Source organism: Phyllostomus hastatus, unplaced genomic scaffold, assembly GCF_019186645.2.
Source record: "Phyllostomus hastatus isolate PE091 unplaced genomic scaffold, TTU_PhHast_1.1 phas_contig_948, whole genome shotgun sequence".
NCBI lineage: Eukaryota > Metazoa > Chordata > Mammalia > Chiroptera > Phyllostomidae > Phyllostomus > Phyllostomus hastatus.
The window spans coordinates 5,573,704-5,715,567 of record NW_025333993.1 but is presented as its reverse complement, the minus strand read 5'-3'; the positions used below and the strand labels follow the sequence as shown (position 1 = coordinate 5,715,567).

General features: G+C 56.1%; 1 protein-coding gene across 2 annotated transcripts; it reads right to left on the bottom strand.

Annotated features, from left to right (window-relative positions):
• Positions 1-21,281: 21,281 nt before the first annotated feature.
• ERG (ETS transcription factor ERG) lies at positions 21,282-121,244 on the bottom strand. Of its 2 annotated transcripts, none has more exons than XM_045852746.1 (10): positions 121,119-121,244; positions 75,128-75,345; positions 61,660-61,811; positions 41,678-41,881; positions 40,786-40,866; positions 38,763-38,834; positions 31,698-31,766; positions 30,494-30,550; positions 29,775-29,822; positions 21,282-23,277 (listed from the first exon to the last, which is right to left on the bottom strand). In XM_045852746.1, the coding sequence occupies exons 1-10, from the start codon at positions 121,134-121,136 to the stop codon at positions 22,757-22,759; spliced, it is 1,440 nt and encodes a 479-aa protein (XP_045708702.1). In that variant the 5' UTR covers positions 121,137-121,244; the 3' UTR covers positions 21,282-22,756. The 2 variants fall into 2 exon arrangements, with proteins under 2 accessions (XP_045708702.1, XP_045708703.1); XM_045852747.1 differs by lacking the exon at positions 121,119-121,244 and adding an exon at positions 120,641-120,916.
• Positions 121,245-141,864: the final 20,620 nt, after the last annotated feature.

Here is a 141,864-nt window from a genome sequence, read left to right as displayed (position 1 = left end):
TCACACCTGAAACACGCCCGTGGCACGGCACACAAACGCCGCTTCTCTGATTCAGCAGGCCCAGTGAGCCACGGGACGCCCTGACTTCCCCATCTGGTAGACGTGTCTGAGGATGGCGGAGCCTGGTGTCAGCAACAGTGCCTCCGGGTGATGTGCCTTGTGATGGTCTGCACGCGGGACCGCCCAGGCAGGGCAGGTCACGGCCATTACTAACGTGCACACGGTGCTTTGCAGGACCATCACACTCTCCCAGATGCATTGTGTGAAGTGTGAAGATATAATGTTTATGAGACTCCCTTTAGAGTTTTAGTCAATAAAACACTTAAAACCTATTTTACAGAGTCAAATAACACTCGTTCTAACAGCCACAAATCATCATCTCGTTTTGTCTTACAGAATACTGTGTTTTGTCTTACCGACGACCAAGCCATCGACTTTTTCCATCTCGTGATGAAGACCTTTAGTCGTTGACTTACAAATCCACACAGCAGTAGACAGAGTTTTCATCCTTCTTTTAAGGTGTGTGTGAACCATACGACGTGTAGATACCAATGGGGAGAAAGGACACCACTCATGCCTACCCAAGTTTCTAAGAAATTAATAAACAGGAGAAAAGAGTAAGGCGAATAGGAGACCAAAGCCCGTAACACCCCTCTGTGTGGGAGGGGGCAGGAGCCTCGCCTCGCTCCCCCATCCCAGCCACACATTTTGGATTTTCTGAGTGGTTTCTAACGTGCAGTATGCTGGTCTGCTCTCCTTAGAGGGGCACGTCGGTCTGGCAGATACCTCGTCCCCTCTGGGGGAGGGAGCGGGCACACCGAGCGCTCGTGACTTCGCGCGCACCGTCTCGCCAGCTCCTGGGAGCACAGACGCCGCAGGGTCCCGGCTTCCGGAGCAGGTGTCCCCGGCTAGCCCTTTCCCAGCAGTTCCCAGCAGCTCTGGTTCCCGGTAGTTATGCGTGTGCTTTCCTCCCAGGTCTATTTTTGCCCAGAGTTGCAGATTCCCCACCACGAGTTACTGTTCTTTCTCCTCAAGGACCCTGATCTGTTCCCCGAAAGGAGGGCTTCCTCTGCGCACTGCTGGCGAGTCTGAATCACAGCCAGCATCCTTGCCGTGGGCCAGTGGCCCCCTCTGCTAGTTAACCTAACAACCTTGTTTTTGCCTCGGAGGAAAAGGGCCTCACGTGCTCATCAGAACTCCAGCCAGAGGACACGTGTGGGCGGAGCCTCTGAGGGCTGAAGGCCACGAGCCCCGTGGGAGGGCAGAGACATGGAGTCGTCAGTAGCCACAGCTGGTGCAGACACACCCCCGGGAGAGCCAGGGGGACTCTGTAGTGCTTGAGGTTCCCCTTCCCTTATTACAGCCGAGTCAGGAGTTGCAGCCTTGGACACACTGGGAGGCTTAAATGGACATTTTCCAGAGTTGAGCCTTTACCCTGGTACCTTGGCCCTTGAGGTTATGCAGGCAACGGAGCTTGCAGAGTCTCATACTCAGATCTCATGTGTTTTCCACTCCAAGGTCCGACGCCTGGTCGGGTCCCAGGAAAATGCGTGCTATGGTCTGTGGCAGCCATGTCTGATTCGCTAGTCATCCAACCACACTTTATTTAGCTCCATGAGGTGGGGATACCCCTTATTCATTCAATATTTTATCTATAATGCCTAGATCTGGCCCCTAATAAGTACCAAACAAGTGTTGATAAAATGAATAATCCCTCTGATTTGAGAGGACATTTATAGAGCTCTTCATTCCAGCAAACACAGGAAACCATGAATTGCTACCCCTTTTGCTCTAACTTTTCAGAGTTTGCAAGGATTTCTTTGCAGGGCTTCATCGCCACTCCAACGAGACACGAAGATTACCCTCGCAGACTCACCTGGACTGCCTCTGCTCCCACGCACTCATGTCCTCTGGTGTTTCTAGCAGAGACATCAGAAGACACGCTTTTAGCGCTGTCGGGTCGACCAGAAGGACTGGAAACAGTCCACTCTGCTAGGTGAGCCTGTGTCCACTAGCGCCATGGGAGGCTAAAGTGATATTCATCTTCAGTTCCCCTCCCCCACCCTGACTCACTCCTCCCCTTCTGATAGGCCAGCCTCAGAAGGCCTCCAAGAACAGGTACTTCAGGCCTTTTGCCCTCAAGAAAACTTCAGCTCCTTACGGCAGAGATGCCAGTCCCTGACACCTCGGTCCTCCCTGCTTCTCTGGCAGGGGCTGCATGTCTTCTGTTATCACCTGACGCCCCCGGTGGATCTCCAAGTAGGACCAGGACCATATGAGCTGGCAGGGAGTCAGCATCCCGTCCACAGCCACCTTCTCAAATTCCTTTTCATTTTCCCCACCTCGAACTCCCCATTTTCCCCAAACGACCACACAATAGCAGCACAGTTCAGGGTTCAAAGGTCTCTGTGGGGCACCCAGGCTGTGCACTATAGTACATTGTCATCAGTGCGTTTGTAATCCTATTCACAATGACAGCTTTTCAGCCTCGCTCTCGCCTGGGAGATGCTGACTTTGTAAACACCCCCAAGACATTACAGGCTAGGGTCTGGTCTCCCAGCGAGGCTGGGAGCGTGTGAACTTTGAAGAGTCAGCCCCTTCCATCTGACTGTGAAACAGCCCCAGCAGACTCCCACTTTGTAACCGTCAACCACCGCATCCTCGACCTCGGTCAGGTCAAAGGCAACAGCCTCAGACAGTGGAAAAGGCCCCATTGACTTGGGTCAGAAATACGCTGTCCCCCCCACGACAATGGCCCACAGGGGGTGCAAACCCCAGTGAGCGGGAGAGTTGCCACAACCGAGACCAAGCCGTCATTTCTGCTGACGCTGCCAGCACCCTCTGCCCAGAACACTTCCTCTGTTATCAAATAGAGCGAAGCTAGCAGAAAGTCAGTGAATCGAGTGTTTACTTGGCAGCTGAGTGTTGATAAAACGTTGGCCTTGGTGCGGTTCTGGGCCCGGCGACAGCGAGAAGCGAGGAGCAGGTGATGGCCCTTGAACAATAGCCGGTTCTGGGTTTTCCGCCCGGCGTTTGCTCCCTCCGCCCAGAAGCCTGGCCCTCGGGGCCTGTGTTTATGTGGGAGCCCGGCTCAGGGTCACTCGGGTTGAGTGGCATCCAGTTGGTGTGGGTCCCGCAGCCAGAGTCCCGTTGCCAAGGCAGATGAGGAGCTGCCGACAGGAAAAGAAAGAAAGGAACAAAAAGGGAAAATAATTTAGCAAGAGCAGCCTCAAGTCACAGATGTTGCCAGGTTGCTGAGCTGACAGGAGCCTTGTCTGCTTGTGGAAAACTAAAATCAGCCCCTAGTCCAGTCGACATAACCTTCAGACCGTCTGACACCCATGGACTGCAGCCTGGGTGTGCGGACGCTTTCGTCAGATTGCGAGTGCAGGAGAGCGGACAGTGAAGGGGTAAAGCAAGAGCCAACTCTCTAGAGACCAGAGCCCATCTTCTCGGAAAGGCAAAATTAATAATAATAACAATAGTAACTACCATTACAAGTATTGCTAGTATAAATGCTAGGGCATTAAAGACACCTCCGCTGAGCTGTTTGCTCACTCAGGCAGGTATCAACCCGTTCTGTCTCCCTTAGGGTTTGCTGGAGCCTCGTGGCAAATGATAGATAGATTCACGCCCCTCTGACACCAAGAAGAAAGCAAATCATCCCAGGTTTATAGCCTGAATAATCCACCAGGACAATAACAGGAATGTAGACATTTACACAAAAGTTCAACCATCACACAAAAGGACAGTCTTTCTCTGATGGACCTTCTCCCCGAAACCTAAAGGAGTGAGAAGCTCTGAGTGTTGAGAAACCCACGTTTTCCTCCTGGCTATGCCATGAGTCGTCACCATGGCCTTGAGCATGGTCCTGACCTTCTCGTGTGCCCTTGGGTCCAGGACGGGGCTGCTGTCTGCTGTGCCCGCCTCGACGGGAGACACCAAGGCCACGCTCACACCCTCTGAGAAAGACAGAGTGCCCCCCAGAAGCAACCTCTGTGGGACGCTGCTGCTGTGTCTTTTGCAAGAAAACACATTGTCATCATTCAGAGTTCCTCTAAGGACATAGATCCTTAGAGGAAGAGGAACTGGAGTGGCAGAGGGGGGTGGGGGGTGGGGAAGTAAAGTCAAGTGGAAAAGGGCAGGAAAGTTGTTTTTCCTTTACTCTGTTTTTCATTACAGAGGCCCCCCAATCGCCCAGTGTCGGTTTCACAGGTTGAGAATCCCATGTGCTGGGACACACAGCCATCCCTGCATCGTCGGGATACATGTCCTTGGAGACTCGTTCAGGAAAATCCTTCCCAGGCTGACCAGTGACCGACTCAACGGGGCAGCCATAAGAGGCAAGGGGGAACCGTAAGTCAGGCAGAGGGGGCGGGATGCTGGAACTTGCATAGTGGACATGACGAGGCCCAGCCCAGACCCAACTTGGTGAAGGACACACAGCCCCAGGGGCAGGCAGAGCTGTCAGCCCCTTCTCATGTGAGCTCTGTGCAGCAGGTGCTCGGCCAGGGTGGCCCCCAAGCAACACCAGAGCAGGAGGGAGCATAAAAGGCCAGCCTTTGGCCGTTTTTGCTCCCAAGCTGTACAGAGTGTCAGCTGAGGCTGTCACACCTGCATCACATTGACCTTCTCCCTCTTCCCACTCATGCTTTCCTTCTCCTCCTTCCACCGGTTTTGGCCTCTTTGTGAACACCCTACACTCTAAACACCACCTCTGAACCTGCTCTGAACCTGTAACAATGAGGAAGTAGAAGAGGTGAAATTCTCCAAGACAGAAAATGAGAAGGGCAAGGGACACACCTGCCTTCTTTTGAGCCGGCATTGCTGTTCCTTGCCTGGGTTTCTGCTGTGGCCAGACCCTGGAGCGCAGTGGAAAGGACGCAGGAGCTGGGACTCCATCCTCGCTGTCACTCACTGCAGTGGGACCTTGGGCTGATCGGCCTCTCAGAGCCTCTGTTTACCCACTAGCGAATGGGGAGAGGAATGCTCTTATCTGGGAGTTGTCAGGGTCTATTTGTCAGGGTCTATTTGTCAGGGTCTATTATGATGTGAATACAGATGTGAATATGCAGGGGAACCACAAAACCCCACCTGCTAGCGACCATTTCTCTCCCCTCCAACCTGAGGCTCAGAAAGCCAGCAGCAGCTTGAAGGCCATAGCCCGGAAGGAAGAGTTTTCACCCTGCCCTTCCAGGATGGTAGGGAGAGGGCGGGGAACAGTAGGGGCTGAGATGAACAGGAGAGGGGAACACGCGGTCTCATTAAACTCTCATGCCAGAGGTCACACTGAGTACTTGCTACAGGCCAGGGACCATGCCAGTCCCTCATGGTGCTCAGTGGGGGCCATGGACACGAACTACAGAAACCCACAAACAGATAAAAGCTTCCCACAGGAAATGAGCTATGCGAGAGGAGCCGCAGATGGCATCCCTGAGGAAGTGGCTCTTGAACCAAGAGATAAATGATGGGTAGGAGTTATGTCGACAAAGAAGGGAGGGAGGGTGATCCCTAAAGCTAAGAAAATGCAAGTGCACAGGGGACCTCCCCTCCCCGTGTGGAGGGGAGCAGTGAGCACAGAACCTGGGAGGGGAAGCTGGAGAAGCCGGGAGTGGGTTGCAGGACCTAACTAGAGGGGTGGGTGAGGACCAGATGGGGCAGTTCCTGGCAGGTGAGTGAAAGATGGTTATTGTTGCCCTGAGTGCAGTGGGAAGCCACAGGCTGCTTTCATGTAAGGTGACCATCCTGGTTGCATAGGGAAGGACAGGTGGGAGGGAGGACAGAGTGGGTTATGTTAGTGACAGCTGGCACTGATGGATTTACCATGTGTCTGGCACACTTACCAGTGTTTAAATGAAGCAGGCACCTAATAAAACAAGAACCATTAGGACCCTCATTTTAACTACGAAGAAATTAAAACAGAGAGAACAAGTAACTAGGACTCCAACCAAGTTATCTGGCTGGGAAGCTCCACATTTAACTACACAAAATGAGACAATGGGTAGACCAGATGGATGGCGATTTCAGTCATTTTAATTGGTTGCTAGCCACGGGGCTGAGAAGTGGATGCATTTTGAAGATACGTAAGAGGTCCAACGACAAGAGAGTTCAGTTGCAGGTTGGTTGTGGGGATGTTGGGGAGGTGGTCTCATGGACAGTGCTGGGGTGGAAGTCAGGGGTGCCACTCACGGAAATGTGGGGCACGGGAAGAGAGCCAGGGTTGTGGTGTTTGGGGGCAGGGGACAGCATGAGTCCACTCGGACCTGCAGAGCACTGAGCTGCCTTAGTGACATATTTGGTAGTATTGGATCCTTGGAGAAAGACACGCTCTCTCCAGACAGCCGCTCTCACTGCTTGGTTCTGACCCATCTGTCATACTCACTGATTGACCATAATCTAGCTAGTGTGCACACAGGGGAAGGGGCCACTACCTCCCTGAAAGTCCTTTCTGGAAACAGGTGAGTCCCTCACCCCTCCTCAGCTGGAAATCAGCAACAAACCCCCCACCGAGCATGAAAGTGTCTACCCTGCAGTGAAAATGCAGGAGTGTGTGATGGGGGGTAGTGGGTAAGAGTTAGATTCTGAGACAGAGTCTGTATTAGTTTTCTCAAGCTGCTATAACAGCAGAAATTTCTTTTTACGTGGTTACGGAGGCTGGAAGTTCACATCAAGATGCCCTGTGCTTGGTTTCCGGGAAGGACTCTCTTTCTAGCTTGCAGTCGGCTGCCTTCCCTACGGGTCCTCACCTGGACACTCCGCAGGACTTCCCACGGGGACTTGGAAGGGGGTGACACGTTTCACTGCATAGCAGATGCCAAGCCCTGTCCGTTATGAGTTGTGAGATTCCTTCCTTGCACAATTCATCCATCTTTTGAAGTGTCAGTTTTTCTGCCTGTAAAGTGTGGTTACGGAGGGGATGCAATGATATCATATCCGAGAGATCTAGACAAGCCCAGAGCTGGACAGGCAGTCACCAAGCGATGGTAGAAATTACTGTCTAGAGGCCAGCAGAGCCCATAATCTCTCTTTTTTTTAAGATTTTATTTACTTATTTTTAGAGAGGGAAGGGAGGGAGAAAGAAAGAGAGAAACATCAATGTGCGGTTGCTGGGGGCCGTGGCCTGCAACCCAGGCATGTGCCCTGACTGGGAATTGAACCTGCAACACTTTGGTTCGCAGCCCGAGCTCAATCCACTGAGCTACGCCAGCCAGGCATAATCTCTCTTCGCACTCGGATCCCTGGGATCATCGGGCCCCCACTCCCATTTCCTCCTGGCTTTGCTCTCCTGATCCCGTGGCCTCTCTGGCACAAACAGTGGCCATGCGCCCTGAGGATGCTCTGAGTGACCAGCCGAGAGAGGAACGCTCGGCGTCCCACAGATGTTTTGTCCATGTGCTGCCACCGCAGTGTTTTCCGCTCGCTTCCTTCAGAGGAAGCCCCGCCTACGGAGTCTGCGCGGTGGGAGCAGGAGGTCAGGGCAGAGGAAAAGGAGTTTACGTGGAGAGAGTCTCAGACAGTGAACGGGCATTTTTTCACGGGATTAATGAATGAAGCGATTCCCCCCGCTGTGAGGCCTGCTCCTTCCTTGCCGCTGGGTCCCGGGGGAAGGGTCAGCCCGTCTGTGACCCCTGAGTTTTCCTGGGGAAGGAGCCACTCTGTGGGGTTTTGCCACCAGTCTCAGAGGTGGGGGGACCCACGTGCGGTGGCCCTTCCTGGGGTGATGAGACAGGCAGCCGGGTCACACGTTTCATCACCCCGCAACACTAGAGACTTGAGGATAGGACAGGAAATGGGGCAGCTGAGACCCCGACGCCACGGTCTGATGGCCTGAAGCAAAGAGGGATTCCTAGAGACCCTGGACCCTGGGAGGGGAAAGTCTCTGCTTATGAAACCTTGGGAGGCACAAGGTCTGAGGACAGGGCTGTGGGGGAAGGGGGGTGGAGGAAGACCCCTGCAGACAGGGCTCTCCCACCTGGGCTGTCCCAGCCACCAGCAACCCTCAAGGAAGAGCACCGTGTCCTTGCTGAGACGCCCCAAGATTCTATCACTGTTCGCATTTGAAACAAGCAGCTGTAGCTGTGTGTGTGCTTGTAAAAAGTGTGCGTGAAGCACAGGCCGCTGTGCGTGTTAATTTGTTCCAAGCCTCCCACGCCTGCCGGGGGCTGCCCCACGTGAAAGCCCAGGCAGTTCTGGCAGCAGCACACACCCCGGACCTTGAATGTATTGCCCTCCCAGTCTCCCTCCACACGGGCCTCAGACGGACAGAGGAGCAGCGTGTGAATGGCGTCTAGCACACTGGTCTAGACCTTCCGGGCGTCCGTGCACCCCAACCGCTTCCTCCCCGCCTGCAGCACTCACTGGGTCCCAGAACTGGGCGTCCTTTTTATTGCTTCAATATGCTCCCCCTTGGGGTAAAAATGCCGGTGTTGGATGACTGCTCTAACAGGGTAACAGTATGAAGGGTGCTTTCGTGTTGGGTGTCAATCCTCTAAAAAAATAAATAAAAACTGGGCTCATATCTCAAAAAAAGAAGGGAAGAGAAGAAGAAGTCGCTAAGTTTCACAGGATTGTCACTATCTGAACATAAGTGGGAGGAGAAATTCGTGAGCACAGTTTGTTTTTTTTTAAGTATTTTAAAAGGAAAAGAAAAAACTAAACTTACACTTTCTGTCCTGGGAGAGGGAGGAGAGAGAGAAACCAGCCATGCACCTGACCCCGCGCTACCCTCTCTGCAGACGGGAGGGGTCTCACATGTCTGGAACCTCCCAGGCTGGGGCTCCGTCAGGCACCCCGACGTCCCCGTTTCCTGGAATCTGCTAAAAGGAAATGGCAAACCGGCCAAGATATTTGACTGAGGTTTGTTAAGAAAACATAGTCTCCGTTCGGGTTGTTTTCTGAGAGGAGGGTCAGAGAGATGTGGTTTAAGCAAGAAAATTGCTCGTGGACAGCTATGGAAATAATGAGTCTTTTCACTGCCCCGCGTGTCTCTGGCTGCGGTTACGGGCGGCAACGAGCAGCAGTGTTTGCAGAGTACCTGGGGACGCGGGCGGGGTGCACGGCCGTGGAGAGGGCCGGGCGGGAAAACACGGCTCCGTGTCGGTTAGCAGGGCAGCTCCGCCGCCGGGGCATGCGCGTAGGTGGTTCAGGGGCAGGTGGGAAGGCTCTGGTTTCTGGAGCCTGGCTGGACTTCCCAGTGAAACCAGAGAACCCGCTTTATCTGATCTGTCACCCACACTCCCCGGAGAAGAGCGCTGTTCCCATCTCTGACGTCTACCCCGAGCGAACCTCAAAGCGCTTGGGTTCGTGCTCTTTTTTAAGGACGTGTCAACCGAAGTCTAAACGGTTCCGCTTGGCCTTGAAGAGGGTTTCAGGCAGTTCAAGGCCGTGGTATAAAAGCATAAACGGTTTCCGTAGCTCTGAGTCGACCAAATAAATAATAGGAACGATTCTAAAAGGCAGACCGTCGTAGCTGTGTGACCATCAGAATTCCCCTTTTTCTCTCTGATGTATCTTTGCGTTAACCCTCTGTGGCGTCACGGGTCTGTCTCGCTCTATCGTCTTGGGAGATCATGTTACGTTTGCTTTTATATTTTGGGTTAGACTCGAAAATCTGCCGAAGTACTTTCACTAGTCAGCGGAGGTTATGAGGCTCCAACAGCGAGGACGGGCCATCTATACGCGGTCACTCCCTGCACACTTCCCGCCTTCCCCGAGCCCTTTACTCCGTAGCTGCGGGACGCCTGGTGCTGGGCCAGGCGCGGGCACGCCGGGATGAGCCGGACCCCAGCCCTGAGAACAAAGAGCCCTCTGGCCGCGCGGTAACATCTGTAACACCACGGGGAGCCAGAGGAGGGGGCGGGTGGTTCCCACGGACGAAGGTCCCCAGAGAGGGAGGGAATGGATGTCGGGCCTGGGAGGATGGGGGAGACCTTGGCAGGAAGAAATGAAGGGCAGAGGGGCTCTGGGTGGATGACTGTGTCCCAGTACGAGTGAACCGGGGACACCAGAAATCCGGACACCCGAGTGGCTGCAACGGCAGTTGTCTGCCAGACGCAGAACGGAGTGGTGGGTGATTCGTGTCAAAAGCAGAACACGGAGAATCTGCAGGAGATGGGAGTTTGGGGTGTATATATGTGTAGCAGCTGCAGACAGAGAACGTGTGGTTGGGGCAGAAAACACAAGGGGCCTGGAAGAGAGTTCAGTCCGGGGCCGGGATGGGGACTGGACCGAGGAGGCGGGTCAGACAGGCAGGGTACGGGACCGGGAAGCACACGGGCGCAGGAGCCCGAGAGAGCAGTCGTGGGTGCTAGCGTGGGGGCTCATGGGGGGGGGGGAAGGGTTGGAGAGCAGAGGGGGCTCTGAGGAAGGCGCGCTGGACCAAGCTTCTGGGCTTTGGCCTGGTCCTACGCCGGGCAGCTGTGTGACCCAGATTTGATCCCTCTGGCCACCAGTTCAAGAGCGAGGGGACGGGCTGGGGGAATCAAAGGTCCAAGTGGGGAATCACGGCCACTGCAGGGGACAGCTGGACCAGTTTGGAAAAGAGGAACTCGGAGCCGGAGGTGCCCCTGGGGATGGTGGTTCTCAGGCGTGGGTGAACCTCAGAATGACCTGGGGGCCTTGTCAAGAGGTGGGCCAAGAGCCCAGGGCCCACGCCCGGAAATTCACGTGCCGTCTGGGGCTGCCTTTGGCGCTGCAGGCTTTGGGAACCCTAACGTCCCATCTGTAGTGTCTCCCGACCCTCTCAGACTGGAGGAAAGTGAAGGCCAGCCTAGAGGGGGCGCCTCCCACCTGCCCCACCCCCCAGTGTGGGGACTCCCAGCAAGGGGGCCGCCACCTCCCCCACGTCTCTCCTTCCCACTTGGTCTCTGCCTCGGCCCAGCCCCGTGACTTGCTGAGAACCCGCTGAGCTCAAAGGGTCCCCAAGAACCAGATGTGAAGCTGCAGGATTCAGGGAAGCTGGTCTGATGGGACGCAGGGGCTGGCCCCTCCGTGCCACCACCAGCAGCGGCGTTGGCCAGGACTCAGCGCTGTCGGCAGCCCCCACTGGGTCCCCCGGAGAGCAAGGTGGGCTCCGCCAGCCCGCCCCCCTTTGTCCTTTGACACCTGCTCGTGCCTCATGGCCCACACCTCCCCCAGCACTGGCACCAGGGAGCTCCTTGGAAATGCAGAACCTCAGGCTGACACCGGACGGTCACTTAGAGTCTGTAAGGTAACAAGATGCCAAAGGACTTCTTGTGTGTGCACGCTTAAATCTGAGGCGCTCTGGCCCCTGCCTCCTCAGCCCAGGGTACACGTCCTCACACCCAGGGTAAAGACAGGAGGGAGTCCTGGCCCGGTGGCTGGTAGGAGTGTGGTTCGGCACACCAAAGGTTGCCGGTTTGATCCCCGTAGGGGCGCCTACGAGAGGCCGCTGATCAACTTGTCTCTCACGTGGATGTTTCTCTCTCGCTCTCCCTCTCTTAAATCAATGTCCATGTCCTCGAGTGAGGATTAAGGAAAAAGAAAAGAAAGGAAAAGAAGAAGGAAGGGTGGGGAGGGAGGAAGAACCACCAGCCGCCCGCCTGCTAGCTTCGGTCGGCACACCTTTCCTTCTCCTGTTCGCACGTGAACGCTTTGGCGAGGTAAAGCAGGCCTGGAGGCTGGCGGGTTTAAGAGCCTTGAAATAAAAGCTCTTCTGTTTGCTTTTCACTCGCTAGAAGGGAGGCTCATTCCTTGTTTCTACAGGAGACGTTAAGCTGCGTGGATTAGGGACACGTCACCGCCACTCCGAGCAGGAAGCGCACTAATCCCGGAGCTGCCCTGCAGCGGCCGACTGAAACCCCGGTTAATGGGATTGGCTTCCACCTGGAAGAGCGAAGCAAATTCTAACAAAACAACTGAGCACCTGGGCTCAATCCTCTTCTCGGTCTGTTTTTGCACAGTGGGACGCAGGGGGTTCGCCGGCCCAGACACCTCCGCGAGGGCCCCAGGCACCAGGCGCGGAGGGCGGCGCGGGCGGAGCACCAGGCTCTCCGTCCCCAGCTCCGTGCCGGGCTGGCTACGCGCCGGGGGTCGGAGCCTGGCTCCCCCGGCCTGTGCCGGGGCTTGAGAACCGCTGTACCTGCTCAGCTGTGGAGGGGATTAGGAGCTCGTGGGCGTGCCTATCTGGTAGCTCGTCCACAGACAGGAGTTTCCTTTCTGAACTCCTGCCTACAGCTGTGCTCCTCCAGGCCGAAGGGGCCCCGGGGAGCAAAGCTTTGACGCCGGCCAGTGACCGGGCTCCCTAACACCAGCAGAGCGGGCTGCGTTCCCCCACCGTGGGGGGATCCCCGGAAAGGCTTTCCCCTGCTCTGAAGCAACAATACAAACCAAATAGGCGCCTAAAGACTGGCGGGGAGCCTTGAGAAAGAGGAGCCACAATATATCAGCCGCTTCTTCTAGGAAGCCCTAGCGCCATCTATTGGACGAGAGTGGTGTTGACTCGGGTCCCTGGAAGGTTTGGCCGGTCCTCTCCTTTCTCCTCTCAAGAGGCCTTTCGCGTTAGAACCCCAGGCTTCTCCCCGGAAAAACGTGCTGAGTTACTTCTCTGTACAGTTCTTGTCTCTCCCCTCCTCTGCCACCCACACCTCTCTTTCCCTCCGGGTTCACTGGGCCTGTGACCCAGGCACCATCTCCACGTTTCTGCCCTGGTGTCTAAACATGCAACCTGGTCCAAGCTTTCAAAGAACTGGTTCTGTAAGAGGATTACGGTGATCACGGATCACAAGCGCCTTCCTCCTGCCCCCCGCCCGCTGAGCCCGGGCAGGGACACAGCCCTTCACCTCTCTGCCAGACAGCCCTCGGCCACTTCCCCCCTCTGCCCAGCCCTCCAGGCGTGTGACCCTGGGTCGTTTATGTAACTTCTCTGGGCCTCGGTTTCCTCAGCCGTGAAACCCGGCTGATTGCAGAAACCAGCTGGAGGCTGTTGTCCTGGTTAAATGAGTTCCTACCCAGAGCACTGAGCCCAGGTCCGAGGCCTATTAAGAGGCACGTGTTTGCCCCCGTGGGCTTTCGGAGTTGCTTCTCTCCCGCAGCACTTAGCACAGTGGCACGTGAGTGCACGTGGCTCGGGGAGCCCTCCGCCAGGCCCGTGTGTCTGAGTGTGTGCAGGGCAGCAGGTGGGGTGTGGGCCACACTGGGAAGTGCACGCTGCCCACACGTGGATAGGGCGGTTGGAGGCAGGTGTTTCTCCGGGCCCCATTTAATGTCCACTGACTCAACTGGAATGCCCAGGGGCGGTGACTGCCCGCACCCCCACCTGTGTGGGGCCCAGCACCTGGCCCCTTGGAAGTGCTCGGCTCATGGTTTCCTGCCCCAGCTCTTTCAGCATACGGGTTTTGAACGCACACACACGACAGACCGACTGGATATTATGGTAAAACAACAGGACAATTCCAAGGCCACTGGCCATCCGAGGGTGCTCTCCTCCTCCGGCACTTCCTCCCTTGAGAACACAGGTGTGTGCATTTTCCCTGTTTTTATAAAATCAGTCTGAAAAGGAGATGAAATTAAACATGGGTTTCTCATAACGCAAATACGAGGGAAGACCCCCCAAAACAAAATTTATTTATAAAAAATTGTGTGCTTAGTCTTACGTTTAAATTCCAGTCACCTGCAAAGTGTTCTCCATTTCATGCAACACACCTGTTGAGATGTTTTTTCCACTTCTCAAAAACCATTTTTGAACTCATCAATTTTGATGCCTTTTAGTGTGTTTCTGCCATTTTGTTGTTGTTGTTTGTTTCACCTCTTCCATATCGGCAAAATGTGTCCCTCCAAAAACTTTTCTTATCCGGGGAAACAAGAAGAGAAAGCACTCAGGGCAAGATCAGGTGAACAGGGAGGGTGGGCACGGGAGTCATAATGTTTTTTAGTCAAAAACTGCTGAGCACTCAGTGTGGTGTGGACCGGTGCACTCACAAATCACCCGTCATGAAACGGGCAAGTGCTTGAAAGAGTTGAAAAAAAAATTCACTGCAGCCAAACACAACCTCTCACAACAATGCCACCTGGTGCACTGTCACCCGTGGGTTCCTAGAACACTCCTGGGCGGGGGCGGGGGCGGGGGCGGGGGGGGGGAGCCTGCACTACAAGGGGCCTGCCCTCCAGAAGAGAATTCCATATGGGGGAGGGCTCCCCCTCGTATATGGAAACAAGATTATGGGTGAGCGTGGTGGGGATTCTGGCTCTGAATATGATGACGCTTTATTACAAAGGAATGAGTCCCCCCTGTGGCATCGACTATGAAACATGGAAACTTGTTCTTTAAGCGCAGGGATGGCTGACCGAGAGAAGGGAGACCCAAACCACCCTTCACAGAGTGTAATGCTGTTCAGTCACCAACACGCCACCCTTGGTGAAGGGCTCGCATGCAGTTACAGTGGGGGCACAGTCTGTGAGCTCTTTCCAAGGATCTGCAAGGGCAACACTTCTGTTTTTATTTGGAAATGTGCCCGCAGCCCTCAGCGAATAAACTCTGGCCGACTGGCTCTTCCCGTGGCACTGGACTGCTCCATCCTGTGACCCAGTAGAACACACGGCCCACGGGCATGAAGACATTCCAACGCACCCAAGAGGGGACGGCCCGGGTCCTGGAAGTCTCGGCCGGGGCAGAATCTCCAGGGGCTCAGGTTTCATTGACTGTAATCTCCCCCCTACCGTGCCCCCCCAGAGCCACCAGTAGATCGGCTGACCTTAAGGTTCCAGCCTTGGCTCTTCTCAGGGGGACTGCCCCCAGACTTTTCCCCATCAGTATGAACTTAAAGGACATTAGAGCTTCCACACTGAAGCTCACAAGACTTAAGACACACCCACACACACATTCACAAAGTGTGTGTCCACAGGTTTAATCCCAGGTTCACAGCACACAGGAGACGCCTGAGCAACTGGCTCCTAGCTCTTTCCAGAGAGATGTGTGACGCCTTTACACAAAATTTTCCAAGCTGAGAAGAGAGGTGATCAGCTAGGAATTGGGTCTGAGTTCCCAGCAGAAGCTGCAGTCGGTGCGTGCAGCTCTGGCGCCACCTGGTGGAATGATGGGGTTGTCCCAGTGCTGGACAAACAGCCCCTCACCTCCTGCGGGCCCAGATTTCTTCCCGACCAGCCCTTCTTAAGGTTTGGGGACCACAGGGTGTGTTCTAGAAATACTTTCAACACTGCACCTTCTTTGGGGGGCCTTCTCCAGGAAGGCGGGGGAACAACTCAGTCAATACAAGTTGAAAATGTTTCAAACGGATCAGAGCTGAGATTGCAGGTCACAAAACACACACAGGGACAAAGACACACAGACAACAAACACGTGACTCACACACGTAGACACACACTCAGGGACATACACACACAAACACGCACACTCAGAAACATAGGCACACACGTTCAGGGACACACACACCCCAGGACATTCAAAAAGACAGGCGTGTGCGCAGTTCCTATCCCCAGTGCTCTCCAGCCCTGTCCAGGCTCCTGGGGGGCAGCCTGCCCGCTGCGCGCTGGCTTCTCCGAATCCCGCCACCTTCCAGAGTGGGAGGGAAGCATTCAAAACGATGATTCCTGGTGTCTGCAGAAGCTGCCTTATCAAGGTCCTGCCTCTGGTTAAAAAACAAACAAACAAAACAAAACAAAAAACCTCTCCTGCTCTGCAACCTCAGATAAGGAGGTAGGTCTGGCCATCCCCGGAGAGGGAACACTGGGACGAGCCCCGATCTTCCGGAGGGAGGCAGCATGGTTGACGGTTTACACTCTACACATGGAGGCAAATGCAGGGAGGTACAGAGAGCCGCAGGATCTCAGGTTTAGAAAATAGGATGACAGCGGTGATTTCTTCAAAGGAGAACTGTCGCATTAATCAATCTGACACACGTTCTATAGCGAAGTTGGAACCATTATTCCCCCCTAAGGCACGTTTCCATAGGGAGGGCCTTTCAGCAGGGACTCTCGCTCTCTCCACCCCTTCCGCGCTTCTCCACAGGAAGGGGCGGGGCTTACCCTGCCGGAAACCGTCTCCTTCTCCGCCTCGTGGTCACCTTCTTTGAAAAAAGGTGGCCAGCCCTTGGGCCGCACCCCTTCTGCTGGCTTCTAGGGACTATCCTGGCTTTCTATTAAAGAGACTGTACCAAATCGCTCTCTGCCTTCCTGCCCAAATTCTTTCTTACATGTTTAACCTCCACCTCCACCCCTCCTTAGCTTCCTAGGTGGAAAGCCAGCCCTGGCTCCTGCCTCCGGTGCTTGCGGAGGGGGCGCGTAGCGAGTCTGGAGCTGGGTTGAGGCCCCCGGGGGCCGCCCGACTCCTCCCGCTGAGCCGTGTCTAATGCTGAGCAGACTGTGACCAACAACCCCAAGAAGCGCGCTTTTGTGGAGGCCTGCTGCGGTGTGGGGGGTGTGGGGGGTGTGGGGGGGCCTTCCTCCTCGGTGAGAAAATGTGGGGCCGACAGGATGCGTTCCAGCCTCCCAGCAGCGTAGGCTGCAGTCACTTGGGAGACCCAGAGTTGCAGGAGAAGCGAGCGTGAGGGATTCTAGCGCCTACGTGATGTTCAGCTCCGGAATGGGCTCCTGCCCCGACTGCCCAGGAGGCAGCTTCCAAGCCGCTGTCATTTCAGACGCTCTTCCCTGTCTGTGTGCATGGCATTTCATCATTTTGCAGAACCCAAATGGCACAGAACTGAAAACGACCTGAACAGCCCAGGAGCGAGCCCCCACCCAACTTCCAGGTGCCGCTAAATAGCTGGCGAGTGGTCACGTGGTCCCTGTGGGCACGCCCACAGGCGGGGCAGGGGTTGGCCTTTCCTTACAGTGCTGCTCTGATTTCAGGTTCTTTTCCGAGTTTGGCTCGAGGGCGTCCCTGCGGAGTGCAGAGTTACCTTTCGCTTGTTCATTCATCCACACAGGGGAAGACATTTACTGGCAGCTTACTGTTGCCATGCGCCAAGCGGCGTCCTGGGCTGAGGGACCAGACATGTAATCTTGCTTCCAGTGTAACACCGGGCAGTCCTCCCGCTGCTCCTCCACCCGGGTCTGGGCTTCCTCACCCCCTCGTCTCCAGCCGGCCTGTACCCCTCCGCACAGAGGAGGGGTACTGTGTGTGCGCAGAATTGACGCTGGCAGCAGCTCCACGTGGAGAAGTCCTCTTTCAGGACCTGTTTTACAAAATGCAACCTACGTTTGAGTGGTCATGCCCCCCCACCCCGTGTGGTGTCAGCACGAGGCAAAATCGTTTCAGAACGGAAATTTGGGAGTCGGTCCTGGGATAAGCATCGGGTCACCTGGGCGTGCTAAGCAGCTTGTTTCACCTGAGTGTCGGGACTGTCCGTCTTTAATTTGTTTCAGGAGGAAGATTGCAAGGAGCCACGAGGCAGCGCGTTTGACGTGTTCAGCTGTGCCGGCCTCTTCGCTCAGCAGCTGCTGGATATTCCGCGTCTCGTGCCCCAGCCCTGACCAGCTTGTCACAGGTGCTGTGCTCAGCAGCCCTGCTCCCAGGTGTTTTGAACATGATGCAGATCCCAGCATCAGTAAGTGCCAGTTGCTTGTTAAGCTGGGCCCATCCCTTCACCTGCTCTTGGTACCCTGAACTTGTTGTGTAACCTGTTCTCTTCTCCGCCCACAGCAGCTGGAGTTGTCTTAATGTACCACCCAGGCCCTCACCTAGGAAGGTATGAATAAGTAAGGTCAAGGGCAGTGGCCTGGAATCTGTCCCCAGGACCCTCCTCCTATGTGGGTTAGTACTCTCGGCCGTGTCCGCCCAACCAGTCATGACCTTGTAGACCCTCAAAACTGGTTTATGAAGTCCTCGCAAAATGAAATTCTGGCTACCATTTTGTATTATTTTCTCTAGGGAACAAGAAACATGAAAAATGAACTTAAAAAAAAGTTCTTACATTTAACATGCTTCCTGCTTAAGTCTGTAATTCAACTTGTTCTGGAACAAATCGTAACCAAGTAATATGATGTCTTGCCTCACCAAAATAACATTTTGTAAAAAAAAAAATGTTTATGAGAAAATGAATGAAGCTTTTCTGCTTTATAAAATTAGTTGAAAATAAAAAGTATAAGAAGAGTCTGCATATTTATTTCCATATAGAACTAACTTGGGCTGACTTTTCCATAAAGTCAAAAAAAATTAAATACCACTGAAAAGCTGGCATTAGCTTTACATTTTCAGCATAAATCTTTGCCACTTCATGAGAGAAAGAGCATCAGGCTGGTTCAAAGAAGTCCACACTGCTCGCGAGAGAGGGGGCCTTGGAGCGCAGGGCTTCCAGTGTGCAGAGCTTAGAAAACGCTAGAAGATACACGCATCCAGGGTGTGTGAGCAGAATTCCCAAGATTTCTATTTCCTAATGGACACGCCCTACAGAATCTTTCCTGCTGGGTCATGAGTGAAACCGTGAACAGGAGGAATCCTGACTCCTGTGATTAGGTGATTGTCTGCAGTGAGAGTACATTTTCAGATGTAATTAAGGCCCTGATAAGTTGACTTTGAATTAATTTTAAAAAAGAGAGAATATCCTGGGTGGGCCTGGTTTAATCAGGAGAACCCCGATAAGAAGTCAGAGTTGCAGTAAGAGGGTGACTCCTGCTGGCCTCGAAGGCCCCACTGCCTGGCTGAGCAGAGGGCCAGGTGGCAGGGACCCCAAGTGGCCTCTGTGAGTTGGCAGTGGCCCTGGCTGACAGCCAGGGAGGAAATGAGACCTCAGTCCTGGCTGATCCCTGGGTGTCAGCCTGGTGAGACCCTGGGCGGGGGACACAGTGACATGGTGGTGCCCGGACTCCTGACCCACAGACGCTGTGAGAGAGCAGACGTGTACCGTGCGTGGTCATCTGCCACTCAGCAGCAGATAATTACGCATTCATATGGGACCAGTTAACAGTCGGGAGGAGAGCGGCCCCGAGGCAGCGCAACCCGGGATGACACGTCCGGGGTAACCTGGCTTGACCTCGTGGGCAGATTCCACACAGCCACAGACACGAGCTTTGTGGGGCTGAGATTTCACACTGAATGCTCCACAACTGGACACAGACCGTCTCTCCTTCCACGGCAGTGCTCGTCAAACTCCGCCAGGCATCAGAATCTCCTGAAGGCTGTCGGAGCCGATGGCCGGGCTGGGACTGGCGGCTGAGTCCCTGCCTCGGGTCTGGGGCGGGGTCCGAGAACACGCAGGTCTAACCAGCCCCCAGGCGAGGCTGATGCCGCTGGTCCGGGGACCACACTCTGAGAACCACCGCTCTGTGATCGAGAAGGGGGTCTTAGCTTCCTGTGACACTTGATGTCTGCATCCAGCCTTACCCTCATTTGACATGAAAACATTGTTAAGAAGTTTTTAAAACAAGACAAAGAGAAGGAACAGAACCTGGCATAGTCTCATCAGCCATCTGAGAATGTCTGTCGGATGGAGTGATGAGAGACTGGTTCAGCCACGTCTTTGAACTACCTTGTTCTGTGTCCGCCGTTAAAGGTCCATTTGGGGGCGTCTGTGCTATCTCTTTCCCATCACATTCCCAGCTCCGGAGCCTCAGCTGTCTGCCCCGCACCTGCCCCCTGAACACGTCCCTCCAGGCCCCTGTTCCTGGGGGGGGGAATGGGGAGAGGTGCTTCGGGGAAGCAGGGCGCCCTCTAACTGCATCTGTCCTGACCTACGGCCTCACCCTGGACCCCGTGGAGGTGTGGCCGGGGCACCAGGCTGGGAGCCAGAATGGACCTGTGGCTGAGCCTCGAGCATAATAGGCAAGGTTCCCCTAAGTGCCCTGAAGACAACTTGAGACGAGGGGACGCGTGTCCTGCTGGCGGGAGCGAGGCTGCGCGGGGTCTGTGCGCACACACGGGGCGAGCAGCGGCGCGGGAGGAGCAGAGAGAGAAAAAGGTTGTGTTGTGGGACGAGGAGCAGGAACCAGAGAGCGCTCTGAAGGTAGATTAAGACAGGAGCAGAGGGTCGCCTGTCTTGGGCGACACGGTGTAAGAATGACGTATTTGGGAGGACCCGGCATCATCATCTCCAGAGTTACCACGCGTGTCGGAGAGCTCGCTGATCATCTGGAGGGGGTGGGGGCGTCGGGGGGGACCTAACTGGAAACACCTGGCGCAGCCGAACGCGGTCGTCACGTCTTGTTTCCGTTATTCCCCTCGTGGCACAGCCTGGGAAGAGTGGAACTGAGGGACGAGCCGAGTGCGTTGGTGTTTCTGCGCGGCACGGAGGCGTGCCTCGACTTCGCATCCCCGAATAAAAACGACTGATCTTTTCCATTCGAGCAGCGCGGCTCGCCCCAGCTGCCCGCTTTGATGCTCTTATTTATCTATCTTTCCCCCAAGACACAGAAGCACGTTGGGGGCCTTTCCCCAGCTGCTGGGAAATGATTGATGGGAGGGCTCCTCTGAGCCCCAAGTAATGCAGTGTCTGAAGCTTTGGGCACCGGACCGCGCTGCCGTGAAAGGCCACTGCCACCAGAGCCATCGCACCGGGGTCTGGCAGCTTGCCCGAATCACGGCAAGAGGATGACATGGTGCAAAACAAGCCCCACGCCGGCTGCGAAATGGGCCCACTCAGAAACTGCCCCGGGCTGGTCGGGTTTGCTCTGTCTGGCTAGGGTTTGTGTTCTGCCTCTCAGACTGCCGTCGCCTTGGCCGAGGTTGGCGGCATGGGTGACGCGCACGAGAGAAAAGACGTCGAGAGAAAGTGACCTGAGATCAGAGAAACACCCAGTGTCTGGTAATATGTCAGCCCCGGGGCTGGTGACTCCCACACCACGGCAGCCAGATGAGCCTGGGGCGGGGCGAGATCCTCGGAGGGAGAAGGCAAGTGGAAAATTTAGAGGCTGCCGCTGGGTTCTTTAAAGGGAGCAGTCACGGCTATCACGACGCTTTATTTATTGATGATCATACAGTTTGCACGAAGAGCTATGGCCTGTTCATTCCGCAGATGTTTTGTGATCACAGAAGCAAGGGTGCTCACCATCCCAGGGCTAATCCAGAACGCCTCCATGACAACCTCGGTGTTAGAGGCCTCATTCCATTCCGGGCATAAAAAAGGAGGCCTCGGGGGGAGAAGACCTTCAGTCCCTCTGCTCCAGAAGGGACGAGGAATAAAAGAGAGGGGACAAGGGTGACCTATAGAAGCCAGTGATGCTGTCTGGATGCCAGACCCCCTATCTGCTCGCTTCTCACTTCCACGAGCTCCGGGACCTAATGACACTGTAACAAAACCCACCACTTCCAGCACAGGGCTCTCTTAACACAACTTCAGTCGCGGAAAAAAAAGTGCAAATGCAGACTCCTGTGTCAATCGGATTTGCCGTGCTAGGCCAAGCTTATTTTATTACATACATTCTGCATTCTAAGAACTAATAACTTCATATTGTAAACATTAAGCATACAGAGTTAAATTTCAAGGCCACATTATAGCGTCGATTGTCTCTTTTGTCATGTATCTTTGGCTGGCCGAGATCAACTCGTAGTGTATAAATGCATAAGTTATATAATTATTATATAAAAAGGGGGGAAAAACACGTTGACTTGTATACTTCACTCTGACAAACGCACAGCGTTCGCGACTCAAAAGGAGCACTGGAGCCCGCCTCCCCCCACTGGGTGCCCCGGGGGGCTGTCGGGTGCCCAGGGGGGGATGTCGGCACGCGGGGGCCAAGATGGCTTCTCTCACCTGACCCCGTGGAGAACGCAGCCCCCACGGGAGCCTGCTGTCCTGAATGATCATTGTAAATAGCAGTCAATTCCAGTTACAATTTTCTTTTGACAAACAAACAAAAACCAAAAAAAAAAAGAGATGCACGTTTCTGTGTCTGAATTCCACCACTTCACCTCCCTCCTTCCACGGCGCCCTCCCTGCAACACTGGGTTTGGTGCGGGACGGACTGCACCCAACCCCGAGTCTCCGAGTCACCGCCTCCACAGTCCCGGCTCGGCCCCAAGTCCAGCCCGCACGGCCGGAGGAGCTCCTGCCCCTGGCCCGCCGCCCCCTGCTCAGCCGTCTCCTCCGCTGCCGCCGCCTCCTCCTCCTCTTGCACGTCCTCCAGCCCTCTGCCTCCGGCCACATGCCCTCCCTGCACGTCCTCCATCCGTCCGTCCGCCCGCCGCTCGGCCCCTCGCCCCCGGAACACTGGAAAGGGGTTGGGAACCCTGGGTCGTCTTCACAGTTTGAGAGAGCCGACCGCCCTCCACCGCGTGGAACGAATCCGATTTCACCAGAAACGGCAAACGCCGATGAGTTCCGTGTCGACGTCTGTGGCACAGTCTCTCTCTCTCTCTCTTTTTTTCTTTTCTTCTTTTGATATGTTTCTATTTTTAAATACAGGTAGTTTTCCTTAAAATGGCGTCATGAACGGTAGGCTAGGTCAAGACGGTGTTATCTGTATTGCTTCGGTTCAACCCCGGTCGGCATGGTTAGCAGGACCCCGAACTCTGCTCTAACGTGTGTACACTCCCTAAGACCGCTCCCTTCTGCACTTGGTCCTGGGACGTCGTGCGTCTACGTACAATGTCCTTTGCAAGGTCGGGCCACAGATCATAGGTCCATACGCGTGACGTAGCTAGCATCCTCTCTACTCCTGTAGTAATACTTTGGCAACCCCCTCCCGCTGAGAGTCTCTGGGTCTCGCCCACGGCGGCTTCCTCCCCAGCTCCCGCCAAGCTCCCCCGGTCCCCTCGAGGCCCGTGTGGACGCCTCTCCTCCAGCCGAGTTTGTGGCTATTCGCTGGTGACCGCGTGGTGGTGTCGGGAAGGGCCTCGCTCGGGTCTTTAGTAGTAAGTGCCCAGGTGGGAAGGCATGTGGCCGGCCGGAAGCCTCGTGTTGGGGTACAGGCCTCCCGTGGGCGAATTCCAGTAGGGGTTCGGGGCGGCGAAGAAGCTGGACGACGTCACGGGCAGGGCCGGAGGGTGGGGCGCCACGAAGTTCATCTTCTGCGGGTGGGCGTGGTAGGAGCCCATGTACGGCAGGTCCGAGGGGTACTTGTACAGGGCCGACTCCGGCGGGTGGGGCTGGAGGGCCTGGGCGATCCCGTGGAAGTCGAACTTGTAGGCGTAGCGCTTCCCGTGGACCTTGGTCATGATGTTCTTGTCGTAGTAGTAGCGGAGGGCGCGGCTGAGCTTGTCGTAGTTCATGTTGGGCTTGCTCTTGCGCTCCCCCCAGCGCCGGGCCACCTCGTCGGGGTCCGTCATCTTGAATTCCCCGTTGGTGCCCTCCCAGGTGATGCAGTTGGAGTTGGAGCTGTCGGACAGGAGCTCCAGGAGGAACTGCCAAAGCTGGATCTGTCCGCTCCCTAAAGAGGAGAGGCGGGAAACACAAGACCAGTGAGGACAGGTTCCACAGAAAGGCGTTCCTTCTCCAGTCACGGAGGTGGGCGCTGCAGGCGCGCCCAGGCCCCTTTCCCAGGCCTGTGGCCCTGTCCCTCAAGTGCAGGGGCCTCCCCTGGTCTCTAGGTCACTGCCCGTGGCTGGCCAGGGCCTGCCACCCCCACCCCAGCAGCCCATGGCCGGAGGCACACACAAGGGGTACCAGGGACGGGGGCCCCCTTGCCTCTGGGAGGGGCCAAGTGTGTGACATTGTTCATGCTCCAGAGGGTCCCTGCGGTCAGACTGAAGCAGGGGCCCAGCTAAAGCCCCAGCGACCTCAGCTTTCCCTGCCCTGTCCTGCTTCCTCACGCCCTCCCTCCCCTCATTGGTCATACACACAATATCCTTCCCCCACACTCCGCACCCAGGGGACCTGACCCAGGGTGATGGCCCTTGGTGAGTGACCCTCAGGCGGGTCGATGGACCAAGTCCTTTAGCAGAAGCAGAGAGCTCCCACGGGGCCAGGCCTGGTGGGTGCCAAACCACGTCTGGCTGCCCGAGAGAGGCAGCCGGGTCAGCGTGTTTTGGGGGATGGGAGGGCTTCTTTTTCCTCTTTTTGTGAAGCAGAATGTGTCGTTATGTCGGTGGCAATAATGACTTCACACCATTTACACGGGCCAGGTCAAGTGAAATAATAAAAGTCAGGTTTAGGAAATGAACTTCTAAAACGTTTACGGAAAAGAAGAGAGAATGGAAGTAGACACCCGTTATTTCCAACATAACAGTGTGCCGGCTGGCGCTCGGAAAGCCATTCTGTCCAAACTTTCCCCAGCGCAGAACCCGCCCGCTCAAAACGAGGAAGCACAGAAAAAAGTTGGCTCTCAGTCAAACCAGGTCGCCCGTTTCCGGCCTCTGGGCACATGTGCCCTGACGGAAACCCACGCGCCGGGCCCCCCACACGGCAACGCCCACCGCGCTCGGAAGCGTCCCCGACGGGATGAGGGCGCCAGCGAGGGGCCGTGGGTCCAGGGGACCTGGTCTGACTGCGCGGGCACTGCCAGGGAGTCCCTGGTCCCCTCCCCGGGGCACACGGAGGCAGCTTCTGCGTCCCGTGAGATTCAGAGACAGATCTGGACACGTCCTTCTAGCCACGGAGGCGCGGGACTTCAGGATGACGCGTGGCCCCCCTGAAGCAGGGACGCGCGTGAATCCTGACGGTGGTCCCGAGTCCCAAGGGAGAGGCAGGGGCGCTCTGAGAATGGGTAAGAAACCGTTCCTGCCGCCTAAACTCCAGCGACAGCGCTGCCCCGGGCTCATGACCGAAACGTGACCGCTGATTCTAGTGTCCGTAGGAATCAGTGGATGTGACCGGGTGATTCAAGCCACTGGAACTGGCCGCCGTTCCGGGCACAGACGTAATGGAAGAACCGATCATACGTGTGTGTTCACTCCGCCTGTGTCTAACTTGGCCCCGAGTGTGCGTGCTCCGCCTCATAAACCCCCACGCCCACGCCGGCTCTGTGGACGTGGACGTGAGTCCGTCCGCACGGCAGCGTCGTGAGAAAGGTCGGCCTTTCCCGCCTGCGTTCTGGAAGGTTATCGTTTTCAGTCGAGCAGCACATTTGAAAGGTATTAGCAGCTTGTAGTTCATCCCAATGGGAGCCTCCGCTGCTCCGGGACGACGTGTTCGAACTGGTCTCAATCAGGCGTCCTCGCCCCCAACGTGGCATTAATATGCATCAACAACACAAAGAGCGGGATGAGAATGGCATATGGTTTTAGTATATGCATTGTAACCAAAGGATTAATATTTGGAAAAAAAAATTCCATCGATGACCTGGGAATAGGAGAAAACATGGATTTTTTTTTTTTTTGATTTATGGGTCTACCATATGCTTCCCTATAAACAGGGAATGGTCTGAAAATAAATATTCACTGTCAGCCTCCTCCCACGAAAAGAGCAGTTCCTCACATTTTGCATAAACATGCAGACTTTCCCCGGCAGCCGGAAGGCTTGGTGTCTGTGCGCTCCGGCGCTGCCCCTCGGGGGTCTGCCCTTCACAAACGTGGGAGACGGGGGACCCGTGGGCCGAGGGGGCTCCCGCCCCCACTGCTCCTGAAGCACTGGGGCATCGGGGCCCCAGGTCCCCGGCTGGAAACGCAAAGCTCACGGGGACGGAGGAGGGTTTACTCCCTGCTTTACCCCAAATGAGCCTTGAAGACGTGGGGCCCGGGCCCCTGGGCATTTCCAGGGCCATCGGCAGTGAGAGTTCTGCAAACGAAACCCCCCCGCTTCCCCACCTGAGACACGACCGTTAGTGCCACGGCGATGGGTGTTCGTGAGAGGGGACACCACGTCCAGGTCACGAGCTGTTCAATCGAACAAGCATCGCAAAACCCACGGCGCTCGAAGTGCACGCCAGACTTCATCCCGGGGCGGGGATTCTCCGTGGGTGCTGAGAAATCACAGTCAGTGGTGAATTAAAAACCACTCACGGCCACAGTTTCAAAAGCCGTCCATTCTAGTCTTTTACTCTCAGAGCAGTAGCGCTTCCCGTGCAATACACACGCATGTGAGAGTGCGGGACGGGGGTTCCGACACAGGAATGCCTACGGCCTGGGAAGCCAAAGACTGACTAGGGGCTCACGGGCCGAACCCGCCAGTAGCAGGAGAAACTCTTGTAAGACCCGGCCCTCCACCCCCACCAGCACCCCACCCACCTGCACCTCGTGCATCAAACACCTGTCGCACCTGTCTTCTCCCTCTCCCGTGACAACATCCTGAACCCCAGGGAGGAGCAGGCACATGAGTCCTAGTTTTGTCCAGGGCAGGACCGGGCGGCGGGGTGATGACCACGCGGGCGGCCCACCCACAGAGGAGAGAGAGCCCAGTGGGATGAGTGGCACCAGGCTCAGGAGAGGACGGAAGGTGACCCTTGCGGTTTTCAGAGGCAAGCGGCCTCCTCACGTGATGGAAGGAAAAGAAACGCGGTGGGAGAGAGGTGCAGACGGGGCACAGAGGGGCGGAACGTCTGAGCAGAGCAGTGAGTGGGGCAGCAGCTGAGGGCAGGCGGGACTGTCCCTGAGCAGGACACTGCGGGGACGGCTGGCGGAGGGGCCCAGCAGGCGCCGGGTGGCGGCCGGGTGGGGCCACTTTCTACCACGGCTGGGGCACCGGGGAGGTACCCCGGGAACATGGAGGCGGCAGGCGCGGCCCAGGGAAGGCGCGGCTGGGGCTGGGGGGTGGGGGCGGGGCTCAGCAAGGACTTCTTGGAGGGGCCGCCGTGGTGTTGGCACTGCCCGGCCGAATCCTGGCTCTGCTGCGCGGGGACCTCGGGCAGCTCACCCAGCTCTCCGCGCCTCGGTGGCGTCATCTGCAAAACCGGGTGACCGTCACAGGACTGTCTCCCAGGGTCACCGTGAGGAGGAACTAGGCAGGCAAACGTTCTCATCAGGATGGCTTTGAGCTGAAAACCCCCGTTTAAAGACAGACACGCCCTTTGCCTGGAGCCTGGAGCCGCCCACGTGAAGCCTGCAGTGCACCAGGCTCTGTTCTGGACATGCTCTGTGAGTGTGTGTGTGGCAGTCCCCTCGAGGGTCACGTGACCGCCCAGGGCAGAGACGAGCCCAGAGCCCAGGGAGGCGGGGGCACGAGGCTGGCTCGGGCCAGCAAGCGTTGGGAGCCTGCCCCAGGCTGTGGCCCCGAATCACGGCACAGACTTGCTCTCGGGCCTGGCTTCTGCCCACAGTCCTCTCGGGCCTGGCTCCAGGCTGTCCCCTCCCTGGGCCTGGGGCTTGTTGGTTCCCAGTGCTGGACCGGACACCCCCACCTCCTAACAGACGAGGGAGCACTCCTGAACCGGGTCTCTGGTCTTGCACGGAGCCGGGGGCAGGTTCCTGCCCACTGTGAAAAACCACCTGGCTGTCATCAAGGCCGCTGAGCCTAACACGACTAAGCTCTCTGGTGGGAAGGTGGTCTCCATCCATTCAAGGGGCCGCCTGAAATGCTCGGCCGGCCTGAGGGGACCTGGAGGAGCTGTGTGACCCACGGCACAGCAGCACAGGGACACCCACGCTCAGCAGGAGAGACACAGCCGAAGCGCACACCAATGGGCGTATCTGGGATGGAGACGCCGCTGTCACCTGCGCATTCCCGCCAGGTGACACCGTCTTTCTATTGAAAGCGCTGAAAGAATTTGTGCCGCGTGGTGAGCCCAGGCAGCCGTGCAAGCGAGGAAGGAGTTATCTGCAGAGAACGGAACGACAGACTCAGACAGGAAGCAGCGTGAACAGGAAGATGAAAGATGCCGTGGCATCCAGGGCGGGGGGGGGGAGGTCACAGGCGCACAACCGAGACGGCGTGAGTGCGGGGGGAGGCGGGCGGGTTCACGACAAGCTGAGTGACATACGCCTTTGTATCCAGATCGGAAGCCGGAGGCCGCCACCATCCATCCCCAAGGCCACTGAGGAAGGTTTCCAGGGTTAGAAGGGCGGCCCCTCGCTCCAGACACGAGAGGCCGCTGACCTACTAAGGCACCCCGGACCTGCCCCTCCCCTTCACCCCCTGACCTTGGACCCCGCCCGTGCACCTCAACAGCTGTCCAACCGTGCGGCAACCCTTCCTCTGCCTTCCCTTGCCCCCCATTCGCCAAGCCCTCCCCTCTCCCCCGGGCTTGCGCAGGGCGGCTCAGGGGAGGCACAGAGGAACAGACTTTGCAGACACAGAGGGCGAGTTCAAGGCTGGCCTCCCTTCTCACCGGCTGCGTGACCCGGGGAAGGTCGCCTAACTTCTCTGGGCCTCGAGACCCTCTTATGTAGGGTGCAGATGATGCCCTCCCAGGGCTGCGAGGAGGTGGGGCCACGGCCGTAGGTGCTGGCCTGAGCACATGGGGGGTGGAGCTACCAGAAAGTTCTCTCGCATGATCGCAGGAATGTTCGTTCCCAGGGTGCTCCGGCTTCCGTCTCTTCCTCCTTCTGACCTCTCCCGGACGCTGCTGCCCGATCGGTCTTCCCGAAGCAGGGCTGACCATAATCATCTCAAACCACGGCCACCCTTCTTACCCGAAGGGCTACGGAGGCCGTCACAAGTGGGAAGTGGACCCCAGGCAGGAGGAGGGGCCAGGGACCCAGGAGGCGTGGCCCCCACGTGGATGCTCGTGTTTGTGGAAAGAGCCCTGCACGGCCCCCCACCCGCCGGCTTGGACAGTGTTGGAACTACCCGTGCCCACTTCTGCATTAGAGTGTACGCTCTCCTCGGGGTCAGGAGGACACCTCACTGCCCTCCCCCTTCTTTATTCCACAAACAATCACTGGGCACCTGCTCTCGGCCCTGAGTCGGGGAGAGCAGTAAACAGGACAGTCCCTTCTAACCGGTCAGCTGCTTAAAGAGTCTCTGTGCAATGAGTTAACCTGGACTAAAGTAAAACGCCAACCAGGGCAGACTCTCCACGGAGGTGTTTCGTGTTCCCGAAGCGTCCGTCCCCCTGAGAGGGCGTCTGCCGGCCGCACCTGACTTCCCCATCCCCGGCCCCCTTCTGGCCCCGTGTTGAGGGGACACACACTCGGGCGTGTGCGTGCAGGACGCCCGCGACATCTTGGCGCTCGAACCCGCCGTGGAGGAGGCGCGGCCTGCGCTGTGACTCTCCGAGCACGGCTGGCCCCGATCTGAACGCGAGCGACAGAACTACGTGGTCGGGACTCAAACGGGACGCCAGGGGACAGTGCTTGGCAAGGTTACCAACAGGTTACCAACGGGCCAACTGTGAGTCTGTGCTTCTAGCATCTAAGCTGAGAAACAGACCACTCACGGAAGAGAACCCTCAACTGGAAAACGTGTGGTTGTGATTAGCGGTCTCCTTTCTTCAACTACGATGTAACTGCTTGTGTGACAGGCTGGCTTGTGCCCCTCCCCAAATCCACACGTTGGAGTCCTCCGCACCCTCCCCCCGCCCCCCGCAGAACCTCAGACTGTGACCTTATTTGGACGCGAGGTCTTTGCAGAGGCGACTGAGTTAAAGCGAGGCCACCGGAGACCCGAATCCAACAGGCCCAGTGCTGTTAGGAGGACAAGGTGACTTCAGACAGAGAGACACACAGGGAGGGGAGCCAGGGAAAGGGACACAGCAGAAGGTGGCCGTCTGCAAGCCAAGGACCGAGGTCTGGGGCAGACCCTCTCTTCATGGCCCTCGGAAGGAGCCACCCACTAACACCTTGACTTTGGACTTCACGCTCCACACTGTGGCCCGAGACCCGTCTGCTGTCCGAGCCTCCCCCCACCACCCGTGTTGCTCTGTTCTTGCGACCCCAGGAACCCCTGTCATTTGGAAAAGGTAAGGACGCTCTTCGCTGAGCCCCAAATCTTAATGTATCGCCTGACCCATTTTTTTCCCCACTTGGGCCAATGACCCAGTGCCAGCAAACCCCCAAATCTGCCCGCTGCCACCCAGGTACCCCTGCCGGAGGAAAGCCACCGGCAGCACCTCACCTGGATTCGCGAGGCGGCTACTCGTCGGCCCCAGGATCTGGTACGGATCTGCGGCACAAAGAGAAGAGGTCAGGCCCCAAGGATGCGGCCGTGACTCGGGGAGACGCACCTGCAGGCCCTGGGCGGCCCCTCTCGTGCTTCCAGGTGTCAGGGCTGAGAGTGGCCCCCACGCCAGTGTCACCGAGCCCCACTTCCTGTCTCAGGTGTCACGTGGGATCCGGGAGGAGTTTCCAGCTCAGGGCCCCCTTGTTCATCAGAGCTCAGGCTTGGCCTGGGATTCCCAACACCCAGCCCCACGTGCCCTCTGCTCCTGGCCATAAACCGGGCCCTCGGGTGGTAAGTCCCCAGTCAGCCCCCGCCGACACTGTCAACCTCCCGCTGAGCCTCGAGTGGGGTGTCGCGCCGCTGATGGCGCTGCGGTGCCTGGCCTGTCAAGTGCAACTAAAAGAATCCGGGGGTCAGAGGGCAGCAGCAGCAGCAGCCCGTGTGCACGCGGAATGCGTCCTTCCACATGTACTCTGTGGGTGCTGCACACGGTTTACCAGAGTCTCCAGCCACCCTGGCTGCGTAGGCTGATCACGGGGTCCCCGTTTTGTGTACAAAGCAGTCGTAAAGGAGACAGAGTGACGTGTTTCGTTTGGAAAAGGACACATTTTAGAAGTGCGCTCGGAAGCCTGTTTCTCCTCCGAGGGCCCCTGAGAGGTCCCCCCGAACCATACCCAGCTGAGGCCGCGGGTCCTCGGTCTTGGGCGCCGTGGACGGCGACAGCTGAGCAGCTGGAAGACACAAATGCAGGCGGTTAGCCGTGAGCTGTGTCTGGCCGCTGGGCGTCGACGCTGCCGTGCCATCCTCCCAGCGACCGTCGTAGGGACGTGCTACGGGCTTCCTTCTACAGTAAGGAACACCTGGCCAAGGGTACCTTTAAATCATTTAACAAATGTATTTGTACCCCACTAAAGAAATGGAATTTGAAATGGCTTACAAAACAGATGCAAATGGATCAGTTTAAAATAAATAAAAGGGAAAAGGTCAGGGAAATGAAATAAAGCAAGAGACACTTTAAACGTGGCCAAAATTAGGAAATCACTCAGTGTTGAATCTGTGCCCAAACGTACCATGACTCGTGTGTGTGTGCATGTGTGTCCATGTGCGTGTATGTGTGTGTGCGTGCGTGTGTTGAAATCTGGGTGAGCCAAAAAGTTCGTTTGTTTTTTTCCATACAATGGCTCTAGTGGTGCACAGCTGTCTTTAACTTCATCTGAAACAATTCTGTCAGACTGTATTGGGACAGCTGTCACACCAGCGTGCATTTAAGAAAAACATCCGAATTGGTGAATTTTTGTGCAGCCATTTTAATATGGACGATGGGAGAAAACACACACCATTTCTGGCACCTGAAATGCAAAAAGACTAGTGCAGTGTATGGAGAAGGTGCTCTGTGACTGATAAACGTGTCAGAAGTAGTCGAAGTTTCGTGCCAGAGATCTCTTTCTGGACGGTGCTCCACGGTCACGGTCAAGAAGACCAGATGGGAAATGACAGCGGTCACATTGGGACGTTACCTGAGAGCAACCAACGCTCCACCGCTCAGGAGACGACCAACACACCCAAAGTATCCAAATCAATAAAGGTCCTGGTGGACATGAAAAATGTGTCTTTCATTTTACAGAAGACACTAAACACGCTTTTGAGCCAACCCCATCCACGGCACTAGTCACCTCTCCTCTGATGGAAGTGGGCACGTCCCCAGAGGAGGAAGAATCATTGCATTTAAAGACCAGTTGTGCTTTTGTGGCCAATGGGCCAGCCACGTGCCGTGTCGAGAGGGCACAGGTGAGCTACAGGAAGCATTGTTTACTCCACCGAGAGTCACCCACTCTCTTGTGACGGGCAGGTGCAAGGCCACGGGAGCCAACACTGTACCTTTCGACGGGGGGGCGGGGTGGCCGTGACCGGTCCAGGCTGATCTCCTGGGTGGTTCATAAGGTAAATCTGTAAAGACAAGTACATTGACTAAAAGATCAATAATGCAATTTTATAGTACTTTTTTTGTTTTGTGTTTCTTTGAATAAATATTGGGCAAGAAAATCCTGGAACCCAAAGAAATTTTCAACCTGGATTCCACTAGGTCTGGGTTTGGTTTACGAGTTATAATTTTGTGTGTTTTGTTGATCTAACGCTTTCACTGGTTTGCCTGAAAACTCCCACGGACAGGCTCCCTCGGAGCTTGCTGACTCTTCCAAGGTGACCTCCAGCAACTGCAAGGCATGGCCGTGCTGGAAGGTTCTTCCAGTCTAACGCGTCCTGCATCCAAATGGGACCGACCTATCTCCACCCCTCTTTGATCTGCATGGCCCAACCAGAACAGCGCCCGCCCTCTGACCAATCTCGTTTGAGGGCTGCACCTCAATCCCCCGAATGATGGTCACGTTCCCTTCTCTTCCTTACAGACACACACCCTCTTCTTACCCCTATTTTCCAGCCGCCGCTCTCAGCGACCCCTCCTTCTCTCTCTATCATCTCATCCATTCACATCGAATCCATCTTAACTGTCTTCTTACTGTTCTGTGGACATGTCTACTCTTTCTTCTTCTCTAAATGAACTTAGAATTTCTCTAAAATATAGCCCATGAAATAAACTGCGAGGCTGAGATTGTAGTGTGCCCACAACATGGCAGCAATGAGCATGAGGGCGTCAGTGGAGGCCACTAGTTTCTCCGTCTTGGTCATGCGTTATCTCGTGTCCCATGAATCTTGATGCACTTTGCATATGCAAATTTAATAACTACTTCTGCATCCTCAGTGCAAGTTCTGTTAATGGTTATGAAGGCTCTGAGTCATTTTAGGTTTCTTTCAAAAAGATAATATATTCTAGGAACATGATCACACATGCTCGAACCGTGTGGGCATAAAGCTGTTTTGACCTGCCGAACCATTTCAAAACCACATCTTCTTGGATCGAGGGGTCTCAGTTCAACGCTGTGTGTCATTCTGGATCAACTGAAAGAGCCACAGCCAGATATTCCGGCGCGTATCTGCTGCCAGACGCCTGCAGATGGCTACCAAATCGCACTTGGAGGGGGCAGCTCACTGTACTTTGTTTTGCGCCTGTCTTTACACAGATCATTTAGACCTTATTTAAACTTGCAAATTGGGCGGATCAACCTTCAAAAAGCTGCACTCTGCTGCAGGAGAGGTGTCTCTTCCTATTTTCACATCCCAAAGAGAAGAGCGGCGAAATGCAACGTGAAATGCAACACAGAGTTGCTGTAATGTATTCGGTCTGCTTGGCTGCACGTGCCTCCGCTGGCGTGTGTGGCTGGTGAAATCCCCCCTCCGCAGCCCTGGTTGAGCTAGATGTTTTTCCTCTTTGAACTCTGCCGTGGCTCACCACAACCCGTCGGCTGGCGCCCTCGCGCCCTCCGACCGCCAGCTGTTCCCACCCAGGTCCTCCAAGTCTCACGTTGTGGGTGTCGGGGCTGCACACGGGCATTAAATTGGCGGCCGCTATCGATGTTCAAGGCAATTTCAACTGAAGTCTCCGGGAGCACTTTGCATACAGATTCTCACCCAGCTTGCGTCTTGTCTAAGGAACGGTTAGCCAGGGTTTCAGTCTGAGGATCGTCTCAGAACCAAAACAATCTACCAGCGAGGCGATCGCGACAGCATCTAGCCCAATCCCGGAGGAGACACGCACACCAGCCAGGGGCTTCTGCCGACCATGAGAGACAGCGAGACCGCACAGAAACACGTCCTAGCCCTTTGCATCCCGAAGCGTGGTCCGCAGACCAGCAAGGCCGGCAGCGTCTGGGAGCTCGTCGGAGATGCGGACTCTCGCATTTTCACGAGATCCCAGGTGGCCTGGGTGCGCGCTGACATTCGAGAAAGCCTGTCCCAGACATTCCCATCCCTCCTGTCCACACGCTGTGTCCCCCAGACAGCGATTTTGGAAACACTGCCTGAGTGTGTTGATGCCAGTAAATAAATGTGTGGGAAGAGTTCCAGACTGAGCGGTTTTACCCGAGATCTAAGAACACGAGTGGAATTGATAGCAAGTGTCAGCAGGTGAGTCGGCTACTATTTTAAACATAAAAAAGAAAACCAGTAGTGCTCATGAAATGTGACTGGAAAAAATGAAACTCCAAACTGCTAATAGAAAGACATTTTGAAACTTTCTTTTTTCCATAAAACCCTCTGTAGGGTGCACCACCAAGCCCTTCCTCCCTTGAACGGAAGTCAGGGCCCGAACAGCAGCAAGTGTGAGTGTCAGCCAAGAATCCGAGGTGTTTCCGTGAACAATGACCAGGGTGCCCCTAAACACGCTGCCACGGGAGGGACGCGGGCTCCCGTCTGCCTTCGTGAAAGTCCGGGCCGGCGCTCCCCTCTCGGCTGCCGACCCCGTGCCGTGGGCCCCGAGCCCCCTCCCGTGGGACGTGACATGCGAGGCGCTGAACTTGGCCTTGGGGGGATGAGACGCGGCCGGCGCTGGCCTCGTCAGCAGCTTGGCCCCTCAAAGCGGAGGCGCACTCTGCTCCAAACGCTCCTACTCCGGGGACATCTGCGATGTGCCCCTTACTGGTGGCCGATCAGGGGACTCCTGACAAGGACGTATTTGACACTTCGTCCTCAGTGGCCATTTCAATACACTCTCCACTTCTCGTCCACCTCAATCTTCAAGGTCATTAATGCAAACCCTCGGCAGAAGGTCCTGCTTTGGGGAAGGTAGGTTTCTGGCATTGATCCAGCTGGTTTTTTTTTTTCCCTGTAAAGCCTGTGTGTCAGAACTGAACTCTATAAAAGCCATTTCATAGGCAGCTCAGGGTCACATGGAAGTAAGCACATGGCATGATCTGAACCCATAACCACGAAGCTACATGTAGGCGGGGTTGATCTGTGTTGGTTCTTCCACATCCGCGCCTCTGTCGATTTACTGGGGGCTGGATCAATCCGCTCCTGGTTCTGAAGGGGCTTCCTCCCCCCACCCACCTCCCCCTGGATATCAGGTAATCAATACAACGCCCTCCCGGCCCTTCCCGCAGAGTTCATCTCGCCAAGTTTCCTATTCTCCGCTCTCGAGCTTACTGAGGAACGGCCCTCTAGCCCTCTTGCCGGCCACCCGCCCACTTTATTTGTGAAAGGGCCAGAAGCTGGCTCCTGGGGGACACGCTCGCTCCTTCTGCAGGACCCGCCCCACATTGCAAAGCTCCTCCGAGGTCCCGAGCGGGGACGGACTGTAGAGAATGAGGCTGGCTGGCCCTCGATGAACTTGGATGCCAACGGCAAAGACGGAAGGACCGAGTGCTGCTGCCCGGGACCGATCTGTAAACACCAGTTTAATGGGAGGGAGATGAAGAGTCAACCCTAATGGTGTGGCTCAGTGGACTGAGAGCTGGTCTGGGAACCAAAGGGTCAATGGTTTGATTCCCAGTCAGGGCACAAGCCTGGATTGTGGGCTAGGTCCCCAGTAGGGGGGTGCGTGAGAGGCAACCACACACTGATGATTCTCTCCCTCGCTTTCTCCCTGCTCTTCCCTCTCTCTAAAAGTAAATAAATAAAATTTTAAAAAATAAAAAAGTCATTTGTGACTTAAAAAAAAAAAGAGTCAACCCTAAGACAAGTAAGGTGTTCTCTCATTTTCCTCCATATCTTCCAAAATCCTCCACCAAAGGATGGAGATCCGGGGGGCATTTCACATTCCCCTCACGTCGAGGTTTGCCGACCGCTGGTTACGTCACAAGTACAGAAACGCAAAGAGCGCATGCTCAGCCGTTGCTGAGATGCAGCTGCGCAGGCCATCCGACGGCGGGGAAAGTACGCAGCAGCCACGCTGTCCGGCTCCGGCTGGTGCTGCCGAACACCCTTGGCCGTGAGCCGCGACGGAGGAGCGATCCAGAATTCCCAGAAAGCCCCGACGAGCAGCAGCTGAGAGTGGAAGTCAAGGCTGCACTTGCAGGCTCACCTCTCTGTCCTCTCCCGATAACTACCCAGACGGGTATCGCGATGTGTGGGTTGCCATGGTGACAGAGGAGGGGAGGCTGCAGTTACAGCATGTCCTCCTAGGCACATACCTCCTAGGCACACACCAGAGCTGTCACACACACCGCTCCTAAGAGGCCAGGCCGGGGGGCACATCCTGGGATCAGAACCCAGCCTGCAAGCTTCTGGGAGTCAGAACTGTCTCTGCGTGTGCCACCCAAGACCCTCGAGGGGCCGTGACCCCCAAGGCACGAGTTCCGCTGAGGAGGAGGGTGCTTAGGAGGGAGATGGGGAAAGGTTTCTGGCAGCAGTAACCGACAACCTGAGAAACACACGAAACACCTTAAAATACCGATCACAGAAACAGGGTGTACAGTGATACGCCTGTGAGCGGACGCCGCCGTGTGAGAGGAGAGGAGAGAGTGCTCTGAATGCTGATCTGTAACAAAGGGATCTGTAACAAAGGGGTGCATTCTGAATCAGGAACATTTGGGGAAAGTTCACAGAACAAGCATAGGGAGGGGATGGACGAGCGTGAACACAGGGGCAATGTGCCCGCATGTGGTTGTCTGCAGGGTCTCTGCAGCAGCCTCGGCCAGCGACGGGGTGAAACCGAAATGACACAGCGACTTGCCAGGGTGAGCAGCAAGGGGACTCCGGAATCCGAGCAGCAAGGGATCCACCTGGGAGGTCCGACCGCAGCAAGGCGGATGGCGGGCACCAGCCCCGGGATGGGTTGCTCGGGGCAGAGAGGAACGGAGGGGGACTGGGAAGCCGGACTCAGCAGATGACACAGCGGGGTGAAGGGGTGCTCTGTGTGCATGGGGGGGGGAGTAGGGAACAGGGGTTGGACCTGGAGATCACGACACAGCCAGCTGAGCATGCAAGGGAACAGGAACTCGAGTCTCTACCTCCAGGGTTCAAGGACCCCTCCCCCAAAGAGTCAGTCAAGAGTCAGCTTTTCTGAGAGCAGAAAGACGCCCACTGACCACAGAGGTGCAGCCACACTCCCAGGGACTCCCTCTCCGCCCCCCCGCCCCGGTGACTTGTTAGGCCTCGGGCGTCAGCTGGGCAGTGCTCACACCCCCTGAGCCGCCCCGACGCTCTCCACGGACACTACCACCGGCTGCCCCACTCACGAGACCCCTCCTGCAACCTGACGCCTACACATAACCCCTCTTCCCTGAGGCCCGGCCCCTGCATCTGGCGCACAATGAAGTGTTCTCTGCCTGCTCGGTCTGGTCGCAATTCTTTCCAGCTCAGATGCCACAGCTCGTCCCTCTTTTCATAGCTGCAGGAGCTGTCATCGAAGTAGGCGTTTGTTGACACAAATCGAGAGTCTCAGAAACATACTTTGCTAGTGATGGAAATAAGGGAGTGTGATCTCAAAGCACGGGCACCAGGAAGAGCACCTTCGGCGCTGCCGTGGGAGGGGCGTTGGAATCTGCCGCCCCGGTCTTTCCCTCGGCTGCAGCCCAGGGAGGGTGGCCGGGCCGTCACCCTCCCTGGCCGCTCCTCAGACCTGGCCAGGCCGTATCTTCCAAACCCACCAGCTCCTCAAACAGGAAAAACACTAGTGCCAGGATCCACTGTCCTGTCTGTGTAGCGACCAGCAGCCGCCAGGCCGCTCAGACCTCGGGGCTGTACCAGCCCCCCCGGCCAGCGCCGTGGTCTCCTGATACAACGCAACACCAGCTCACCACCCCTGGCTCTTGTAGCTCTGCCCGAGGCCTCTGTGAGATCGCTTCACACCAACCAACCGACTCTGGCCAACTAACTGTTTTACAGAGAGCGTTGACTTGTTTGTTTGTTTAAAGTAAGGGTGGAAGTGTTTTTAAATGCTCACAAAATCGCTGTGATGTCCCCACTCTCCCTACGAGTTCCCAAGGACGCACTGGCCAGCAGTAAAGTCCGAACTCTCCAGGGCCAGAGGGACACGGGCCTCCATGCTTCCGTGCGCAGCGCACGGGACGGTTTCCGGAGCGCCAGTCTGCTTTTCTCCGGACCCCGGGTCTTGCCCAGGAGTAAGTGGCCTGCACAACCCCTCACACGACGGAGCTAAGGGAGCCCTGTGGCCGAGCCCGAGCCTTCCCCCCATGCTCCTCGGGGAGAGGGGAGCACGCATCTTCTCAGACGTTAAGGAGAAAACCGCCAGCCCGAACCCCTGGGGACGTCCGGGCCAGCGCCCGGCGAGAGCAATGCCAAGGAGCTGCCTGACTCGTCCGTCCTCCTTAGCCTGCGCGCCGCCCCCCAACCCGCAGCCTTTCTCACCGGAAGGAGACGGTAGCTGTGAACTTCGTGCCTCCCACCAGCTCCAGCTAAGACGCGTGGAGCCGGAGTGAGATCGAGGGCCCAGGGCAACAGCAGCCCGAGCCTGAGTGTGCGAACGTGAGAAAACCATCCTGGCGCCCCGAACCACGATTTGCTCAGCTGTGAGGCTGGCACGACAGCAGCTAGTGTGTGGCACTACTGTAAGCCTGGTAAGGGGACAGGTGCCTCAGGCAGGCCGCCCCTCACCTGGAGAGGAAGGAGGGGGCTCCTTTCCCTCCTCCTTCCCCCCGCCCTGTGCCAATGGCTCTGCAGTCAGTCGGCCCTATTGGCTACATGTCACCGGTTTCCTGGGACTGCCTCTCGCTCTGTCCCGTTCCCCTGAGGGGCAACGTTCACACTCCCGACCTTCAGTGAACTCAAGAGTGGGCGGGCTCCTGATCGCCAGGCGCCCAGGACGCCGTCTCTGCCCGTCCGACTGCCCCGCACGCGGCCAGCCGAGGGGCTGACCCGCTGTGAACGCCGCCACGGGGCTCCACGGGGCTGTGAGCGCGCGCTGTGAATGAACCGGCCGCCCTGCCTGGGCTCCGGACCACGGGGGCTGTTTGGGTTGGGACGCCCCCACCCCCGCCCCCCGGCGCGCAGGGGCTCTCTCTCGGCGCCGCGTGACGTGGGTCACGGACCCCGCGGGCCCTCCTGGGATGTCTCTCACTGCACAGATCGAGCTCGGGGGCATGTCCGTACCTGGCCTAGTTGTAATTCTTTGCGTAGCTTCAGGATAGACTGAAGTATTGGGGAAGATAAAAGCTGCGCCCCCTGCGGACAAAAGGAGAGACAGAACAGGTGAAGGTCTCCCGCCGTGGTCGCCGCGGTCCCTCTCAGCAACAGCGCCCGCCTGCCCTGCCCCTGTGACCACGACGAGAAGGGAGGGGCCTGCTGGAACCTGGGGCCGGGGGCCGAGGACAGCACCGCGTGGGCGGCAGGTTGCGAAGTGGGAAGCAGGCACGAGACTCCCCTGAGCCCCTCTGCTTAGCAGGTGTCCTGGGTTGGGACGGCACAGCTTCCTGCGGGAGCTCATTCTGGTGTCCCCACCACTCGCCCAGCAGTCTTCATTTACTACAGAAGTCTGCGGTTGTGTGTGTTTTCATTTTGACATTGCCCGCTCCCCTCCCAAAATAAAAACCCTCTAGAACATTTTACGGAGCCCTTGGGAAGTAGCACCAAAGAATTATAGGTACTTTCTCGAAGAATACATAGATCTTATTAAAAATTAATCCGCATCTGCATTCAAATGATTGTTCTCCCTTTCTGTCTCTCAACCCACACCATGCACGCATTAGCAGAAAATGTTCCCTTTTTTCAGCTCAGTCCTTTTGGGGGTGGTTGTCCTGGTGGTGGACTGCTTCTGTGCTTAACAATAACAAAAATAATGAAATCAGAGGTTTCTAGAAACTTTCACTCACTGTTTCCTTTTTTGAAATGCCCGTGAAATTACCAGACAATATGTACAGCGCAAAGGTGTTTCCTAAGAGGGGGAAATTACTTTATCTAAGTTATTTGTTATTTCTGGCCACAAGGCCATTACTAGGCTAATGAGTATAACTGACATTGAAAAAGTATCCTACCCACTCAAAGCACTTTTTTTTTTTTACTTTAGATCAAAAGCACAATGTTTTTTCGGAATGCTGAGGACCAAGATCAAGTAGCAATCTCATTGCAGTACTCAAACCTGGGCTCACGTGATACATTTTATAACCAAATGGCAAATATCCGGCACACGGCTGTGTTGCCGTGGGAGGGCTGGCCGGGAGCTGGCTCGCGAAGGCTCACTGGCCCCTGACGGCTGTGTCCCCAGCCTGGGTGGGTGCAGGCTGAGAAGTGGGGGGGCGGTCTGCGGCCACACGCGTGTAGGTGTGCGGCTGTCGGCCGCAGGAGGGAGGAAGCAGAGGCCGGCCCCGGGCACACGCGGCTGCGGGAAGCTCAGCCCCCACCCTGAGCCTCTGCTGGGAGAGGAGGGCGGGAGGTCGGCCTGGATGAAGCACTACGTTCCACTCTACTAGGCTCGGGCGAAAAATAAACAGTCAAATAAAAGGCAGACTCCGTGGTTAGAGAAAGAAGAGCAGGTATCCGGTTAGTAACTCGGTGCACATCCTCCAAAATGGTAACACCGCTTCCCCTTCAACACGCGCTCCCAGAAAGTACCGGTGTCCCCGCCGCCTGCCTTTCGCCAATGTGCAAAGTCTGTGCCCGAAGATTAAAGTCAAGACCAGTGGCCTAAAACTCGACCCACGAGGAAAAAATGAAAGTTCTGCTGGTCCTAGTCAACACTCCTCGAAGGGTAAAAATGAAGGAGGAGGAGAAAGAAGGAGAAGAAGAAGAAGAAGGCTAAGGGCCCCTTTCTATCGAACATGCTCTTAGCGTCCACGGCCAGCACAGTGCGCATCTGGGGGCTAGCGGGAGCAGGCTGGAGCCCAGCCAGTGAGAGCTAAGGCTGCGGCGGAAGGCCACTTCTGCACAACCTCCTGGTTAAAAGTTCTCGGTGGTCAAGGAAAGCGGGGAGTGCGCAGGAACCAAAGGGCGCCCCCTGCCGCTCGGCCGTGGTGCCTCCACCACAGAGCCTCCTACCTGTCACAACCCCTCAAGCGTCCACCCCGGCCGTCTGCCTTCCTGCTGCACTGACCGTCCCACGCGCCACCTTGACAGCAGCACGCAACTTGTGGGCGGGGCCCTACGCTGGTCCTGGGGGGAGGGGCAGGGCCAGCATTACCTGTGTTTCTAGCATGCATTAGCCGTGGAGAGTTTTGTAAGGCTTTATCAACATCATCTGAAGTCAAATGTGGAAGAGGAGCTACAAAACAAAACAGCAACATCAAAATGAAAAAAAAAAAAGAGAGAGAGAAAATTACCTTCCTTAAAAAAAAAGAAAGAAAGAAGAAAGAAAACGCCCCCCCAGCCCCCACTAACATCACGGGCTGCGTGGAAATCTCTCCGTGGCCCTGCCACTTGTTAGCGTGTTAAAACCTCGAGGGGCACCCACGGGTGACTCAGGGAGCGCGTGGTGGGGACGCCAGGCAAAGCATTGACACTGGAGCTTCTGCCACCCCACGCTCGCCCCGCGTCCACCTCTCCCGGACCATGCTTGACGTCTGGCACATGACAGCATGCGGCAGCCTCGGGGGGTCCATGCCTCTAGGTGCCACCGTGCCGTGCCCATCCGGTGAGGCTCGGCCACGCCTCGTGAGACCAGGGGAGGAGATGCCCCTCACTGCGTGTTCACGTGGGTCCCCAGTTTAGCTTTAGGGAAGGCGAACCCCTACTCCCCATCCTGTGGGACCCTTTCCATACGTCTCTAGTGCCTCTGGGGCGCCGGAGAGACTAAATAACAGGTGACCGGGTAAAGCCTCTGTTCCCTCTGACCTGCTCGTCCAGGGGGCCCTGGGGGAGAAAGCAGGAGGCTAAGGCGACTTTCTGGCCCCTTGTGCTGGTGCTGCTGCTGCCCACTGCACAGCACGAGTTCACTAAGTCCTCGCCTGCTAAGCAACCGGCTCTCTCAGACCCAGGGTGGGGGTCGGGGTAGGGAGGGTAGGGCAGAAAGGTGCCGCCATGGGACAGAGCCCCGCGGGGGCAGTGACCTCGGCCCTGAGGGGGCGCCGCCTTACTCTCTCTGAGGTAGTGGAGGTGGGAGAGGAGGATGTCGGCGTTGTAGCTGGGCGTGAGCCTCTGGAAGTCATCTTTGGTCATCTTGCACAGCTCCTTGCCGTCGATGTTCTGGAAGAGCACGACGTCCACGTCCGGGAGCCCGTACTCTTTCACCGCCCACTCCAGCCACTGCCGCACGTGGTCGGTGCTCCACAGCGTGGGATCTGCAAGGGGAGGGGCACGGACCGGGTCAGCTCCGGGAGGCCAGCGTCTAGGGCAGGGGCAGGTCTCCGAGGCTGCGCCCGGGGCGGGTCCGGGGGCCAGGCTCCGGGGAGCAACGGGAGGAGAGGGGGCTGGTGTGGGGGAGTCCCAGAGCAGGTCTGTCCTTGGAGGAACTGCTCTGCGGGCTTCAGCTCATTCACCCGACCTGCCCCTCTGCGGCTCAAACACTCTCAGGTTTTCTGTAGAGATGGGGGCCGGGTACTCTTCTTTTTTTCCCCCATTTATTTTCATTTTAATTTATTCACTTAAAATCAGTACCTACGAATCGAAAATTCCCTTAGAAATCCACTGGCATCTTTCTATGAGATCATGAGTTAGCAACACGTATCAGGTAGATGCTAATGACACATTCCAAAAAAACCCTAACCGGTATTTATACCAAAAACTGAAAAATACTGACCACGGAATTGGGAAGAAAGTGTCGGTTTAGTCACGCCCAAACCCCAGCACCGGCTGGGGTTTGCGTTTCTGGGAGGGAGCTGTCAGTTACCCGCCTGTCCCGCAGAGAACTCGGTCCGCCGCCAACTCACACCTGCAGGGGCGGGGCTGGCCGGGACTCCCACTCCCCAGCTGCGGCGCCCAGGCGCCCACAGGATGCAGGCGAGGTCTCATCACGCTCCGCTGCCGTGGCAGGGAGGGGGCCCCGGGGGGGGGCCAGGAGGCAGGGCCCTGGGGAGAAAGGAGCGGGCCGTGCCCAACAGAATCGCCAACGGCCTGGGGGCTAGACACGCAGGGCGCTCCCTGGCAGATGGGCCCCTCCCTGGGGCCCCTGAGCTCTGAGACACCTGGGCGGGCGCAGGAGCCCAGCGCTGGGAGCCCGGCGTCTGCCAGCTGGCGGCGGCCTCCCGAGGCTGCTTCTGTTTTCCGTGTGTTCCACGTGGAAAGTGAGAGCCCCGGCCTCGGTCTGCGGACGGGCCCGCAGGGGTCAGGCGGGCCAGGGCATTCCGACCGCAGGGAGTGAAAGATCCTGGTGTGAGGACCAATCATCCCTTTAAATCACGTTTTAGCTCATCGAACCTGCGTGGTGTTGCTCACGTGCCAGGCTCCCGAGTGGGACGTGTCATGTGCTGTGGAAGTGGATTTTACGTTCCCAGACGGGAGCAGAGGGGACAGCGGCAGCGGTGGGAAACCGGCAGTCACAGCACCGCGGTCCTCTCCCCTCCCTCCCTTCTGTCCCTCACTCCCTTCCCTTTCACACCTTTCCCTAAATTAAACACATGGGGCCAGGTTGGTTGAGAACATTATTTAAGTTTCAGATGCACGATTGTATGACGCATCGCCTGTGCATTCTACTAAGCCCCCCTCGCCCCCCAACCCGACGCCCAGTCGCCTCCTGTCACCGCGCACTTGACCCCCTGGGCCCGCCTCACCCTCCCCGTCCATCCCCTCTGGAGACCGCCACACCGTTGTGTGAGTCTGAGAGTCTGCTTGTCTGTCTTGTCTGCTGCTTCTGTCTGACAGTCCGCATGCGTGAAATCACACGGCTCTTGTTCCTTATCTTTTTTTTCCTAAGATTTTTATTTATTTCTCTTTAGAGAAGGAAGGGAGGGAGAAAGAGAGAGAGAGAGAGAGAAACATCAATGTGTGGTTGCTGGGGGCCGTGGCCTGCAACCCAGGCATGTGCCCTGACTGGGAATCGAACCTGCGACACTTTGGTTCACAGCCCGCGCTCAATCCACTGAGCTACGCCAGCCAGGTCTCTGTTCCTTATCTTTTTTAAGAGAAAGAAACCATTTCCAATCCAGAACCACCTGCCGCATCGCACGCCCTCCTGTGCACTGCAGAGTGACCGCCACAGTGGGGGCTGGTGTGGCGCCCACACGGGCTTGTGCATGTTTACCACATCAGCCGGACACTCTGTTTTGTGTCCTCACAGAGAACACGAGTGCTGTCTGGCTGGCTGTGGCTCTCAGCACTGTGCTTTCACGATGTGTCCCCGCTCATGCACGGAGGTACAGCCGGCCATTTAAGCAGCTCTTGGGCACTCCCCATAGGAACACGTCTGATTGGCTGATTGGCGGACACCCCCAGGTCTACCCCCCCGGTGCACACGTGGAGGAACCCCCACGGGGCCGCAGCCCGGGGTCCACGCTGGAGGAGTCACGGGGAGACGGGAACCCTGCCGCCGCTGCCCGGCTCGCCTGCGGACGCGAGCAGCCGGGACACGAGGGCTGCGGAACGCTCCCCGGCCGTTCTGACGCACAGCCCAGGTTCACGCCCCGCCTCCAGGGCCTCACCACTCAGAGGCTCAGGGGCATCGCCACAGCCTGGGAGCCAACTGGAAATGCAGAGTCCAGGGCGCCACCCCAGACCTGCAGAATCAGGGCCTGCATTTTCACACACGCCCCTCCGATGACCCGCGTGCACACCACGCTCCGGAAGCTCTTGGCCCGGGGCGTGTGCCTGGGTGTGCAACTGCCGGCTCCCAGGGCACGCGCACCGTCGGCTTTACCGGTTGTACTGGATTTCAGCCTCCGTTCTAGCAGGCGCGCCCTGGCCAGCAACCAGCGCGCGGCGTCTGGAGGCCGAGGGGGACCTGGCTCCCCGCACAGCACAGACAGCAGCATCGGCAGAAACTCCAGGGGCCGTGCGGACGGGAGGGCGTGCCTGCCCTCCTGTGCCTGCCTGTGACTCCCCCGCGTGGGGACGCTTGGTCAGTCTGAAAACCAACGCGGGCATGGAAGTGCGGCTTTCTCCTGCTCGGTGGAGTTCCGGTGGTGCCGGGTCACTGGGTCAGGGCTCTGCTTCCCGGGACAACATGTTCAAAACCCCAGACTCTTCTCACGGGTCTTGTTTCTACTTTTTTTCCTCACGACAATCATGAGTCCTCCGAGAGAAACGCATGGCACTGTGGCCTCGGACGCCCTCCCCTCAGGCCGCCCCTGCCCTCGGCTCTGGGCAGAGGGGGCAGCTGCAGCCTCTCGGACAGGGCCTCCTGCCGGCTGGCCAGCCCCAGGGCGCCCCCTCTGGCCTCCACCACAAGGCCCCAGCCCGGCTCTGCCTCTCTCTGCTCTGTGCTGCTTCGCCCTTACCCACGCGGGAGGACCAGGTCCCGGGGCGGGGAGGGGGGCTGCGGCCTAGAAATCCGTCCTTCCCGGGAACCCATTCTCTCCTCTCAGTGGCAGAACCGGGTGCTGTAAGAAAAATACACATAAGCCCTGGCTGGCGTAGCTCAGTGGATTGAGCGCGGGCTGCGAACCAAAGCATCGCAGGGTCGATTCCCAGTCAGGGCACATGCCTGGGTTGCAGGCCACGGCCCCCAGCAACCGCACATTGATGTTTCTCTCTCTCTCTTTCTCCCTCCCTTCCCTCTCTAAAAATAAATAAACAAAATCTTTAAAAAACACACGATACACAAACAGCCGCCCGAAGGTCACCGGGTTCGAGGTAGAATGGTAAAGGGACATCGCCCCCTCTGTCGATGTGCCTGTTCCTTGCTGTCCCTCCTCAAGCCAGGCCGTCCCAGCTCATTCCATTTTCCTTTAAGAAAGTCACGTGCGGGACCCTGGGGACCGACTCCTCAATCGGTTTTGCTCGTGTCTCTACAACTCTCACGTGGGGCAGCGGGCGAGTTCGCCGGAGCTGCCGGAGGGAGAAGCACTGGGCCACACATCTCCAATGGCTTCTTTAAAAAAAAAAAAAAATAGGCGCATAGAGCCTGAACTAAAAACCCCACTTTCAGAAGTTTATCCTAAGGAAATAATAAAGGATGTGGGAAATGATTTATTTTCAAGGATGTGGACAACACTGGAAACACCCGAAAAGTCCAGCAGAAACAGAGCTGGCTGGGTCGTGGTGCCTTCAGGAATGTTCCGGGGACATTCAGGAACTAACGCTCCCCCTGCTGAGTGGACTTCCTGACCCGAACGAACGTCCGAAGTAGAGTAAGTCTAAAAAGTCTGAGAACCCTGCGGCAGAATCGTGACGTTTTGCAAAGACACACGCACCCAGGGAAAGCCTGTGTGTGGGAGGGGCGGGCGGGCAAGGGGCGATGGGCGTTGCTGCGGAAAAGGCGATGGAGATTTTCAGGGTTTTATTTTTCCTTTTTCACTAAACGATATCTTCTACTTTTTTTTCAAACAAAAAGCAGATAACACGTAGGTTAAAATTTATTTACAAAAAGTATATTCTTCTCTGCGTTTCCAAGTCAAAATAAGGTCTCACAGAGGATTAAGTACACATTTCGATGTGTACTTACGAGTCACAGTGTTTTTATGAAACTTCCTTCTCGGTATAAAGCTGCAGTCTGGCTTTCCTACACTGTTCGGTGATGGGCAGGGCTTCCCTGGGGAAGGAGAAGGTCGCACAAAGACGGCTGTTTCTGGGTCCGCCCGGGCCCTGGTCCCCAAGCCCCTGCCCTGCAGGTTCACGATCCACGACTACGAAGAGGAGACAGGGCCGCTCCACGGGCTGAATGAGGACCCTCGTTTCCGACCCGCCCACAGGCCCCTTGTCCCGGGGCTGCTCTCTGCAGATCCCGTAACCGAGAACAGTTCGCAAGGGGCAGGCCCACGCTCCTCAGTGTGGAGCACCTGGCCCCGAGTTCCGTGGTCCCTACTGTCCTCCCAGTCCCTCCCCGACCCCGCTGTCCACAGCCACACGCCATTGGCTGCCACCCCGAGCCGACACCCCACGCCTGTGCCCACGGCACCCCCTGCTCCTTCCTCCCCCTCCCTTCACCTAGACTCGCCCTCTCCTTTGGGGGTCTGCCCCTCTTGGCTCTTGAGCTGGAAGCACCTACGGTGAACCTCTGGGCGGGGGAGCGGTAACAAGACCAGAGGCCCAGGCCTCGCCCCGTGACAGCCCCCCCCGCTGAGTTCCACCCCCTCCCTGGGCCAGGCACGGGTGCCGCGGCTGTGGACAGAGGGTTTTTTAGGGCTCGGGTCAATGTGCTGGGGCTCAGCTCACCCTTCAGCTCCCCGGAGAGCCCAGCACAGTCTCTGGGCCTCCTCCAAGACGCCTGGTGCGTCAGCCGCGCTTGCCTCTGTCCCCCTGCCCTCACAGAAGGGAGCGCCCGAGGCCCCGCCAAGATCCCACAGGCCTGGCTTCCTCCCCTGGCCCACCCTCTGCGGGTGAACAGGGAAGGGCAGGCACGAGGCAGCAGCAGGAGCCCCAGCGACGCAGGGCCCTGGTCCAGGCTCGGCCATGCCACCCGCACCGCCTGCCTCTGGCAGCAGTGAGACGGGGAGCGCGTCGCCTCCCCTCACGACCTCCGGCTGAGCCCAGCCTCCCTTCGCACGGAGAACTCGAGACTCTGATAGGAAAGGAACCGAGCTGAACTGAACTCCGTGAGAGCCACCGGGCACCTCCCTCCCACGGGCACACGCACTGCAGGGATTCAGAGGCGGCCGAGGAGAGGACGTGCTGGGAACCTGCCCGGGGAGGCGGCTGCGAGCGAGCACCACCCGCGGAGCAGAGTAAGGCCCGTGTCGCCGAGCCGAGCGAGCGGGGTGTGCGGACGGGGCGGGCCCACAGCCCCCCCAGCCAGGGGAACAGGAGGTTCCGCCAGGGGCGTGCGGCACGGGGCTGCACCAACGAAAAGGACTGTGGCCGGAAGCAGGAGAGAGAAGCCCTTCAGGTTTGGGGGAGCAGCCGGAGCCCAGCTTCACCCCCGCAGAGGCGTGGGGGGTACCTGACGCGCCGAGGGAGATGTGAGGAAGTGGGCCTGGCTGCCGGTGGGGGCGGACTTACGAGGGCTCCCCGCCGCAGACATAGGGGGATGGAGACAGAAGTTGGGGTCCCACCAAGGGAGCCTTCGGTGTCTTGCTAAGGTGGCTGGACTTTACGGTCTAGGAACTTCAGAGTCATTGAAAAATACCTGAGGAATCAAAGAATGCTTTAAACGGCACCAGGCACCACCAACGGGGTGAGCAAATAAACGGCTTCACCGGGAGCCGGAACACCCGGATTTGGGCCTGACCGACCCATTCACCAGGTGTCAACGTGCACCTCTCCGGATCGCGTTTTCTTTGCCGGCAGGTAATTAGGCGGTGAACTGCTGGGGAAATGGAAACGTGAACGGGAGAGATACTGTGTGTGAAAGCACTCTGCCAACAAGACGTATTGCAGGGAAACGGCGCACCCACACGCTGGGCTCCGTCCGCAGCGCAGACTCGGCTGAAAGGAAATAGACAATCTATTATCACGGGGCAGCCTCTGCCTTCTAAACGCAAAAGTCTGATTTATCATTGCTTTATTTTAGGAAGCGTCTGGAGGTGCCTCCGTCAGGTGCATCATGAGCCCCTGCAGGGGAGTCGGACTGTTCTCAGCCCTGCGGTCCGATTGTTCTGAGAACCTCTGTGTCATCATCATCCCACGCTCGTGGGCGTCCACGTGGCAAACCCCCCGGGTACAGGGGGCGGGGAAAGAACCCATCTCTCCCCGAAGCCTCTGATTTGTGTCTTAGATTACATGGTTAACAGCCAAGCATTGTAGGAAGGCTGTGCCAGTGAGTGGGAATTTAAAAAACAAACAAGAGCACAGCACAGAGTTTCTGCAGTTGCGCTGTTCAGTGTACGAGGGGGCTACGGAGGGTGGGGGATTTCCGGCCCCTGGACTCTGACCTCATAGAGTTCTGCTGTTGCTGGGAGGATCTGAAGTAGATATTTAAATTAGCTGAAGGGCACTGCATGGCTGAAGGCGCACTGGAAACCTTCACGGTCATACAGGCCGACGCCTGGTTTCAGAGACTCCCCGAGGGGAAGGGACGGCAGCGAGCTTGAGCAACAGCTGGGCTGGTGGTGATACGGGCCCTGGGTGTCCTTTTCCCTGAACACCATCATTGCAAAGTACTGGCTTCCAGACAGAGAAATCATCCTCGATGCTGAAAACACAAACACCTTACAATAAAACGTGCCTCAAAGACGCACCGCCACCCTGCGAGGTCCTTGTTTGTAAAACCAGGCGCCTGGCAAGCCTGCCAACCTGCTGTCCCAGACGCTCAGGAGTCTGCGAAACCTTCCCATTTCGCCTCCGCCTGGGGACGGACGGGCTGCACGTCTGGAAGGCGGCCCCGCAGCGAGAGCCGGCTTGGATTTGAGCGTCAGCCCGCCAGAGAGCGAAACGTGGTCTCTGCACAGCCCACCCTCAAGGCTGCTTCTGCAAGTCTCGGCTTCCACACGTATGGGGGGGGGGGCGGGCGGGGGGAGTGTTACTGTTCCAATCACTACCGATTTCTAGTTTCATCGCACTTCGGCCGGTGAAGGAGGTCACCAGACTCTGCTTATTGTTCCCATCGGCGGTTTCTTTGTGCCGTTTCTGGAAATGCATCTCGCGTGTTTAAGAAACTGCAGGGTCTCTAACGGTTGGGTGCAGGTTTCTTTAAATAACCACTGCATCGAAATTGGTAATGTACATACAATGTTCGTGTGGTTGACTTACCAGTGACCGAGAGAGGCGAATGCAAACCCCTCACTCACGTGGACTTGTCTGCCTCTCTGTCCGGTTCTCTGTGTGTTGGGAGGCTATGTGACTGGCCACATGCAAGTCCCTTGCTGTTACACATTTTTGTGAGTGTAATCTTTTTTCATCATGTGATTATCCTCACTTATCTCCAGGAATGCTTTCTAGTTCCACGACTGTCAGCTCTGTTTTGATTAGAATTTGACGAGTGTGTCTCACGCCATCCATTCGCCGTTACACGTTTTTGTGAATGGCACATGACAGACCTGACGGTGTTTTTAGGAAATCCTGCACTCTCTGTCTCTAGTAGCAAGTTTGCTCTACTTGCATTTGTTGTTACTGGTTTATCTGGTTTCCATGCTTTATTTTGTGCTTTCCATTTACCTGGCTTTGTCTGTTCTTTATTTCACCTTTCTAAACATCTAAATAGATTGATCTACTTTTCTTCATTTCTTTTTTTTTTCTTCCTCCACTGGCTTGGCTGTTTAACATTCTGGCTCTATTTCTTTACTTGTTAATCTTGAAACAAAATATATGTAATCATCAAATACATCCTATCCCCGCCCCCCAAATGCAAGGAATGTAGAAATCTCAAACCCCTGCCATCCATCCCTAATCATGCACGATAATGGTGTCCAGGGTTTTCATCCACCTTCTTGCTGTGCTCCCCAGCGAGGAGCCCAAGGTGGTCCTGTTACTGCCATTTCTCTTCAGTCTGCCCGTGGATTAGCCAATTCCATCGCTCTCATTTCCTTCTTCTTCCTCACTCCTTTCCTCTAGGGCCCCTTTTCTTTCCCTGCTTATTACCTCTTTTCTTATTTCCTGAACTGGGAGTAAGTTAGAAACAGACTCTCTGTCTTTGAAAGAATCTTTATTTCACCCTCACTTTACACAGTGGATGAGACTGCACTCTGATAAACTTGCTTCCTTGGTATTCTCGTGAAGTTCATTTTGCTCACCTAGAGGCGAGTTTTCTGCCTTATCCTACAGAGTCCACTGGCTTCACGCAGCTACTAAACGGGTCTCCGGCAGGCAATAAAAGGGTCAGGAGCCCAGGAGAGAGCTGGAATTACGTCCGTCTCTCCCAGGTCACTGGGCATTTTCCTCTGCTGCCCTCTGGGCCCCGAGCTGTGGCTGGGGCGGGCGCTGCCCCGAGAACCGTCACTGTTTTCAGAAAGTCTGCCTTTTCTCTTTCGTCGGCTTGGGTGCCCCGGGTCCCGGCTCTTCTGCGGCCTCACCAGAGGGTGACCGCTGTGGACTGATTCTTGTTCCTCCTCCCCTGGCTGGCGCTTCCCCACGTGGAAAATGGTCTTGCTCGTCAATTCTGGAAAAGTCGGCTTTCGTCTCTTCAAATATTTCATCTCTCTCATTATCGATTTCCTCCTTTCTGGAATTTCTATCAGGTCAGCGCAGGACATGGTCATGAGTCCTTCCTACTCTTGACATTTTCTCGTATTTTCCATCCCTTTTGTCACTGCGCCACTCTCTGAGGACGGTATCAACTCTTTAATTCCCTCATCAGCTTTTTCAGATCCACTGTTTAACTCATCTGGGTTTCTGATAATCTGTGAATCTTTTTGTTTTTCTAGGAGTCCTGTTTCTCCTTCGAAATTATTTGCTCGTTTCCATATTGCCTTGTTTCTCTTCTTTTCTGCTTCCTTTTTTCTATCTCATCATTTTAAAACCTACTTGCTTAATATTCTCTATCCTATACTTCAATTATCCAACATTCCTGAGAGCTTAATCACGTCAAGTGTTGTTTTTGCTGAATCTTGGTCTGGGTAGACCATTCCCCCCCAATTTTTGTATCTGGGGTTACAGAGGCATCCTCCGGTCTTTATCTACAAGAAACGTGTGAGGCTTGGAGAGAAGACATGTCTCTCCAAGAAGATTCTGTACGTCCTTCCGTCAGGTGTCCAAGGTCATCATGAGCCATGGCCGCTTTGCCGTTGGTTCATTTCTCAGCCCAGGGGTGGCTCGAACTCACGGCTGGGTGCACATTGCATCTGAGGGCTGGGGAGGGACCCGGGCTCAACTCCTTGCTGTGTGCAAGGCCAGGACCTCGTCTCCTGCCCTAAGCTGACCTTTAAACCCCAATCTCGGTGTGACACAGGCACAGGCTCCCCGCCCCCACCCACGCCACCAAAGATGCGCAGGTGCCAGCGTGAGAATGGGCCGCCCTGTTCTCAGCATCCTCCTTGTCTTCTGTCTCTAAGGAATTCATTTCTTCCCAGTTGGGCTTTGCACAAATGGGACGTTCGATTCTATGCAGCATCTCCAGGTGCTCTGCACGGAGAACGTCTCTGGTTCCTTCTACGTTCGACATTTCACTAGGACCAAGAGCCTTTTCTGCCCATTTTTTCTACCTATTACTGTAGAACTTTTCTACTTTCAAAGCAGTCACCAACCTAGGTCAAGTTTACTCTGTTTTGTTCATTTGTTAACTAATCGATTACCAGTGACGAAGTGCACATGTGAACGTGTGCAAGACCCTACAAGAGAGTCACCAAGAGAGTCACCAACTCCGAGGGGGCGTGCCTGCCCTCCACGGGCGTGAGGGACCACCGTTCGGCTGTGCCTCTTCTTCAGAAAGGACACGACCAGGTGGCACTCGGTGGGCCCCGCACAGGTCGTGGCCGTTCGGATGCGCCACCGTGTCTTCCCGGAGGGGGCCGCCCTCCACTCTTGCTGCGTGCTCCTCTGGGTTTCGGGTCTTGTGTTTCTTCATTTGTCTTCCCCCTGCTGCCTGCCCTCCGGTGTTCATGGACAGCCCTGCATGGGCGCATCCTGTTTTCCACGCCGAGGGACCTGTTCCACGTCAAAGCTTCTCCCTGTGGGGTCTTCTTTCTCTGCCCCTGAAATGGCAGCATCCCCGGAGTTCTGTCCTCGGTTCTCCCCCGCCCCCGCCTCACTCTGGAGGTGACCCTGGGCGTTCTGTCGCCTGCCAACATGCATGCCCCACCCATCGTCCCTGAGTCTGCCGGGACTGAGTCCCGTGGCTTAAAGCGACAGACAGGTCAATACCTGTCTCACAGTTCGGGGTGCTGGACGTCTGAGACCCCAGTGCTGGCAGGGCTGCGCTCTCTCCGAGACTCTGGGTAGGGTCCCTCCCGCCTCTCCAGGCAGCTGCTGGTGGTGACAACTGTCCTCGGTGCCCCTGGTCCTGCAGCCGCGTCCTCCTCCCTGGCCCCTCCCCCCAGCCCCCGATCTCTGCCTCTGCTGTCCCACGGCCATCTCCTTGCGTGTTCTCCTCATTTCACCCATGCATGCCTGTGTCCAAATTTCCCTTTGGAAATGGACACTCGTCACTTTACGAAACCCACCCTAAGGACCTCATCTTGACTTGATTAACGCTGAATATACTCTAGTTCCAAGTAAGGTCATGTTCAGAGGCATTGGGGGGCGGGTAGGGCTGCACATGTCTTTTTTGGGGGGGCACCCTTCCACGTGTGCCACGTGCCTGTGCCTGTCGATCCCGCTCTGGCACCCAGGGCTCTGCCCCTCTGTCCCCAGCGCCTAAGCAAACAGGAAGGAAGAGCAGAGACTGTCTGAGGAATCCTCACACCCCAGGCACTGTTAGTGACCCTCGCGTGTATTGTCTTACTGAATCCATTCAGCACTGTATACAGTAGGCATCACTGCCATCCTTATTGTGGTGCCAAGAAAATAAAGAACAGTGCGACGAAGTGACTCCCCAGATCCCAGAGCCAGAAAACAGCAGCGTCTGGAGCTCACGGGTGTGATTCCCGATAAAGGGCGCTCACCCTGGGCTCCCGGCGGGCCGCTGGGCTGGGCGGTGGGTCTCGCGGGTTTCTTAAACACACAGGGAACCAAACCAAAATCGCCAATCTCAAACTTTCTTTTCTGCATCCATCAACATCCACCCGGCCAGCCATGCCCAATCGAAGTTCCTTTCAGTTCCCCTCTTCCCTTTGGTCTTTAAGCAGAACAGGTAAACCACGGCCATCACAGACACGTAAAGGGTAGGTGCTGAGCAACACAGAGACGATTCTGAACTTCTCATCTACCCCACCCTTGTTCCCTTCGGCGTCCTTGGAAAAGGCCACTCCGGCATCTCTGCGACACCGCCGCCACACTCCTGTTCCACCGCCCCACCGCCCTGCGGCCCTCCCTAGATGCTTCTGAGAGTCCGGAACGGGGACTCGAACTCAGACTCTGGGGGCGGACAGACCGGGCCAGACCCGGGCTCGCCAACGGCTGGGACGTCCTGCCCTCGGCGTCCCGGGGTTTGGTCTCTCCACCTGTACAGTGAACAAGCAGCACCTGAGAGACAGGGGGCCGTGGGGGTTAAGAGAGGCGACACCTGCTTCACACACGCAGACGACCAGGGGCTGATGACAGTGCGCACTCGACAGACGGGAGCTGCCGCCGTCTCGGTTTGCGGGACTTGGGTCACATGTGAGTCCCCGAAGAGTCCCCTTGGGTGCTATTCAGCTGATGGTTTAAAACTACAACTGACCCTGACGTTAGGATTTAAGTTTTAGCTGCTTTGCTTGTGTAGTTCCTTGAGTTACGTGGAAGAGATTTAACCAGAAGCTTCTAGAATCACGAACTGTGATGCAGACAGAGCGACAGAGCGGGAGGGACCCTCAGGAGTGTTCGGTGGCACGGCAAAGGACGATAGAGAAGAAACGTGTAGTTTCTGACGTCAGAGTCTTCCAGCACGAACGTGCAAGGATGAGGGAGTGGCTCTGCCCTTACCCGCCCGTGCGAGTGTCCCTGGGAAACCCATGCCACCTCCGGAGGGCTCGGTCCTCAAGTGTAAAGGCAGAGGCTCCTTAAGTATCTGTCCACCTGACTGGGTCGGGAAGCCAGATATTTAGTGAACATCACCATTAGCATTTACACTGGTAGCCTGAGAAAGCAGAGGGCCCGCCCCTCTGTGGGGGGGAGTCCTGGGGTTCCCTGGGACCCCTCTGCAAGAGATCAAAAAGGTGGGGGAAGAGAGGACTGGAGCTGTCTGCCGTCCGTCCATCCTCTGCCGGCTCTCCTGCCTTGGGGCTCGGGCGGAGCACCGCACTGTCGGCTCTCCCGGCTCGGGTTCGCAGACGGCAGACCGTGGGCTGCCAGACTCCTCGGCCACCCTAACCGCACGGGCAATGCCCCGTGATAGACACATAGACAGATAGATAGATGATAGATAGATAGATAGACAGATGATAGATATTTTTATGTGTGTGTGTGGATATATATATACACACACACACATATATATATATATACACATATATATATATATATATATTTATATATATATATGTATATATATATAAAGAGAGAGAGAGGGAGGGAGGGAGAGGGGGAGAGAGAGAGAGAGAGAGACACTGGCTTTGTTTCTGTGAAGAACCCTGACTAACACACAAAGTTGAGCAAAGACCATCAAGAATCTTGCAACTCCAGCTCCCGTGATTCCGGGATTCCCAGTAACTAAGTCTGGATTACTATCAGTAAATGCCCATTCACCGATCTCTGCTTGCCGCTTTGCCTGGTGACTAAGAATGCAAAGGACGCGATCACCAGCCCACGAAGGTTATCGTGATCTAAGGGAACAGACAGGCTTTTAAACCACCAACTCCACCAGGACGAAAACACGAGGTGCTGGCCACCTGGGCGTGGTCGGGGGGGGGGGTACTCTTCTATGACTCGCCAGTTGTCGTGTTCACACGACGGCTGGAGGTGCCACTCGCAGGCAGGGTCTGGGGAAGTGACGCGGGCCCTCTGCCCGGGTGGGGACTCGAGACCCCGAGCGCACAACCGCCAGATGGCCAAGGCTCGCGCTGGGTGCCAGGCGTCTGTCCGCGCTGGACGCTTCTCCGCTGCAACCCACTGTCTTTGTGGAGGGCGTGGCGGGCGGCAGGCTGGTGAAATGCGGTGTCGCAACGGCGGCAGGAAGACACATGTGGCAGGAAGGTCCTGCCCCCAGCCTCGGCGGGACCTGAGTGTCAAGTCCAGGGATTCTTCTCGGAGAAGACCATGGCCTTCCCGGTGGCACTTCTATGTGCAAACAGGAATTGCTGCCCTGATGACTCTTTCTAGTGCAGCTGCCAGGAAACCCAAAGCCGCGCTGGAGGCTTAGTGGCAGCTCCGTGGCCAAGCTGTGGTCAGAGCGGCTGCGTCCTCCCTTCCCGTGACCTTGGCTTTCCACTGACCTTTAACTGCCTTAATGCTGACCCCTCATTTCTACTTGAACTGTCATCTAGTTCATGTGTTTACCGCTAGTATAGTTCACAGGGCTTCTCACCTCCTTCACGGTCTTAGATGGGACACCTGGATTTAAGTAAGGAGACAGACGCAGTATAGAATGTAACTCTATAATCTGCAATTTGGAAACAAAATAAAGTGTTGTCATAGAAAGACTTGGTAAGATGTAAAAGAAGCGATTAAGTTCCCAAGAGATCAGGGAAGGCTTCCCAGACAGGGTGGATTTCAGAGCTGCCCTGAAGGAGGAGAAGGATTTGTGGGCGCAGAAAGGAGGAGGGGCGTCCACTCGGCAGGGACAGTGCGCACGCAGGAAGACACTGGGCTGCGGCCCCGCCACGCAGCAGCCGGGAACCCAGTGACGTGCCCGGAGGGCGGGGTGTGGCGCCGGAAAGTGGGAAGGCGCAGACGGATTCAGGGATCAGATCAGGAGGGGCGCAGAGGAAGCCTTCCTGGACTAGTCACGGTTGTATTCATCTCACCCCCCAGATGTCTTGAGTCACCGGTCTGAGTCATGCGCTGGAACTCAATCACACACTCCCCCGTCGTGAGCCGCATTGTGTGGATGGGTCTTATCTGCCTCGGACAGCTGTGGGTCATTTCCTCTGTGACGAGTGTGGGTGACGAGTGCTCGCTGAACACTTCTTGATTTGAGCAGAAGTTCCCCAGCGTGGAGGGTCTGAGGAGGACACCACACACGTAGCTTCGCCCATGTGTGTTTGGGGGCCAAGAAGAGGGAGTTTGCAGTTGCATAAAAGTTTGTATTCATGGCGACTGGAACACGGGAAGTGCTCGGTGCGCGAGTGAATGAATGAATGGATGGATGGGGTAAACCAATGAGGACACAAACGCCGCAACTCTATCTCCTCCATCTCCGAGATTTCGGATTACCACAGGGGCTTGTGCTCAAGGTGGATATTTAGAAAACAAGTAGAATCTTTGAAAAGCTCAATGCTTTACCACCCGTCTGAGGGAATAAAAACAGAGAAAAAGAAAAATCTTTCCAAACAATGTCAGCTGCTAAAACCAGAGGCCCCGTTGCCTTTGGGGCAGCATTTTGCAACTTCAGAGAAGACCGCGCCTTCCTCTTTGCGAGCGCCACCGGTTAGCACATCGCCAAGCACGCCGTCCTTGCCGGGGAGGCGGCAGCGGCTGCCCGAGGCCCGCCCGGCACACGCAGGGGCAGCACTGCCGACGGCAGGCGCTTCACGAGACACGAGGCTTACATCCCTGAGAGCATGCTGGTGCTGTCGTGTAATGCGGGGACCCGCCGTTTCTAAACACGGACCCATCCCGCAGCCTTGGCGAGGCAGGGCTGGGAACACCTGGATGTCAGATTCCAGCCTTGCACCCACGTCAGCTCGGCCGTGGGTGAGGACACAGCCAAATGCCCTCGGGCCTGGTCGTGCGCTCGCCCCGAGGGGCCCGAGGGGAGCTCAGCGCCGGCGCCCAGGGACGCAGTGGAGGTGCTTTCTCGGCTCTCGTACTGCGTTCACTCCGTGTCTTCGACGGTCCCGGATGGCCCCGTGAACGCCTTGACCCACGGCCTCCACCAAATTTACTGTGCCAGCCCAGGACAAGCCCCAAAACACATCTTCAGGGAGGAGCTTTAGGAAGACCAAGTTCCTTCCTACCAAATGGCCGATGATGATGATGATTCTTCTCCCTCTTCTTCGAACATCGATGGGAAGCTGTTATGTCCTATTCTTCCTTGGACCATTCTGTCTTCTAAAAGGGACATAGCCTACCTTTATTCGGAATAATGAACATATGTTAAGTAGAATTTATTTAGTGTCTTCTCGCCAGATTAGAGCTTCTCACACCTTATGACGCACGAGAACTACCAAAGAGTATGTCAATGACGCAGAGCCCACCCCTTCACACCGAGTGCAGCCAGTCTGGGAGTGTGCACGTTTAGATCCTAGGTCCCCCGGGTGCTCCTGACAGCAACAGACCTGATCGTACTGGAGAAACGTGTCCTACTCAGGCTCCGCATTAAGCTGAGCCAACACAGAGCCGCTTAACTAGGTCATAGGTCTCGGGTCCCTGTGATTAAGACCAATGTCACTGAATGACACCGATGTACAGCTGTGTAAGAAAGAGCCAACCCCGTGAGATGCAGACCTAGACATACGGACGTGCACACCAGAGAGATGACAAATGGATGGGAAGGATGGACAGATAGACAGACGGTAGACGGTATAGACCAGGGGTGTCAAACTCACTATCACCGGGGGCCACACCAGCCTCGTGGTTGCTTTCAAAGGACTGAATGTAATTTGAACTCCTTAACAGTTAAGGAGGACTTACATGTACACAGTCCTAAAATTATTTTGGCCCTCTGAAGGCAACCACAAGGCTGATGTGGCCCCCGGTGAAAATGAGTTTGACACCCCTGGTATAGATAGATAGATAAGACAAAGAAAGATTAAAAGTACAGATGTGATTTATTGTCTAACCAGTACACTTTGAGAGGGAGAGGCACCATCCAACAATTTTGCCAAGACAAGGGGCATAAGCCAGCGCCTCCCAGAATGCCTGATGGCCCCACTGATAAGTGCCTTTCTCATGACCCCCCTGTAATCTTACTACAGCAACTCAAGGAACACATGTTTCTCTTGACTTAGGGTCCACAGCCGGGCTGCCTTCCCCACATTGGTTTTCTCTTGTCCTGTGGGACACCGAGTCATGGGTCCCCTTCGCACTGCCCACTGACACCTTGGAGCCAAACAACACCCAATTTTTGCAATCGTGCAAGATTTAAAAGTTTGCATTTATACATATACATAAAACCTCCCTCCTGGTTCCATTGTCTCTGTTCTTACTTTAGTCCACGGTCCCCATCCATTTCTGTTTTAAGTTGGCTCTGGCTTGCTCTTTTGTGCATATTTGTGTGAACTTTCTAAAATCCATTCTGCAATAAGGAGGCAGAGTAAATATATTAGATTCCGGAATATATATTTACTCATAAGAGATATTTTATGAGTTTCTCTGCAGCTCTGGAGTTAAAGATAGTGACAACAGTAGAGACTTTGAGAAGTGAGGAGTCCAAGTTCAAGAGCCCCATCTGAGCACAGACAACGCCCCAGGTCCTGCCTTCTCACCTCTCACCTCTCACCTCTCACCCTAACCACCGACCCTCTGGCCAGTGTGCACTGGAGCCGCTTTTAGGTCTAGAATATGAACGCCGGTGGGTAGTTGATTGCTGCTACAAATACTTAGAAATAATAACTTTTTCAGCTGTCTTTATGATGAGTACTCCTGAGCATTAACCAAGGCCTCTAACTAGTAGAAACTACATGAACCGTTTGGAACCAGGTCTGCAGAACCCTCTCTCTGTATGCAGAGCACCCCGTGCCCAAAATGCGCCCGAGGGAGGCCTGGGTCCTGGAGCGAGGGCGCGGGTGCAGCAGCCGAGGCGGCCGCCCCAGGTCCTGCAGCCTCGCGGCCATGCTGGGGGACGATCCAGATTGTGCAACGCGGCCGTGTGTGTGTGTGGGCATGCACATGTGTTCATCTGTGTGTCTGTGTATGCGCACACGCGCATGAAGCTTGACCAATAACTGAAAGACACAACTTGCAAAATCAGCCACAATGGACTCTTACAAACGCTACCAACTGAATAACTGCCTGCGCTTTGTGTGAGGCAACCCGAGGCGGGAGCCGCGGAAAGAGGACTTTCTGCAGGAGCTGAAACCCGGCTTTGCACAAACGCGGCCGTGAGCCAATCTGCGCGGCCAGCCCGCCCCCGCCCAGCAGGCGCCGCACGAGAGCACCTCCCACGGATCCGAAATGCTGGAGGCTCGGACTCGCCTGACTTGGCCCTTTGCCACTTCCCCGTGTGAATCTCTCTCCTGTTTTCCAAACATTTTACTTAGCACAGAAAGCCTCAAGCCTGGCCCTGTTGGAAAGGACATCGGTGACATCAAAACATACTGATGGCGTGACGGAATTATGATCTCACTGGTTAAAGGATGTAAGTGGCACCAGGCATTACCTCGTGGGTCTCTGATTCCCTGAGGAACCAAGACAAGAATTTCCAATGCAGGCCTCTCGGCAAGCCGATTCTCTCATCTTAGAAAACTAAACACTTCGCTTTGCCTAAATTGAAGAAATGACGTAATCCTTCAGGGGGACAGCAAAGGGTGAGTGGGCTTGGGTGGGCGTTTTCTGGGTTTCTACTGCATCCTGTGTACACCTGGCCAGTCTCCCCCCGCTGTGTCCCCAGGCACATCCCTGATCTCAAGCCTCGTTGAGGTGCCACGCACCCAGGATAGGTACCTCGGACCTTTCATTTCTGCACCTTCCCTCATTCGACAGGAAATGCCTCCTGCTCTCAGCACAGTGACAAGGGACACATCTTGGGTGCGTATCCCAGTTGCCACCATCAAACTAAATAAACATGTGGCTCCTGGAAAAGTGTTGAACACCAAAACCGGTTTCGTCCCTCACACAAGGCACACGTGAGACTCTATCCCCGCGGTGTCCTGCGAAAGCCCTACAGGGTGCTCCAAGATCAGGGGTGGCCGCAGAGGCTGAGCCTCCTCATGCCCGGCTGTGTTGAACCAGCATCACACAGTTTGCTGACGGCTGCAGCGTGACGGCCCTGCAGAGAAGCCCAGGCCGAGAATCTGAGTCAGGTGCTGTGCCCAGGGCGCTGCCCTCTCAGCCCTCCTGTTCGGAAGGTGACAGAATCCCGCTGGATGGGAGCCGATGGCAGCATAAGAGGGAGGAGTCATGCCACAGAGAGGATTTGAAGCTGTCTGCCCTCACTTTCCCCGCGGGGGAAGGGACCGTCAAGTTCACACACACGTCGCCCACGCATGCCTTTTATGACCATGGCCACAAGGGATGACCTGTGCACGCAGCCCAGTGGCTAGGCTTCACCCCATCACCCCTCCCTCTGTCAGTGTTCACGGGGCACCCACTCCCTGCCAGGCCCTGCACCTAGCCTTCAGCCACAGGCGAGGCCTTTGTGGGGCACGCCCTCCATGGAGGCAGGGCGATGATCGGCGAGCGTTCACATGAAGGTGCACTCTACTGAAAGACAGGAGGGGTGCAGTAAAGAAAGATGGGGCGGGTGGGGGAGGGGGAGTCACTGGGTGCAGTGGGGAGCGACTCTGGACGGGGGTGGTCGGGAAGGGCCGCCCTGCAGAGGTGTTCGCACAGTGCCCAGAGCAGGAGGGGACCACCTGGGATCGGGGCATGCAGGCCCCTGGGCGGAACGGCAGGGTGACCAGATGGCCGGAATGAGCAATGGGAGGGACCCATGGGGGCTCCTGTTGGGAGCTGAGGTGTAATCCACCACCCCGAGAGAGAATGAAGGGTTCGGGTAGATCTCTTCAAACTCTAACTTGGCCTCTAATCAGCTGTCTGCCCCTGGAAAAGCTAGTTGACCTCGAAGATCTCCCTTTCCCTCTGGGAACACCGGGATGAGCCCACCTGTGTCTCAGGACCGCGTGAGACCATGTCTCCGAATCTCGGCCTGAGACGCCCAACTCCGAGCCAGGCTCACCGTCGTGGTGTTTCAGATTCACGCCACGCATCTCCTCTCAGGAGCTCTAAGTCCGTCTTCTGATCACCTCGAGTTTTGCCAAGTGCATACAGACCTGCTATTTCCCTCCGAGCCCCTGCTCTGGGCTGGGTTTAGGATTAATTCTGGGGTGAACCACAGTCTGGTTCTCGGAATCGGCGCTCCAGACCAGGGACGGCTGGAATGTTGGAGTCTAAGAACAAGCAGTGGACGGTTCCCAACTTGTTATTTTCCCAGATAAGGAAAAAAATTTTTTAGGAAAAACCAACAAGGCCATCGTCTATTATGAATAGCATTTCATAAAAGAAAAGACACTTGGCACCTAATGATCTCAGAGGAAGGGAACTTCCTGCCTCTAGGGCATTTCCGTGGGCATCCTCTCTCTCTCTCACACACACACACACACACACGCGCGTGCACACACACGCCCACACCAGTGAACACCTCCCCACACGTGCACCCACTCCTGCTGGCTCCCACGCACAACCACCGCTCTGGACCACGGAGGGGGGCGGAAGCCACAGGCGGGAAGGGACCGCCCGGGGACGCCTCCCGCAGGCACCTGACCTGCCGGGACGATGACTCGGCGCTCGTTCGTGGTCATGTTGGGGGGCGGCAGGTGCTTCTCCTCCATGTAGCTGCCGTAGCTCATCCCGACCGAGTCCGGGCTGCCCACCATCTTCCCGCCTTTGGCCACGCTGCATTCATCGGGGGAGTTTCTGGTGGAGGAAAAGATACAGTCCCCTATTACTGTGGCAACTGGAAAGCGTGCCTCCCTGGTCTTGCGGTGATCTGGAGAGAGAGGCAAGGAAGGCGAGAGGAAGGCAAGGCGGAGGAGACGGAGGGAGGAGGCAGGAGAGGGAAGAGAGAGGAGGCAAACACGGTGCCCATTAGGGACTGAGTGCGTGTCCCCCCAAAGCCCGTGTCCCCCCAAAGTCCGTGCGTGGGAGTCCTCATCCCCGACGTGATGGCGTTTGCAGAGGGGGCTCTTTGGAGGTAAAAGTTTAGATGAAGTCGGGAGGGTGAGGCCAACATACTGGATTTGTGTGCCCTGGTAAGAAGGGGAAGTGACCCGAGAGCCATCTCCAACCGCCCTGCGAGGACACAGCGAGAACCAGCCCTCCACAACTGGAGGAGAGGGCCCTGGCCCGACGCCACCCAGCCGGCACCTTGGCCTTGCACTCCCGGTCTCCGGAACTGTGAGAAACAAATGCCTGCTGTGTGAGCCCCTTGGTCTACGGGATTTTGTTATTGGCTGCCCAAGCTGACGATGACAGTGGCCAGGCTCGGTCCCAGCGCAGAGCAGGCACGTGGGGAGCCAAGCCGCCACCTGGCTTCTATTTCCTCAGCCAGCTCCTCCTGAAACTGTCATGTCAAAACTCCATCTGCGACGGCTGATTGGAAACACGTGCAGAGAACGGCGAACGGCCGTTTGTTCTCCCTGCGTGACAGTCAACAGGCCACGCACCCAGATGCCGGGAGGCGACCCCGGGCGCGCCCAGCGAGGCTTATCCTGCAACGGGGTTCCTCTTTTTCAAAACCTGAGGGCGAGATCCTCGTGTGGAATTTCCCATCCCAGTTCCAAGCCCGTCTGCCGTTAGGGGACTTGGGGAGACTCACGAGGTCCCAAGCTCGGGTGCCAGCAGGTGGGCAGAGGCGGGGGTGGTGGGGGGCGTGTCCTGGGAGGCTGCCGAGAGCGCACTCCCGCACCCTGAGCTGGGGTGTGCAGTGCGCCGCAGGGGTGGGCGGGGGGCCAGGAAGGGCTCAGCCACCGGGTCCCTGGGGCACAGTTCGCAGGGCCGCTATTAACAAGGCAGCCGCAGCCGTCAGGAGAAAGGCAAACCTGCCTTTCTGCAAAAAGGAAAAAGGGAATTTTTTTTTTATTTTTTTTGAGATCGGAAAGTTATAGGACATGGTAAAACCCTGTCTCATAAGAAAACTCCCAATAGAAAGTCCGGCTTACCCAGGAAACAGAAAAATACGTCTAAACCTTCTTCGATGGTTCGCCCAGGCTTATTGCAACAGAGGGGCCTTGATCTGGGCCACATCTCCTAAGGCGGATTTCTAGGTATTGCCTCTCGAACTCTACCCTACACGTGATTGTTCCTTTTCCGGGGAACCACGAGTCTCCACCGGATTTTGGATTTCCATCCCCAAGTCGAAGGCCTGAGTGTGGGGGGGATCTCCTCCACACTTTGTTTGAGGAAGCTCTGCAGCCTCCTCGCAGAATCATGGGACGACAGTCCTGGCGTGGACGGACTTGACCTTCAAGCCTGAGGAGGCCACAGCCATCCAGGGCAGCGGGGCGCTCTGTGGGTGGCACGGAGCTGAGGTGCGATGAAGGTCATTCCAGACCCGAAGGGCAGGGCAGGGGTGTGGGCAGGAGGGGCCGCCCGGGGCTGCACAGCTTCAGAGGGGATTCCTTCGGCACCTGGGACCTTGACAAACACAGGTTTGTCCTCAGCATCACTTGTGCTCATGCGCCCGGGGCTGCGGGCTGACCACGGAGGAGGAGCAGTTAGCTCCGGTCTGTGGACGGGGATCACCGCCGGGGCCGCCCAGGACCAAGGCCTGACCGCGGGCCTGGAAACACACCGCCCTGCCCCGTGGCGCGCTCACAGCTGAACCAACACGACGGAAACCTAAACATAACAACCGCCCGAGTTCCCATGGTGCAGGCCCTCCACATTTCCAGCGCTGCCCACACAGGCGCTGCTTCCTCCTGATGCAGTTTTTCCTGGCTTCGAACGCTGATCTCTCAAAGACCCATCCTGGTATCAAAACACGGAGTGTCTTCGCTTGAGCCTTAGTTTCCTGGCCTTTGGAAAATTCCATCCGGGGAGCGGAGTGTGTGTGTGTTGGTCTGTTCGTCTCAAGGAGGGGAGTTACCAGGGCGGAGGGCCAAAGGGATCTGGTTCTTTAGGAAAGAGACGACACGCAGCCGGTGGTGAGCGTAACTCACGTTAACGGCTCTCGCGTCCAGGGTGAGCCCTGCTCAGGGCCACTCACGCGCCCAGGTGGGCCATTGTTGTCGCGTGCCTGCTGTGTGCCAGGTGGCCTCTGTTCCTTCTTCTGCAGCATGACAGGTAACCATCGAACACGTGACAGGTCGAAGAGGCGTAGAGAATGGATGCCCAGAAATAGGGGGATCTGGGAACTGTGGACCCTTCAGACCATGTCGTGCATTTTCTTCATTTGCAACAGCTTAATTTCCGTATCTGTGGCCACGCGCTGCAGACACGGGTCACCACGGTTTTCCTGTGGTGTTAGGGCCAGACCCCCATCCGACCCAGGGAGGGGGAGAGGGCGGGGTGCTCACCTGCGCTGCCAAGAGCTTCCCAGAGCTGTGTGCCAGCACGCGCTCAGAGCGGGGCCCTTTGTAGGGGGGGAGGGAGCTGCTTTGTTTTCAGGGTGTAACCACCAGACCTAACCCAGCGCATCCAGCTTCCCCACCCCCGCATCCACCGTATCATCAGACCATCGGACCTGAATTTCACAAGTTGCGCCTTTGGGATGATAAAAAAAAAATCATCTTTTTTCCCATTGTGTTTTGTTTTAGCTTCTGAGGGAGACAGAACGGAACTGTGCTGTGGATCATTTCAAATAGTTGTTATAACGAATGTAAGGGGACCCCAGCCCAGGGGCGGGGGGAGGGCCGCCCACGGGTCCGCACGCTGGACTCGAGGTCGGCAGTCAGCAGGTATCGGACGAAGGGGCCCGAGGCGCTCCGTTCTCACGTTCCAGTCATTTCCCTGGGTTTTTGCTCTTGGACATCTCAACAGCGAAAGAGGGCATCCTTGTGGGGCCCCCATTCTGGGAGCTTATCAGTCCACCTGGTGGCACAGGCGGGAGACACAACCAGGATGTGTATAGAAAAACCTAAGAAACGGAGGAAATTCCTGGAGAAGAAGATTTTTCAGGGCCGTCTATTGGGCACCGCTTTAAGAAAACGAAACCTTAACATGACTCAGGGAGCCGGACGGACGTGTGTAAGAGTCTCACCACAAGCCCGCCCTCCGCGCGGGAGTGGCGAGAGAAAAAGACGCACGCTGCGGAGTCTGCCCCCTCGGTGCACCCCGGGGCGCGCCACGTCATCGGGGGACTTCCCCCAGGCGGTGTGGGGCGCCCCCTGCACCGAGCCCGGCCTGGTGGGGACAGTCACGTGCTCTCGGCTCCGCCAGCGCGTGAGGATTTGGACACTCGGTTTGTTGCTTCTGAAGTGCACCCACACAAGGGCATCCTTTAAATGCTGCATGCTCAGATGTCCCTACAGGTGTCTTCTAGCGGTTTCTGTGGAAACCCTACAGCGATTCGTCAGATGCTCGCTAAACGCATAGTCATTTGGCAAATAGGAAGGGGCTCTGTCTTTCCGTTTGGGACATGAATTTCTTTTTGCCAATAAGCGTGGTTCCCCATATTTCCCTCAGACACTTTTAAGAACGAACAAAAGTTATTATGCAAATCGCACCACGGTGAGCTATCACCTCACACCTGTCGGGGCGGGCGGCCACCCCAACCAAACAAACGGCAGCAGGCGCTGGCGAGGCAGGAGGCGGAGACACCGGAGCCCCCCGCGGCACCGGGGGTGGGAGTGCGAAACGGCGCAGCTGCGGGGCAAGCAGTGTGAGCGGCCCGCGGAAGGCTTTAAGAAACGAGTGACCATACAACCCAGCCGTCCTCCTTACACACATCCATCTGAAACTGGAATCGGGGTCTCGGCGAGACATCGGTCCTCCTTTGCTCACCGCAGCACTTACTACTCACAAGGGTCGAGGTGCAGACCAGCCCACAGGTCCGCTGATGGACGAGCGGATCGGGAACACGGGGTGTGTAGGCACAAAGAATGCTGTTCTACCTCCAAAGGAGGAAGTTCTCCAACACATGACAACCTGGGTTCACCTTGAGGACAGTGTGCTGAGTGCCATGAGCCAGCCACAGAAAGACGAATATTAGGCGATTCCATTCATGAGAGCTACCTAAGTCACACTCAGAGAATCAAGCTGTGAAACGGTGGTTGTGGGGGGTGGGGGATGGGGGGAGACAAACGAGGGAGGCTGGGCACAGAGCGAGGTGCCCCCAGCACACAGCTCTCGGCTGCGTCAGCAATGGACCTCGAGAGACAGCGTGTCCCCGGCCGGCCCTCCACAGGGGCCGTTGCTTGCTTTTGAGAAGAACTGGCCCACCAGAGAGAGGCGGGCAGGAACAGAGAAAAAAATAAATAAGTAAATGATTTTAAAAATGAAAAGATCTTAAGAGATGGAACGCTATATAGTCCAGTGTCCACAATCTTCGGATTCCTACATTTTCATATCGAATTTGCCTCTGAGAGCACCCAAGGACTGAGGGGAAACACGGAGTCACAGACCTCATTGGGTTGCTCTTCTGTCTGGGGTTGGACTCGTGCTGGGGGCGGCTCCAAACTCTTTTCACGGATTAACGCTGTAACCCATGTGTGGCTAAAGCATTTCAAATGCTGTCCCGCACATGATAAATGCTGTGGGTCAGCTGTTACTATTCTTTCCATCAGCACAGCCCCATGAGGTCAATACCTGTAGCAGGGATGTTACAGGGGACGCACAGAGGAGTTGATACAGGCTGGGCCCGAAGTCCCTGGGGTCCTGAGTCCAAACGCTTGACCCTAGGACCCTGCACGGGGTTGGGGGGTCTTTTCCACAGATGCACAGCATAAAGCTGGCACGAAACTGATCTCAGTAGACTGGGTGCGGGCATCCCGATGGGGTGTTTCCAACGAGTGACCTGGGAGTGGCCCTGAGGACAGTCACGGGGAAGGTGCGGGTGTGAGCTCAACCGGGCCTCCGTGTGCAGGCAAGGGCAGAGCCTCCTGGGAGACGCAATGTTGTCTGGATACACAGGGGGACTTGGATGTCTGACCGCCTCAGGGTACAGCTTGATGTCACGTGCTCCTCCCCGAGACTTCCTCGAGGGGCTCAGCGTGGCACGCACCCTGTACAGGTTGGGCCGACATCCGTGAGCATAGGAGGCAACGGGACAAGGGCCCGCGCTGAGAGGGCAGAGCAGGGACGAGTCTGACTTAGATCATGGGCCTGAGGAGAGAGAGTTGAGGGCCAGGACAGAAGCTGGCCCATTGGGGGAAGTGGCCAACCTAATTCTGTAAGATTAGGGGGGCCCCAGCCCACCACAAAAGCTGCCTTTAATCGTATCCATATATAATACCTTTCCTCTTTTAAAAAAAATATTTATTTATTTTAGAGAGGGGGGAAGAAAAGGAGAAACAGAGGGAGAGAATCATCGATGTGTGGTTGCCTCTTGCACGCCCCCTACTGGTGACTTGGCCTACAACCCAGGCATGTGCCCTGACTGGGAACTGAACCAGTGACCCTTTGGTTTGCAGGCCGGCACTCAATCCACTGAGCCACACCAGCCAGGGCACCTTTTTTTTTTTCCCCTTGTAAAAGAGTCATGTGCCTATAAAAATGTACTGAGACATGAAAGCTTTGATTTTTGAAAAAGAAAATAAACTTGGCGTCTCACACTGGTTTTTCCCACATCAGAGTCCGCCTAGAGCAGCAGGGCAGAGTCCACTGTGGAAAACACCCACGGGGACAAGGCACCGACGCGGCCACGGCTCGACAGGGGTGGAGCCCCGGCCCTGTGCTGCCATCTGGGCCGAGTGTGAACGGCCCTCATTTATCCAGGACTGTCACGGAAGGCAGCCCCGAGCGACGGCCCCATGCTCGCTAGCACATCGCATCTGCGGTGCACCCCCCAGGGGAGAAGTCAGCACGGGCTCTCTGGCCTTGCAACAAGTCCCAGGTGAGTCGACATCCAATTTAGGAAATCGATGTAACTCCTTCTGGTGGACAGAGGCACACCCGGGAATCTTCTAGAAAAGCTACCCTTCCTTCAAGACCCATCCTCCTTCCTACTCCTGAAGTCCTCTTCCACTTGGAGACAGGGCTCTGCCGCCTTGGTCTCCATCACACGCTGGTGGGGGTGGTTCCGGGCTTCGGGCCCACGGCGACCTTCCCCAAACACAAACGCCCGCTGGCCACCTGCCACCCAGCTCTTCCTGCACCCGGAGCGCCTTTGGGTGAACCCTCACTCCCTGGGAGGCTCCGCGGCCACCTGGCCCTGGACCCTCGCAATTCATTTCTCATTTAACAAGTATTTACAGGGGAAGTCTCTATGCCGGGCACTGTCCCAGGTGCCGGGGGGACACGGGTGCCCCTGTTGTCCCAGCGTCTCCCCACACTCTGCCCCTCCCCGAATTCCCCACTGCATGCTCCATACCCCCCCCAAGCCACCCCCTGACTCTCTCATGGGCAGGCATGCTCCTGCTGACTCCCATGCAGTCTCCAGCCCCTCGCTGTTGACTAGAACGCCACCGTCTTGGCGAATGCTCACTAGTTTCTTAGGTGGTGTCCTGGGATGGAGCTACAGCGGGGCAGCAATACATAGGTTTCCTTTGGCCCCTCCCCCCGGAGAGCCCCAGGGGGCCAGTTCCACCCGCGGGCCGGCTCCCCAGGAGGCCGGCCGGTGGAACCCAGCACCCAGCGTTCCCTCCGTACGTGGCTTTCTTCCCGAGGACCCCGAAAGCACGTGCTCGGCCCTCATCGGCCGGACAAGCCCCTCATCGAGTTTTATGGCGTGAGTTGAGGTGAGTCACCACAAAAGGTATTTTTAGGGCCCGGGACAAGGAGGGGATTGTCTGCAGAGCTCTGGGGTGATTGGTGGGTCTGTTTTACTTCTGAATCCGAGGTGATGGAAAAGCTGCTTCAGGCCCCCGTGGCCCGAGCAGTGGGTGGAGCTGGGCAGTGATTCATGGGGAACTCCCGGCTCAGCCCGAAACTGTAGCCGTCTGTCCTCCCGGCCGAGTGCGACTCTTGCCCTTACTAAATATTCTCCCTCACACCTGGGCTTGCAGTCTCTTCCCACCAGCCCTGCCCCCATCCTCCAAAGCAGCTGAAGACTAAATTAATTAAAAAGTCACCACCGACGTACCCACAGTGAGCTCTTTGTCCCTGGGAGGGATTGGAAGTTTCCCTGGGAGAGTCTCGTTATTTGAGTACACATTTAGCAAGTTCTCTTCGCAGCAGAAAACGGGTACTGGCGAGCCCACCGGACGTGCGCCTCTCGAATGCACCCTTCTGGGTTTCGTCATCTGGAAATACAATGTTCTATAGATCGAGGTCCCTGCAAATCGTTACACGACCTCTTTTCTGCCCTGTGAGGGTTTTTGTTTTCTCTTTTGGTTTTGTTTTTTGTTCTGTTCTCTCTCTCTTTTTTTTTTTTCTTTTGCTTGATATACTTTCATTTCTCAGGGAGGGAAGACTTAAGCCCAATAGCCATTTCAGGTGCCTCAGGCTTTTTATTTTCCTAACAGGCTATGTAACTTCTGGTTAACCAAAATGACTTCCCCTCTGAGACGAAAAAACGCCAAAGCCGGCCCCCAGCCGCCGCCCGCCCTCAGTGACTGCAGCGACCCCGACCATGGACCTCGCCGGCATCCTGGTGCAGCACTCGGCCCCCGGGCTCTCTTTTCCGACCAAAAGAGGGCTGTCGTTTCCCGTGGGAAGGGACAGCCAGGATGGACGGACAGACAGACAGACGGGGAGCCTCGGCCCCCCTGCCTCCCTTCTCCCTGGCGGGGGCTCTCTCCACCCACGTCTCAGCTCTGCAGCCCAGCAGGCTGACATCCGCAAAGACACAAGGCCCCTCACAAGTGGGACACGCCAGCTCACTGACCTCACCACCACGGCTTGGAAAAACCAGCCGGGTGCCAGTCCCCCCACCCTGAGCCCCCCACGGCCTGGACGGCGGCCGAGCTCCACCAGGAAGCTGCTCACACCGGCCCGCTTAGGACCCTGCGGCAGAGAGGTGCAGGCACGGCCGGAGCTGCGCACTCCGCCGCCCTGCGGTGATGCGGAGAGTCGTGTGGAAAATGCGAGAAAAGTACACGCGACGTCGAGGCTCCGAGAGTCAGAGCAGGAAGGCGTGGACGGAGGCCGGTCCCCGGGCCGCGCACACAGTGAGAGCCACCTGACCGGAAACGGCCTCCAGCCACGACCCTCTTCTGCAGGGCGGTGCGCGGGCAAAGCCTCTTCCCACACAGCGCTGGAGGGGGCACGTGAACGGCCGTCATCCTGAACTTGGGGGTTTCTGTCTTTCATTTCAGCCCGGCGAGTGTTTAAGGGGCCGCTGGGGCGCTCAGACCGCGGGGGCTCTGCTTCACACCTGCTGTGTTCCAGAGGCGGCTTTGCCTGCAGACACCTTGGGAAGGCAGTGCAAGGGGAGGGCAGGTAGATCGGCCCGCGGCAGTGAAATAACATTTGCTTTTAGAACGAAACCTTCATGCATGTGACATGCACACACGGCACATATTCGGTGAAATGCAGTGTTCGCATGTAATGCCTCTCGGAAGACAGAACGCAGAGCTTGTCCGTCGCCCGGGGAGACCCGCTGCGCGGCTGTCTCGGGGGGCACAGACACGGTGCCCAGCCTCAGGGGGAGCCCCGAGGGAGTGGGGAGGGGCACGGGCCTGTGGTCCAATGGCCTACATACGACAGGTGCTCTTGAGCAAAGGAACCGAAACTTTTGGAAACTCAATGGTCTTCATCTGGAAAATGGGGATGGTTCCAATGCCATCTTGCAGATTTGAGGAGGAAATGGAATGATACATTGTATCTAATAAATCCCGAGGTGCTGTAGAAATAACGTTTAGGATGACTCCTCACGATTCTCGTTCCTGCCCGGGTGGTGGGAGTCACACCTGCCTCCGACGACGGCCCTCTGTCCTTGAACTTGTCGAGCTATCGCACAGAATCTTGCTCACCGCTGCTGGACCGTGAGCTTCTCTCAACCCGTCCTCCCCGCAGAACAACCCCGTACACAACACAGAGACAACACCAGGCGCCAGCCGGCTCGGCGCAGGGCTTCTCACCTTGGACAGCACTGGCGTGCGGGGCCAGGTCATTCCCTAGGAGGGGTCTGCTGCCCAGTGTTTAGGATGTGGAGCATCACCTCTGGCCTCCACCCACTGGATGCCAGGAACGTCCCCGTCCCCTGAGCTGTGACAATAAAAACATCTGCAGAAGCCCTGGCTGGCGTAGCTCAGTGGATTGAGTGCGGGCTGCGAACCAAAGCATCGCAGGTTCGATTCCCAGTCAGGGCACATGCCTGGGTTGCAGGCCATGACCCCCAGCAACCACACATTGATGTTTCTCTCTCTCTCTTTCTCCCTCCCTTCCCTCTCTAAAAAATAAATAAATAAAATCTTAAAAAAAAAAGTCTGCAGACACTGCCAGGTGTCCCCTGGAGGCACAGTCACTGCGGGGGAGAACCACTGATCTAATGAATGGGGACCCTCTGAACTCAGGCGAGGAGGCCAGAGGGGTCTGCCCAACCCCTCCCATTCGCTCGGCGGTTATCCGAGTGAAGCGCCTGTCCCCAGGGTCTGAGCCAGGCGCAGAGGGGCCTGGGCTCCAGGCTCAGAAGGATCCCCAGCTGTGGCCCATCCAAACCTTCCCTGGGGGACGGCAGCATGTCCCCCAAACCAGGGGTTCATCCTCGCTTCCCTCTTCCTCATTCCACAGAGCCAACCCACCAGCAAGCCACACAATTCTGCCTTTAAAACAACCACAACAGCCCCTGGCCGGGTAGCTCGGGTATCTCAGGTAGCTCAGTTGGTTAGAGCATCGTCCTGTTGTGCCAAGGTTGCAGGTTCCATCCCCGGTCAGGGCACGTAAAGAATCAACGAGTGCATCATTAAGTGGAACAACAAAGCAGTGTCTGTTTCTCCCCCTCCCCCTCTCTCTTTCCCCCTCTCTCCTCCCCCCACCCCTGCACCCTTCTGCAGTCCTCACCATCCCTTACCTGCAGAGGCTTCCGTGCAGGAGCCCAGGAGGCCCTGCTGGACCTAAGTAACATCATGTGCCCCCAGGGTTCTCCTAGCTCACTCAGACGGAGGGTCGCACCCCCTCGGTGGCCCCGCAATCTCGCCGCTGAAGAATTTTGAGTGCTCCCCTGCCTCCTTGCTCTTTCAGGCCGACTGCTGGGGTTTGGAGAGCGGACTTGGCCTCAGCACCCAGCTCTCAATACTCTGCAAGGTCACGGCCTGAACGACCCCACTAACTCACTGATCACACGTACGACCCCCTCTCCTATTCCCATCCCGCCGGGCTGAGCCCCTCTGGTCACAGGCACCCGGCCACCCCAGAGGACGCCGCTCTGAGGTCTGAAGGGACGGCCTGGCCCACGGCTGACCAGGGCGGAGGCCGAGAACGCAGGCATAGTCAGGCTCCTGTGCCCACTCGGCCAGGCCGTTGTGCCCGGAGAGTCCATCCGATGCTAACTGAGGCGTTGCTGTGGACCACACCCACGTTCAGTGAAGGGGACTGGCCTCGCCATGGGTGGGCCGCGTCTCATCAGGGGACGGTCTAGGGAGCCAGTCTGAGACTTCCCTGAGGAATTCCGCTTCACGTGCTGGGGCTTCCAGGCTGCCGCTATGCCCTGCAGACCTCAGGGGGACCGGAGCCCCTTGGCCTGGTGCAGGGCTGCCTGAACCCCCGCCTTCATCCCTGTGCTGACCCCTCAGGCTGGAAGGGTGGCCCCGCAGGGCAGGTGGGCAGCAGGCTGCTGAGGGCAAGCACCGGCCCACATCAAAGGCAACGGTACTTGCACTTGGCTTGCAAGACAACGAACGGGCTCCTACCCACCCCTCTCCTCCTCCTTTTAACTCGGGAACAGCGCAGAGGGAACAGGAGACAGTTTTGTTTCTGCAGCGCTGCCCTCCCCTCCTCACGGCCCCCCCACTCTGAGGCCGGCTCAGGCCAGACTCCGGAAGTGAGGGCAGGGCACGCTCACTCCGCCCCCACTCCACACCCCCACGCACACACCCCCCACACCCCCACACACCCCCCCCACACACACCCACACCCCCCCCCACACACCCCCACACCACACCCACACTCCGGACACTGGTCTCTTTTCTGCAGGTAGGAACTAGCGTTTGAAAAAGAAAGCTCTGGAAATGCAGCTTGCTGTCGTGTTCCTGCCGTGACTCTCCCGGAGTGTGTGGCATCGGGGGGTGCCATCAGAAACGGATCCCCTGTCCCCCCAAAACACAAAACCAAAGCCAAAGGCAGACCGCATGCCCGACCGCAGGGCCAGCCCTGCTGCGCCTGGTACCCACGCACTCGGGGTCACCCACCCTTCACAGCGCGGCCACGCCCCCTTCTTCTCAGCCTCAGACACGCGGGGCGGGGCAGAAGCAGGTTCGTTCACCGCCGTTTGGGTGGAGACATCACACAACAGCTAACCAAGAAGGCACAAGAACAAACTCCGCTTCCACACCGACAGCTGTAACCTGCTTCTGCCCACATCTGGTCAATGGCCGGCGGAAACGCTCTACCAGATGGACAGGGGCGACCTGTACGGCATCTACACACAACAGACAAGTGGTGCCCGGGACTCCAGTGCCCTGGACCCTAGGATGGATGGCACTGTCTACCAGGGACCTCTCAAAAGTCTGGGAATTACTCTCTTGATGGGGCCCAAGGTGGGCCTGCCTTGGCTCGGGTTCCACGTGGAGCACCCACCCACGCCGTGGGAATGTTCAACGTCAGGGCGACATCCCCGGTTTCAAGGGGCCGCCAGAGGCAGAGCGCCAGCCGACTTCTCAGAGCCCGGGAGAGTCATGGCATCTCCCGCCTCCCCCTTTGCCATGTCCAGCGTCACTGTGGGTGTCCCCTCTAAGGCACCAGGACTTGGTACCTCCATGGACGGCGCACGGGAAGTTGAAGCAGTGGCTTCCGACACTTAGAAAACTGCACTTAGCATTAAAACACAAACCAGAGTCCTGGCTGGTGTAGCTCAGTGGATTGAGCGCGGGCTGCGAACCAAAGCATCGCAGGTTCGATTCCCAGTCAGGGCACATGCCTGGGTTGCAGGCCATGACCCCCAGCAACCGCACATTGATGTTTCTCTCTCTCTCTCTTTCTCCCTCCCTTCCCTCTCTAAAAATAAATAAATAAAGTCTTAAAAAAAAACAAACAAAACAAAACCACAAACCAGAAAGGGCCTACGACAGCAGTGACAGAGGGGGAAAGGCCCTGGGTTGGAATCCAGATTTGGAGTCCGTCCCCCTGGTGACCTGGAGTCAGCCGGGGAAAGCCTGAGCCTCCGTCTCTTCCTCCACCAGGCGGGGACGAGCGCCCCTCACCGGGCTGCTTGGGGGAGGGCCGGGACATGGGGGGTAAACGGGCTCTGTACACAGGGAAGCGCTAGAGACCGCGGGCTGTTCTTACGGCTCTGGCCGTGCGACATGTTTAAAAATCACCCTGTCTTTGCCCTGAGGTTTTTATCTTCTTCTCCCTGAATGTATACAGGGTACGGTACCATAATTGAAACCAACTTGACTTTTCAAAACGGCATCCGATGAAATGCTCTCAAGGGCCAAGGATCACTCTGCACTCGGTCAGACACCCCGCCTGGCAGCACAGAGAAGTTCATGATCACGGGCGAAAGGAGAGCTCGCCTTTCGGGGTAGCGGAGAGGAGCAGAGGCAGCAGGCGTGAAGAGAGGGGGACGGAGGAGGGAGGAGGGGTGGGGGGGTCGGGGGAAGGACACATGACTAGGAAGACCCAGCAGCCGCGGCGTGCGGCTTGGACGCGGGCGGTGCTGCCTGGCCACTAGCTGACACTCTCCCTCCATAAAAACCTAACGCGGCATTATTTTCCGGACAATAAAACCTCCGAGATGAGCTCTGCCACATGTGTTCACGCCCCGCCTGCCCCCCGGGCAGAGCCCTCATGCCTGGAAAATGGAATGGAATACCACATCTTCCAAGCGCATTCTCGGTACACACACCACCGGTTTCACCGCCTCTGTCCTCAATGCTAAACTGCGGGAGAACGCCCTTTCTCAGCATTGGCCAACGCGGCCGCTCAGCGGCCTTGCTCCGGAAAGGATGCTTGGAGAGGTGCCCCTGACTTCCACTTGGCCTTGACGAGGGGGGCAGGGAACCCAGGAGGGCGAGAGCCGGCGGTCTCCTTACCTCGAGCCGTTCACCTGGTTAGGGTTACACTCCATCTTGATGGTGACCCTGGCCGGGGGTTGCGACAGCCAGTCCTGCTGGGGGACGCGCGGGCTCATCTTGGACGTCTGCCCATAGTCGCCGGAGGAGGACGCGGTCATGTCCGTCTTCGCCAGGTGCGGCGTCCCGTAGGCGCACTCAAACAACGACTGGTCCTCGCTCACCACTGACAATGCCTCCTGAGGGCCCAGAGGAACACAGAGTCAGGACGCGCGGGAGGACAGGCACGGCTCAGAGAGTTGCCGACTTTACCCTTGTTTCTCACTGGGACCACCTTGGAGCTGGTTTTATGGGCTCCCTTTCAGGAGAAAGAAAAAAGTAGCTGGTTTCCTCCCTTTCCGGCCCCTAGGAGTGGGAGCCGTCCGGCCCGGGGAAAACTTGCACGCCGGTCTCCCCACACAGCCCGGGACTGCGTGCGGCAGTGCGGAGAGGACCCACTTTAATCTCAACTCAAGGAAGTTGAATTTCAAAGATCTTAGAAGACATCCAATTGCATGTGTCATTATTTGACAAATGCAATCTGTAATTCAAGCAGACGGGAGACAGGATGGCCGCGAAGATTAAAAAAAGAAAAGTGACGGCTCACACCTAAGCATCTGGCGAAATCGCCGCGTTCCCAGGGGAGCTAAAGGGAGAGGTCCTTAGGAGGAGAGTGAGAGAAAACAGAGCACCAAAGGACAAGCACACACAGATATGAATTTTTCCACTTCGGAGTTATTAGCTGCAATAGGCTTGCAAGTGGTGCGTCCATGATGGCGAACATCTGGATGGTAAATGAACCAAAAAAAAAAAAAAAAGCTGTGAATTATCCAGATGCCTTCAAATACCAGGATGTTCAAAATATCTGGATCACCAATGAACTCTTTTTGATTTCCTTCCTCCCTATTGACATCTTTGCCCTTTTGCATGATTTGGTGAGAAGAAATAGATATTTGTGGGTGCTGGATCATTCCTGCGTGGTTTGAAGGCAAACAGGTGGCCGGCCTGTGGCTGGGCGGACAGTCCACCTACCGCCAGGTCAGCAGAGGGAGACCTGGCGTGGGAAGTTCACCCACGCCAACGATACGCCACACAGCAGCAGCTACACCTCAGAATAACCGGGATACCATCCAGTGTCCAGTTCCGTCACACACACACACAGACCCACGTGGCAGCTCACTGTTATCCCAGCCTGCGCTGGCAAACGCCGTACTGCCCTCAGCGAGGGAGGTGCGGATGCTGTTGGGTCCCCCCTTCGTTAAAAGTGGAAACTCTGGAGCCGGGGCGGAGGGTGGGAGGGGGCACTGAGGAGACTGTCGTGTCCAAACTTCTCCTCCCCAGATGAGGAAATCTGAGCTCTAGAAAGATCCAGCCCTTGATGTGAACTGTCTAAGGTCAACAGGGCACCGGTGATGAAGTCACCTTGTGTTGGGTTGTCTGCATCTGCCACCCCATAGCCCACAGTGCTGCCCTTCTTACGTTTCCCGGTTTGGGGGGTGTGTTTGTACTGTACTCCCTTCTCATTCTCTGGGTTGGTGCTAAAATGCACAAGGGTGCTCCCTGCTAGTAGCCGAGCCTTACGAAGCAGCCCCGCTGAGATAGACACCTCCCTCTCTACCCAGAAGCCTCAGAATCTTTATGGAGCACCTGCCATTTCACAAGCCCAGCCCAGCGTGCGCTCTGCCACTCGACGCCCCACCTACCCGAGGACCAACCTCGCTCACAGCTTCCCACGTGCATGGGCTTCGTGCTGTGGACCAGTGAGGAGGGAAAAGGGTGAAAAGCAAGTCTGGCGCTTTGGGTCTCCCACGGGTGGCCGGGTGCCTGCGCGTAGGCACCACCCGCCACCTCCGACTCCTTTAAGTGTCCTGGAACCACAGCCCTGTGACCCTTTGGGAAAGGGCAAGCGAAGGGTTTAAACAAGAACACAAAACGTACAGGAGGACAGGTTGTGCCGGCCAGAGAGCCAGACTCAGGCCCAAGAAAGGAAGGAAAAAAAAAAAGGGCGGGCATGTCAGACACATTGCCGCAGCGTCCAAGACGCCAACAGGCAGAGAGCAGCAGAACGAGGCAGCGGCCTGGCTCGGGGTGCAGAGACGGGCAGGTCTCTCTCTTCCGGCCCCATAAGGAGTGAATGGAGCTAAGGAATCTGAACTCACAGACTCAGGTTTCAAAGTCACATGGGCACCATGGAGTTGGGCAGTTGTGCTCAGGAGGCAAGACAAAAACGACAACTTCTTAAATAATTTCTGCAAAGCAGACTCCCTTCCCACAGCAGCACCAAGACAGCGGTTCATACGCCCAGAATGGGAACGAGGCCGGGGCTGCCCCTTCTCCCACCCGGCCCCGCAGACCCCGCCAGGGCTCAGAGAGGAGAAACGTACCGCGGAACCTCGGCCTTGGCTCACCGGCGAAAAGAAACACGAACAGATGTGTGGTTCCTATCAGAAACTGGCAGGCGCAGGTTAGATACAAGAAGCAGGTTCATTGCAAAACTACAAGCAAAAAAGTGGCTCTTTCACAACAAAGAGTGACGATGTTACAACACTAGCGTGACCTCCCGAGAAAAATTAGGAAGTTCTTGCAAACGCATCTAATGACCAGATCAACGTAGCGTGAGATTTTGGAAAAGGGACCAAAACATCAGAACTCAGACAAGGCTACAGAGTGCGCTCAGAGCGGGAGGAGTCTGCTCCCACATCTGGCAGAGCATTATTTCAGCACATGGTTTTTGAAAGAAAGGAATCAAAGTTCATTGAGATCGATTTAGGAAAAAAAAAAAAAAAACACTTAGGAGAGCCAGAGATAAGGGAGATGCACGTTTTCCCTCTGTATCTCCAAGTTCTCCTCCAAGTCCAAATCGTGTAAAGATGAGAATGGCGATGAGACTCGGGATACCAAAAGGTGCTTTGGCTCACGGCAGGAGAAACAGTCGGAAAAAAAAACAACATGTAGCTGCAGGGTAAACGTTTCAGAAGGAGCGCAACCCAGTCCACCTCCTGCAAAGACGGAGCAGTCAGAGAGAGAGAGAGAGCCGCCCCAGGGCAATTCCAACGGAACCAGGACGGCCAGACACTTGGATTTAAGTCCAGGTCAGGAGAGGAAACGCACGGATGCACAGAATCACACACACACACACACACACACTCGCACGCACGTGGCCGCCTGCCCGTGCAGCCAGCCCGTTTTAACAGCGGGCAGCAGGGAGGAGCTGCGGGGCCGTCTTCAGAGACCCCCTCCGGCAGGGGCGGCCACCGCCGGCACACACACGCTACGCTCCCACGGCCTCGCCCTGCTCGCCCACTCCACTGCGCCCCGTTCCGCCCCCGCTTCGCCATCCCTTTGCGCACAGTCTGGGTGACAAGAGCTGACGCAGGGGATCCGCCCGCTGGGCAGCCCCGGGACTTCAAAGCTGGGACAGGCTCTCGCCCCGCCCCTCGGGATTAAAACCAGAACGAAGGGCGCTCTGAACTCAGGCTCGTAACCAGGAGCACATGAGTGAGTCCCTGCACCCCGGCTCTGCGAGGGGCCGTCCGGGGCCTCGACGACGGTCACGCTGCCCTTGTCTCCGTGCCTGCCTGCCGCCTGCCTGGCTTCGCTCCTCTGCAGCGCCGGCTCACCTACCTGCCTGCCCACCCGCCAGAGGGGTCGCCTTAGCGAACGTGCGAGGGGAACTTCTCCCAGGACGGCCGGCCGGCTGGCTGGCCGCAGGACGCGGGCACTGCTGTGGTTGCTTTACAACACAGGAGTCAGCAGAGCCAAAACCTGGCAGAAACTCGGCATAACGACTTAATGTGCCTGCCCCTGCGTTACTATAAAAAGACCTGAACTTTAGATTGGTGTGCTCGCGAGTGCGCGGGGGTGTCTCCCGGCTGCTCCAGGAAAGTTGGGATAATCTGATGTGGCCGGTGGCGGGGGACCAAGGCCGTTTTTTATGAACTCGGGAGAAACACATAAACTCTCGGCAAACCGCCCCCAGACAAAAGGGCCCGCTGTGTTAGTGCGCGGTGTGTGTTTACAATTTCATTCGGACGCTGAGTGCGCACAACACGCGAAAACCATTCCTCCGGGTTTCCGTCACGGGGTAGCCGTTGACCGCGCGGGTCCCAGAACGTGGAGAGGACTCAACCACATTGCACTTGCTTGATACAGTAGGACTGAAACATGCTTTTATTTTTAAATAACTAGATCGGGGTCCAACAAAGGATCCAACATGCTTGGATTACAAACTAAAAAAAAAAAAAGGAGAAGGTCAAATGCACTTGACACGCAAACCGCCACTTCCAGCCAAAGGCCCCGATGCCGTTCCGCCACAGACGGGCATTTTGAGAGGCTCCTTTCATGCAAGCAAAAGAATTTGAAAATAAGGGTCTGGGCTCACGTTTGCTTCCAACGTGAGCCCCACGGCTCATAAAAACACTGTGATGTCGTTAACCCACAGAACGCATCATGCTTCAGTTCTCAGGACTGGCCGGCCGCAGCCGAGTGCTGAAAGCGAGAACATCCGAGACAGGGATGAGCCCTCTTCCCCGGCCGGACCACGGGATGCACACAGAGGGAGGCGACCCCTCCGCGCTGTTCAGAAATTCGGAAGACGGCCAGGCCCCGCTGTGCAGGGCACTGGATTCCCCAGTCGCCCTCCGGTCTCCTCGAGCCTGCGTGCCTCAGAGGCTTACGAAAAATAAACGGGAACATGGAGAGCGACAGGCACGCTGAGTTTGCGGTCACACTTCCGAAAGCAACGCCGTTCAGGGTCCTTGCTGTCACAACGCCGTGTCCACTTCAGGACGCCAGGGGCATCTTACACCCACGGCCCGCCTCTCCTTGGAGGCCTCGCCTCCTGACACCCCCAGTGCAAAACTCCTCCTGCACTTCCTCTCGTACACAACCGGGAGGGATCTGGAATGTCACACAGCTCCCTGCACTGCACAGTGAGATCTTGTAGCCACGCTTCTCGACTCCTAAACAGTGGACCCACCGCACAAAAAACCAGGTCACCTCGGTAAGCGCTCGGCATGCAATGCCTTTCTAACGTCTGCTTCCCCGGCCCCGTCTCTCAGGTTTGCGCAGCTCTGCAACCTGGGTGCCTCTTGCAGCCAGGGGCGGGCCACCAGTTAGCGGCAGCTTTCCTTCCTCCCTCCTGGCAGACAAAGTGATCGTTCATTTTGTCACCAGCGGCACCTCACGTTTTACGAACGACCCCAGTCACTCAGTCCTGACCACAGCCCTGTGAGCTCAGTGGTCATTCCTGCCCGTGGATGAGGACGCAGGACTCGGGGCAGATCGGCGGCGAGGAGGAGGAGGAGGCAGAAGCAGGGGCTGTGGCTCTGAGTGGGTCGCTCCCTGACCTCTGCCCCCGCACTGTCTGGGTGTTTGCGAGGAGAAAGAAGAGCCTGGGCTAATGGCGGTCGCAGGGAGACTGAGTGTCCACCCTGTCTCTCGATGGCTGTGGGAAGAGCAGAGCTGTTATTGCAGATGAGAAATGGGACCACCTAGAAAGGGAGAGAGGTTGGTAGCAGGAAGAGGTGGGGGAAGGTAAGGGGACGAAGGCCCAGACTCCCAGGGTTTCTGATGGGACTGAAGGAACAGGAGGGGAGAGGGAACATCCCTCAGGGACCAGCAGGTGACCTTCTAAGCACGACCCACCCTCCTCTGAGCCTAAAAGCATGAAGGCAGCAGGTCCCAGATGTAACCCATGATTCCTCACTCAGTGGTTGAAGTCAACAAACCCGTTCTTTTCTTTGGTTAATCGGATCATTCAGACCCAAATCGACAGCCCCGTACTGGGGTGCATTCACTGTGGCTGATGCCTGACCTCCCTTAGCAGATAACACACGGGAAAAGTAGGGCAGGTAGGACTGCCGTTTATAAACAGGCTACAGCCCCTGCCACTGGGCGGCCTGAAGTGGATGTCCGAGGACCGCATGACACTGGAGAGCTACCTCTGAGGCTGTCTCAAGCCCAGGTGTGTACAGCTCCTCTTCAAGGCAGGGCGCATGCCGGAGATGCTTCTGGAAGGTCTAATCCTGATCACATTTGGAGGAGAGAGAAACAGCGCAAACACAACAGACAACACACCCAGAGAAGCCCTCCCCTGTCACCGTTCACCTAATAGCCTCCCGCCAATCAGCCTCTCGGGAGTTTGTGTTGTAAATAATCAGGCACGGCCAGCATCTCATGTGACCGGTGTGTCTTCATCGTGACACCAAACAGCCAAACACTGCGCGTTGCAGATGCCTTGTCGAACTGGATGGGAATCATTCCGCCCCTACTGACATTATTTTCTTCTCTTCGGCGGAGGAGACATTAAAACCATATACTACAGGCAGCATCTAGCTTTGGGCTCACGTTTTTCTCATTTAACACGCTGCTATTTTCGTCCCTCGAAAATATAAAAAAATCTTGGATTGACCTCAAAGGAAAAATGTACATAGGCAAATGAAGTCTGTCTAAGGAGTGTATTTCTCCAATGTGGTATCACTTCGGCATCAAACAAGTTTACAACTCGCCATAGCGGCCAGGCGCTAGGAGGCGGAGACCCAGGACTGGTGGGAAGGTATGTACGTACATGGCATGCATGCACACGCACATACACACTCACACACGTGTATACACACACACATACACACATATATAGACGTGCATGCACCTATACATGCACATATATACATGCACACATACCTACCCCCCTACCCATCCTTACCATCCTTATTAACCCAACACCTCTGAGGACCTTCCCATAAGCTTGTCTTCCAGCGTCTCCCCTAGGGCAGATGTTGCCCAAATGACGGCGAGAACCCGAATTCTTCCCTTTTCGCCCTTACTTGTCCCTTCCCTTCCCATCCTAGACGGTGCCTTCCCTCCCCTCAGCACACCCCTTCAGAAGAGAACAACCTGGAGGCGGCCCCCTGGTGACCCTGAGCCGAGGTGCCCTGCTCTGACCTCCCCGGGTCTCTGCTGGGGACCCGGGCAGGTGCGTAGCCACCCCTGGAGCTCTCTTTCGCAGGTGCGTCTCCCCCACCCCCACCTTTATCCACATAGAAGCATTCTCAGGGCGGGACCCTTTGCGTACGTGTTCCTAGCATCCAAATAGAGTGTCGACATCACGCGGGTGCTGATACTCACATTAACCATGAACTAAGTCAAGGGGGCTACGTGCTTGGGAGACGCGCAGGGTGCACAGCCAGTGACCGGGATCGGCGGCTCATTGCCGCTGGCTCGGTGTCCGCAGTCCCAGCGCCACGGAGCGTGGTCCTGCAGGCTGCCCCCGAGACCCACAGAGGCTGGGACTAGGGACGCTACGTAGCTAGGGGGCACACATAAAAGAAATAAGGCTTATGTCCCCCACAAGGCAAACCAGGTTTACGTGAGCCCTGAGGAATCGGAAGCCCAACAAACCTAACTTTCAAACCACCCTGGTTTACTTTCTCAACACCACGCAGGATGCTCTTTCGGGCATCTGGAAGGAGGATGAGAGGGGACCCTGGAGCCTGGCGTTCCAGGGCCCAAGGGTCCAGATGCACAGCAGGAACACGTCCCAGAGCCCGCCGGCTCAGCAGGGTGCTGCGGGGAACACTGCTGTAGCGTGAACCCAAAAACTGGCCAAGAGGTTAAATCGTGTGCGAAGTGCCCTTATCGCAAAAACAAAGTAAATACAGAGAGCGGAAGCAAACCCTTGGGGGACGTCTTTGTGGCGCCGATTGCGGTGACGGTGTCGCGGGTGAAGGCTTATCTCCAGACTCCCTGGGCCGTATGCACTCTCGACACGTACGGAGGCTCAAAAGCAACGAGAACCTTGTGTAAGGGACGTGAACAGCGTCTTTGCTCCCCTGCAGAGGGACGCACTCTCTCCTTCCCCACGGGCGTCTTTCCTCCTGCAGTGACCAACAGAGAGGGTGGGCGCGTGCGGAAATACCCGGTTTGTAGGTGCGAAGCTGAGTGAGTGCAAAGGGTGAGCCGCTGCGCCCGTGGGTCCCTCCGCGCCCTCCCGGGCTTGGGTGGGGCTGACCATCCGCACTTACTCTGGTTTTTCCAGTCATACCCATCACGTAACACCCAGTTGTAGGCACGGGGGCACCTCCGCACTCATCGTTAATCCGTCCCAGAGCTCGCGACAGGTGCCGAAACCCTCGAGCACTGCAGGATGAAGCGTTTTCTCCTGCGGGCTGGCCACTGTGACTCCCACGCATTCTAGCAAGGGCGAGGAGTCCCAGGCAAGCACCGAGGGCTGAAACGCTTTTTTTTTTCTTGTCAGAATGTGACGAGGGCAGGGTTTGACGAGTTCTGAAGCTACCGCGTGCCGAGGTGTGACTGTGATTCACTCGACAGGCACAGGTCATTTTCGTTTCCCTTTTTACAACCAAACGTGGGGTAAGCGCGAAGACGCACCCGGGTGCAGGGGACAGCAGGGTTGAACAGAGCGGCCCTGAACTTGGGATCAGCAAACCCGAGTGTGAAGCTCGGGTCTGCCCTTGCTCCCTGCATGCCCCGGGGGGCCTTCTGGTACCCCTAAATCCGCCTTATAACCACACCCCCCGGGGAGGGGGCAGGACGGTGCGCGCCTGCATCTTCAAGCTGACGCGGGGCTGCCTCATTCTTGCTTGAGGCTCAGTCTCCTTAGTGATAAAGGTGATGTTGACGACAGCTGCCCAGACCCCGCTCCGGGTCGTGAGATGGACCCAATGAGCTTGCGTATAGAAGAGGCTTTTATCAACCTTCTGCGTGTATTTCATTGAGGGTCACGTGGCAGGAAGTTGATGCAACCGCCCCCAATTCTCCACGTGGTTCGAGGCAGCCGTTCGGACCGCGCATTTCGACTCTCATTGTTCTGACACGCCAGCTGCCAGGGAAAAGCACCGTCTCTCACGGGCTGCGAGTCACTCACTCTGCGTCAGCACTGGGTGTAACAACCACGCGTCCTTATCTGACGTGGGGAGAGGGGGTGAACGAGCGTCTTTGATTGTGATGAGCGCATCTGACACCTGAGCTTCGCGTGACACAGCCTTCTTGGCCCCTGGCCCAGTTCCACCAGAGTTTTTGCTTGGAATTCCGTGCTAGTGTGTTGGATGCCAATTAAATAGGAGTTTTCTGGGGAAAGGAACCTGGATCCCCCAGCTCAAAAGTGTAGCCCCAACAGCTGCTCCATTCCCCGATGCGCTTACGGGTGTTCCCGTAACAGGCGAATGAATGGGGTGGGGTGGGGAGGGAGGGAGGGAGGGAGGAAGGAAGGACTTCTTACAGCATGAGCCCCACTGCCGGCCCTAGGAGTGCATGGCACATGACTGCTATTCCTCGAACTTCCCCCCAAAAGTCTCTTCCAGGATGCGGGCTCCCTGCAGCTTTGTATTTGGAATTTCCCCTACAATCGAATGGGGTTTTTAATAAACTCGTCCGAGGAAGTCTTCCGGCGGCAGCCTTCCTAAGAAGCTCTCAGGACTGCCCTGCCTTCCTGGTTTTCGACGCTGCGCTCACTTGCCCAGCTTTAGGGAGCAGCTGACTTTGGGTTCCAGTGGCGCAGAGGATCCCCCGGGACAGGGCCCCCAGGGTGACAAAGTCACGGCTGTTCCCTCTTTAACGAGACCGTCCCTCTGTGAGGGCCGGGGCAGGGGTGGCACGCCGCCCCTCTCCTCCGCAGCCCCCCCCCCCCCCGCCCCGCGTGGCCTCTTCAAAACAGGGCTCGTCCATCCGCTGCAGAGATGGGGCGCTGCGCATCTGGAACGCGTCTCCCGTGGATCTCTGCCACATGCACCCGCTGCGCTCGACACAATTCCAAGAATGTTATTCACGCGGAAACCCTGGCCCAGGGAGACCCCTGGTGAGCGGGGGCAGGCGCCCTCGCCCCGCCCACACCCCTGCCGAGCGCGGCAGGTCCCACTGGGTTTCACCAACCGGGTGTGCGCGTCGTGCCGTCCGACTTCCAATCCAGGATTTCCCCTAAGTGGCGGGGGGGCGGTGGCGCTATGACAGCCTTCGTTTAAAAAGAAAAATACTGGAGGCAGTTCCCACCCAACCAAACGGGCACGCCACGCCAGAGTCGACGTGCGAGAGTCGGGATCCGCACACGCGAGTGTCCCAGGGCTGCGGGAGCACAGCCGACCCGGACCCGCCTGCTCGCTCAGCTCTGCCGCGCACGCCCTGGGGCCGTGGCCTCCCGCCCCCGCGTGGAGGGAGGGAGGGTCTGGCCTACTGGCGCTCCCTAAGGTCCCTTCTTGCACCAAACAAAATACAGTTTTCTTAGCTGTGACAATCCCTCCTGCCATGGCCACACCGCAAGCTCTGCCGTCTTTGTCTTGGAGCAGGTGTGTGGCTGAGGCGGAAAGCTATCACCTGTGGGGTGGCCAGAAAGGTTAACTTCCCACGTCCCCTGGGTATCTTCTTCCTACGGGGGATGAGAGGTGGCCAGGTCCCCGAGAGCTCATTCCGCGCCTTCCAGCGTGGTTGGGACTCATCTGCACGGGGACACGGGGCTGCTCTGCACAGAAAACCCACAGTAGCAGTGAGATACGGTTTGAGGGCCCGAGGGCCTTACAGGAACTGGGGCTCTCAGACCAGGACAGGAGCCCTGCATGGAACCCCTACTATTCTCGGGGTGCTCCAGGGACCCCCTTCTTTTCCTTCCCATCCCCGTCGTCCCCAAGGATTTGCTGGCGCAGGCCACACACTATAAGAAACAGAGGGAAACGGGGGCATTTTCTTTTTCTTGGATGCCAGCTCCCGCTGCGGAAGGAGCCAAGCGCTCACCCGCTGTGAGGGTCGCCTCCCTGCCAAGCTCCGGTCCCGGGTCCGTGAGTAACGGCGCCCCCCTCCCGCAGGCCGGGAGGCTAAGCCTGTGCGCGGCAGACTTTCCAGCCCGTAAATCTGCCGCGGCTGCAGAACGGGAAGGAGAACCAGGAGCCAGGGTATCAGACCTTGGTTCGCCCTCCGCGCTGAGCTCATTTCTCTCCCACGAGGCAGCGTGGGGCTCCGGGAACACCCCTTCGCCGGAACACTCGGCCGCACCAACGAGCTGGGCACCGGCGAGACTTGGTTGTTTGTACGACGACAGTGGGGGCGTTGATCTGAATTATTCATTGCAAATATGCCCAGCAACTTCAGACGACACATCCGTAGAGCCTACCAGCAGCACCCCCCGGCACAGGGCTGCGGCCCCTCTGCAAATCGGTCTACTTGGGAAACTGCAGCACCCCTGGGCGTCTGTGCATCCACTCATCCCGCCACCCATCCCACCTCCGGTGGGCTGGGGGGCCCATGGGTGCTAGCGCTGCCTCCGCAGGGGTCCGCCCCTCGGTGCTTGGACTGCCTCCTTCTTCGGGGCCTCTGTATTTGTCACACGGAACCCCCCGGAGGAAGCAGGGCTGGGGGCGTCCGTGTCTACACATCTTTTTCCATGAGAAAGAGGCGGTTCCCAGGGCGACGGTCCGTGGGCACCACTGAAGAGCCCCGTGCCACCCAAAGACACCCACGGGACTGGTGAGGGCGGGCCCCTGCCTGCCAGGCCCTGTGGCCTGGGCAGAGCTATATCTGTTCAGAGGGTCGGGGCTTTCCGAGTTCCCCCCCCCCCGCATCTAATTTAAACGATGGCCTTTGTGAGGATGTGCCACGAGGCTATGTCTGCTTAAAGGGGCAACGTATTCAGAACAAAAGATGACTTGTCCTCCCCGTCGTCCAGCCCCCCTGTCGTCACGGGCACCTACCACCGTGGTAAGCGCAGGTGCACTTCAGATTAACTTACAACGAACACAGCGCAGAGAACTGGGCAACCGGAGGCCAGGAAGCCGTGCTGCCACCGCCTCCGCCACCCAACCTTCAGCCGCCAGCTCCTCCTCTGGAAGCAGGCGGGCGGGGGCCCCCCAGAGTCCTGGCCAGTGGGGGTCAGACAGCTTCCCAGGGGCCCCGACAGCTGAGGGGGACTTTTTTTTTAATGCACTGAGTGCTGGTGCAGTCTTCGGCAGTGGCAGGCGCTCCCGCCCACACACCTGCCCACGTGGGCCGCTAACGATCACTTTATTCTCACTCCCCGCTCTTTATTCTAAACTCACTCTCACTCTCACTCTTTATTCTAAACTCCGTACTCTGCTTCCGAGCAACGGGTGTATGAGTGTGTCCACCTCGCCGTCCGTGGGTGGGGGTGGCCGCCGGTGATGGAGGGCACGAATCGTGTCCGCACCCCAGGCCTGGCAGTGCGGTCCGCTGTCGCTCAGCCAAACTCCGCAGGGAGCTCTTTGTGACGCCACCGAACCCACACGCCCAGCTTTCCCCCCTCTTATCTGCTCCGGTGCAGGTGGCGGGAAAATTTTAAATTCAAAAGAAGTATGTAATTTCTGGAGTGAATGAGGAGCTTGCTTCTCAGAGTCTGACGCTCAGACCAGCATCACCGGCAGCGCCTGGGACCTTGTCGTACGTGCAGAATCCCAGGCCCCACCGGAGTCAGAATCGGGGATACACGACAGACAGACAGACAGACAAGGAGCACTACACGCACAGTAAGGCGTGAGCACTGGGTCAGGGGGCGGGGAGTGCTCTGAAGAGAAAGAACAGGCAGAGCTGAATGAGGAGGGGCGGACGGAGGCTTCCGCCGGAGAGTGGTCAGGGAGGCCCTCCTGGAGGAGGCGAGGCCAGCACAGACTTGAAGGGGAGGAGCCCCATGGGTTCCTTGGGGAGGGAGCCTTCCATGCACCAGCAGCAGCCAGAGCGAGGCCAGACGTGCGCACTGGGGTTTGGGCATGGGACGCTGGGTTCGGGGACCGCCGGGGAGGAAGTGTGGCCGCTGGACAGGAAGAGAGCAAGCGTGTGGTGCGGACGAGGACAGCATCCTGGAAAGGCTGGGGCGGGCAGGTGGGCGGGCAGAGCTGGGCACGCCATTGGCAGGGCCTGGGCCGCACCGGGAGTGAAATAGGAACCCTGCTAGGCATTGTGGCGAAAAGCCCAGGAATTGTCTTCTGTCCTGAGGTGTATGGATAGTCTCCACCTCGTAAGGGCTCTGCAGAAGACAGCTCTTTTAAACTGTATGACTCGCCAAGCTGGAAGGGATCGGAATGCACCCATGCTGCCCCAGCTGGCGTAGCTCAGTGGATTGAGCGCGGGCTGTGAACCAAAGTGTCACAGGTTCGATTCCCAGCCAGGGCACATGCCTGGGTTGCAGGCCATGACCCCCAGCAACCGCACATTGATGTTTCTCTCTCTCTCTCTATCTCCCTCCCCTCCCTCTCTAAAAATAAATAAAAATCAAATCTTTAAAAAAAAAAGAATGCACGTATGCTGCATGCCAGGTGCACCCCAAAAGCCACACCCACAGGCACGTCAGCACCGTTCTCTGCCCCCCTCCCCCGCCCCCTTGCAATGGGAACTTCCAGCCATGTATCCCACACACGGAAACTTCGGGAATGCGGGCTTTGCGTTCGGAGAGGCTGTAAATGGCCGTGGCCGGCTTTAAAGGTTTTGCGGGGAGAGGAGATGCCTCCTGGAGGCTCCCTCCAGCCTGGCACAGGGCGGCCCTCGGGGAAACCGGCCTCCGGGGGAGCCGCAGCACGGAGAGGCCTGTGCGTTCTAAGGGGCTTGGGGACAGATGGCAGCCGGGGGCATTCCTCTCCTTCTGCCCTCCTCGCTGGAGCACACGTCTGAACGAAACGGTAAACCTTCTGCAGGAGGGCGGCACTGGTGTGATGTTTTCTACTCAAGCGTAGTTGGCACCCAGCAGTGTATCCGTCTCAGGCGTGCGGCAGAGTGGCTGGACGTGTACACGCCTTACGGCACGGTCGCCACGTTCGGTCTCGTAGCAACCGCCTGTCACCGTGCAGAGTTCTCACTATGGTCCGCTCCTCGCCCCCGCCCCCGCCCCCCGCCCCCGCACGCATCCGCTCGGTCTCCATGTCTGGGAGGCTGCTTTGTTGAGAAGGGCTGTCTGCTGCTCTCTCTGCTCGCCCACGGGGAACCCCAGTGCTCAGAGCTCCACCTCGGACAGCGCGCCTCCCCGTGAAGACAGGGCGCCGCCCTTTTCCTGCTCGATTCTCCTCCAGCCACCAACGTGGGCCCTGTAGGTGCCTTGAATCCCGTGTCCACGGTCAGCCCGTGGTCTGTGCACACGCGTGTCCTGGGGCTTCGAAACAAAGTGCCACGGACACGGCACTCGAGCCACGGAATGTTCTGTCTCACGGCTCTGGAGGCCGGAGGCCCGAGGTCCAGGTGTGGGCGGGGCCAGGCCCTTCCAAGGGCCACGAGGAAGGACACAGGCCGCAGGCCACTCCCCCCAGCTGGCGGACAGCCGCCTTCCCCCACTGTCTGCACGCCATCTGCCTCCGCACGCACGGGTGCCCCCGCCCCTCTGCATCAGGACGCCGGTCATGTGGGCGTGGGGCCCGCCCTGACGACCCAGTCCTAGCGACCGCTGGGAAAGCCCCATCTCCGAAGAAGGTCCCGTTCTCCGGTGTCGGGGTGAGGACTCCAACACAAGCGTGTGGGGGGACACCACTCAGCCCGCCACAGTCTGTGCGCTCCAGGAGACCAGAGAGTGAACCTGCTGTGTCCACTACTGGACCCCCGTGCCCAGCACCATGCCGGCCACCGGCCAAGCGCAGCAGGTCAGCGGTTCCCAAAGTGTGTTCCGGGAACCCCCAGGGCCCCCAAGACCCTTCCCGGGGTTCTGCTGCTCGGGCCTGTCTCCGTGATAAACTCCTGCCTGCCTTTTCTGCTCTCGTCCTCTCATAGGTGTGCAGTGAGGTTCCCCAGGGGCCACGTGACACCCGGTAGCCCGGCCGAGCAGGCAGCAGCGGTGGGTCTGAGAATCCAGCGGACCCTGGCCAGCCAGACCCGCAAACACGTGCGCTCAATGTGAGAGACCGGGTGGGACTTTTCTCCCGCAACGTCTTTTTGGAAAATGTCCGTTATTCTTCAAAACATGTATGTCACTTAAATGAATAAGCAATGAGTTTATTATCGTTATGCTCGAATGAACTCATAAATCAATGTTTCAGTAACGTCTCGGTTTTCATTTCTAACTCAGTGAACGCCGGTCGATGAGACCATCTAAGCAAGGGCTCCTCCGCGTGCTCACTGACCAGTCTCTCGGAGTGCGAACGGTCCTGAGACCGGGCGTCCACGGGCCACTGCCGGGAAGCAGCGGCCGAGGCAGTCTGGCTTCTCTGATGTAACCCTAACCCTTACCGCGATAAGGGGTTTTATGAAGAGCATATTTTCAGTGGCGAAGTGTCACAAAAAAAGGAAGCTTGTTGGCCAACCCCGTAGGTCGACAGCACAGACTTCTCATTTAAAAAAAAAAAAAAATCTCAGCTCTCCCAAGATAGCAGTTAGTGGCGTGTTAACTTCAGAACTTATATACGCGACCAAGGATCGGGGGACTAGAGTTTTTCTACGTCCCAACTGCGGAGGGCTGGCCCCCAACCTGCACCACTCGACCAAATCTCCTAAGGGGCAGGCTGCCCACGCCCTCCTCGCTACCACCTACCCACAAGTCTCCGTTTCCAGCCGAGCCTTCCCGAGGGCGCTGTGTCCATGGCAACAGAGGAGGCGGTCTGCGGGAGGGACCCCAGACCAGCAGAGAATGAGGGAGGCTGCAGACCACCCACCTGCGGCCAAGCTTGGGGAACAGGCCCCAGGGCCCAGGGCTGGGGAGCCCAGGCGCAGACCCCCCTGCCCATCCCCCAGCACGCCCACCTCGCGACATTCGCCGAGTCTCTGCACCGGCGGGTGGCGCTCTCCAGGGAGTGGTGGGGTCCACTCTTTGTCTTTCTTAATGACCAGGTTGTTTTCATTTTTAAACTTGTCTCCGAGACGGGGACTGGGAAGAATCTCCCCATGTGTATCCTTGCTAGGGATGGCACGGAGGTGTCTCATTTTAAGGCAAGTCTCAAAGGGGGTCAAATCAAACAACAAGTAGTCGGGCACCTGCCCCGCACAAAGCGGCGACGACGGGCACTGGCGGTGGGGCTGTGAAGCTGGACTGTTCTCAGGGTCTTTCACTCTAGACGGACTGTCATTATTTGAACAGGGGGACAAGACGCACCGGGAGGAAAGGAGCTGCCTCGGGGCAGGGGGAGTCCGTTCGGGGAGGTTTGACTGGGGCCTGGAGGAGTTGCCACGGGTGCCGCACACATGGTGAACACCTGCCGTGTGAATTCCTACTGTGCAGGTGCTTACTGGGGTGCTGAGTTTGCCAACTGCTTCGAGGGTAGAGGGGGAGGGAGGGGGAAGGGAGGAGAAAAAGACCTTGGTGTACATTGACCTTGAAGAGCAAGACCAACTGGGCAAGTGCACGTGGTGAGGAGCATTTTCTGACGGAGACCCTAAGGGGAAGAGCCCCAGGGGAAGGCCATCCTCGGTGAGGTGGGGGGGGGGGGCCCAGGGCCGGGGCGGGTGGGCAGTGGAAGCTCAGACCGGAGGCACGGCCTGGCCCTGGTTTCAGAGGCCCACCCAGGGTCTGTCTTTCATTCCGTGCAAAACGCCGGCTTGTCATTCCCATGCTTCTGTTCCTTCTCACTCCCGGCCTCCCTTGTCCCGCCCTTTCCCCCGTCCATGACGGTAGTGTCTCATCTTGGGGTCACAGCGCTCCTAGTTAAGTAAGGCCCACACCTGAACATGACTTAGATGAACTTAAACATGGATTTGCTTTACATCAGCAGGAGTGGTCTAATCTCCCACACGGTGTCCCCAAGGAGGTCTCTCTGGGCCTCCCCCTGCTCCTGGGAGACGCACTGGCCGGTGGGAGGGGCTGTATTTTGGAAGCAAAACTGAACGTCAGCGATTTGCCAGAAGTCACATTTGAGGAACTCTGCCCATGGGTGGCCAAGCCCGGCTGATAAAACACGTGGGCAGCCCAAAGAGGCACAGTGTCTGTGGGTCCGGGCCGTGATCTGCACCAACCAACCTCACAGGTAACGGACCCCATGGGGCGGGGGTACCTTCCAGATGTGGGGCACGCTGCAGCCCAGTAGGGCGTCAGGCGAGGTCGTGTGTAAACAAACAGCAGGGCTTTTCTCCAGGAATGTCATCCCACCACATCACCCTTCCGTCCCCAAGTAAAATCCAACCCCCCAACGTGTTCTGGCCCCTGGAGACACTCAGGTCCTGCCGAGAGGGGTGTTGAGCTTGCACCTCTCATTATCTCCTCGTTCGGTGACTCACCGGGGACCTGAACCGTGAAGACAGCCCCCGGTCAGCCAGAAGAGGCAGGTGCCCTTGGCAGCAGCCTGCACGGCGTGGGCACTGCTGGAAGGCCCTCCCGTGGGACTGATTCAAGACACACCTGGACGTGTGGCTGTGAGCATCAGGGCCCCATCGTGGGAATCCGGTCACTGAGTGGAGGAGCTTGTTCTTTACCTGGATGAGGTCCTGCCTTGTCGTTCAGAGAAAGAGCCACAGAGGAAAGCAGAAACCACAAGCCACAGACACCAAAAGCAAGAGGCGCCTCAGTGTCATTTTCTCGTGCGGCCAAGGCTTCCAAGAAAACACGCCAACTCTGAAGTGCACTCGCTGTTGCCCCAGACACACCTCCCCCCTCCGAGCTGGCCCTGCACCCCCTGCACACTCCCCACTTCCCAAGCCGGCCAGACACCGGAGTGTGAAACCAGAAACACACATCTGCGCAGAACCAGTGAACTGGGCGTTATCCGCGCAGTGAGGTGCGGCGGGGGCAGGCGTGTCTGTGGGGTCAGAGGGAGGGAGAGAGGGGCGGTCAGGAGGACGCGTCGGGATCTGAGACAGGAAACTAAGAAACAACCTCACAGACAGACCGAGAAGGCTCTGTGACAGTAGAAGGGCCCTCCTCCAGTCGCCAGTTTCAGACGACTTGGGTCTGTGCGGCCAGAGAGAAGTCTAGTGATTTGCACCTTGACTGTGGGGCTGCCGAGAACGGGTCAGTTGTTATATATATACATATCTCAGGGCCCACGCCGCAGAAAAACAACACGTATTCAAGTCACGCCACCAATGGGTGAATTCTAAGTCAAGTCTGCACACTGAAAAAAACGAAGCACACTTTCCTGGCATGTGGCGCGGATATCGGCCTAACTCACGAAGTGCACAAGCCCACACGCGGTGAGTGTGCACACACACACGGCATCCACCTACAGGGGCTTGTCCACACCCAAGCTGTGCCCACTCCTGCCGCTGCCTGTCCCCCCTCCGGGAGCTCCTCAGCCCTGGTCTTTCTCCCTCCAGCTTCCTGCCGTCTTCAAACATTGCACGGGCCATCAGCCAGCGAGCCAGAGCTGGCACAGAAAGGGAGGAGAGGGGACACGCCTCTGAGGGCACACGGGGACTGGTCAGCGCTTCGGGGTGGGGGGGAAGGTCGCTGGGGGAGAGCTGGGGAAACCAGGTACACACTGGTTGTGTGTCCACACCAGGAAATCAGGTAGACACTCGCTGATGGCGAGCGGCACCTCCCCCACACCCCCCTCCCCCCGCCCCCGCCCCAGGCCGGCTCACCAGCAGGCAGAGCCGATCTCCCGACCTAACCCACGCATGCCCGCCGACTGCTCGTCCTCTCCCGCTGGCCTGAAACCGTGCGAAGGAAGGACCTCGTGCTTCTCTGCCCTTGGGGACAGGCAGGGGGGTTGGGGTTAGCACGGACGGGATATGGTGAACTCCATCGTTTCCTAAAGGCACAAATTAATCTGGAGAGAAGCAAAGATTTTCCCAATGCCCGCAGCACCGACCTCGGTTCCTGAAGATGTTCCCCCTTGACAAGAATACTGGGGCGACCTGGAGGGCCTGGCCGTCCCGGTGACCACACGTCACAGCAGAGGCAGGAACGGGACACGTGCAACTCCCCTTTGGCAGTGGCTACCCAAAAGGAGCCGTGCAGGGCCTTCAGTGCGCCCCACACCCCCCAACCCACCCCAGCACGCTCTCACCACGACAATAAGACTGGAAGACCGGCTTCCAAGCCCTCGTCCGTCCCGCACGAGCCCCTGATGGGACCGCAGGTGCCTTTGGGTCATGTGACCCGTGTCCGGAGCAGCAGCATTGCTAAGAAAACCAGCTCTGGTCAGAGAATCCAGGCAACCTGCGCTCAAGTTCAAAATGTCTTCGTCAGACTTGGGGCACTCCTGTGTTTCACAGGATAGCTATGAATCCTGAACTCCTTAAATCACGTGTCAAATATGTATTGACTCATTACTCTGCGCTGTGCACTGCAATGCAACTCCAATACTTCTTACAAGAAGACCCGGGGTCCTAGCCACCTGCCATTTGTATGCCGTGATCTTAAGAACTCTCATCCCTCTGGATGGGCATTTCACAGAAATGCAGCCACAAACACTCATAAGCCTCATCCCCATGGGCTGGACTCCAGTGCTCCCAAAGATCCTGCTTTCTGAGAAAAATGAGTGAATAATTACACCTGTGGGTACAATTAGCTGCATAATGTTTTCCCCTGGAATCATTTTATGTATGCCTTTGGGCTATTCTTTCTTTTTTTCTTTTAGGAAATATCATGAAACATTTCCCGTTAGGCGAAATTAATTTGTAAGAAACACGTTTTACGACAACACAAATGAGTTTCCATTTTTATTTGCAAATAAACCGCGAGGTTAAAAACAGCACTTCAAGGCAGCTTGGAAGCGAGTCTCACTAATTCCTGGTAAGGAAGGAAGAGTGCAGGCTCAGTACCTGCTGGCGGCGTCCCGCGGGAGCAGGGGTCACAGCCCTGCGCGGGCCCTCCCGTGCACTCAGCAACCTCAGCTGGATCCCGTGTAATCTTGACACAGCACTGGTAGGAACATTGCTCATTTCGCCATAATGACCTCCCCACTAATCTGGCTTTTTAATCGTTTGCATTGCACGTAGATGTCCACAACTTCTGTGAGCGTTACTGCGCCCTCACAGTTTATGTGTCTGTCACGGACCATTGTTACGCTGTTGGCTCCGGGAGGGCAGGGGGGCGTGGGTCCCTCCGTCTGCCCGCAGACCCTCGCAGCCTCACTCCGCAACTTCCTCCCGTGTCCTTCCTCGCCCGGTCTCTCCTTTTCACGTGCAATCGGAATTCTTTTCATTGTTAACCAAGTAGATGAAGTTCCGAGTCGTGTTTCCATTTTTTGGCCAAAGAATTCCCAGACTTATAACCTTCATGTTCAAGTTCAGGGAAGAGAAAAATTAAATAAAAGGAAACGATGATGTTAAACTAACTTTCTTATTTTTACTTTTAGAAAGCTAATTAGAGTTTGGTCTTTGAGCAATTTTATCATTTGATTAGGATCTTTAATTAAATTAGGGTTGACACTCACTAGGGGCCGTGTGACCGATTTACCTGGACACGTAGAGACGGGATAAAACATCCATGTTTAACGCAGCTGGGTGTGTCCAGAAAGAAGGAGACTGCGGTCTCCGACTGTTCCAGCAATCCGACATTCCTTGTAGGTATCGCCTTTCCCAACAGGAGGCACTGTTGGAATTTGGGGCAGATCCTCTTCCTCAATTATGTGGAACCAGGCCACACTGTGAAGGTGCCCTTGGCTGTGCCCGCTGATGGCCAGAGCGCTCCCTCCGTGATCCCGCCAACCCAAAACGCCCACGTGCTTCCTAACGCCCTCCTGCGGGAGAGACACGAGCCGTGGGCACCCAGCTGAGAACCACGATGCAGTCCTCTCCGCTTAGAGCTCTCCTTGCCTTTCCTCATTTTAATATTCAAACCAAGCAGCAGAACCGTTTACCCGCTCTCATCACGGAACTCCATAATCTTAGTCCTCACGCAACTTGACATTTTTGTTTAAAAATCTGATGTTTATGTATCATCCGTGGGCTTCCACTACGAGGAACACAGAAGCTATCACGAGTATGTAAACCAGAAAGCGGATGCAGCAGAGACTGCCTGGGACAGAGGCAAACCCAGCAACGGCGTCCGCGGGCTGCCAGCGGCACCGAGTCACCTTGACCTTCTCCAGCTCACAGTCTAGTCTCATGAACATACATAGATGTTAGTGATAGCATGCAGGGCTGGTGTGTATGCACGTTTGTTTATTTGGTTATTATCTGAAGCTCTAGACAGAGCGGAGGGTGGAACCCGTGAGGGCAGAGACCGTTTCCCCAGGGCGTGAGCAACCCTGGGCGCACACGGGGACAGGCACTGTTGTCAAATGAGGAATGAATGGAGTGATGCCCTATTACATGCTGCCTGAAGTGCTCATGTATTTTGAGCTAGGGCTTTAAGAAATGGATGTTAGGGGCCCTGGCTGGCGTAGCTTAGTGGATTGAGCTCGGGCTGTGAACCAAAGTGTCGCAGGTTCGATTCCCAGTCAGGGTACATGCCTGGGTTGCAGGCCATGGCCCCCAGCAACCGCACATTGATGTTTCTCTCTCTCTCTCTATCTCCTTCCCTTCCCTCTCTAAAAAATAAGTAAATAAAATCTTAAAAAAAAAGAACCGGATGTTAGACTGCTCATTTACTACGCAGAGTCATTTACTAGACTGTATGTTGAGCATTTCACAGTTGAATAAACACCTTCTTTCGCCACTATCTCCTGTGATCCTCCCAGCCACTCCGTGGAGACCTGGGATAAATTTTACAACCTCCAGCTCACAAAGACGTGGACCGTGTTCGCAAAGTTTGCGCGAGAGCCTGTTTTTGGCAACTCCTCACGCTCTGACTCCCGCAGACACACGTTGCGTGAGTGGCGCGGGCGGTGAGCCGCCCTCAAGAAGTGCCACGTCTGTCCCTGCCCCCACCCCGAGCTAAGTGGACTGTACAGGGCTCCTCGGAGACCCTGCGTCCTGAGATGCGGGACACGGAGCTCTGGGAGTCAAGAGGGAAAGGAAAGAAAATGAACATTTTGAAAAAGGCATTCCTAAATCCCAGTGTTCAGGGGAAGAAAGAAGTTGCAGCAGCCCTGGCTGGCGTAGCTCAGTGGATTGAGCTAGGCTGGGAACCAAAGTGTTGCAGGTTCGATTCCCAGTCAGGGCACATGCCTGGGTTGCGGGCCACAGCCCCCAGCAACCTCACATTGATGTCTCTCTCTCTCTCTCTCTCTCTCTCTCGTCCTCCCTTCCCTCTCTATAAAATAAATAAAATCTTTTTTTAAAAAAGAAAGAAGTTGCAGCTACTAAGTTATTTCTCTTTTTCTAAGTTATTGACCTTAGAACAATGATTTTTCAACCAGTGTGCTTCGAGAATCTTTAAAGCACGCAGTACCTAACTGTTTAGTCGGGGACACTGACCTCTTTTCCCCTGGATTGCCAAGTTAAAAAATGGCAACAGCCAACACAGCAATAGCCGTCCGGTGTGAGCAAATCAAAACTATGCCTATTTTTCCCGTCAGATTGGCAAAAAATGTATTTTTTGGTGTGCGACAGAAGTCTAGTCATTAGTTCCTGTGTGCCATGAGGTGAAAATGGCTGAAAACCACCACCCGCGTACGTGGAAATGTTGGTGACAACACTGACGAAGTATGGCTGCCACGTCTCGGTGTTCTGGGTTCTCCGTTTCGAGGAGCCCCACCACAGAGCCCAGGGAAAATGGGGTCTGCAGCCCCATCACCACCCTGGAGCCGGGCTCCTGCCGCTGACCTCAGCTCCCCGCCTGCACGCCCAGCGTGGGGCAGGCGGCGGCAGGGCGGGGCTGCCGATGACCCCGAGACTGCCTCCTTCCTTGTGAGCTGGGACTTCGAAGTAGAGCATGTTTTCGGAATACAGAACAGTCTGCAAAAATGTGCTCCCAAAGGAAATGGAAGAAGTGATCAAAAAGGAAGAGGAGGCAGAGACGAGTCCCAAGGACACAGGAACCAACTTGAGAGAGAGAGAGAGCTCCCAACGGCCAACGGTGGGACCAGCTGAGCGGCAGAGTAAATACTGAGAGTCCTGGTGGTACCCAAAGAGTAAGATAAATACCCAAATGCCCATATACTGATCTAGATAAAGGATGGAATTCAAGCAATAAGCAGGGGGAGGGGCGCAGGGGGAGAGAATTCTTTTTTTTAAGATTTTATTTATTTATTTTTAGAGAGGGAAGGGAGGGAGAAAGAGAGAGAGAGAAACATCAATGTGCGGTTGCTGGGGGCCGTGGCCTGCAACCCAGGCACGTGCCCTGACTGGGAATCGAACCTGCGACACTTTGGTTCGCAGCCCGTGCTCAATCCACTGAGCTATGCCAGCCAGGGCAGAATTCTTCTTTACAGAAGAGTCCCCAATAGTAAGCACAGAAGGAACTCCGGGGTCCTAACTGCTGTCAGCAGGGTACTCAAATCAGTGGGTGATACTAAGGGAGATGGTTTGAGGGAGAAAACAGACTATGTGAACACCCTCAAACTGTCTCCCTTAAAATATTTATCAATTACTGTTGGGATGTAAACCTCCATCCACAATCTCTCAGATAACTGCCCCTCCAGGAGATGGTGTTTAGTGTCCCTCCCCTTGGGCAGGGGCCGCACCTCGCGCCTCGCTCCTAAGGCATACGGTGCGGAGAGGGAGACGCAGTCACTTGGGAGTGGGCAGAACGGGCAGACGCCACCTTAGCCAGGCCTTCCAGGCCAACACCACCAGCACAAAGACAGAGTGATAGACACATCACGTCCCGGGGTCCTCTTGGAAACACCTGTGACCTCTACCTAGACGTGATAGCACCCACACAGAGGGGTGCCCCACCAGATCCCTGAGCAGTGCCCTTCAAAGATGTCGTGGCATGAAAGACGAGGGAAGAACACGACGCCGTCGCAGTTGGAGGGGACGAATGCAAGGCGGTGTCCTGGACCAGAAAAAAGGACATTCGGAGAATCTGAATAATGTGTGTCGTTTCCTGAAATGGAGGGGTGGCGATTTTTTTTCTCTATCACGAGCCAATTATTTCACGGTAAAATTTTTGGCTTTGTAAGCCACGTGGTCTCCTCTGACATGACCTACGCCGGCCCCTGCAGCTTGGAAGCAAGGACAACGTGTAAATGAGTGGGGGCGGCCGCATTCCCATAAAACCTTAGACACGAAAACAGGCAGAGGGCTGGCTCTGGCCTGGGAGCCGGGTTCCCTGACCCCCGGCCAACGGCAGGGGCCCAACGCTGGTCTCTTCGTGTTGATCATCGTGCCTGGTTCTGTGAGGTGGTGACACAAGGGCAAGCGAAGGTGCCGGGGACGGGGGGACTCTCTGTGCTGCCTTTACAATTCTTTCGGGAATCGAAAATCATTTCAAAAAAAGTTGCTAAATGAAGTAGAAATCGTTTGGGGACCGTGGGCCATTTTTGGGTGGTCTTGGTCACCCCCAGGCCGCACCCTCCTCCCCCCTATTGGAGCACATCCTGCCAGCGTGGCCAATCCGTGCACCATCGTCTGTGTCTGTTCTGCACAGAATGGGGGGTGCGGGCTCACGACATCCCGCGAGTATTGAGGGCAACAGTGGGGCATACTTCCTGAAAACGAGGGGGCCCTAGCCCTCAGTGAATCCCCAAAGGGGTGACTTGGGACAGCGGTAGCCCCACTGCACCTCTGCTCATAAAAATGGCTGGGCGGAGCCCAGTGAAACCCAGCTCACGGCGCCATGTGCAAAAGCCCAGGATAGCAACGTGGGAAGTGCTCTCCGTCTTCTGCAAACTCCTCCTAGTAGAGTCAAGAACTGCTTCCCCACAGCAAAGGCCTAGAGCGACCGGAACCAGAACCCACACCTCGGGGCACTCAGCCTTTCATGACAAGGGCATTAAACCCACCCACCATCACGGAACCCTTCCTCCAGGTGCGGTCCTGGGCGGGGAGTTCAGTGTACGAAGCAAGCAGCCTCCCGGAGAAGGGACACTGGGACTGGGCCTTGGACGGTAAGAGGGCTTTGCCATCACCGGAGCAGAGCCCGAAAGCCCCCGCCATGTTGGGGACCCTGACTGCGGCCCCAGGGTGGCAGGTGACGGGATGCAGAGGGTCTTCGGTCTCACCCGAATGGACCCGCCTGCTGCGCTGAGCAGCTTGGTCTGCCCCATGGGAACTGGCAGAGCGTTTTGTGCAGGTGAGCAGCCCAGCCAGGTTCGTGTTTTGGAACGAGGACACCAAAAGTGGCGGCGGGTCGCTGGGAGGAGGCTGACGGGCCTGAGAACGACGGGGAGAGCTGGCTGGGCCCCGTGGGCTCCCCAGCCCCGAGCTCGAGACCCCGGAAGTCTGGCCGGGGGCACGCAGCTCGCTCCTTCTCAGCCAAGGCGGACAGTGCGGGTCTTGACCCTTCTTCATGGGAAGGACCAAGGTCTTGACCCCTGGCTTTCGCTGCAGCCATTCCCTCCGGAGCTCTGCACCCCGGGTCTGACCCTCCAGGAAGCTGCGTTGTTTTCTTCCTGATGCGCGGCGCCCCCAGCTGCTCAGGTTGAGGGAAGGAGGCGCTAATTACCTCTGAAATGTAAATGTATGGCTCCGTTCGTAAGTCGTAAGTGGGAGGCATAGCCAAACACGCTCTGTGCTGATTGAGCCACGTCGAGCCACGTACGTCGAGCCATTTCCTGAATTAGATTTCCAGTCGCCTCAGCCCCATCTCGAGGGCACGCACACCCAGTCTGGGCGGGGGGTTCGATGGGGTCATCTGGCCTCCGTGAAGCCCTTCCTCTCGCTCGCTCAGCTCTTTGCTTTCCTACGGGACGTTGAGTCTATTTTTTTTTAAATATTCACATGACCCTACATTGAATTCCATCTATGAAACTGCTCTGTGTGTGTGTGTGTGTGTGTGTGTGTGTGTGAGACAAATCCTTTTTAAATAAGACAGCAATTACCTTAGCTACCAGAAAGGGATGATGAAATAGTCATGATTCAAACTGAATCCTATCACACGGGGAAACTGACTCAAGTCTGGGAGTGTGAAAAATGACGCAGCACTGACCAATGCCTACAGGCAGAGAGCCTGCACTTTGCGGCCAAGGAAAAGCAGCCGAGGCGGGGGAAGGAAGGAAGGCGGCCTGGCCATACTGCTGGGTTGTGAAATGAAGCTGCAATTGAAGTGTACAGTGCAGACGCCATCTGACAGCTTACGGAAGCGCTACCTGGGTAAGACGGGTGAGGTTGGAGCACACTTAAACAGGTATAAATACATTTCTTAAATGTTTTATATATACTAAATAGCATACAAGAACATATGATAGGTATGTAAATAACCATATAATAAATAAGCACAGATACATGGCACCGAAAGAGGAAGCTGAAAGGCTAAGCCGAAGCTTTTCCCCCTCCGATGGCCGGAGACAACCGAGGCCGCCCAAGAGCCGGCCGCGAGCAGGTCCCCCTTCGAAGGAGCACTTCCTCCCCGCCGGCAGCAGGGAGGCTGGGAGGGGCGTCCTCGGCCACCTCTGCGTCACCCCCAGAGTCACTGTAAGAGGTGAGGCCCGTCCTTGGTCCTGGAACCCACTGGCAAAAGTGGTCGCGCCTGAGAACTTCCTGGCGCTGCTCTCCCCCCGCCGCCCACAACCCCACCCTGCCGCCACCCAGCACCCTCCTGCTGCCCCGCGGCGCCTTCCTCAGCAGACCTCCGGGACGCGGGAGGCAGGTGGCGGATTTCTCAGTGAGAGCGCAGGGAAGTGAGAAAGCCCGTGCAGGCGGGCTCCCACTCGGCGTGGCCTCCGCAGGTGTGCGGGGACGAGGCAGAGCCTGCATGGTGGCCGGGCCTCGTCTGCGGCACAGGTGGCCTCGGGCGGCCGAGCCCTGATGGGTCACCTGGGGAGCCTGTGCCCTGTCCTCGGTGTCCCAGTCTGCCAGAGGCCCCTGAGAGACCCTGCCCCAGCCACACACTCCACCCTCTCTTCCTCAGCTTTTTGCCCCGAGAACCTCGCCCTTCCTTCTCGTTTAAGAACCCCTTTAAGCTGCGTGATGGCAGAGGGGCAAGGGAAAGGGCTGGGTCCTGCCTGGCTGCGGGGGGCGGGGCGGGGGGGAGTCCTGAGAATACAGAATCGGGGTGGTATGAAAGACTCGGCTCTATCTCCTCTTTTCTCTTTTGGAGCAAACACTGTGATACAACCAACAAAAACACCCCCTGGCTCTATGATCATTTACCCGTTCCTTTTCCCTCGGGGAAATCAATGGCTGGAAGCAAGGGGACACACAGACAGGACAGGCTCCTCGTGACAACAACGGCGAGCCTTCAAGACACAATCACAGCGTGACCAATGACACCGTGACGACGTGGCGGGCTCTGTGCTAACTGCCAGGGTGAATTCACACCTCTAGCCATTGCGCCCATTTTAAAGATGCAGAAACTGAGGCTTAGCAAGTTAAACTGGGGCATAAGGCTAGCAAGCATCAGGACCCTAACCCGGATGCCTAACTGCACAGAACGCACTGCTCTGAATGGCTGGGGCTGAAGCGGCCGCCAGGCACGCTGACACCGAGGAAACTGGAGAATTCTGAGAACCGGCCCAGCCCCGGAAAGGGGGAAACGTGAGGAGACTGGAGGAAAGGAGGAGAGAAGATGACCTGAATCGTTCAGGTTTCCCTCCCTGTCTTCCACTCAGGCTTCTGAAAAGGGCACCTCGTTCGACTGGCCCCCACGGCCCCACTGACTGCAGCAGAGGCAGACGGACCCCTTTATTAGCATAGAACTGTTCTTCCCATGGCCTCCTCTGAGGACTCAGGCTCCCTGGGGCCCTGGCGCCCACCGCCTAGACACAGCACCCCCCCCGCTGCCCGAGTGCAGCCACTGTTCTGAGACAGCCCAGCCCGCCCCAGCCCCAGCCCCGGCCCATGGCACTGTTCCCCGGGGTAGCCGAGCCCTGTTCTCGCATTCCCTTCGGGGTCTCCTTCCCCGACCGCCCGATCTACCCCGGGGCCCCTGTCCACTGCCACCACGCTGTCATGCTGGCTGCCCGCCTCCTGCCAGAGCCTACCGTCACTGCTCCTCTGTGTCCCGTTCATCACGCCCTCCCCATCCCCACAGAACTGAAAATGCCCCGTGAGCCCCGGGCCCATGGCCACACTGGGTGCCCAGGAGATCGTAAAGCAAATAAATAAATGAGCTGATTCGCGTACGCCAAATCCCAAAGGGATAAAAAGCCCCCTGGCCATGATCGTGGAAGAACTTCTTGAGACAAACCAAAGGAATGAAGCTACCAGTTATTGAAGAGGGAAACACGTGACCACAGTGTTTAGGCGGACACCCGATGACAGGGTCCCAGAAACCCCTGCCGTGAAGGCAGAGGCCTGACACGTGCACAGTGATTCAGTGGAGGGGTCTTGGGAGAGGGGCCCCCTGCCACGGAATTCAGTGTGGCCGCTGCCCGAAGCTCCTCACCAAGTGGGGGCTGGGGGTGGGGGGGCCTTAGGAGGGAAGAGCTGATCAGAGGATCGTTGTTTTGGAACCTTCAGAAGCGAACACGGGCCAGTCTGCGTGCGCAGGCCCCGCACAGAGCAGGCGGCTGCTCGTGAGCCCCAGCCTTCGCGACACCCCGGGGCTGCGTTCCCTCCCCCGACGCCGCCCGTTCGCCGAGAGAGGACGCGGCTGGGCCTTGTCTCCCTGCGCGCCCCTGCGCGCCCCAGCGCGCGTATCCCAGAGTGATCCACCCTTCTCTCAACGGCTGGTGGCAGCTCCGAGAGCTGGGCGAAAATCAGTTGAAGGAAAGGGAAGTCTTGTCGGAAATGAGATTAATCTTGTAACGAGTGTTCAGCCCTGATAACCCATCTGGGCGCACAACTGCTCCAACTGGAGAGCAATTAACCTTCACCCGACAAGCTCTGTCCAACCGTTATAAACATTAAAGAGACAGAATCCTTCCCCACTCCTTGCAGACTAAACAACCAGATTTGAATTCCACGTCAACGGCCGCCTCTCTCTGCAGATGTGCGGAGGTGACAGAGTCCGGGGGGGGGGGGGGAGGTGGGACGGGGCCCTGCAGTCACTCAGGTGGCCCGGGCCCCCGTGCGAGCAAGCAAGCGGCAGCGATCGCGTGAGCACTGGCTCAGGGCGTTCTGAAATAAAATCACTAGCGTTGGGGGAGTTGCACGGAGTTGGTTTCATGGGGAGCCTGTGTCTGCGGATGGGAACCCACCGGAGCGGGGTGTTTTTTTTTTTTTCTTCTTCTGTTTGCCCAACAGGAGGAGGGACATTTGCACGGAGCCAGCCCCTCCCTGGATCCAAGCCCTCTTCTCCCGAGCACGGCGGGCCTGTGCAGGCGCCACGCAGCTCGTGCTCACAGAAGGGAGATGTTTTGTGTTTTGTTCTGTTCTGTTTTTATCTCTAAGAAGTCGCTCGCCTTCGTGGGGAGCAGACCGGTGATCTCCTGTCATCTGTGGGTGCTGCGCCCGGCGGGGCTGAAAGAGCCGAATGCCAGAGAGGCCGGCGAGTCTGCTCACAGCCCCGGGGCTAAAAATAGCTTCCCCAACACCGAAGAGAGATCTCTGAGGTCACTTCACTTAGCACTCGGGCAACCGCGGGCTCTGGCACTTGTTGACCCTGGGCCGCCGGGCGGCCTCTGGGGCCTCGGAGGCGGGCACCAGCCCCCCGGAGCGTGGAGACCGCGGGGATATTCACGGGGACACACGCAGAGCACCACGGGGGGCAGACGCTCGGGGCGGCCGGCCTATCGGCAGTGACGGCCCCCGGATTTTTAAAAACCAATAAAATGGTAAAAAGGAAAACATGGAAACTTCATTTAGCGTATTCTCAACACATTTCTCTCTCCCGGGGTTTTAATCCAGCCTTTGGGATGGCTCAAGACAGCTCTCAAAAATAGCCCATCTGCACGTTCGCCCTTCCGCCTCCCTGGAGCCCTGTTTCGGTTTCCCAGGGGCCGGGTCTCGAAGGTCAAGGCCTCAGGGGTGTCGGCCCACCAAAGGCTAAGTTTCCACGGCCTATCTCCCTCCCCCACGCTGGTCTGCGGACTGGCCTCTAAGAACAGTACCAGAGCGACACAATAGAGGTTATCTTGCCACCTGGGACAAGAGGACTGGGCCACAGGACCTCAGCTGCCTTGCTGTGCCTCTCACGGCGCCCCTTCCTGCCATCAGCGGGCAGGACCGCCCCCACCCCCCAGAACAGGATCAATGACGAGAGAGCCAGTGGGACCGTGTCCCGAGTCGCACTGTACACACACATCCCCACGCTGGCAGCCAAGTGACACGCAGGCAGAAGATGCCCCAACATGGCTGTCCCAGCCACACCGGGGGCGTCCTGGTGCCTTTGCCCAGGTGAGCTGGGGATGCTCTACAGGCACCTGAGCTGGCCAACCTGCGTCCCCGAAGGACCGTTGGGTGTTCTCAGAGTGGACAAGGGCCCACGCAAACGGCACGGCAAGAGCCCCGATCTGGCTGTTACGTTCAGTGCACAGGCTGACGCTCAGTCCATGAGCCACAGCAGCCGGGGCTTGGCTGTCGCATTTACACGTTCATTTCTTCCCTGAGAAAACACGCGGCACCTTCGTTGGCTTGGCGTCAGGTGGGATTCACAACGCCTCACACCAGGATGTCTGGGGGCAGGTCACGTTCACGTCCCCCGTGGCGCCACCTTCAGCAGCTGCCAGCGACGGGAGACGAAGAGGAAATTCCAGCGCCTGGACAGGAGCCCTGTGTACATCACCTTTTCATCAGTTCTGTCTCAGCAGCCTGTGTTCTGCTTGCAGACTTGAGAGGAGAAAGACACGGGAATAATTTTTATGGGACGGAACCCAGCACGTTGACCCGGGCAGGGAGCCTGAGGGCGGCGGGCTGCCCGAGGAGCACGTCGCCCCGTGAGCGGCCGAGCGGCCGAGCAGCTGGGGGCTGCCCTCGCCTTGGCGCACGTCTCGCCTTTGACCAAGCGACACGATGAGATAAGGGAAACCGCAGCTTCGAACTCGGTGGCTTGTGAAACTGAAGCAGTTGCAGAGTCAACACGATGTCGGGCAGTGATTTTCAGCTTGATGGCCGTGCTGGACGCAGCGACGAAGAGGGGGGACACCCGTGCTGTGAAGTCGCGTGTTCTTTTCAGTGAAACGCGCTGCACTTTCGCATTCCAAAGCGGCAGCTGCCCCGAGGCGATTCAGGCACAAGTCGGGAGGCAGCTGGGGGCCCCTGCCAGTGAGTGGGGTGTCTGGCTCTTCTAACGGGACAGCAGTGTCCAGGGGAGAGACTGCCCCTGACACCCGCCCGGAGCGGGTTACGCAGTGCCCCCTCCACCACGCCCACCTGGATCCTCAGAGTGTGCCTTTATTTGAAAATAGGGTCTTTAGCCCTGGCTGGCGTAGCTCAGTGGATTGAGCGCGGGCTGTGAACCAAAGCGTTGCAGGTTCGACTCCCAGTCAGGGCACATGCCTGGGTTGCAGGCCACAGCCCCCAGCAACCACACACTGATGTTTCTCTCTCTCTCTCCTGATCTCCCTCCCTTCCCTCTCTAAAAATAAATAAATAAAGTCTTAAAAAAAAAAGAAAGAAAATAAGGTCTTTGCAGATGTAATTCAGGTAAGGATGGAGAACAGATCACACTAGATGAGGGTGGTCCCTAAATCCAAGGAGAGCCCCCTTACGAGAGACCCGGAAGGACAAAGACTCGGAGAAGGGGGAGGCGTGAAGGTGGGCTGGAGCAGCATACCCACACTCCCAGGGGCGCCAGGGCTGTGGGGGCCGCCAGAAGCCGGGAGACGGCTTGCGGCAGACCCCCTCGGAGCTCTAGGCGGGGCCAGCCCGCCAACGACGCCTGGATCTGGGTTTGGGCTGCCGACCTCTGGAACGGCCAGAGAATGGACTTCTGTGGTTTGCAGCCGCCCGGTCGTGGCCATCTGTTATGGCGACCCTAGGAAAGTGATATACTGCTGTGGGTGGAGTTCTTAACAAAAATCTTGCCGTTTTAGGGCATTCTGCGGCCCACTGTTTGATTTATGGAATCAGTACAGCTTTTGAAAGGGCTTCAGACCATGCCAAGAATTAGGTAACTTCCTGGTGACAGCCACCAGATAGCCTTCATTTTTCAGAATAACGCTAGTTTTGTAAAACCTTTCCAGGTAAACTCCCATCGGACCGGGCCCTGATTTCTCTGCTTAGGGAAGTCTGGCTCTGGTACCACTGGGTGGAAAATGTCTAGTTCAAGTTTGCGTGAAAGTCATGGGGGGATGTGGCTTGACAAGTATCTTTAAATCTCTCAAAATAACACTAGAAGTTTCTGAAAATGGAAATTAAAATATAATTTCATTAGTATGTTTTTCCAACCAACATTTGTGGGCAAATTAGTCAAATTTAGCCCTGGCTGGTACAGCTCAGTGGATTGAACGCGGGCCTATGAACCAAAGGGTCACTGGTTCGATTCCCAGTCAGGGCACATGGCTGGGTTGCAGGCCAGGTTCCCAACATGGAGCCATGTGAGAGGCAACCACACATTGATGTTTCTCTCCCTCTCTGTCTCCCTCCTTTCCCCTCTCTCTACAAATAAATAAATAAACTTCAAAAAGAATTAGTCAAATTTAGATTGCTTCATGTATACTCCCCAACAAAATCCTAGTTCTCTTAGTTCCTTTTATTTATCCTAAAAACAGTAAGAGCGTGGTGATCCAAAGTATAATCGGGTTGGGAAACACTGGAACCCTAGATGACCGACCAATCAGGTTTCTTTCAGAACATTTTGACTCTCAAATCAAAGTTGCTTCCTTTTCTTCAACTCCTTACCACCTAGATTACAGTTTTGCTGGGAGAGGGACCAACCCAGATTTCTTTTAGTCACCTATCCCGCCTGAGACACGCCTCACTCAGGGAGAGATCTCGCTACACGTTTGGTCATTTATTCAGGTGTTCGTTCATTCGTCTGGCGAGTGTTTATGGAGAAGCACGTAATATGCTGAGTGCTGTGCTGGGCGCTGGAGAAGCAGCGGTGGGGCAGATTCCGAAATATTAGACTGAAAATCGGTTCATTAAAAAAAATCTCACCGTGATAAGAGGTTTTACAGTTTTATGAAAGATCACCTTTTCTTTGGCTTATATATATATACACATAAAATACTTTGACCAGCAAGGCCCATTGAGTTAAATAATATGTTGGCTAGCCCTAAAGTTTCAGGAGGGAATTCCACTTTATCTGGCTTGGCCAAATGGACCGTTAACAGCTATTAAAGTGGATGGTTATTACAGAGCAGGTTACCTTGCAGTGAAATACGGAGAACTGAGCTATCTATGAAGATGGTCTAGCACGTCGTAGCCACTGCAGATGTCACTGGAATAATCATGACAGCGGTGCAGGAGCTGCCGGGTTCACCCACGACCATGGAAGCCCCCATGGGTGCCACGCTGGAGGACGGTGTTGAGGAGATGGAGTTACAGCCCCACTGTAACTCCACAGTAACAGAAGAAGGAGGACAAGCAGTGCCCATCGGAGCCCATGAGTACACCTGGAGGGCTGTGGAGCGGTCGCACGTTCGGCTGACCCACAGCAGGCCCCGGATGTGTGAGTGCTGCGAGGTGTGGCCGGTCGGGAGAGGCACAAAGCCTGCGGGGTTGTTTGGCTCCTCCCGACAGCTGTCACATGACAAAACACAGGCTCCGAGAACCGCATCCTGGCTCCCAGGCATCGAGTGGGAAGCATCTCCAGCTTGATGCCACGGCTCGGCACAGGCAGCGTGAGCTCCTCCGTCGCATGCTCACGCCCGTTCGAAACCCGGTTCGATTCTGGGCGGCGGCCCCATCACCCCCCGACCTTCCCAAACACAGGCAGGCTCTGAGGTCCCACACTCGCCACGTCTTGCGCTGGTCCCCAACACAGTAATGCTCCTCTCCTGGTCAAGAAGCACAACTTCTCTCCCAATTCTCGGAGTGAGGGGGGGGGGGGTATGGACACAATGCTTTTATTATAAGACGTCAGTCACTGCTCACTGGATTAAATGAGCTAATTCTCTAGGGCAGGTTGTCAGGAACCACCGCACTAACTAATGCCCTCGCTCATGCATTTATCATCCAGGCAAACAGACAGTCACTCCCTTCTGGGACACGTACAGACTAGACATTCTTACGGGGCACGATAACACACGAGACTACATACATAACAGCAGCGTGTAACTTAAGGCGCAGAGAACGGAACTTCAGCGCCCAGTGTTTCGGGAGTTCCCGGTATTCTCTGAGGTTCCACGGATTCTAAGTGACGGGCAGGAACCCACGCGGTGGTAGTTCGGCACCTGCCTGTTCCCCATTTGTACAGAGTGCGCTGCTCGCTGGCACCGGACGCGGAACACGCTAAAGCGGAGACAGGGGCACCTCGCAGCCCAGCATCCCGGCCTTGCCTCGGAGCCTCCCGACTCTTGGTTCCTTGAGCTCAGGAACATGCAGCTGAGCTCAGCTGCTGGGAGTCCGGCTGACACGCTGCTTGGACCCGTAAACGGACCCCCGATCTGCCATCCTGGAAGGCATGGATGGCGTGAGACAGAGACCAATCACGTAGATGGGAGTGCTCCCACCTCTCTAGAAGGAGCTACAAAGGCCCAAAGCGTACCAAGGAGTCCTTCTAAAAGACAGACATGGGAAGCGAACATGGTCACCAGTGGGTCACTTCAGGAAAGGCAAGTAAGAGGGTGCGGTAAACAGCAGGGGTGAGACTGGGATCGGGAACCAAGCCCAGAACAGGGAGCACCCATTGCTCTCTAAAGCACAAAGTGGTTCAAAGGCCACCCACGCACCCACCTCTTCTATCCCGGCACCGCCCCGGCAAGTGGAGTCATGATCATCACGGGGTCTGTCCTACAGACGAGGAAACCGGGCCCCGGACGAGGGGCGTCGCCCTGCCAGGGCAGCAGAACGCGGACCTGCCCCGGGCCGGCCGGCTCTGCTCCGTGGCAGGAACCTGGGGGGTCCGCTGGAGGACACGAGGGCCTTCACCGCCAAAGGGGTCACAGCCCCGACTCCTCTGTTCTCAGGCCCCTGGAGAAAGGCGAGCGAGTGGAAGAGGACTATCCAAAATGAGTCTGGTCTCTCGTCTTCTGTCACTCTGAAACACAGGTCTGTGTGCCTGGGGAAACAGAGCCCGCCCCCAATCCTAAGGAATACAGTCTCAAAACACTCCTGACGGTGGAATACCAATTCCTTTAATTTCCATTACCAAGCTTTTATTTTCTAATCTCCTACAAAAGCTGTTTCTGAAATGGGGGAAGAGAACTCAGTCTGATTGTAGTTGTTTGGCCAACATGCTTTTCAGTGGACGCACTGGATCCGTATCCACTTCGGACTCAGGGAAACAAAACAAACGAAATGACCCCAATCCCCAGGCGGACGGTGGCGATTTCCGGGGAGAAGGCGCACGGGCCGGCCACTCTCTCTGGCATCAAGGGTGAGTCTCAGCCGGACGGTTGTGCATTGGCACGGCGGTGATCCCAGGGGCTCCGGCTCAGGAGGCCCCAGCAGCCGCCCTGCACAGCGGCAGGGGCGAGGGGGCACCTGGAAGCTCACAGGGGGACTCGAGGGACACTGCCCAGAGCCGCCCTGACAGCTAAGGAAGCTGCACCCCCGAGGCACAGGGGGGCCAAGGCAGAGGGGGGCAGCCGTCTTCGCTCACGCAGGAGGACCCTGAGGTCTTACGGTGAGCGAGGACATATCACCGGAGGCGTCCCCCGAAGGGAATATTGCTTTGGGTGCGTTCATGTCAGCTCAACCGAAACACGCGCCTCGAGTAGGTAGAGGGCATCGGCAGGCGCCTTTGGGAACCGGCTCCTTCCGGCGCGACAGGACTGCACCGCACCACGCCCGGCGGCTGCTCGGGGTCCAGCGCAGTCTCCAAGCCTCCCCACCTGCCGGTCAGCACACCTGCGGACCACCTGCCGGATGACGAATCCTACCGGACAGTCCTCCTGTCCGTCGCGACGTGAAGCTCACAGGCGCTCGCCCGCCATCGAAGGAGGCGTTTCAGCAAGACCGGAGCCAGCCATTAACGGCCGCTCCGTCTTCTGAGGGTTTCAGGGACCTCGGGCGATCCGGGCGGAGCCCCGCGTTTCCTGGCCCGGAGAAGGCAAACAGCAGCCTTCGGCGTTTTGCCAATCAGTCGGTTGTGTGGCTTTCAGGTGCTATTTATTTTATTTGGTTTATTGTTCAGTGTTGCTGTTTGTTGACTTGACGTATTTTTTTTTCCCCCTACAAAGAGGCCAGTCAGTAAGGACACATCCTGTGGATGGATAATTGATGATTCCCTATTGTTCGGTGTTTGTGTGTGTTGTGGTTTTCTGTGCTTTGGTTCAAAGGACCTAAACAATGCATCCGCTGGAAGTTACCAGCTAGTGCAAAATCAGCACAGGGAACAATCTGTGCACCGAGATTTGGGTGCCCCGATCTGGTGACCCCTGCTCGACTAAAGAGAGTGAAATCGAAAATGACCGTTACACTAAATAAACGTGAAAAAAAAAAAACCACCAACCCTTCACCTGAGTCTCTAAGTGGCTTATGTGCCAACGAATACGAAAGCAGACTCACGTATCCTTCTCTGGGGTACAACGGAGACCCAGGGACCTGTGGGGCACCCTGTCTTACTCACAGGTACATCTAGTCTAGCTGCACTCATTAGAAACCTCACCTTGTTACTACCTGCTTCAAGACGGAGAATTCTGCCTGGACGTCTCCAGCAACAGGCTGCTCCCCCCGGAGAGGGGCTGACGAGGAACCGGGCCTGGGCGGGCAGAGGAAGTTTCCATCGGGGGGCCCTCCCCGCGCCCCCGCGTCTCTGGTTGGGCTGGCTATCTGTGTAGGAAGTGAGCGCAGGAAGTATCTGTCTACAAACCCTTTATCCTCAAGGTAATTGCTACAGCAGCATTTTGCTGTTTACCAAAGCAGTAAACATGTGATCTAAAAAAAGATGTTTTCCATCTCCGGAGAACAGGGCTTAAAAAACACGCACGTGCACTCAGTTCGGAACGGGCTCCTTATCAGAGCTGTCTGCAACCTGATGTGCTTTCCACGGCGAGGGAGTCGCTGCGGCCAGCTCTCGGGGAGGGACGGAGGGTCCTCTCTCCAGTGCCCAAGAAACCACGGGCGGCTTTCTTCGCCGGGATGTTACTCTAGCACAGTAAATGGTATTTCCCTTCTGTGCTTAACACGGGCGCGCCGAGTCCCCGGTCTGTGGCTTCATAGATAAAATCAGTGAGCTCATCCCCGTTAACTCACATCGGGGGAAGGATAATTCAGAAGTCAACGGGTTTACAGTGTGGCTGGGAGTTGATCTCAGACAATATTCCTATTTTACATGTGAACAGAGATATGCTTCTAATTCTAGGGCTTCTCGCAAGATGACGTGCAGAGATAGAACACAGAGGCGGGGGCGTGGCTGCGGCTGGGGAGGACGTGGGGCTCACCTCACGCAGGTGCAGCCTCCTGGTCGGTCTCTGTTTCTTTGCTCAGATTGAAGGCTCGCCACCTAACTGCCCCGGATGTCCTGGGGCGAGACAAGTGACCCAGTATCTGTGACAGGCAGTTTGCCGTGGACCGAAGCAGGGACCTCAGGAGTCCAAGAGGGACCCCTGAGCATGCGAGATGTTGAAGAAGGCCCTCCTCCTCATCATCATCATCGCTGGCCTTGGCATTGAAAACTCCCCCGTTGGCTTGTTACCCATTGCAAAGCAGGAGAGGAGGGAGGGAGCGTGAGAGTGGGGGGTGCAGAGAGAAGCAGAGGGAGATGCGGGGGAGCCCCGGCGTTCCCTGGCGCAGGTTTAAGTCACTCCCAATGTGCAGGAGGGGCTCGGAATGGCGAGCACTTGCCGTTCTGTGAGAGCTTCTGTTTTGTAATAAGGGGAAAAGAACGTGCTACAGGGAAGTTGGGTGTCCGGGAAAAAAAAATTTTCAATCCACAAACTATTATAGGAATAGAGAGAAAGAAAAGTAAAGTTTTTTTAGATTTCCTGATTCTTGTCCTGGAAGGAACGTGTATTTGACTTGAACGAAGAACAAGGTCAGCTAACGTGGGTTCAGGACCTCCCGTGGGCGCCAACTCGACTCATGTCCACACTCGCCCCACGAAGCAGAAACTGCGGTTACAGACGGACAGACCCGGATGCTGTGAGCTCACGGGCCTGTCCCTGGTGGACTGCTTCCCTGTCCCCGAGAAGCAACTGAGTGAGGCCCGGCCAGGCGAATTCACCTGCTCAGGTCCCACCGCATCGAGCTGAAGCTCCGGCCCCCAGCTCCCGGGCCAGAGGCCTCTCTCCTCCCTGCACGCCACCCCCCCCCCCCGCCCCTGCACCCACGCCTCCCTTTCCTTGTGGGCAAGATAAGCCCAAGCCCTTCCCCGCAGAGGCTATTTTAAGGACGCCCTGAAGAGAGAGGGCACCCGGGGCCTCCCTGGGCCCCAGATAAACTCCGCCGCGCGTGCTCGGTGTACCCTGCGCGTTCCTGACACCCTCCGCACCTCAGGTAGCACACACGGACAGCAGATCCCGAGAGGACTTCGCAATATAAAACCACATAGTTTTTTTCTTGCTCTTTTTTCACTTGGAGCAACGTCTTGGGAAATCTACCTCAAATTGAGACACAAACTAATTGTGTTGACAAATTCTGCAGTGCGGTTTCAACAGTTTCCTCTTCCTCAAAGGTGAGCCTCACATGCACACGGGGTTAACTTGAAAAAAAAAAATAAAACTCGGCGAGACCCCAGGGGACCCACAGGGAGAGGGTGATGAACGCGCTACCGGCTGATGATTTGAATTCATGGCCTTGCGGGGGATGCAAGTGGAGGCAGGGAGGGGGACGGGCGCAGAGAAGCTAAATCATCACGGTGGGACGCGTGAAAGGTGTCCGCCTGCGTTCAGTTCAGGAGCACAGGTCCTTTGCCTGTGTCCTCAAGGTTCTTTACCCTGTGTTCCAGAGCCTGACATGCGCCGTCCTGGACACACGCTTTTGAAGTGGCAGCCCTGAGGTTAATGTTATGATTGGACTGTGATGTGGCTTTAAAAATAAATAATTTTCCTCGGCCCCGGCTTTTTCTTTTTCCCCCACCTCCATGCCTCAGCACTTATCTGCCCACGACAGCAGGTGACCGTTCTTCCCGGGCTGACTTCCACGGGCGCCCCTCAAAGGCTCGGGAAGACCCGGTGGAAAACCCTGAACCGCGCTTCCACGCGCGCGGCCAACTCGAGAGCAAGGAAGTTGACGCTGGGAATGAGGAAACTTAACTCAGCGGCTGACCTGGAATCCAGAGCCGCTGCCCCTTGCAAACGGCCAAATATGGAAAGAATTCTGGTCCCCGGGCAAACACCGCCTCTGGTGCTGCGGCTTTGGCTCTTGAACTTTCCGGCACGTTTTCTTTCTTTCTTTCTCCTTCCGTGTTTCCCCATTCTCTTATTTCTTGACAGTCGATTGTTGGCACTATCCCAGGTGCCCTCCACGGCCACCCCTTTGGCACGTTTTTCTTGGTTAGCCACCTAGAGTATGATCGTTGTGGCCCGAGGGGTTTTTTTACACAAAAGCAGTGGCACACGTAAACTGGTTATCGTGTGTTTCGTTATTCAATGCAATGTATCACTACATCAGTGAGTTCATTTTTTTCTGCACAGGAATTTGACATCTGGCACTAGGGCAAAGAGCAGGGAGAAAGATCGCGGGATGATACACGGAGGGGAAACCAAGAGATCTGTGTGACTCTGGCCACAGTCTCGGCCCCCTGAACCTCCGTCTTCATTGGTACGAACGGCAGCAGCACCCCCGGGTGTGAGAGGGACGCCCGAGGCGACGTGAGCACCCAGCAGAGCCTGCCTGACGGGCGACCAGCAGTGCGGAGGGTGCTGACACCTGGGATTAGGAATTCAGGCTACAACAGCCGCTGCCTCTTGAAAACATTTTTCTGTGCCCTTTTCAACATCAACGTAATGCCATGTAACTCATTTTCACTCAACTAGGACGAATATCTCTAAAGAAACAGGACTTCTGCTTCACATCCCCAAGCACAATTGCGTCACTCTGTGTTCAGAGCTTCGGGACAAGGCTCCTTCTTTGGGGAGAGTCTCTTCATGCTTCCCTTTAGGACTCCAAGGGATCCTCATTAACATTTAATTTTTCAACAGATTTGTATTGAAGCCCCGTGGTCTGCTGGCCGCTGCAGGGGACACCACAGACACGGACCAGCTGCCCCTGACGGCAGCTTCCACGGCTCACGTGGGCGGACACGGAGCCCGGGAGAGGGCTCACAGACCTGGCGGAGCCGGGAGGGTGCGCAGACGGGAGGGGAGACCGCGCGTGGGAGAGCGGGGGCGGAAGGAGGAGCGACCCTGAACATTGTAAAACTCGCCTCGGCCAAGTTCAACGGGGGGAGTGGGCGGGGAGTCAGTCTGACGGGACAAGGGACGAAAGTGGGGACAAGGAAAAGACCCAGGGGTCACAGTGGCCACCTAGCTGAAACAGGCTCACAGACCAAAGACGTAATGAAATGCTGTGATTGGAATGAGATCCCCATCTTTTCCCGTCAGAACGGCAAAAATTCCAAGAGTGAAATATTCAGAGCCGCGAGGGGTGCAGAGAAACAAGCCTCATCAACAGCTAAAAGAAGTGGAAACACAGGTATAACCACCCTTCTAGAGAGTGAATGGGCCAGTTTTCCTCTAACTGGCCAATATTTAAATTTGGCACAGACTGTGTCATACACCTACCCTTTGGTCCAATCATTACTTTCCGCAGCACCAGTAGGGATAAAGAGAACTTTAAAAATTAGACAGAGGGTGCATGGCAACGTAGTTAGCGAGAAGCTGAAGGGACCCTGGCCGGCGTGGCTCAGTGGGTGGGATGCCGTCCTGCACAGTGACAGGCTGCCGGGTTCGATTCCCGGCCAGGACCCACGGCTGGGTTTCCGGTTCGGTCCCCGGTCGGGGCACACACAAGAAGCAGCCGATCAGTGTTTCTCTCTCACGTGCATGTCTCTCTCTCTCTCTCTCTCTCTCTCTCTCTCTTTCCCCCTCCCTTCCTCATCTCTAAAAATAGATAAATAAAGTATTTCTTAAAAAACGAACTGAAAGCAATATTATTTCCTACCACAGGATTTGGTTACATACATTATAATATTATCTTAGGTGGGGTATAATGACGCACAAAAATTCCGCTTATCAAGCACTTTGAGTGACACGTGGAAATGTGTGTCAAACAACGCTGGCCGAGAAACGCAAGGCAGCCGGGGAGATAGACGGATGGAAACACGCAGGGGCAGACGCGCCAAACGTCCGTAATTTTCTCTGGCTGGCTGGGATTAGAAGCAATTTGTATGGATTTTGTCTTTTTTTTTTTCATTTTCTCTACAGCGAGAATGTGTTATTAGTATCGTCTGTACCATACAACAACATGTATTTTTCAGGACTGATGAGGAGACACAGGAGAAGAGTGGGGGTCTTCCCGGGCCCCAGCCTCGGACCGCAGAGTCCACCGCCTGCCCACGGGTCAGGGGCCTGACTTCTCACCCCGTGCAAGGTCACTGCAGGCCGCCCGCTCCGGACCTGTCCTGGCCACGGCCTCGCAGGCCTGCTTCGCCAGGTGCGGGGGAGCCCGCAGTCCTGACGTGCACGCGGGGGCCTGTTCCTCTGCCTCTTCCGAAGCAGTTAGGAGAAAACCCAGGTGGCCCTGGACCTCACCATTCGGGCCGGGCCATGGAAAGCACAGAGGATGCAGAGCCGGGCCAGGGGCCGGGGCCGTTTCTGGGGACAGCTGCTGGGGCCTGAGCGCCTGCCAGAGGCTCTCCCAACCTCCCCTGGCACAGGACAGGAGAGCCACTGTGATCCCATTTCACAGGCGAGGCAGCGGAGGCCAGATGGCTTAGCCCCCCCACCCACCCAGGGTCATGTGACTCCTAGGAATTCAAATGCAAGTATGTCTGTGGCCACATAAGATAAGAAATCTCAGGGGCTGAAGAAAAAAAAAGTCTTCCATCCTGTCCTAATGAAAGGAGGGGGTGGGTCCCCTAGAGCATCCAAGGTGTCCCCTAACCCTAGAGCAAAGGTCCTGCCCCAGCAGAGGGTGCCACCAGCCCCGGAAGGGCCTGGGCACTGGCACTGCGGCCCTTCTCTGAGATCTCACACCCAGAGGAGCTCTCTCGTCCCAGCTTCCCATGGCCCCGGGGCGCGTGCCTCCCAGTGAGTGCCCCCAACGCCCAATCAGCCCATCTGCCCAGGCCCCGGGGGGGGGGGTGCCCGGGGAAGCCTGCCGCTGTGGGTCTGCACACCCACCCACCCAGAGGCGCTCATCCTGAAGCTCTGAACCCAGCAGCGACGCCTGCCTGAAGACATCAGGAATGCTTGCCGCCCTCATGTATCTTATTTTGATGTGTGCTTTCTCAAGAGACGGATGCATGAGTGTGTTTGCGGGGGTTTTAAAGAAAGGTCTGTTTTGCAAAAAAAAAAAAAACACAAAAAACAAACAAACAATAACTTTAAAGAAAATATCACTAAGGAAAGGCTCAGACATTCAGAACATTCTCTGAGAGCCTGGCAGTTTCGTGTACGTATTTAAGGGACATGCAGTGGGAAAGAACACCCACACCTTGGGCCGTTCCCAGAGCTGCTCCAGGGTCCCTGAGTCGGGGGGGCTCAGGACCAAGGCACACACAGACGCAGAGAGCTGGGGAGGCTGGAGTTGGTGGGGGGGCACCCGGGATTTGCAAGCACCAAGCCGTTGTCAGACACTGGCCCGAAATCCCACTTTCAGGCCAGGACAGGAGGCCAGCGCTTCCTCTGGGGACGCGGTGTTTGCAGACCCGAACAGCAGCACCTCACACTTGATGCCCCTCCGCTGGCCCCAAGCCCCTCCCGCCCCCAAGGGACGAGGGATGAAACAATTCTCACTTCACGTAAGCCGATGGGCTCACGAAAACCGTACATTAAACTCATTCACCTCGTCCACCAAAATCCGACGAGGTGAATTGTCTTCATACGACCTTTAGTGTTTTCGCAAGTTTCTGTGTTCGCACAAAACAGCAAAGGCCCAGCGAGCGTCTGCTGGGTGCAAGGCGTGTGTGTGTGTGTGTGTGTGTGTGTGTGTGTGAGTGAGAGAGAGAGAGAAACGGGCTCTGTGTTTTTCAATGAACACTTCACCTTTCGACCACCCTCCACCCCTCCGGCCCCTGAGAAATCAAAGAAAGTAATTTACTTGTTGAAACAACTACCTGAAACAGTAAGAGCTGCCTTGTTTGTTAGTAACTTTCCATATCCTGTGGGGCCCTTGGAGGCCGGGGGGTGCCCGGCCTGCTCTCCCCCTCCTCCGACCTCAGACCTCTGGGATAAAGGAAAATGCCCACACGCCCGTTTTTTTAAAAACACTCAAGACCACTGCACCCTAGCATGAGGGGCTGCTGCCCCGCCCCCCAGGGTCCCTGGACCACCCGCGGAGCCCAGGGGGGAGCCCTGGTTTTCCTAGAATTAGCTCCTCTCCTCCCTCTAGGCATTGCAACAGACGCACTGGCGGCATTTGGCGCTGAGAAGCATTATTCTGAGACGGGGCTGCAGGCTCCCCTGGACTTCCCGAGTGCCCTGCTGCTTAACAAAAGGATCAAGGAAGTCTTGGGGGCTTGGGTTAAAAATCCTCACGGAAGCACAGCCACGTTCCAGGACTGCCGGGGTCCGTAGGAAAATGGAGGTGCCGTTTTTTCTGGGGCAGCGAGGGAGGGGTGTTGGACACCCCTCGGTGCCCTGCCTTGGCACAGCACCAACACTGACCCGTGAGCTGCATACGGGACCTCACCCTCCATGCTTATGTGTTTTATGAAAACTTGTGATCTGATCTTCAAACCCAGGGGCCCTTGGAGATGATACGTGGGCACTCCCACGTAAGCTGCTAAAATTCCTTTACTTCTTCCAATGGTAACATTTTGTTCCCGATTCCAAACTACCACGGGAATATAATGGTGGGAATCACACACACACACACACACACACACACACACACAGACAAACAGGATAAAAACATTGAGCTTTTCCTAGTTCCTCAGAGGGTCTTATATTCATGCAAAAAAAAAAGCCCCACTCAGGTGTGGAATACCAACTTCACACATCAGCCCATCTGAAACTTAATGGACTAATTGGTGTCTTCGCTGCAAGCACAAACGGAGTGTGTCTGAGACTGGAAATTGCCTGAAGGAAAGACAGACCGTCTCTCCCAGCTCCAGGGAACAGCCCCGCTTCCCCCGTGCTAATTTGAGCTTTGCACTCCCATAATTGAAACCGTGGTCCGCAGTGGTTTCTATAAACAAGTCCATAAAATCATCGCATGCCTTTACCCAGGAAGGCCACCGGAAACATGTCTTGAGGGAAGTTACCTATAAAGAGGGGCTACTTTGTTTTCACAGGGGATGCAAAACAATTCACTTGGTGTCATTTCGAAAGTTCACTTGAGACAGAGATAGCACACAGATCCCGAGTGTGGTAAGACGTGAGCGCAAGCACGGCATCCGAGGCAAGTGCAAACTGTTTCCCAAAATTTATTCTGAAAGTCGCCAAGCATTCCAGCTTCAAGAAAGAATGCCTTCAGATCTTCAGAAATGTAAGGCGTGTATGTTTTGCAAAACATACCCCACGTTCTGAAGGATGGGCTTTTATTTTAATGTCCTTTAATAAACTGCTTTTTTTTTTTTTGAAACATAAGACTGTACTGGAGCTATGCAAGATTTACAAAGACTATCTGATTTAATGGCTGTGAAATATGGACTTAATTAAGGGTGAAAATAAGGATAAAAAGGATAGCATTTGGGGTTCTAAAATCAAACAATTCTGCTCATGTAACTGGAATGAAGCACATCAAACTCCCAATTTCACAATCCCTGTCTCTGGGAGCTGACATTTCAGCCGACCCCATCCTGGAAGCCCGAGAAGGAAAATCTATAGAAGGCGAAAGCCTTTGAGGCCTGAATTTTTAAGGTGTTATTGAACACACCTTAGAAAAGTAAAACTGAACAGAGCTTCTGAAACTGTGTGTACAGTGGGTGTTAACCCCATCCTCTAATGCACACATTTCAGACTAACACACAGACCCAGCCAAGAAGGACTTCTGACACTGTCTCCGGCCCAGTTCCGGGCAAACTCCCCTTTTCCCCGAGATTTCAGAGGAGCGAATGCCGTCGATGAAAACACAGCCCAAGGCTTCTCCCCTCCCTGCCGCCACCCCAAAGGCACGCAGCCCCCAAAAATATCTTTCTCCTCCTTTTAGCGTTCGCGGCTGACTTTTTTTTTTTTCCCCCCATTTCTGCCAAGGGCACCGAGGCACGGCGGCCTTGAGAACACTGCGACAGACCGGCACACGAGCACGGCACGGACGCCATGCCCCCGGTCCGCACAGACCGTCACTCCGGTTTCACTTCCAGGAGTGAGGCCACACTCGGGTCTCCCCCTTTGCAGATCTGCGCCCACGTTCCTCCCTGCACACACCACGCACGAGACACACTGGCGAGAGAAGCTCAGCAGACCCCACACTCCACCCCGCCCCCCCCTCCGAGCCCAGAGAACCGAGAGGCCATTCCTGCCCGGCGCCCACCGCCACACATCACCGAGAAGAAGGCTTACGCACAGCGCACAGAAAAGTAGGCACTTTATTAAAGACAAATCCATAGCCCCACAGACCGAGTTACCGCCATCTGAGTTAGGAGAACGCTCCCCTCTCAGCACGAAGGATCCGAAAGCCCAAGTCAACGTGTGTGAGTCCCGTGACCCCCAGCCACTCGCCAGGTACCTCTTCGCCTCCACTGGGGGCTGGCGGGCATCCCTGACGCTAAGGGTCGATCCAGAGCGTCCGAGAGAGAGAGAGCGCGCGACAGTTACAGGCCCGTCCTGGTCTTCGACCCTGCCCTCCGACCTCTCCGAGGGCGCTGCCGTCCGGCAGGGACCCGTCCAGCCCGGCGGGGACGGTTAAAGAACACGAGCATGCAGACTCGCGCCGAAAAGCCTTTGCCAAAGCCGTCCACCGCACTCCACGGTGAATTTACAAACCCCCATTTTTTCCTGAGTTTGAAGTTTTTAAGCCTTGCGGATGGTTGGAGTAGGAAAAAGGAAATTTACCAGGCAGCGCAGAGGAAATCTTGTTGTCCTCTATTGTGGCGGTGGGGGTGTTGCCCAACCCTGACTTATCTGCCTTGATAAAGGAAACCCGAGAAAAGAGCCGCGCGCGCAAGACTCGGTCAAACGGAAAAAAAAAAAACCCCTCTCCTTACCTTGATCGTGCTGGCCATAATGCAAATCAAGTGTATTGATCGTTAATAAATGTTAATGATAATTATTGCTTCTCTCTGACCAGAAAGGAGTTTTGATGAGGTTGTTTAGAGCGGATGAGATTGTGCTAACTCTGGGAAATGAAGTCAGCCAATGGCAGGAAGAGGTTTCTATTGGTCCTGGCTGCCCGGCCCGAAGAAACAGGATATTTGGGAGTGGAGAGATAAGAGACCCTGAAAACAATGTTGTTTTTCTTGATGATATGCAGCCAGGAGATTTTTTTTTTAATTACAAGCACGCAGCGCCCGGGACGGGGGCCTGCCGGAGCAGGTGTGACCCGGTGTGCGCGGCGGGACACGGCGCGAGGAGGCAGGATGCAGATGTGGCGAGGCTCTCCCGGCTTCACACGGGGCTGCCTGCGGCTGGGGACCCAAGGGCGCCCCGCCGCTGGGGCCGGGGCCGGGCCTGCTCAGCCCCCACCCCTGGACCTGCCGCACGCTCACACCCCCGGGGGCACGGGGTTGGGGCCCAGCCTCTGCTCCCTTCTTCTCCTGAAAGGGAACTTCGCAGGGAGAACTTAGTTGGAGACAATGTGTAGTAACAGCCGCTGGCTCGCCGGTTTTGAACACCCTTCATTGATTCAACGTCTCCGCGGGCGGGCGTCCTGGAAGGGTTTCATTGTGTTCCCTCCAGACTCGCCATCTTTATTTATTTTATTTGCTCCCCGATAAACCCGTGTCGAACACCAAGCCTCGAGAATTAAAGTGTAAGCAAGGAAAGCAAAGGTTTCAAATCCTTGCTCTCAAACACTGATTTAAAATCTGCATTAACTAGGCCCCGGCTGGCGTAGCTCAGTGGATTGAGCTCCGGCTGCAAACCAAAAGTGTCGCAGGTTCGATTCCCAGCCAGGGCACATGCCTGGGTTGCAGGCCATGACCCCCAGCAACCGCACATTGATGTTTCTCTCTCTATCTCCCTCCCTTCCCTCTCTAAAAAAAAAAATAATAAAAAATAAAATAAAAAATAAATAAGTTAATTAATTAAAAATCTGCACTAACTAAGATTACTAGGAAGGCTTTAAAATGTCAGCGAGCTGGTCCCCCCACCCCCGTGACAGACGTCGGGCGGCGGACCCAACGGGACGGACCCCGGGGTGCAGGGACATGCCGGGCGAAGAGGGGGCCTAATCAAGGGCCTCCAAGCTGAACTGGAAGTTCACGGCCACACGTCTGTTTTCCACCCAGAGGAAGTGCAGTTTGTAGGCCTGAACATTCCTCGGAGGGTTTCAGGCCTTTAATTACTCATTGTCAGGAAATTACTTGTTCTCTGGAAGAAACAACATTTTGCTTTGAATCCGGCGACATGAAAGTTGGACCAGAGAAGGGGTGTGGTCTCAACGGGGGACCCGCAGAGCACAATGGACCGAGTCCTGAGTCACCGGGGCCGCTCTGGGCCCAGAGCCGCGGGCCCGGCGGGTTGATCTCACCCCGGCTTCAGGCTGCGGGTGTCTCGGGGCCATAGAGTCTGTATGACTTTGATTGTCCCGAGATTTCCCCACTTGAGTACGGATGGAAGGAGGAGGGGAGGAAGAAAAAGGAGGAGAGGGGAAAGGGGAGGAAGAAGATGGAGAGGAGGAAAAAGAGAGAGGGGGAGAGAGAGGGAAAGAGAGAGAGGTAAAGAGAGAGAAGGAAAGAGAGGGAAAGAAAGAAAAGGAGAAGCAAAAAGAAGAAAGACCGAAAGGCAGAAAGACACAAAGAAAAATAAAGAGAACATAAAAGAAATCTCGTTCTGCGTAAGAATCAGACCCCGACAAGTTCTCAGCACCCACAGTTTGCAGGGATGTTGGTTTCCGCTCTTTTCATCTCTGAACAATGAAGGAGAGGGCGGCGGGCTGATTAAAAATTTGTTTCCCCTAAAATTTCAAAGTACTGAGTTGTTTCATCCGGGCAGCTTCCACTGGGATTCAGGAACACCGAGAAAACACACTGTCCACTACCCCGAGTCCTTGTGTCCTGCTCCCCTAAGAAGCATCCACTTAAAACGGTCACTGCGGTACCCGAAGAAGCAGCAGGGCCCCACCACGGGTTTCCCAGAAGGCCGTCCTCCTCGAGTGGGACGACCCCCGACGACCCCGACGCTGACGGAGTTGCCACCGGAGGAAGTTCTGCAGGGTCCATTCTTGGAACCACTGCCTGGTTCCGAGCCCTGGTCCCGCAGCTGCAGGGGCATCGCTGGCGTTCTCGGGAAGAATTACTTCTCCTCCGAGGGTCTGCCCTTCCCTCCTCGCTCCTTGCTGAACGCAAGTCAGCGAACGCTGACAGGTGACGACGCTCTGTTCGGACATGATTTCAAACGTGCAGCAGAGCGGTGCAACGATGCGAAGGGCTAGCGTCCTCTGCCCGGTTTCTCCCGCGCCGGTGGTCTGCGTCACGTGCTCCGCGTCCCCCCCCATGTATGTGAAATGCACGTGTGCATGCATGCACGTATGTGTTTTATGCCTTAGTAAGAATAAAGAAGAAACGTAACACTAGACGCTGCATTCGATCTATTTCCTGAAGTCCACCAAGACATTTCACTATGTCTGGTTTTAAAAATGTCCATACATTTAAGCCCTGGCTGGCGTAGCTCAGCGGATTGAGTGCGGGCTGCGAACCAAAGCATTGCAGGTTCGATTCTCAGTCAGGGCACATGCCTGGGTTGCAGGCCACGGCCCCCAGCAACCGCACATTGATGTTTCTCTCTCTCTCTCTCTCTCCCTCCCTTCCCTCTCTAAAAATAAACAAATAAAATCTTTTTTAAAAAGTCTATAAATTAAAAAAGTGATCTGATAAAAAACTAATTTTGAGATAACAAATTGTAAAAAAAAAAAAAGCAACCCTTCATTTCTAGTGACACAGCGTCGGGCTGACATGATCGTCCTCAGAGGGGATGACAGTTCCCGGCCGCCTAAGGGCACCCAAGCCTGTGCTCTCCGGACGTTGACCGCAAAGTTCTTGAAAACAAACAGAACTGCACTGGCCGTCGACAGAAGTCGTATCTGTTCATTCAGACACAGTCGTGTGCGTTATTCTGGGAGAAAGCCTGGGGGTGCAGACGCCCTGCCACCCTCCCAGCCCCCACCCCGGGCCCCTGCTGTCAGACGGCCTCGGTGCCGGCCCACTCTGCCGAGGAAGGACCCGGCTTCCCTTCCAGCCCGACACCCCCGTCCCTGGAGGCCACCCTCCGGGTCACAGGGCAGGCCCGGTGCATCCTGCCCTGAGTAATCTGTCAGGACCGGGCCCTCGCCCACCCTCCTCGGGACACGCAGACACCACTCTGGCTGGGCGGCCCTCCCGGTGCCGGTGGGAGCAAACTGCATGTTTCCACCCGGCACTTACCCACCGCGGACCCGTTACCACGGATGTACCAAAGCCCTTCGTTAAGTCGGTGCCTGTCTTACCCCGAATGAAAAGGAGGGAATCGTGGAGGAGAAAGAGCCCATACATTTACCGTCACTGCTTTGTCCTAAAACCGCGTCTTCCCCCTTTCCAAAGGCTCAACACACTCTCACCCCGGCTCTCTCTGCCCCGCTCCTCACGCGACCCACAGCAGGTGGTCAAGAGGTGGGCACGCTGGGTCAGGGTGACAGAGTTTGGAGACGAGGTGTGAGCACGGCCAGGAGACAAGGGCCGTCGGCGCACCTGGGACACGCCAGGAGGTTCGTGGGCGATCCACCGGTCCCTGCACAGAGCATGCGTACGACGGACTGCTCTCTTGGGCGAGGATATTGCAGCACAGTGACGCGGTGGGTGAATACTGCGTGATTTGGACAACTGCTCCGGTATAACGCCTCGTAAGTTAGAAATCTGGGTATAGAGGAGAATTACATCACAGACCCACGTGTGAGAAATAATTTAAAACCAAGAAACGTCGTAGGCCGTGCCCTGCAACACTGACGGGAGAAGGACCTGGCTTCTCGTGTCTGTCCCTCCCACCCCATCCCCTTGGGTGCATCCATGTCAGGGGTGCGGCCCAGCACCCAGCACGGCTCTGCACGCAGCCCAACGCAAAATCGTCAATTTACTGAAAACACGATGAGGCTTTTTTTTTGTGATTACATGTCACAATGTATTTAACATGTGGCCCGAGACAACTCTTCTTCTTCCAGGGTGGCCCAGAGACGCCAGAAGGTCGGCCACCCCTGCAAACATTTACAATCAACACATATCACGCTGTCATGTAAGCGCTATGCAGGTAACGTGCAACATTCTGTGTCCTCTGTAAATATCTGCATCGCAGGTCGCACACGATCCCTGGAGTTGTTGGTACGTGTGCACATCGAAGTGCACACTCCTTTCTAACTGTCCGCCACAAGAACAGAGTGGCTCACTTTCACTGATTCTGTGAGGGCACCCAGGAGACACAAGCAGCCTGTGGTGGCCGTCCACCCACCACCGACCCTGCCAGTCAATGGGGACGAGGGCCCTTTTCCACGCCGGGGGCTCCGGCCGGCCACTAGGAAGCCGGGGTGACAGGGCTGGGTCCAGCCACTGGGCGTCTCAGCGTGCAGGAAGTCTGTTAGTCAGCTCCGTTCCACACACACACACACACACACACACACACACACACACACACGTAACGCCGCACGGCCTGGGACCGACCCAAGAAACCCAGACTTTTTAAGGGCAAAACAATAGGACAAAAGTGCTGTACATTGTTCTTAAGATGACACATGAGTCTTAAAAATGTATACTGTGTGGATTATTCATGAGATTCCTGCAAGGAGGACGACGTCCCAAGGATATTTGCCAGGGCCACGCCTGAGGCTGCAGATAAGGATCAAGCATCTGGACCGGCCCCGGGCCCCGCAGTGGAAAACTCCACCGCTCCTGGAACTTTTCCATCCCTGTCCTGGAGGGTTTGCCTGAGGACATAGGCAGCTGGCGAAGACGCTCCCAGCCCCCCAAAGCCCCCACGTCACACTGGTCACTGGACGCTTCTCTGTTCCATGCCGACTCCAGGAGCACAGGTCCCGCCACTGGGTAGGACACAGGTATCCGTGTGCCAGCACAGGTATGTGTGTGCGAGTGTGTGTGCATGGGCTTGCATATGTGCATCTGTGGCATACCCTCCGGCACCACGTTAAGAAATAATCCAATTACAATTTAAAATAACTATTGTTTCAACACTTTCTCTAGGGGGTTCATATCCTTGGGCGTCTCAGCTGGTTTGCACTCATCCACACCAAGGAAATTATCACACAGTAAATCCCCCGCTTCTCAACACCCCGCTGCAATTTCCTTCATTGTGCAGCACGTGTCGGTCCGGCTCCAGAGGCCCCCGTGGAGCAATGGCTCCGAGGGGCGCAGTTTCACAAGCCTCGCCCTCACTCTCAGATGTTGCCAGCTCTGCTCTTACCCCATTCCACATGCCTGCAGACACGCAGGCCTATTAGAGCCAGTATCAGGGATTCTGAATGTGTCAACGTGTTACTCAAGACTTAAGAGAGGAAAAAAAAAACCCAAGAGCAGAGTAATTACTTTGTCACGATAAATTAGTTTAAAGGAACTTATGCATTTCCTGTTTCAAGTATCACGTTTTTATATATACGTGGTGCGCAAAAGCGGAGTTATACAGTTGTGAGTGTGCAAAATACAGTTTATTCCCGCGTGACTAATTAATTGCCGAATGCGTTTCCACGCAAACAGCTGCTTTGCCCACCCCATAGTCTACGTGAACCTTGGAATGCGCGGGCAGGGCTTCTGCCGTGCAGCTGGGCGCACGGACCCGCAGAAGCAGCCATCATCGGAGGGCCACAGGTCACCAGCAGACTTGCTCGGCCCCCACGCCAGGCCACTGGAGGGCGCGTGGGGGCAGGCCGCTGCCCTGCCGGGAGGTGGCCCTGCGCCTCCGTCCCCGGCTCAGGTCTGGAGCGCTGTGTCCAGGTGCGGTCCCCAGCCCCACCCCTGCCACCCTGAGAAGATATCTCAGGGCGTTCAAGTTAACTCACATTTTGACCACTCGTCAGACTTTTAATGTTTTTTTTTTTTTAGGTGTATTGATTTCATTGAAAAGATACTGGGTACTAATATTTATTTGGACTTGTTCCATAAATATTTTATAAATTAGTTTTTAAGAACATACACACGACGTCTTAAAGGAAGATAATAAACAGCACCACGTGGTCAGCAGCGGAGAGACACCGGCAGAGAAGCCGGAGGAAGAGTCCCTCTGGCCTCACACGGGCTGCTGGCCATATGAGGTAGCCCCGCCCCTCCCGGTACAGCGGGCACCGTTTGTCTGCCTGCCGGCTTGTTGGTGTCACAGAGGAAGTCAGAGAGGGGGACCAGGAACGCATATCCTGAATGCATTTACATCTGCATGAGTGTCCCCAGGTGTCTGCAGCCTCACAGGGTCAGCCCTGGAGAAGTCCCCACTGGGGGGCTGCCACAATGAGTGCCCTGTCCTGCCCCCTCCTTGCCCTGCCCCCTCTCTGCCCTGCCCCCTCTCTGCCCTGCCCCCTCCCTGCCCTGCCCCCTCCCTGCCCTGCCCCCTCTCTGCCCTGCCCCCTCCCTGCCCTGCCCCCTCCCTGCCCTGCCCCCTCTCTGCTCTAACTCCTCTCTGCCCTGCCCCCTCTCTGCCCTGCCCCCTCCCTGCCCTGGGCTTCTGTGGCCTGCACCCTCTCTCGATTGTACCCTCTCCCTCCGCACAGTGAGGCCGAGAATCTTTCCCTCTTGGAGTGTGAAACGCAGTCCAAGCCAGGGCCGACCTAGTCCCTTCCTGCTCAGCCTCTCAAACACGGGCCCCACCCCTTGCAGAGGCACGGAAGGGGGCTGAAGCTCTGACGCAGAGTAATCCATGGGCTTCCTCTGGCCCCAGTCCGGGTCTCAGCGCACACTCTGGGACACCCGCGGTCGCCAGGGACAAGAGGCCTGGGGACAAGCCAAGGTCTGCCTGGCACATACGACTTTTCCCTGGTCTCCCCGCTACCAAGACCACCCTGCCTCTAGAGCCTGAGGAAACAACCACCCCCTGGCCACGTAAGGACACTGCAGACGCCTCTGCCAGGGAGAAACCCGCAGTCCTGGGGCAACGTCCCCTCTGGGCTGTGAGAACTGCTGTCACTAGAGGGTGCTCCACGTCCCTCTAAAGGCCCGGAGAGGGACTGCGGGTGCGGCCAGGGCTTGACTTTGCACTTCTGCAATTGCGTCCTTACCCTACAAAGGTGTCTCACTTCGATCCACTGACATGAGCGTGCGGCATTCGTAATGCGGCAGGTGACTGTGGAAAATGCCAACTGCCCGCCACCAGGGAGCATCAGGGAATGCACGTGTGTAAGGGGACACCTTCAGCTCAGCCGGTGGCACAGGGGGGCCGAGGGCGCCGTGGTTCCGGGGCAGGTTTGACCGTGGAGATTGTGCGAGTGCGCACGCCACTGCGAACGATTCCAAAGCCTGAGAAATTATTCTACTCCACGATGATTCTAGATGGCTCGGTCTGTCCTCTGGACAAGTTCCCTCAAACGGACGGGTACGTTTCGAGGGTGCCTGTGTTCTCTGTAGACGACATGGGTTTCCGCGCCAGCCCTTGTCACCTCAACTCGGGACATTAGTGGGTCCTTCCCCGCAGTGAGCCTGGGGGGGTCCCTGCAGTGAGCCTGGGGGTGGGGGACACAGGCTACACAACACACGGTGTGCGACAGAGCCTTTGTGGTGCCTTCTGGTCTTTAAAAAAGTGTGTATTTGGGGATATGCTTATGGTGCATCACTTACATATATATGAAATACAATGAGCTTTGAGACTAAATAGGAGGGCTTTCTTGGAAATAATTTTGCAGTCACACTGACTTGACATGGTCAACATGTTAAAACAGAGCAAACGGCAGTGCCGTGGAAATATCTGCAAAACACAGAAAGGTACCTGACTTTGCAACTTTCCTCTATGCACCCTCACCTGGACTTACAAATATCTGGAGTGTTTCCTTTGTGCCCCCTTGCGCTCTGGTTCATATACTGAGGAAGAGTGGGGTTGGTGGGTGACAGCTGTCCTGTCTGTGTTCCTGGCTGTCAGGGGGTGGGACTGCAGGGGGTGAGGCTCCCACCAGCTTGCAAGGAGGCTCCAGCCCCTGCTGTGGGAGACTGATGCGTTTTCCTGCGGGGGAGGGGGGCGGTTGCGAGCAGAGCAGCAGCCAGTGGCTGAGTTTCAGTGTGCCCGCCAGTGGGGTCATTGAGTCGCTTTTCCATCTGCGGGTCTGCGATTTTTAAAGGGAAACAGACTTTCCTTTCCCACGTGTCCAGCACAGAGCCGACGAGCCGAGCGAGGCGCTGTGGGTCCTACCCAGCCTGCCGCGCTCACGGCAGCTCCCGATCAGGGGTGTTGGCGGAAGAGAAGGGCCACGCCAGGCTCAGCACACCCGGCACCCACGGCAATCGGCTGGCTCAGGTGGAGACTGAGGACGGGGATGCAGAGCTAACTCCCGTGTCAGCAAGTGAAGGACACAGACGCGCCGGGGGCAGGAAGCTGAATGAACGAACTCGTGCATGAATGAATGAATGAATGAATGAATGAAGAGTCTATGCCCTTTATTTTGTCTGCATCGTGATGCACTTATAGCAAACTTCTCAGAATTTCAAAATAAAATAGCTCCCATTTGTGTACTCCCTAGCCCTTTACAATGTTCCAACGTAACGTCAACTAAAATGATTTCCAACTAAACTGTTTCAGCAGGCGGGTTGATTTCACGTGCACTTACTGGAACCCGTCAGGATGGCAGAGTCCCTGCACTTCCACACGCTTGCCACAGCGCCCCCGTCAGGATGGCAGAGTCCCTGCACCTCCGGACGCTCGCCACAGCGCCCCCGTCAGGATGGCAGAGTCCCTGCACCTCCAGACGCTTGCCATAGCTCCCGTGGCGAATGCAATTGCCAGCGTGGCACGGTCTGACTTCCTGTCACACGTTCCCTTCTCACGAGGTGACGCGGACCCTGCTTCCACCAAAAGGTGGGGTCCCTGTCCTTGCCCCTCAGAGCCGACGGGCCTGTGGCTCCTGCAGAAATTCAGCTACGTGACTCCCAAGTATACCTGGACAAGGGACACAGCTGCCACCTGGTGTTCTTGCAAACAGCAAGCTTCCACCCCACCCGCCGTACTGGAGGGAGCAGAAGACACGGGCAGGCGCCCCAGTGTCCCAGCTGTCTGTCCGAGGCAAGGGCACGCCGGCACCCACCGCCAGAGGGGGAGCGCAGAAACCTTCTCCCCGTGACTCGGGCCCCAACCGCCCCTGGACTGCAACTGCCTAAGGGACCCCGAGTGAAACACGCCGAGGCAGCCTAGGCAATGCCAGAACCACGAGGGACGAGGGGAAAAAACACTGTCGTTCGTGACTTTCGGCAGTGGTGTGTTATGCAGTGAAAGGGGACTGGAATGCCATCAGAGGTCTCCTTACTCAAGGGCGGGTTTCTGCAGCGTGGCTGTAGCAGGAAAAAACAGTCTCCCCGTGTGATGAGCCACCCACCCATCGGATCCTTGCTGGCTGGCCTCAAACGCGTGCACGGCTCTGTGCCGAGCGCGGAAGAGGCAGGAGAGGAGGAAGCGGCCCTGAGCCGAGCAAACAGAAACCTCACGTATTCGCTGCAGAAACAAAAATACGCCCGAGTCGCCACAGCACTTGGACTCGGGAGAAAGGGCGAAAGTCACGAACATCCACAGCTCCTCCCTCTCCGCTCACTGAAAGTGTGCACGCCCCAGGGTCACTGGACCCCCTCCGAGGGGAAAAGCCCCCCCACTCCCACTCCTGACTCCCCTCAGCCCCCACCCAATAGCCAGTAGCCCCAATTTCCCCCGGCATTCCTATTGCTGGTGCCCCATACCTATTTTCTAGAAACATCTCTGCCCCTCAACCCCAGATTCCGTTCCCAAGGAGGCGTGGGAAAACGCCACTTCCCCCCGCTGGGAACCCCACCGAAACGGGGGTGGTGGGTGTACTGCCGGCCGAGGGGCTTCTTTACCCCGAGTCACTAAAAAGAAAGCCCTAGTGTCTAGAAAGCGGTATTATTATTATTTTCCCTGAAACACGAGCTCCCAGAAACCAGGAGCCAGGCCCCCAGTGTGTTCGCGGAGGGTTCCAGGATGCCGGCGGGGCAGGGGGCGGGGATCGCGCGGAGGGTTCCAGGATGCCGGCGGGCAGGGGGCGGGGACTTCCACCGGTCAGTCCTGCCGATAATGAGAGCCATCTGGAGGGCCGCACTGGTGGGCGTGGCCGGCCCCTGGACGCGCGTGGTCCTGTGGGCACGGGGACACACCGTGGGTCTCACCGTCCTGTGCGGCCCTCCCCCCGCCAAGAACATGCTCTGCACAGCCGTCCCAGGGGCACTCTCCCCGAACGTCTGCGAGGCTTCTGGAAGGAGGGCGAGGTATCGCGCTTTGTGTCTCACGTGTCGAATTCCTGCAGCAGCAGCTCCGCGGCTCTGACCCCAGAAGGCCAGAGCACCCCGAAGCGCCCCCTCTGGCCGAGCTGAGGGCGGCGCTGGGTGATCCCGTCCCCCTTCAAGGGGCTTCGGGCTTTCCGCCGCGCATGGAAACCATCCACGCGTCTCATGGGCCACTCTCTGTTTTATGGAATGCTTGCACCAGGGAGCTCTTTTTATTTTATGATTTTCTTTTAACAGCCAGAAAATGGGGAAGTTCACAAAGACATTTTTCAGCTGCCTGAAGTGACCCTTAGCTGAACAGGTTTTGCCTAATCTGTAAATTGGAGTTAAGAGTTTTCCAGTGCCTTTGGAGCGGGAGCTCTTTGTCTTGAACGGGCCAGCGAGACCGCCAACAATGGGGCTACACATGCCCTGCGCCTCTTTGTTAGCGGCGGCGGCAAACCAGAAACAGATGTGCGGTGTCGGCGGCTACCTCGGCCTGACCCGTGGAAGCTGCGGCTAATCCGGATCAGTCCTAATAACTCAGAGCTGCCACCATGTAACCATCTAATTCTTTTGTTCGCTGACAAACGCACAAGGGACTCGACAGAACACGTTCAAGTCCATTTCCCTCCGAAGGCGGACTCTTGCTGGTGGGACCCGGGCGCGGAAGCTTCCTCCGCTGAGCCGCGCGGCTGGCATCTGTGTTTGGTTTAGGTGGTCGTTGGCTTTAACGACCAGAGACCTGGAAGGGGAGGGGTCGCCCCCCAGAAAGGAGGTGTTCCTGTGGTTACCTTGCCCCGAGATGCTTATCGGCGTAAGAAAACCCAGAGGTTTAGGGTGAAGAATCTAGCATCCCAAAAACACTTCCGTAACGCGGCCACCCTTCTCATTTTCCCGCATTTAAAGGAATGAATGTAAGCGAAGGAGAAAAAAAAATCGATAGATACGGGGATGATTCATAACCTCCCAAATGAAGAAATCCATCATTCTGCCCCAAATCTGAACATTCCGTCAATAGTATGTCTATTTACCAGATCCGAGAAGAACTGTTTTAACGTAAAATCAAATATAACGTTGTCTCAGACACTGATACTGTTTTTTATCTTAAAGCAGGCACAAGGTTGGAAGGGCTGCAGAGGCAGAGCTAGGCACTGACGGATTCCGAGCCCTCACAGACACGGCGGTCACGCCGTTGCGCCGCGTGGGACTCCCTGGCCCCGCCCCTAAGTGCGCAGGGGCACGGGGAGCAGTGAGAACAGCCGCATCACCGCACTGCATCACCGCAAGGCTGTGCTGGGTGAGCTGTGAAGCCCACCATGACTTCACGTAGCGCTAGGAAAGAAAAAATAGTTCTGCCAAACAGAATCAGCCACGGCACGTGCGCACTCGCCAGCCATGAGGCACATGGAATTTCTGAAAGCAAGCGGTGGGGTCTCCCCCTTCCCTAGGAAAGAGCAGGTGCAGACAGTGCTGACCTGTCCTTGGGAACAGGCTGCAGGGTTTCTCAGCCTGGGCACTAGGGACACGGTGGGCCGCCTCATTCTTTGTTGGGGGGAGGGGTCTGACCTGTGCCCTAGCATCCCTGGCTTCCACATGCCAGTGACCCCTCCCGCACGCCCGGTACGACCATCAGAACTGTCCTCAGACGTTGTCAGAGGTCCCCGGGCGGAGAAGGAGAAGCGGCCCAGCAGAGACACACGGCGCAGAGCATTCAACGTCGCCGTGCAGTTTAGTCTCTGAGTAGACGACGGGCTGTCCGCCAACCGGAGACCACATTCCCGGGCGTGACCCGCTGACCTAAAAACGCCGCGTCGGCGCGGAGCTGGTGCGCGTCCTCGCCGCTCACCGGGGAATGCAAACCAAAACCACAAGGAGCTACTGCTCACACCGGTCAGAATGGCTGTTTGCAGAACAGAACAATGAGTATCGGTGAGGGTGGGGAGAAAGGGAACCCCTCGTGGGCCGTCGGTGGGGGTGTGAGTCAGTGCGGCCGCCGTGGAAAGCAGTCACGGAGGCTCCTCAAACAACCAAACACAGAACCACCCTACGATCCAGCTGTTCCACTCCGGGCATGGACCGCCGTAAGGGAACACACCAAGCATCTGGAGAAGGCACCTGCACTCCCGTGTTCGCTGCAGCGTTATGCACGGCGGCCGAGTCACGGAAACGACCTCAGTGTCCGGCGACAGATGAGCAGAGAGAGGAAACGCGGGGTGTGCATGCACTGGAATATTCATTAGCCGTGAGAAGAAGGAAATCCTGCCATTTGTGGCAACACAGATGTTCCTCGAGGGCACTGTAAGAAGTGACATAAGTCAGACAGAGAAAGATAAACACTGTATGATCGCACTTAGATGTGGAATCTAAAGACAAGCAGCTCTGGCCGGTGTGGCTCCGTTGGTTGGCGCATCGTCCTGTAACCAGAAGGCTGCAGGTTCGACTCCCTGTCAGGGCACACACCCAGGCTTCAGGTTTGGTCCTAGCTCCGGGCACACACAGTCCCGGGTCAGGGCATGTATGATACCCGGTCTGGACACATGTAGGAGGCAAGCAACCGATGCTTCTCTCTCACATCGATGTTTCTCTCTTTCCCTTCCTCTCTAAAAAGCAAAGAAAAAAAATGTCCTCGAGGGAGGATAAAAAAAAAACACATAGATACAGAGAACAGACTGGGGGCTGCCAGAGGCAGGAGGACAGTGGGGGACAAAATGGGTAGGGGTGGTCAGAGGTGCAAATGTCCAGTTATGAGTCGGTCAGTCTGGGCTGGCAGTGCTGCACTGTCTAGCTGAAAGGTCCTGAGAGAGTAACTTGTAAAACTTCTTATCACGAGAAATAAAGTCGTCGCTATGTGCGGTAATGGGATTTTAACTAAATGGATTGTGGCGATCATTTCGTACTATAGACACGTGTCAGATCACTAGGTTGCACACCTAAAACCCACAGGGCATTGTACGTCAATTATAGCTCATAAAAATAAATAAATAGAAGACACTGGATGAGAGCAAGTCACTATCGCGAGATTTCACTATCCTGGTAAACGTGACAGATACTAAAGACGATCAAAGTAAGGAAGCTAGAACACCATGTTTCAGGCCTTGTCATAGGACAGCGGTGAGAAGTTTGATTTTTGTAGCACGAGCCAGAAGGTGGAGCGAAGGACTCCCACTCGTGCCGGTTAGGAACCCAGGTCAGTGCCTCATTGGCAATCTCTCCTCTAAAAATAATCTATAACTATTAAGGACATGGAGTAATTCACCTAAATCCTCTTAAAGGAAAACTCCAGAAAAGTGAAGAAGAAAAAATCCAGGCCCCGAATGATTCACCAGCAAACTCTAACATGATTAAAGAGAAGTCATGCCAGCCTCATCCAAATTTTTCCAGATAACATAAAAAAAGGAGAGCCTGACGTCAGAGTGACACCCGTCCGTCGTGAGAAGGGAAGGTTCCGGGCCAATCTCTCGTGTAAGCGCAGGTGCAGAAACCTGAACAGCACCCTGGAAAACCAACTGCAACGTGGGCATGCACAGCAGCCTGGTGGACACCTCGTCGGGCGGGGTTCATTCTAAGAACGCCAAGTTATTTCAATCGATGTAAACGATCAGCTTACACTGTAAAAACGAAAAATCGTGTGATCATCTCGCAGAAGTGAGGGAAAGGCGTGTGATGAAATTCGGTGGCCATTCTCGGTGAATGTTCTTAGTGAGTCAGAAATGAAGGGGAACTGGCCCACTCTCATCGAGGGCATCTGGCGGGCCCTGTGGCCAGCCACGCACCGTGATGGCGGGAGAAAGGAGGAGGCGGCTCGGTGTCCCCGCGTCCGTCACACATGGCACTGGAGGCCCTCGTCAGCATGTGAGGGTGAGAAAATGAACAAAATGCCAAGGACTTGGGGGGAAATAGATAAAACCTTATTAGCAGACGGCATAGGTTTTTTTTAGATTAAAAAGCCAAGAAAACTTAGAAATGAAACATTAGATCAATGGGTTTAAGAAGTCTGCTAGCTACGGGTCCTTAGAGAAAAATTTCATTTTATTTCTATATGTCAGCAGCTGTAGAAAATGAAATTTCAAAGTGATACTATTCTCATTAGCATCAAAAATACCTTAAGCTATGGGAATAAATAGAATACCAGATGTGCAGGACCCACACACAGGAAGTTACAGAACACTCCTGAAGGAAGACCTAAACAAATGCACAGCCCTTCACGCATTGGAAGACTCAACACTGCAATGATGTCGATTCTCCCCAAACTGACCGACAAATCCCAAGCAGCGCCTGTCAAAACCACAACGAGATGTTTGTACAACTTGACGGATGGACTCTAAAGTTCATACAGAAATGCACAGGGTCAAAGACAGGGTCAGGACGCTCTTACCGGGGACTGCGGGAGGGCACCCGCTCTGCCAGGCACTGTCACAAAGGCACAGTGAGTAGGTCACAGTGGGCTCACGCATGTGCAAACACAACAAGGGGAAAGAAAAGAGAGCCCCCACACATGTGGGCTCCCGTGATTTCTGGCCAAGGTCACACATAAAGCGATGAAGAAAGAGGAGAAATCTCAGAAAAACGATGCCGAAGAAATGGGATATCCACGTGGAAAACAGAAACTTGACAACAAATGCAATCCACCCCAAAAATCGGGTACAGACATAAATGTGAGAGGCAAAGCAATAACATTTCTGGAATGTGACACAGAAGAATAGCTTCGTGACTTGGGGGTAAAGACGAGTTTGTGAATAAGATAAAACACTATAAACAGAGAGACTGATAAATAGAACCACATTATAACTTAGAAAAAGTTTAAGAACTTCTTTTCATCCAAAGACACTATTAAGAGAACAAAAATGCAAGCCACGGAAGGGAAGGGCATATTCTTAACCCATCTGGCCTACTGCTCATATCCAGAACAGGTAAGGAGCCCTTAGAAATCAGTAAGATACATGACCCAGTGGACACACAGCAGTGCCAAAGGGATAATTTTGCCTCATGTATTGCATCAAGTCCCCTTTCTCCAGCTGGGAGGAAGTAGAGAACAATAATATGAAGCATCAGAAATACTCATCATGATGCTCATTATTCCTCAATGAGGGCCACCTCCTCGGTGAGGGGGCAGGAACTGGAGGGAGTGACCCTCAGGGACAAGTCACCCTCACCAAGGAGGGGGGCATTACACAACAAATAGAATCCATTGACAGAGGCAGAGAAGCAGCCCTCCAGGCGAGGGACCAGCTAGTGCAGTATTCCTGAGCCAGGCCAGAGCCAGGCGCACCAGAGAACCAGATAGTCCCAGAGCGCCACGTGCCAGGGCTGTGTAACTTCATCCGGCGTCTGCAAGGAGGGCAAGGCTCACACCGCATTGAGGAGCTTGGACTTATTCCCGCGGCGGAAAGCCACCGGGCTAGAGATCGCATGGAGATTGTGGGATCTGACCGACATGCTCCGAGGGCGCTCCAGCTGCTGCGTAAAGGAAAGGCTTGTCGGCGTGCACAAAGGGAAGCTGGGAGAACCCGGCTAAGATGCTATCGCACCGCTCCAGGTGAGGGGTGATGGACCGGGAGCTACGGGAGGAAGAGCCGACAAGACTGGCTGGTGCACTGCAAAGCAGAGCAAAGAGACTCAGGGGTGGTTTGTGGTTTTGTGGTTTCTGGCTGTCGTTCGGTTTTATTGTCTGGCCTTAGATAGCGTTTCTACTGTACGGAGATGGGGGGGAGACTGGGAGGATACAAGTTTGAGGGACTGGATCAGGATTTGTACTTAAAATAGAAGGTGCTTACAGATACCAATTCAGGGACGGTTAAAAACAGGGAGGTAAGATTGAGAATCGCTGAAATTTGCGTGGATTTTAAGCCATGCTATTTGGGGGAGAAGGTGAGGAGGGGGGTGTAGATTAACAAAGAAAAGGTGACTAAAGCTGAGCCTTGAGCCTGCCCACCACGTAGGAGCTGAGCAGAGAGGGAAGAGCCAGCCGATGGTTCAGGTGGTGCAGAAGGGTTTCCACGCAGCGCTGAGTGCCCATCGGAGACCTGTGGTCATGAACTTGGAGGGAGACCGGCCAGCCGAGCCCTGAGTGTTTTTTCAGGCAACATTCAGCACCTCAAAGTGCAGCTGCTATCTGTGGAGCGAAGCGCCCTGGGCCAATCATCACGAATCCTTAGTCGGGAGGCTCGTTATTAGCCAAACTTTACAGCCGAAGGACAGAGGCGCAGAGAAGCTAAGGAACTCGCCCATGGTCACAGTGAGTTGCGACGAGTTGCGACATCGATCAGGAGCCAGTCCTACCCAGGGAGGTAAGGATGGGAACTACTGACTTCGAGGCAAAGCCTTTCTTTTTTTTTTTATAATTTTTTAAAGATTTTATTTATTTTTAGAGAGGAAAGGGAGGGAGAAAGAGAGAGAGAGAGAGAAACATCGATGTGGGGTTGCTGGGAGCTGTGGCCTGCAACCCAGGCATGTGCCCTGACCGGGAATCGAACCTGCGACACTTTGGTTCACAGCCCACGCTCAATCCACTGAGCTACGCCAGCCAGGCCTGAGGCAAAGCCTTTTTACCTCCCTATTTCACACCTTTCCACGTGGCTGTGATGCCGCCCCCCAAAGTGGCAAGACAAAGGTGCCCTGGGACAAAAGAAACTCACAAAAAGGACACTTACAAAAATAGATGATGGAACTCAAATGAAGAACAACGATTCCAGGGTTATAGGGAAGGGTGCCCTGCGTATAAACACAGTATGGTTCAGCCCAGAGTGACGAGTACAAACAGACAAAAAGGTTTTGAAATTTGGAAGCTAAAATAAAACCGTAAACAACTTGAGAGGTGTTTTAGGAATTTGCAGTCAAAATCAGACACTGCAATGACAAAGTTCCTCTGCACAGGCAAGAGTCAGAATCTTGCAAGTCCAAGTGCGTGGACTTCGCTTGGCCATTAGGATTGCGGTAAGTTTGACTGGACGGGCATTAAAGGGCCCCGAGGTACACGTGCGGGTCCCGATGCCCTCATGTGTAAAATCCTCGATCATCACTGCAGTTGGTGATCTGGATGTTAAAAACATGACGTGAAAGAAGTTCAGCTATCTGTGGGCATGTGATCATCAGTCCCACTGGTGGTCAAAGCTCTCAGTACACAGGGTTGTAATCCGTGTGACAAAAACGACTAATAGCACCAGAGGAAAATGAAGAGCTTTCTATTACGGAGTTGCTTAAACCTAAACCTGGAGGAGCGGTGACAATTTGTCCTCATGTGTGGGCCCCCTCTATAAATAACCTGCGAAAAAAGCAAGGTTTCTTTTTTAAGAAGTAGTATAGGCATGGCCTGTTTTTATATGTAAATGTTGGCAAAATACAATGAAATTAAAACAGATAAAATAAGCTTTGTACTTTTTTCCCCTAATGTAAGGAAAGATTTACTGGTGAAGTAATGGTTTTTACAAAATACACATTTTCAGTTTCCTTTTTCTTATGGTATCCATAAATTTGTTAATAAAAGGTTCCATCTTGATTTACTAACATATGAAATGATGGATGATATTGGTATTGCAAGAAAGGGATATTATAAATTAAAAATCCATATGTAAGCTGTGTTCTCTTATTTGCAATATGACAAATGATGGTATAAATTCACGATCAATAAAAGCTATTTGAGAGTGATAAAATGGGTTTGGCCACAGCAGCTGGACCAGCCGTGTGAAAACACTCCACCTATTTTTAATTATCAGTTTATAGCGCAGATCTGGCAGGTCCAAATATTTACTTTTAATCAAGCAATTATCTATATGTGGCTTCATATGACAATGTGAAAGTTCGATCAAATATTTCCAAGGTATTTATCAAAGTTCAATATGGGTGCTGTCTCATAAATCCATTTTAGACTAGACAAAAGGAATAAGCCAGTTCTTATTTATTTCAGTATTTTCCAAGCCGATCCCGGAGACAAAGCTGTTACTCTCATGTGAGTTTTCAGTGGGAGCCTGAGCAGCCCTGCTCTGACAATCTGTTTAGATACGACGGGATGGCAACAGAACAAACAAAGGAAAGTACACGCTCTATTAAACCGTTTCTCCTTGGACGCGACATACATGTTTGGGGAAGAACTGAGCTGTTCGGTATGAGCTACGGCGGCGATTTCTCGTGCGGGGGCGACTCTGGCCCGCGGCGCGGTTTCTCAAAGGAGGCTTTGTGTCCGGGCGAGACCGGTTTTCCGCTCAGACCCTCTCGCTGAATGCCACTGGATTGCACGCTCCCAGGGCCCCTCCCTGAAGCACGGCCTGCGGTTCTCAATAAACGGTCAGGGGTGGCAGAGAGGGCACGCTAAAAATAACGTGGCTTCGTGCTTATATCCCGTCTGTGGCAGCTCCGACCTGCGTATGCGACATTTTTTTTTTTTGACACGCTATCAGAGAGTCGCTTGTCTATCGCAGATCAGCGAGCCACTATGGGCCCATGATTAGGATTAGTGCCTTTTCCCAGGATGCAGAGGGTAGTGTGACGGTTGCTCGTAGCTTATAACACACTGAGTCCGTATTTACAGCGAACGCTCCAGGGAGTAGCTGCCCCTGAGACCACCTCCAAAAACACTCCGAAAGAGAAAATCCCCAGGGGAACACCCGCTCTGTTCTGCCTCGTCTAGAGAGGGGCACGGGTTCGGGCAATGACAACAGCCAGTGCTCACTTATCACATGCCGCCAGCCACACAAAACGCTTGCTGTGCATGAATCAGCTGAGCTCGTTCTTGCTACCGCCCTGCGAATTGCGTGCAATTCTTCCCACTTTCCAGGTAAAGAGACTGAGGCTCAGACAGGCCCTCAGTCCTGTACCCAAGATCAGAAAGGAAGAGGCGGGGACCAGGGTGGCCACGAAACGGGTGGTCGTCCAGAGAGTCTCCAAGGAGCTTCCGCCCCGGTTCACGTGCTGTGTCTCATTCTCACTCCATTCGTCACTGCAATTCTCACTGAAACCCCAGCCGCCCATGTGGAATACTCATCTACGTCCAGCCCGACTGGCTACTGGGTGTCGGTGTTATTTCATATGAAAACAATCAATCACAGAGAGGGCCTGGATCTGGTTTCGAAAAACATAATTTGAAAGGAATGCACTCGGAAAGCGGCAAACGGCCCCGAGATCTCCGACCGGCCCCCTGGAAGGGTTCCTCGGCTACCTCCACGCTCCTCTCCTCCGGGTGCCTCCTTCCATCTGCACACACACACACGCCTCTGGCCGCTCCCGCTCATAAACCGGCACAGAGAGGCCCAGTGTCCGATGGCAAGGCTGCGCTTCTAAGAGGCACTTTGTTTTTGTAGGTGTTCAAGGGTTTGGAATCAAAGCAACAGAATTATTAAAATTAATCCAATTTTCTCCCATTTATTTTGTTAGCTCATACCTCTAAAAGATATATTTTGGGAGGCACCGTTCAACCCAACCGTTTACAAATCAAAGCTTTCTTTGGAATCTCGGGGACCTAACCCAAGCTAGACCGCGACACCCTGCCAGGCCGAGCCCTCTCCCCTGGAAGGAATATGGAATGTGCTCACATTTAATTACAGTGTCAAACGTCTAACTTGAATGGCTTTCATCGACGGCCAACACTATGAGTCTTTCTGGCTCGGATTTCCATAAACACGGGATAAATTCAAATGTGTCACAAAGCAGCGGCAACGCGGTGACTGCTGGCCTGGGAGTTGTGCCACAGCTCCTCGCTGGGACGAAAGTCGGTGTCTCCGTGTGCAGGACTCTGGGGGTCGCTGCAGATGACTGATCTACGGCACCCGCCCCGGGCTAACGCCCTCCCCACCCTGCAGTCCCTGGGCCTGTGCCCTGCTCATGCCGCAGAGCCCGAAGCTGGCGCTGACCTCCCCGCCCTGTTTCTGAGCACTGCAGAAGCGTGACCGCATGTTCAAAACATGCCAGGCAAGAGGGTCCCCGATGGCCATCAGAAGCTCCACAAGACGGGAGAGGCGGTAACAGATTAGGGCGTCTGTAACTGAGGTGGAGAAGGCAGAAACCGCCTGACTGTGCAAGTCCCCCAGAGCAAAGAATGAAGCGTCCTTTATTCTGGAAACATTAAAAAAAAAAAGAAAAGTCTGTAAGCAGAGATGTCCCGGTTCAACCTGAGCACTTCTGAAAATAAATTCCGAAATGCTCCTTGCGAGAGAATTCTCCAGCCTCCTCTGTTTGAAATTCTTCCTCAAGGAAGTACAGAGCCAAAAAAAAAAAACAAAACAAACCCACCAAAAAAAACAAACCCCAAACAAGCAAAATCAAAACACACACACAAAAAACGGCATTGGACCAAAGGAGAGAAAGCAAGCACAGAGCCGGTGCAAACACAAGCGCCCACGCGCGTTCCGTGCCAGGAGCCCCTCGC

Bases quoted from the DNA above. Each gene is read 5' to 3' on its own strand.
- ERG (XM_045852746.1), bottom strand. The intron at 61,812-75,127 runs GTAAGGAGACCG...TTCCTCCACCAG, and splicing joins AACCAGGTGAACGGCTCGAG to AAACTCCCCCGATGAATGCA. The intron at 31,767-38,762 runs GTACGGACATGC...TTGTCTTTACAG, and splicing joins AAGAATTACAACTAGGCCAG to ATTTACCTTATGAACCACCC.